This window comes from Nyctibius grandis, chromosome 13 (genome assembly GCF_013368605.1).
Source record: "Nyctibius grandis isolate bNycGra1 chromosome 13, bNycGra1.pri, whole genome shotgun sequence".
Taxonomy (NCBI): domain Eukaryota; kingdom Metazoa; phylum Chordata; class Aves; order Nyctibiiformes; family Nyctibiidae; genus Nyctibius; species Nyctibius grandis.
Window position 1 is genome coordinate 1 of NC_090670.1, and position 106,311 is coordinate 106,311.

Below are 106,311 nucleotides of genomic sequence, written 5' to 3' on the forward strand. Positions count from 1 at the left end.
TGCGCCGGGACCGGCGCCCCGCGCCGCCCCGGAGCCTCCGCTCCAGTAGCCGCCGCCCTGCCGGGAACCGCGCCGGACCCGCCCCGTCCCCGCCGCGCCGGGACCTGCGGAGAAAAAAAAAAAAAAAAACGGAGGGGGAAAAAAAAAAAAAAAAAAAAGTAAAAAAGCGGCGGCTGCAGTTCCGAAATTTGACCACAAGGGCGGCAGCAGAAGGCGCCGCCAGAGCGCCCCCTCCACTGCGCATGCGCGGCTCCCCAGGGGACCCCGTCCCTATCCTGCCCCTCAGGGCGGAGTCGCGCAGGAAACCACGCCCCGTTCCGCCCCCCAGGGCGGGGCTCCGTTGGAGGCTGCACCTCCCCCGTCCCGCCTGCTGGGGCGGGGTTTCGCATGGGACCACGCCCCCGTCCAGCCCCTCGGGGCGGGGCTCCGCAGCACACCCCGCCCCTGGCACGCCCCCACGGGGGACACGGCCCCGCCCATTGCCAGCACTGACTGAGCGGCCACAGCCGCCCACTGCGCATGCGCGATTGCCCAGGAGACGCCCCCCCCCCGCTCCTGTCCCGCCCGCGCCCCGTTTAAGCACCGCTCCCTCGGCAAAAACAGCGGCGGCGAACTAAAACGCAGCCGCCGAGAGACATTCTTAAAAACAACCGCGATAAGAAAAGGAGAAAATTAGAAAGTGGGCCCGAAAAGTAAAACGGGGATGGACAAATGTAAAAAGCGACGGCTGCGGCACCGAGCGCGGCCAGAGCCCCCCACCCGCAGTACCGCGCCCCGGACCCCAGGGCGCGCCATTCCCTCGCTTCTCCCACCAATTGTCGCTATTTTTACGCCGTGACGCCCTCTGCTTTGGGGACCCACCCGCCCCCCCAGACACACATGCCCCCCGCCCCACCTACCTGCTCCTCCACTGCATCCTTGCCCCCGCATCGGTGACATTCAGGTGCCCCGAATGACGTCAGCGCCACCCAGCCGTCTACCCGCTTTTTGTTCACCCCAAAAAAAGGGCACTAAATGAGGGAAACAGCCCTGACCCCCACCTCCTTACTTTAGCAAGGCCATTTACGTGTCTACACGCCCCCTCCCCAAAAAAAGGGGAAAAAGATGGCGTCCTAGCAACCGAGATGGCCGCCTAGCAACCCAGATGGCGTCCTAGCAACCAAATTGGCCGCCTAGCAACCAAGATGGCGTCCTAGCAACCAACATGGCGTCCCAGCAACCAAAATGGCCGCCTAGCAACCCAGATGGCGGCCTAGCAACCCAGATGGCGGCCTAGCAACCAAGATGGCCGCCTAGCAACCAAAATGGCCGCCTAGCAACCAAAATGGCCGCCTAGCAACCAAAATGGCCGCCTAGCAACCAAAATGGCGTCCTAGCAACCAAAATGGCGTCCTAGCAACCAAAATGGCCGCCTAGCAACCAAAATGGCCGCCTAGCAACCAAAATGGCGTCCTAGCAACCAAAACGGCGTCCTAGCAACCAAAATGGCCGCCTAGCAACAGAAACGGCGTCCTAGCAACCAAAATGGCGTCCTAGCAACCAAGATGGCCGCCTAGCAACCAAGATGGCCGCCTAGCAACCCAGATGGCGTCCCAGCAACCCAGATGGCGTCCCAGCAACCAAAATGGCCACCTAGCAACCAAAATGGCCACCTAGCAACCAAAATGCCCGCCTAGCAACCAAAATGGCGTCCTAACAACCAAAATGGCCGCCTAGCAACCGAAATGGCGTCCTAGCAACCGAAATGGCCACCTAGCAACCAAAATGCCCGCCTAGCAACCAAAATGGCGTCCTAACAACCAAGATGGCCGCCTAGCAACCAAAACGGCGTCCTAGCAACCAAAATGGCCGCCTAGCAACCAAAATGGCGTCCTAGCAACCAAAATGGCCGCCTAGCAACCAAAATGGCCGCCTAGCAACCAAAATGGCGTCCTAGCAAACAAAATGGCCGCCTAGCAATCAAAATGGCGTCCTAGCAACCAAAATGGCGTCCTAGCAACCAAAATGGCCGCCTAGCAACCAAGATGGCCGCCTAGCAACCAAGATGGCCGCCTAGCAACCAAAATGGCCGCCTAGCAACCAAAATGGCCGCCTAGCAACCAAAATGGCCGCCTAGCAACCAAGATGGCGTCCTAGCAACCAAGTGAAAAAATGCGGCGGCCGCAGTACCGAAATTTGACCACAGGGCGGCAGCACCTGGCGCCGCCAGCGCCTCCCCTACTGCGCATGCGCGGCCGCCCAGGGGGACCCCGCCATACCCCGCCCCCGGGGCGGGGTTCCACACCAGACCACGCCCCCGCCCCGCCCCTCGGGGCGCGGCTCCACGGGAAACCACGCCTCTGACACGCCCCCACCGGGACGCGGCCACGCCCACTCCCTGCGCTGACAGAGCCTGCCCCTGCGCATGCGCAGTTTCCCCGGCACCCCGCTCCCGCCGGCGCCCCGTTTAAGCGCCGCTCCCTCGTCAAAAAAAAAGGCGGCGAACTAAAACGCAGCCGCCGAGAGACATTGTTCAAAAAGCAACGGCACCGAGGAGAGGCAAGACGCGGTTAAAAAAAAAAATAAGGACAGGGAGCGGGAAAATAAGCGGGCAAGGAAAGAACATTTAAAAAGCGACGCCGCCGAGGAAAGACCAATTAGTAACACAAAAGACGGCGAAACAAAGGCAGCGAACGGGATAAAATAGACAGGAAAAAAACCGACCGTGATTAAGAAAAGAAGGAGAAAGTTTAAAATAAAGCTCCGGGAAAGTGAAACGGAGAAGGGCGAGGAAAGAAGTTGTTTTTAAAAAAAAAAAAAAAAAAAAAGGTAAAAAAGCGGCGGCTGCAGTACCGAAATTTGACCACAGGGTGGCAGCAGAAGGCGCCGCCAGCGCGCCCCTCCACCGCGCATGCGCGGCTCCCCGGAGGACCCCGCCCCTATCCTGCCCCTCAGGGCGGAGTCGCGCAGGAAACCACGCCCCGTCCCGCCCCCCCCAGGGCGGGGCTCCGCTGGAGGCCACGCCTCCCCCGTCCCGCCCCCTCGGGGCGGGGTTTTGCGGGAGACCACGCCCAGCCCCTCCCCTCGGGGCGGGGCTCCACTGGAGACCGCGCCTCTGCTCCGCCCCCGCAGGGGCACGGCCACGCCCACTCCCGGCAACGAGGGCGGCAAGGAGCCGCCCACTGCGCATGCGCGGTTGCCCAGGGGACACCGACCATGTTCCGCCCGCGCCCCGTTTGAGCACCGCTCCCTCGGCAAAAGCAGCGGCGGCGAGCTAAAACGCAGCCTCGGAGAGACTTTTTTAAAAGCGACCGTGATTAAGAAAAGGAGAAAATTAAAAAAATAGCTCCCCAGAACTAAAAGGGAGATCGAGGAAAAAACGTAAAAAGCGACCGCTGCTGCACCCAGCGCGGCCGGGGCACCCCTCCACTGCGCATGCGCGGCCCCCGAGCTGCACTACCGCCCTCCCGACGCGCGGGGGCGCCACCGCCTCGCCTCTCCCACCCATTGTCGCGCGGTTTTACGCTCTGACACCCCCTTCCTTGGGGGACCCCCCCGTGCCCCACTTACCTGCCGCTCCGCTGCGTCCTTGCCCCGCCTCGGTGACATTCGGGTGCTCCAAATGACGTCATCACCACCCAGACCCCTCCCCGCTTTTCATTCACCCCAAAAACACGCACTAAAGGAGGGAAACAGCCCTGACCGCCACCTCCTTACTTTAGCGACGCCATTTACGCGTGTACGCGCCCCCTCCCCAAAAAAGGGGAGCTCTGCTAGAAAAGTAAAGGGAGGGCACCCCTCCAAATGGCTGCCCCGTCACCAGCCCCGTCCCGCAGCCTGTCCCCCCGGCAGACGCCCCACGGCACAGGGACGCCGTGCCAGAGGACGGTGCCGCGCCTCTCCCTCCGCCTCTGCTCCGCCTCATTCCCGCGCCGGGACGGGCTCCCCAGGGCCACCGACGCCCCCGGGCCCTCTCTTGGCCCCCCACACCCAACACCCCTCGCTGCCCCCACAGCCAGGAGCCTCCGGACACTGCGCCGGTCCCTCACCCTCACAAACGCTTAACGACCTGCGGGCAAACCTGCGCTGGGGGTAGCCGCCGAGCCTCACGACACGCTTACGACAAGGCGGCTGAAAAACAGAACTCCCAAGTTAGACTCCGGCACAGGCAAAAAACAGCACAGAAGAAAGTAGAGGAACGCAGTCGGGATAAGAGCCAGGAGAGCAGTTGAGCTAAAGGAGGACTCTAGGTAAACAGGTCAGCTCGAAATACAACACATCCTTTAAAAGCCTGAGCGGTTTGAACACTTAACATCGGCATCAGGACTCACGGACACCATTTTCAACTCATTCCTAACATAAAAGCTGTTGTAGAAACTGTCACGTAAGTTGTCGTACAAGTTCTCACGAATTAAGCAGGTAAGAATCAGTAGAGGTGAAAAAGAATTAGGAGTAGAATAATAAATACAAGTCTAGCTGACAAACACGGGTGGGCTTTCACAACCCTTGAGTATTCTTCTCAAAGCTCCTTTGTATAATCCTTGTTAAAGAAAATCGGCAGAGTCCGGGTCTCCAGGTTTGCCGATCCTTCATTGAAGCAACTCGGAGTTGGACCGACACCGCACTGAACGGTACCTGACTCAAATTCACTATCGGTTTATATAGAAACTAAGAAGTAGTTAGATCACACACTTCTCACGAGCTTCTGTTAAAAATCCACTAACTATTTCCATTCCTCTTTCTTCCTTCGTCAAGCGTCCACGAAAGTCCACTGTCAGGAGTCCACGAAAGTCCCTTCTATTCCGTTGCTGAGCTGATCTTCATGCTCTGGTTCCGCTCCGGCTCCGGTCGACACCCCCCCCATCCTTAATGTTCTTCCTGTAATCGGCGTCCCGCCTCGATCCGGGTTGACCGGTCTCGTTTCCACTGCCAGCGTCTCCTAAGTATTAACCTAAAATAGCTAAAGTCTATTTAGAGCTTTATTTCTATTAATGCCTATTTCTAAGTATCCCATATTTCTGTTAAAGTAAAGAAAAGGTTAACCATACATCCCTTTTAGTAAAATCATCAGAAGGTAATACTTCTAGGCCTGCTCCTGCTTAGCTACTCATTAAGCTCTGATTGATGATTTGTTCCATCACAGGTCAGGATTACACAAGGAGCTCTGAGAACAATATTGACGGATTGTGAAAGCCCACCCGTGTTTATCAGATTGACTTATATTTATTATTCTATTCTTAATTCATGAGAACTTCTATAACAATTTATGTGAAAACTTCTACAACAATCCTGACCTGTGACTAAACCGATCGTCAGTCAAAGCTTAATGAGCAGCTACGCAGGACTAGGCCTACAAGTATTAATTTCTGACGATTCCAGTAAAAAGGATGTACGCTTAACCTTTTTTACCTTAAAAGAATATAGAGTACTTGTGGAAGACCATCAGCCCGCAAACAGCTGTGCTTTACTTGCAGAGCAGGGGATTCCCTTGGGGAGGTTGCACCGAGAATAGTTCTCGCTCCCTTTTAAGATAAAGGAGCCCTGAGCAGTTCACGGGGCCCTTTGAGGCGTGAAAGAAGTAAACGTGAGTGTTGAAGGGCAGTTCTGAAGACAGAACTGAAAACAAGGAACGGCTGTTGACGTTCCGAGCCCACAGCACCGTGGCTCTTCCCAGAAGGGGTGATGAGCGCTCAGCCTGTGAACGTTGACGGCGTCTCGAACCGCCCAGTCCGGCTCCTGCATTTCACTAGGGCAGTAGAACAGCAATAAAGGAGCCTGAGGCCTTTGGCTTTCAGCCCTTGCCTCCTCCCTCGCAGAGTCCCTGCCTTCTTTTCCGCTCGCCCCAAATACTTACAAGTAAGAAGCAGTAGAAATAAGGTTCTAAACAGACTTCAGGTATTTTAGGTTAATACTTAGGAGACGCCGGCAGTGCAAAGCAGACTCTGGTCAAGATGGGACGCTGGTCACGGCGAGAACATCGAGGATGGGGTGTTGAGCGGAGCCCAAGCGGAACCAGAAGATAAAGATCAGCTGACCGGCGGCGAAGAACGGACTTCTGTGGACTCTGGAGAAAGTGAACTTCAACGAAACAAGACAGTTTTTAGAGCTATAAGCATATGCACGGATTCCAGTAAAACTATTCTACAAAACTGAACAGTTGCAGGAAAGCGCATCAGATAATAATAATAATAATAACAATAATAATAATTTTAAAAAAATTAGCAGAAACCTGCAGCGAGCGTTTGCCACGGTTTTTATGAAGGAGTGCAAATTTTCCTTCCGCCCCCCCCCGTGTGAAAGATCACATCCAATCTACAGATCCACACAGCACCTTACTAAAAACATACTTAAGCCTGGTCTTTATGACCACTTTATGTTCTTTTCTACTGGAATCTGGTAAACCTAAAGCCGGTGCTTGCGTTAAGGCACTTTTCAGAGTTGTAAAAGCTTTTTCTCTCTCCGGACCTCATCTGATGGGTTCGATTTCCTCTCATTTCGTGTGGCAGCATGCAAGGGTTTTGCCAATTCACTGAAATTGGGTATCCAAGGGCGACAAAATCCTGCTTGTCCTACAAACCCCCGAATTTGTTTCTTTGGTACAGGCCTAGGTAATTCTTGCATTATCTTAATTCGCTCAGGATCTTTCTCGCTCGTACCTGGACTTAATATAAATCCAAGCTACTTCACTTTTTGTTGGTAGAACTGTCATTTTGATGGAGATGCTCGGTGACCTTTTGCAACCAACTTATTACACAGATATCGAGTGTCTGTAATACAATCCTCCCTTGAAGGACATACTAACAATAAATCATCTGCATATTGTATTAATTCAGACTTGCGTGGAAAAAACAAATCAGCCAAACCTCCTTTCAATATTTGGGAGAATATTGTTGGCGAGCTTGTAAATCCCTGGGGTAACCGAGTCCAGGTTAATTGCTTCCCTTGCCAAGTGAAGGCAAATCTGTGCTGGCTTTTCTCAGCCACAGCTATGCTAAAGAAAGCTCCCGTCAAATCCAATACAGTGTAAAATTTTCCCCAAATAGGTATTTGAGTCATAATCAAATTTGGATCAGGTACAACTGGATGGGCAACGATTGCAAATCCATTTACTGCTCTTAAATCTTGTAGAAATCTATATTCTGGATCCCCATCTTTTTATCAAATCGGTGTTTACTAACCGGGAGTATAGGTGTATTAAAAGAACTTTGACTTTTTTTTTAAAAAAATCCCTTTTTCCAAGAACGATTTTATTTGTTTTACAATACTTGGGATAGCTTCTGCCACAACTGGGTATTGCCTAATAGAAGGAGGAGTCCCTCCTTTTGTTTTAATCGCTACTGGTTCTGCAGATTTTAACAGTCCAATATCATCTCCGGAGAGACTCCCTAATTTTTTAGCTACATCGTTCAATTCTTTCGGGATTTTAAGCTCGCCTTCTCCAATTCCTACAGTTTGTATTCCCGTTACGATTAATCGAATTCCTTTGGGAGTTAAAGCTAGGCATGTTCCCAATTCGTGCAATAAATCTCTCCCAAACAGTGAAACAGGAGAAGCTGGCGAAATAACAAATCGACCCCATATCAAATGATCATCAAAAACAACAGGAAGAGGAAGGGAAGGTGGTAACTTATCTTCACCCAAAACCCCAGTAACCTTTACAAATTCATCAGATAGCTGTGACACATGAAAATGTAACAACGATAAAGTTGCACCCGTATCTATTAAGAACTTAATAGCAACGCCACTTACCTTAGCTGTGATAAATCCCTCATTCTTTACCTTAATCCCAGAGTCTCGATCCATAAACTTCACAGCAAGAACGTGGACGCTCCGGTCTTTCTGCTCCGTCTCTTCCACCGTTGTTAGAGGTTGGTCTCTACGGGACATCCTCTCTGCGGTCAGGATTACACAAGGAGCTCTGAGAACAATATTCATGGATTGTGAAAGCCCACCCGTGTTTATCAGATTGACTTGTATTTTTTATTCTATTCTTAATTCATGAGAACTTCTATAACAGTTTATGTGAAAACTTCTACAACAATCCTGACCTGTGACTAAACCGATCGTCAGCCAAAGCTTAATGAGCAGCTACGCAGGACTAGGCCGACAAGCATTAATTTCTGACGATTCCAGTAAAAAGGATGTACGCTTAACCTTTTTTACCTTAAAAGAATATAGAGTACTTGTGGAAGACCATCAGCCCGCAAACAGCTGTGCTTTACTTGCAGAGCAGGGGATTCCCTTGGGGAGGTTGCACCGAGAATAGTTCTCGCTCCCTTTTAAGATAAAGGAGCCCTGAGCAGTTCACGGGGCCCTCTGAGGCGTGAAAGAAGTAAACGTGAGTGTTGAAGGGCAGTTCTGAAGACAGAACTGAAAACAAGGAACGGCTGTTGACGTTCCGAGCCCACAGCACCGTGGCTCTTCCCAGAAGGGGTGATGAGCGCTCAGCCTGTGAACGTTGACGGCGTCTCGAACCGCCCAGTCCGGCTCCTGCATTTCACTAGGGCAGTAGAACAGCAATAAAGGAGCCTGAGGCCTTTGGCTTTCAGCCCTCGCCTCCTCCCTCGCAGAGTCCCTGCCTTCTTTTCCGCTCGCCCCAAATACTTACAAGTAAGAAGCAGTAGAAATAAGGTTCTAAACAGACTTCAGGTATTTTAGGTTAATACTTAGGAGACGCCGGCAGTGCAAAGCAGACTCTGGTCAAGACGGGACGCTGGTCACGGCGAGAACATCGAGGACGGGGTGTTGAGCGGAGCCCAAGCGGAACCAGAAGATAAAGATCAGCTGACCGGCGGCGAAGAACGGACTTCTGTGGACTCTGGAGGAAGTGAACTTCAACGAAACAAGACAGTTTTTAGAGCTATAAGCATATGCACGGATTCCAGTAAAACTATTCTACAAAACTGAACAGTTGCAGGAAAGCGCATCAGATAATAATAATTAAAAAAAAAAATTAGCAGAAACCTGCAGCGAGCATTTGCCACGGTTTTTATGAAGGAGTGCAAATTTTCCTTCCGCCCCCCCCGTGTGAAAGATCACATCCAATCTACAGATCCACACAGCACCTTACTAAAAACATACTTAAGCCTGGTCTTTATGACCACTTTATGTTCTTTTTTCCTTTATCAGAACAAAGTGATCTGATAGAAGATAACGCTTTCTAAAGCTTTTTCTGTGCTGTTACTCTCGAGGCAGGCTCTAAATATCAATTCCTGTTTTAAATGCTGTATCAAGGTAGCTGACATTTTGAGATATCATACGTTTGTGCACGTATACCTCTGCACTGCTAATTCTCAGCAGCCAGATGCCCTACTACTGCCTTTTAATTTCTTCTTTGCTCAATACCTGAGGCCCCCTGAAGAGTCTAGAGATCTCAAATAGAGATTTCCTGACTGGGGCTCCCTTTTGGGCCAACACAGAGAGATGAAAGAGCAACTGAAATAGTTAGCGGAATTTTAACAGAAGCTCCCCCGCACAAACGGCCCATCTGCCTTCTGCTTTTGGCCCCCGAACCAGCTCACGGAGCGCCCACGGCGGAGCCCAAAAACACAGCTGCCGAGCCTGCTCTCCAGTCCCAAAAACGCAGCGCTCCGCCTCTGCTGCCGACCCCAAAACCACACCAGCGAGTCCCCTCTGTCAGCTCCCGAAAAACGCACCGCTCACATCCGCTTCTGAGCCCCCCGAAGCGGCCGCGGGAGCCTGTTCTCGAGCCCCAGGAACACAACACCTGGCCTCCGTTATTGGGGCCCCAAAGCACCTCACCCCGCCTGCTTTCTGATCCCCCCTGCAGCCCCCACGTGCGACGCCGAGGGGTGGGGGGGCTGCAGCCACCCCGCAGCCCTGCGCCACCAGGGACCCACGGGCAGTTTTGGGGAGCGCTCGGGCCGCGCCGCGCCAAAAACCGCACCGGAAGTTGCGTCAGAAGGCGCGCCGGAAGCCGCCGCTTTGCCGGAAGCCGCGCCAGGACGCGCGCCCCCCCCCGCCGCGCCCCGCGCGGCGCCGCGACCCGCCCCCGCCGCGGGCCCCCCCCGCCGGGAGCCGCGCGGGAAACGCCGTCGCGCCAAGCCGGGACCTGCTGCCGGGACCGGCGCCGCGCCGCCCCGGGAGCCGCCCCCGCCGCTCCGGGAAGCTGCGCCGGGACTGGCGCCGCGCCGCCCCAGCAGCCGCAGCCGCGCCACGCCGGGACCTACCGCCGGGACCGGCGCCGCGCCGCACCAGGAGCTGCCGCCGCGCCGCGCTGGGACCTGCGCCTGGACCGGCGCCGCACCAGGACCTGCCGCCGGGACCGGGACCGGGACCGGCGCCACACCGCGAGTCGCGCCAAAAACCGCGCCGGAAGTTGCGTCAGAAGGCGCGCCGGAAGCCGCCGCTTTGCCGGAAGCCGCGCCAGGACGCGCCCCCCCCCGCCCCGCTCCGCGCGGCGCCGCGACCCGCCCCTGCTGCGGGCCCCCCCCGCCGGGAGCCGCGCGGGAACCGCCGCCGCGCCGAGCCGGGACCTGCCGCCGGGACCGGCACCGCGCCGCCCCGGGAGCCGCCCCCGCCGCTCCGGGAAGCTGCGCCGGGACCGGCGCCGCGCCGCCCCGGGAGCCTCCGCTCCAGTAGCCGCCGCCCTGCCGGGAACCGCGCCGGGACCCGCCCCGTCCCCGCCGCGCCGGGACCTGCGGAGAAAAAAAAAAAAAAAAAACGGAGGGGGAAAAAAAAAAAAAAAAAAAAGTAAAAAAGCGGCGGCTGCAGTTCCGAAATTTGACCACAGGGCGGCAGCAGAAGGCGCCGCCAGAGCGCCCCTCCACTGCGCATGCGCGGCTCCCCAGGGGACCCCGTCCCTATCCTGCCCCTCAGGGCGGAGTCGCGCAGGAAACCACGCCCCGTTCCGCCCCCCAGGGCGGGGCTCCGTTGGAGGCTGCGCCTCCCCCGTCCCGCCTGCTGGGGCGGGGTTTCGCATGGGACCACGCCCCCGTCCAGCCCCTCGGGGCGGGGCTCCGCAGCACACCCCGCCCCTGGCACGCCCCCACGGGGGACACGGCCCCGCCCATTGCCAGCACTGACTGAGCGGCCACAGCCGCCCACTGCGCATGCGCGATTGCCCAGGAGACGCCCCCCCCGCTCCTGTCCCGCCCGCGCCCCGTTTAAGCACCGCTCCCTCGGCAAAAACAGCGGCGGCGAACTAAAACGCAGCCGCCGAGAGACATTCTTAAAAACAACCGCGATTAAGAAAAGGAGAAAATTAGAAAGTGGGCCCCGAAAAGTAAAACGGGGATGGACAAATGTAAAAAGCGACGGCTGCGGCACCGAGCGCGGCCAGAGCCCCCCACCCGCAGTACCGCGCCCCGGACCCCAGGGCGCGCCATTCCCTCGCTTCTCCCACCAATTGTCGCTATTTTTACGCCGTGACGCCCTCTGCTTTGGGGGACCCACCCGCCCCCCCAGACACACATGCCCCCCGCCCCACCTACCTGCTCCTCCACTGCATCCTTGCCCCCGCATCGGTGACATTCAGGTGCCCCGAATGACGTCAGCGCCACCCAGCCGTCTACCCGCTTTTTGTTCACCCCAAAAAAAGGGCACTAAATGAGGGAAACAGCCCTGACCCCCACCTCCTTACTTTAGCAAGGCCATTTACGTGTCTACACGCCCCCTCCCCAAAAAAAGGGGAAAAAGATGGCGTCCTAGCAACCGAGATGGCCGCCTAGCAACCCAGATGGCGTCCTAGCAACCAAATTGGCCGCCTAGCAACCAAGATGGCGTCCTAGCAACCAACATGGCGTCCCAGCAACCAAAATGGCCGCCTAGCAACCCAGATGGCGGCCTAGCAACCCAGATGGCCGCCTAGCAACCAAGATGGCCGCCTAGCAACCAAAATGGCCGCCTAGCAACCAAAATGGCCGCCTAGCAACCAAAATGGCCGCCTAGCAACCAAAATGGCCGCCTAGCAACCAAGATGGCCGCCTAGCAACCAAAATGGCCGCCTAGCAACCAAAATGGCCGCCTAGCAACCAAAATGGCGTCCTAACAACCAAAACGGCGTCCTAGCAACCAAAATGGCCGCCTAGCAACCAAAACGGCGTCCTAGCAACCAAAACGGCGTCCTAGCAACCAAAATGGCGTCCTAGCAACCAAAATGGCCGCCTAGCAACCAAAATGGCCGCCTAGCAACCCAGATGGCGTCCCAGCAACCCAGATGGCCACCTAGCAACCAAGATGGCCACCTAGCAACCAAAATGCCCGCCTAGCAACCAAAATGGCGTCCTAACAACCAAAATGGCCGCCTAGCAACCGAAATGGCGTCCTAGCAACCGAAATGGCCACCTAGCAACCAAAATGGCCGCCTAGCAACCAAAATGGCGTCCCAACAACTAAGATGGCCGCCTAGCAACCAAAACGGCGTCCTAGCAACCAAAATGGCCGCCTAGCAACCAAAATGGCCGCCTAGCAACCAAACTGGCGTCCTAGCAACCAAAATGGCCGCCTAGCAACCAAAATGGCGTCCTAGCAACCAAAATGGCCGCCTAGCAACCAAAATGGCCGCCTAGCAACCAAAATGGCCGCCTAGCAACCAAAATGGCCACCTAGCAACCAAGATGGCCGCCTAGCAACCAAAATGGCCGCCTAGCAACCAAAATGGCGTCCTAGCAACCAAGATGGCGTCCTAGCAACCAAGATGGCGTCCTAGCAACCAAGATGGCGTCCTAGCAACCAAGTGAAAAAATGCGGCGGCCGCAGTACCGAAATTTGACCACAGGGCGGCAGCACCTGGCGCCGCCAGCGCCTCCCCTACTGCGCATGCGCGGCCGCCCAGGGGGGACCCCGCCATACCCCGCCCCCGGGGCGGGGTTCCACACCAGACCACGCCCCCGCCCCGCCCCTCGGGGCGCGGCTCCACGGGAAACCACGCCTCTGACACGCCCCCACCGGGACGCGGCCACGCCCACTCCCTGCGCTGACAGAACCGGCCCCTGCGCATGCGCAGTTTCCCCGGCACCCCGCTCCCGCCCGCGCCCCGTTTAAGCGCCGCTCCCTCGTCAAAAAAAAAGGCGGCGAACTAAAACGCAGCCGCCGAGAGACATTGTTTAAAAAGCAACGGCACCGAGGAGAGGAAAGACGCGGTTAAAAAAAAAAAATAAGGACAGGGAGCGGGAAAATAAGCGGGCAAGGAAAGAACATTTAAAAAGCGACGCCGCCGAGGAAAGACCAATTAGTAACACAAAAGACGGCGAAACAAAGGCAGCGAACGGGATAAAATAGACAGGAAAAAACCGACCGTGATTAAGAAAAGAAGGAGAAAGTTTAAAATAAAGCTCCGGGAAAGTGAAACGGAGAAGGGCGAGGAAAGAAGTTGTTTTAAAAAAAAAAAAAAAAAAAAAAAAAAAGGTAAAAAAGCGGCGGCTGCAGTACCGAAATTTGACCACAGGGTGGCAGCAGAAGGCGCCGCCAGCGCGCCCCTCCACCGCGCATGCGCGGTTTCCCAGAGGACCCCGCCCCTATCCTGCCCCTCAGGGCGGAGTCGCGCAGGAAACCACGCCCCGTCCCGCCCCCCCCAGGGCGGGGCTCCGCTGGAGGCCACGCCTCCCCCGTCCCGCCCCCTCGGGGCGGGGTTTTGCGGGAGACCACGCCCAGCCCCTCCCCTCGGGGCGGGGCTCCACTGGAGACCGCGCCTCTGCTCCGCCCCCGCAGGGGCACGGCCACGCCCACTCCCGGCAACGAGGGCGGCAAGGAGCCGCCCACTGCGCATGCGCGGTTGCCCAGGGGACACCGACCATGTTCCGCCCGCGCCCCGTTTGAGCACCGCTCCCTCGGCAAAAGCAGCGGCGGCGAGCTAAAACGCAGCCTCGGAGAGACTTTTTTAAAAGCGACCGTGATTAAGAAAAGGAGAAAATTAAAAAAATAGCTCCCCAGAACTAAAAGGGAGATCGAGGAAAAAACGTAAAAAGCGACCGCTGCTGCACCCAGCGCGGCCGGGGCGCCCCTCCACTGCGCATGCGCGGCCCCCGAGCTGCACTACCGCCCTCCCGACGCGCGGGGGCGCCACCGCCTCGCCTCTCCCACCCATTGTCGCGCGGTTTTACGCTCTGACACCCCCTTCCTTGGGGGACCCCCCCGTGCCCCACTTACCTGCCGCTCCGCTGCGTCCTTGCCCCGCCTCGGTGACATTCGGGTGCTCCAAATGACGTCATCACCACCCAGACCCCCTCCCCGCTTTTCATTCACCCCAAAAACACGCACTAAAGGAGGGAAACAGCCCTGACCGCCACCTCCTTACTTTAGCGACGCCATTTACGCGTGTACGCGCCCCCTCCCCAAAAAAGGGGAGCTCTGCTAGAAAAGTAAAGGGAGGGCACCCCTCCAAATGGCTGCCCCGTCACCAGCCCCGTCCCGCAGCCTGTCCCCCCGGCAGACGCCCCACGGCACAGGGACGCCGTGCCAGAGGACGGTGCCGCGCCTCTCCCTCCGCCTCTGCTCCGCCTCGTTCCCGCGCCGGGACGGGCTCCCCAGGGCCACCGACGCCCCGGGCCTCTCTTGGCCCCCCACACCCGACACCCCTCGCTGCCCCCACAGCTGGGAGCCTCCGCACACCGCGCCGGTCCCTCACCCTCACAAACGCTTAACGACCTGCGGGCAAACCTGCGCTGGGGGTAGCCGCCGAGCCTCACGACACGCTTACGACAAGGCGGCTGAAAAACAGAACTCCCAAGTTAGACTCCGGCACGGGCAAAAAACAGCACAGAAGAAAGTAGAGGAACGCAGTCGGGATAAGAGCCAGGAGAGCAGTTGAGCTAAAGGAGGACTCTAGGTAAACAGGTCAGCTCGAAATACAACACATCCTTTAAAAGCCTGAGCGGTTTGAACACTTAACATCGGCATCAGGACTCACGGACACCATTTTCAACTCATTCCTAACATAAAAGCTGTTGTAGAAACTGTCACGTAAGTTGTCGTACAAGTTCTCACGAATTAAGCAGGTAAGAATCAGTAGAGGTGAAAAAGAATTAGGAGTAGAATAATAAATACAAGTCTAGCTGACAAACACGGGTGGGCTTTCACAACCCTTGAGTATTCTTCTCAAAGCTCCTTTGTATAATCCTTGTTAAAGAAAATCGGCAGAGTCCGGGTCTCCAGGTTTGCCGATCCTTCATTGAAGCAACTCGGAGTTGGACCGACACCGCACTGAACGGTACCTGACTCAAATTCACTATCGGTTTATATAGAAACTAAGAAGTAGTTAGATCACACACTTCTCACGAGCTTCTGTTAAAAATCCACTAACTATTTCCATTCCTCTTTCTTCCTTCGTCAAGCGTCCACGAAAGTCCACTGTCAGGAGTCCACGAAAGTCCCTTCTATTCCGTTGCTGAGCTGATCTTTATGCTCTGGTTCCGCTCCGGCTCCGGTCGACACCCCCCCCATCCTTAATGTTCTTCCTGTAATCGGCGTCCCGCCTCGATCCGGGTTGACCGGTCTCGTTTCCACTGCCAGCGTCTCCTAAGTATTAACCTAAAATAGCTAAAGTCTATTTAGAGCTTTATTTCTATTAATGCCTATTTCTAAGTATCCCATATTTCTGTTAAAGTAAAGAAAAGGTTAACCATACATCCCTTTTAGTAAAATCATCAGAAGGTAATACTTCTAGGCCTGCTCCTGCTTAGCTACTCATTAAGCTCTGATTGATGATTTGTTCCATCACAGGTCAGGATTACACAAGGAGCTCTGAGAACAATATTGACGGATTGTGAAAGCCCACCTGTGTTTGTCAGATTGACTTATATTTATTATTCTATTCTTAATTCATGAGAACTTCTATAACAATTTATGTGAAAACTTCTACAACAATTCCCTCCTTTTGTTTTCATTGCATCCCTGCAATCGTTTGTATCTCCACGATGACTTTATTCTTGAAGCAACAGAAGAAAAATATCTTATACAGCATTGTCCTAACACTAGTATACTCACAAGGATAATAATTATAAACAAGACAATTATAATCAGCTGCTTTATCTGTAAAGCTAAGTCTGGGAACCAAGATGTGAGCCAAGAGAGGGTTTCAGTTGATCTTCACGAGGTCTCGTCCTTTTCTACCTTTTGCATCACAAAACCCACTTCCCAAATTTTGTACACATCTGTGAGCAGCTCTCCGCATCGGTCTGTGTACATACAGCAACTGATACTTAAAACTGTACACACTCCTCCTTGTGAGGTTAATATCACATCTAGAGTCATTCTGTTTTGAATTGTAATTTTAGAGAGTTTTGTCATTTCTTTTTGCCCTGTCAGAAATCCACGCATTGAGGCATTGGCTAATTTTTCTATCTTCTCCCCAGATATATTTATTAGCGTTTTTTCCATATTGACAAATAATTCCTCTGGGCTCAATCTTTGGATAGCTACATGTAAAAATGAGTTCCCCAGTCTTTGTCTCAATTGCTGCAAAGCAGCCTGCAGATCGCCAAGAACAATTATTATGAAGCACACGAGAGGCATTGGTATTGGAATCTTGGTAACGAATAGCAACTTTTACACACGGGGAAACAGCAGCGTTTACAGGTGGAAGAAAAAGGAACAAACTACAATATTTCATTCTTCCTCAGGTTCTTTGCGGACATGAGAATGATGGATAAAGGTTTCTTTCCCTGCAACTTTGACAGCATAAAAAGAAGTTAAAAGCGTAACACAGGGTCCTTCCCATTTTGGCTCAAATCTATTTTTCCTTTCCAAGGTTTTCACCAATACTTTGTCTCCTGGATGAATACTATGTACTCGTATCTCAGGAGATCCACCTCGATACCAACAGGCATGCTTTCGCATTTCAAAGAACAAATTCTGCAAATGCAGTATATATTGTGTCACTCGTTCATCTCCATCCAATTAACTTGGTTTTGCTGGCAAATAAGTGCCTGGAACAGCCAAAACTCGCCCAAACAATATTTCTGCTGGCGATAACCCAACAGGTTGTGCGGGTGTGTTCCGAATGTCCCACAGAACCAAATTCAAAGCCTCTGGCCATTTCAATCCAGTTGTTTTACACACTCGAACAATCTTTTCCTTTATGGTCCCATTCATTCTCTCTACCTGTCCAGAGGAGTCGGGGTGATAGGGTGTATGTAAGTTCCCTGTGACTCCCAAGGCATTGTACACTTATGACAGAATCGCCGCCGAAAAATGAGCTCCTCTATCTGAGTCAATTACTTCAGGAACTCCGTATCGGGGTGTTGATTCTTTTAGCAAAGCTTTCACTACAGTTTTTGAATCGTTCCTTCTGTCTGGGAAGGCTTCTACCCATCCTGATGATTGATCTACAATCACTAACAAGTATGAACACCCCATTGCTTTCAGCATTTCAGCATAATCAACTTGCAGTCTTTGAAAAGGAAACACCGCAGGTGGTCTTTTACCTTGAGGTGGCCGAATCTTAGTTGTGGCACGTTGTCGGCAAAGTTTACAGCTTTCAGTAATCCTTTTCACCGCGGAGGAGGTTCCAGGTGCAGCCCACAGCTGCTGAATTCTCGGTGCAAGTCCTTCAGGTCCTCCATGGCATTTTTCATGGAACCACCGAACAAGAGGTAGGAAATACCTTTTTGGGAGTAGGGGCTTGTTGTCCAAGGTCCGTCGCCCACCTCGTCGTTCCGCTCCAAGTCGTCTCCAAAATTCCATTTCTTCCTCTGAAAGAGACTCATACATCTCTTCTGCCTGTAAAGAACAAGAAGAAAACTTCTTCTGTCAAATTTCTCTGCTATACGCAAAGCTGCCGTAATAAGGTGAATTTGTTTGGCTGCAGCTTCCGCACCTTGATCAGCCGAGCGATTTCCTCGCGACAGTGCACCTCGGCGGTTCGTGTGAGCTTTTGTATGAATTACTGCTATTTGGGCAGGTAAGCTTCCTCTGGAGGAAGTGAACTTAAACTAAACAAGACAGTTCTTAGAGCTATAAGCATACGCGTGGATTCCAGTAAAAATATTCTACAAAACTGAACAGTTGCAAGAAAGCGCATCAGATAACAATAATAATAAAAAAATTAGCAAACACCTGCAGCGAGCGTTTGCCACGGTTCTTATGAAGGAGTGCAAATTTTCCTTCCACCCCCTGTGTGAAAGATCACATCCAATCTACAGATCCACACAGCACCTTACTAAAAACATACTTAAGCCTGGTCTTTATGACCACTTTATGTTCTTTTTTACTTTACGAGAACAAAGTGATCTGACAGAAGATAACGCTTTCTAAAGCTTTTTCTGTGCTGTTACTCTAGACGCAGGCTCTAAATATCAATTCCTGCATCGAGGTAGCTGACATTTTGAGATATCATACATTTGTGCACATATACCTCTGCATTGCTAATTCTCAGCAGCCAGATGCCCTACTACTGCCTTTTAATTTCTTCTTTGCTCAACACCTGAGGCCCCCTGAAGAGTCTAGAGATCTCAAATAGAGATTTCCTGACTGGGGCTCCCTTTTGGGCCAACAGAGAGAGATGAAAGAGCAACTGAAATAGTTAGCGGAATTTTAACAGAAGCTCGTGAGAAGTTTGTGATGTAATTACTTATTAGTTTCTATCTAAACTGATAGTGAATTTGAGTCAGGTACCATTCACTCACTGCGGTGGTGGTCCAGCTCCGAGCTGCTTCAATGAAGAATCAGCAAACTTGGAGACCCGGGGACCCTGCCAATTTTCTTTAACGGAATTTGGCACCCCAGATGGGACTCTAGGACACCGCTCCTCACCCCGTACGTCCCGAGGCGAATGTTTTCCTTACGGCGCAGCTACCCGTCTGTCCTTGGAAACCGCTTCTGTGCAAAAAAAAAAAAACAGGAATAAAACAACAAAAACGGAATAAAAATCAAGTTGAAACACCAGTTTCCACCATGTTTTATTCATTACGTTTCTACTGGCATCTAGGTGCTCAGCAGTTAACTCTACTGACCCCACAGGTAACTCAAAATCTAGTCGTGCGTATAAAAGGCTCTTGCCAACTCGCCCATAAAATCAGCAGGAGCAAACAGAAGACAAACGCTTGACCCTAAAGAACGTAGCAGGCAGCCCTTCATTTATCCGGGGTGAAACTTCCTTCTTGGAGCGGAAAGGAAAACGTTCGTGACCACCGAGGCACCGCTTCAGGAATGAGGCGTGCTCTGTTAACCGCAGCTTTTCACCAGCTTTTCTGCGCTGGCGGCGAGTTTGCCTTTTCTCTGGCTTTGACGTGGAGTACCTGGAGGGTCCTTGACCTCGCTAACGTCTCTCCCCGCTCCCCCGGCCCCGTACGTGCCATTACCCGAGCAGCGAGCGGAACCGACCGCGCAGGATTTTCTTCACATGACGCAGAAGGCGACCCTGGGGAAAAAAAAAAAGAGGCAGAAAATGAACCTGTTTGTCGCACCCAGCCGACGGCGAAGCAACGGGGGAGGATTCTGCCAGAGGGGCTGTGTGGGGCCAGGCTGCACGCCCCGGGAGCTCCCACCGCGCAGGTTCTCTCCCCTTTGCCAGGTACCGGGGAGCCGCCGCCACCCCGTGCTGCCACCTCACCCGCGCCCCCTCGCAGCGGGGCTGCCCCGGCACAGCCGGGGGACCCCCGCCTCGTTTCTGCCCTTGGGAAGGGGACCGTGAGAGACCCACCGCGCAGACGGAGGCACGTGGTGCAGATTCGGTCCCCGAGGGAATAGGCCGGGCTCCCCACCGGCAGAAGGGAGACTCACCTCCTCGCTGCTCGCAGCTCCTCGCTGGGGACAGCCCTGCCCATGCCCGGCCGTTCTTCAGCCGTGCCGGGAGCACGGTTTGGCCGACGGACGCTCCTGCTCGTTGCAGCTGCGGTTCACTTGGCCTCTGGCTAACGCACGCTCCGGACGGCGGGCGCCCCGTCTCGTTCAGGCTCCCGCTCGCTCCAGTTACAACTAATTGAAGCTCCAGCTCCGCACCGAAGCTCCGGTTCCTCTCGGCTTCTTCTCCTTCACGAGCTCCAGCTACGTGCGACAGCCCGGGCTTCGGCAAGGTCCGAAATCAATCGCTGTCACATCAGCAGTTTTCCTGTAAAACCTCACAGCTGTATGTCCTATAAATACGGACTAGTTTGTATTCTGGTTTAGTTAATAACTAAGCAAAGAAGAGCGAGACTCAAAGAGAGTGTACAGAGTCTGAAAACCTACCTGGCCCCCGGAGACCACCTCGGACGTTGAGCTCGGCCTGCTGCGTGCCGGCCTCCCGAACTTCGGGCTCCGACGTGACTGGACCCCCACCTGCGGGCAATGCCCACGCACCCTGCCCACCCGCCGCTTTCCCACGCGGCCCCCGACGCCCTCCCACTCCCACGCACAAACGGCCCATCTGCCTTCTGCTTTTGGCCCCCGAACCAGCTCACGGAGCGCCCGCTGCGGAGCCCAAAAACACAGCTGCCAAGCCTGTTCTCGAATCCCAAAAACGCAGCGCTCCGCCTCTGCTGCCGACCCCAAAACCACACCAGCGAGTCCCCTCTGTCAGCTCCCGAAAAACGCACCGCTCACATCCGCTTCTGAGCCCCCCGAAGCGGCCGCGGGAGCCTGTTCTCGAGCCCCAGGAACACAACACCTGGCCTCCGTTATTGGGGCCCCAAAGCACCTCACCCCGCCTGCTTTCTGACCCCCCCTGCAGCCCCCACGTGCGACGCCGAGGGGTGGGGGGGCTGCAGCCACCCCGCAGCCCTGCGCCACCAGGGACCCACGGGCAGTTTTGGGGAGCGCTCGGGAACCGCGCAGGGCCCGGCCCCGCGCCCCTGCGGGGCGGCACCACCGCAGCCCGGCCGGCGCTTTATTAGCGCTCTCGCAGGCTTTACTGCTCCGCCATCTCCTGCACCGCCGCGCCCGCCCCCCGAACCCCCCCGAGGCCCAAAAATCCCCCGCGGGGAGCCGGGCCCAGCCGCCCCGGGAGCGCAGACCCGCCCGGCCCGCTCCAGGGACACCCCCGGCGGCAGCAGCCGCGGCCCTTTCCCCCCCACCACCCCGTGCGGGCACCGGGACCTGCCCGGCGCCCTCCCGTGCTGCCGCTGCCCGACCCGCGCCGGCAGCGGCAGAGCCTGCCCGGCCCCAACACCGGGCAGCTGAGAGCCGGACGGGGCTGCCCCTGCTCCCCCCGCCCGGACACGGGCTCGGCCCCAAAACCCCCCCGGCGAGCCCGGGGCAGCGTTCGGCCCGGGGCCGCTTCCGCGCCCCCCCCCAGCCCCAGGAGCGCAGAGCTCGGACCCGCCCGCGAGAGCCCCGACCGGGGGATCGCCCCTCCAAGACCCGCCGTGCCTACGGCCCCTCACCTCACCCGGCGCCATCGCCCACGCGGCGGTGACCGGAAGGAACCTCACGGCCGCCCGCCCCGCTCGCCGCCGCTCTTGTGCGCCCGCCCCTGCGCCGCGCAGGGACCCGCCCCGCCCGCTCCAGGCCCCGCCCATGCTTCATCTTAGCACCTCTCCCTCAGGGACCCGGCCCCACTCCGCCCCCTCAGGGCACAGCCCCGCCCACACCCGGCCCAACTCCGCCCCCTGAGGGATCCGGGCACGCCCCCTCAGGGGAACCTTCCCGCTCGCCACCCCCGGCGCGCCCAGCGGGCAGGAGACACCCCTGCACCCGCCGAAGGGGCTCGCTCGCCTCACGGGTGTTCCTGGCCCTCACCCGCCGCCGGGAATTTCCCCCCGCACCCCGCCGTGCTGCGGCAGAAGCAGCGCTGCTGCGCACCCGTGCGGTGCCGGCGCTGCAGTACCGCGCTTCGGCCACGAGGCGGCAGCACCAACGAGCGGGCAGCGGACGGCGCTCGCCCAGGGCGGCACCGGCGCTGCAGTCCCGGCGCTTTGTACGCCGAGCGCTGCCGGTACCGCACGTGGGGCATCAGCGTCATTTCCTTACCGGGAGGCAGCAACGAGCGTGGCGGCTTGAGTCATTACTGGACCAGCATTCATCAATGCAGTTGCCAAGAGTCACCTCGTTACTGCTCTTGATCTGGCAAATCACTGAGGAGCCATCCACGTACTCCAAGCTTTCTCCTTCAAAGACAGGATTCAGGTCTGGTGTTTGAGAGAAAAGCCCCTTATTTGATCTATATGTGCTTCTGCCCTACCCCTAAGCAAGAGCCCTGCAAGAAACTTTCACAGCTCTCGCCTCCCTGCCACCTCATCTGTCTGTCTCACTGTACTGTGCCTGTACCGTATCAATCCTAGACCTCAGATCAGAGCACAGAACTGAACACGGAGCACAGGGGAAGATAACTGTAGTGATCCTAACCAGAAGACTGTTGTACATCAAGGAGTTGGTGATGCACATGACAGTTAACCCGAGAAGGTGCAGGCCTGTGCTGTGCTGCAAGTACAGGTTGGCTTTCAAGTCTGTGTTGTGCTGAGCATAGTCCTTGCTCATAGGATAAATTTAGCCAGCTAATGGTAACAAAGGAGCGTGTAGGCAGCTCCCACTTCGTGTTGGCAAGTACACCACCTGCACGTCCTTGTCTTTTGTCTCAAAGCGAAGTAGCAGTTTGTCATTTGAACATTCTTCTGTTTGATAGTAGAAGTAATGAATGGAATTATTTTCTTCTAAGAGAATCCCGTAAGAGCTCTAAAGACAAAGATGTCTGCAGAACCTCCCCCATAGACGGGATCTGTACCATATGCCATGCCCTGACTGGAGGTCCCTCTGATTCTGCACTTCAGTGAACTCCAGTTGACAAACACTGAGCCCTACAAAATAAAGTAATAAAGCTCAACTCTCGAGTGAGAAACCATGCAAAACAAACTTTAAACAACAAACCTTCAGTGAAAAACTCTGAACTCTCAGTTTTAAGGGACAAATCCCAAAGCACTTATGACCAGGAAGACAGTAACAAGAAGCAGAGTAACTTTAGCCCAGTTTTAAAAGTTTCCCTTTTATTTGTCAGAGCATCAGAACATGAACACACTAAGAACACTTTACAGTCACTGTTCATAGGCTTGGTTTCAGCCACCATTCATATGTGACCATATGCATGAATCAATCCATACGGTTGCACTAAGCTGCACTTCCACAGAACCTACCTGCAACACCGAGAGCACTAATTCATCTCCATTGCAGACAAATTAATAGTTGTGGTCCTCTCAGCTCAATGGGCAAACATCCATAGCCAGTGGGGCTACATCTGGCTGGTGACCAGTCACCAGCGGTGTTTCTCAGGGCTCAATTCTAGGGCCAGTTCTATTCAATATATTCATCAATGATCTGAATGCAGGAGTTCAATGCACCATTAGCGAGTTTGCTGATGATACCAAACTGGGATATGCCGTTGGTTCTCTCAAGGGCCAAGAGGCCTTGCCAGGGGTCTAGATAGACTGGAGCACTGGGCAATCATCAACAGCATGAAATTTAACAAGAACAAATGCTGGATTCTGCACCTGGGATGGAGTAACACCAAGCACAAGTCTAAATTGGGAGAGGAGTGGCTGGAGAGCAGCCCTGCAGAAAGGGGTCTGGAGGAGCTCGTCAGCAGCAGGCTCAAGAGGAGCCAGCAGTGTGCCCTGGCAGCCCAGAGGGCAAACCGCAATCCTGGGGGGCATCAAACACAGCACGACCAGCCGGTCAAGAGAGGGGATTGTCCTGCTGCATTTAGCGTTGTTGTGGCCTCATCTGGATTACTGTGTGCAGTGCTGGGCCCCACCATTTAAGGATCTGAAGGTGCTTGAACACATCCAGAGGAGGGCTGCTAAGCTGGTGAAGGGCTGGAAGGCATGTCCTCTGAGGAGCGGCTGGGCACTCTGGGTTCATCTAGCTTGGAGGCTGAGGGGCGACCTCATGGCTCCGCAGCTTCCTGAGGAGGGGACATGGAGAGGGAGGTGCTGAGCTGTTCTCCCCAGGATCCAGTGATACGATGTCTGGGAAGGGCTCAAAGCTGCGTTAAGGGAGGATCAGACTGGACATTAGGAAGCATTTCCTTAGAGAGAGGGTGGTCAAACGCTGGGACAGGCTTCCCGGGGAGGTGGTCGATGCCCCGTGGCTGTCTGTTTAAGAGGCATTGGGACAATACCCTTAACAACAGGCTTTAGCTTTTGGTCAGCTCTGAGTGGTCAGGCAGCTGGACTAAATGATCGTTGCAGGTCCCTTCCAATTGAAATACTCTATTCTACTCTACGACATGTATAACCACCAACCGGCATCTCCCTTAAGCACACAGTGGTTTGTGTTCCAGAAATGTGAGTGAGAAGGTTGGCGAGGTTAAAACCTGTCTTGTTATCTCCTTTTCCTTTCTATTTTCTAAAGCTCATTAGAACAGCTATTCCCCCATATTTATCTCTATAAAGTTTCTATAAAGGTACACCAGAATTGTGGCTAATTGCATCCTGTAAAATTAGAAAGTGGGGTTTTACCTTTTGAGGTATTGCTGCTTCTCAGTAGCATAAGCAAATAACAGATGTGAAAATACTCTGCAGGAAGAAAGCATGACATGAAACACGCATTTATTAAAAAAAGACTATACAGACAAATTAAACAGGTAGCGCACTGTTACTCCTACTGGGCACAGGAGTAAAATATTTAAAACACGGAAGCCAGTGAAAACACCAGATATTGCTAAAATACCTAAACGCTAGAATGAAAACCTATGTTGGAGGAATTAGAAAACTGTAAAATAAAGGAAAGCACTTTTATTTATTTACAGTGCTAGTAAAATCTTGATTTCTTGAAGTCTTCTACTTAGAGTAACACATCAATGGCTATTCTTTCAAAATTAGATTCTGTAACTTGAAGCCATTGGCAGGTTCAGCCAGTGAATGTCCTGTTTAGAAAGCTGAAGTTAAATTCAGGATGTGCAAGTATTAAAATTTGCCTTACATTTTCTCTATAGCTAATGGGGTCCTTGGCACTAAAGTTTGAACAACTGATCTGTCCCAGCTTGGGTATGAAAATTTCTATAGCAAAGCCTTTAGACACAGTAGAGTGTTCACATCCTTTTAGCATGAGCTTAAGGTGGGGGGGCAAGGGGAGAGGCTTGTGATTTTTTTTGCTGTTTGGTTGCAGAACAACAGGACTACCCTTTGAGGCAAGTGAGGAACCAGGAAAAGACCCTGGAAACCATCTACAACAAAAGAATCCAGTGATTTTGTCATCGCTTGAATAGCTATTGAAAAGGGAATGACAAAGTCAGGGTTAAACCAGACTTTAGTAACATAAAAGTCTTGTAAGCTTTGAGAAGGGTCTCTTTGTGGCTACTAAGAGAATTTAACTCAAGTAAGAATGAATTTAAGCCAAGTGAAGAAGTATCCTCAAAGAGCCTTAGGTACAAAGGAAGAGGCCATTGTTGCTCCACAGAGCAAAAATGCCTTAGACTTGTGCTAAGAACTGTACTTCAGCCAGCTTCCTCCTCTGACTGAAAAACAAGGAGTCAATATTTAATGGTGGACTTGGCAATGCTAGGTTAACAGTTGGGCTTGATGATCTTAAAGGTCCTTTCCAGCCAAAATGATTCTATGATTCTATGATTTCATAACTATCCCTCTAGTCTCTTGAGAAAGATGCCTGGGAGAAAAGGGCCTGGGGCTGTCACGAGAAGAGCTCATCAGTCAAAATTCCTTAATTAATTTGTGAGAGAAAAGGAGAATACTGGTTCCCTATGAAAGATACCACTTCCCTCCCTCCCCCCACCCCCAGGATCCCTTAATACATAATACAGGTTTTGTCTCCTTGAAATAGTTAGAATCATGGAATATCTTGAACAGGGAGGGACCCATAAGGATCACCGAGTCCAACTCCCTGCTCCTCGCAGGACTACCTAACACTAAACCATATGACTAAGAGCATCATCCAGATGCTCCTGGAGCTCTGACAGGCTTGGTGCTGTGACCGCTTCCCTGGGGAGCCTGTCCAGGTGACCGACCACCCTCTCAGTGAAGAACCTTTTCCTAACATCCAATCTGAACTCCCCCTGACGCAGCCTCATCCCATTTCCTCGTGTCCTATCGCTCGTCATCAGAGAAAGAAGATCAGCACTGCCCCCCCCTGCTGCTCCCCCTTGGGCAGGTGTAGACGCTGATGAGGTCCCCCTTAGCCTTCTCTTCTCCAAGGTTGCCCTCGAGACCTTTCACTGTCTTGGTCACCCTCCTCTGGACACACTTTAATAGTCTGATGTCCTTGTACTGAGGCGTCCAAAACTGCACACAGTACTTGAGGCCACACCAGTTGCAGTGTAGTGAGACAATCACCCTCCTCGACCGGCTCACTATGCTGTGCTTGATGCACCCCAGGACACCCCAGGTTGGCCCTTTTGGCTGCCAGGACACACTGCTGACTCATATTCAGTTAGACTCATTCTCAGCAACGCACACTATTCACATGGCAGAACTTCGTAAAGGATGTGAACACAGATTTGTAAAAGCTAGTACATGATTGATAGAAACACAGTATGTCATATTCACATTTTTTTCTTTTTTTAAAAAAAACGAACCTTGTTAAACACGAGGGCACAATAGACTAGTTTAAATAAGTAAAAATACAAAACTGCCATACTGAATTGGTAAACGGTGCATCCTTAAGCATACTTCAGTTTAGAGCTCGAGATCTCCCAAGAAAGAAAGAACCTGGCAAAGTAACAGTGAAGTGAGAGCAGCGATTACTAACCCTGTCTATTTGAGAACTGTAAGTCAAAGTTTCTATAAATCTATCCTTCTATTCACACTACTTCATTGCAGACCAGTTGCCCATTCTCCATTGTCACTACTTCTGAAACTTATGTACAACCGTCATCAAAGCATGCTGCTCTCACGCATGCACTCTGGGGGAGTCCATACACTGTCCCTTAGCTCTGCGTGCATTTTCCCTTAAACTCAATAGGAATTGCTCTGAACAGGGCACACAGCACGTGGCCGCTCTGACATTTAAAATTAGAATCCAGTATTTGTGTTAGGAAACATGCACAACGATAGAGTTAGAGCACTACTGCCGCTTGGAGCATGGGGCCAGACCCTCCTCCATTATTGCTCTCTGAGAGAGACTGAATCTCAGTAAGGCAGCCAGCAGAATCTGCTCTTCATGTATTTTCAGGGGCACGTGGTCCACATTCTGTCTTTGCTGTTGACACGTTTATTTGGCTATGAAACATTAAAATGGGACAATACCAACTGAACTTGCCATGTACTTTATGGCAGAGTTGGGAAATTATGGCAACATACGTGATTTCGCCAACAAAACTGTTTTATGTGGATTTGTACGGGCCCCAGCATTTGGCAAAGCTCTAACCAGAGACCTGAGGCTTCCCTATTCTCCCCGTTTAACAAGCAAAGTTCTGACCAGAGATTCCCTGTTCTTCCTACTTAACAAGCCAAGTTCTCAACAGAACCACTCTAGGATAACAGTAGTGGAAAACCTGGGCTAAAGAGAGAAGAATGTAAACAGGCAGTCCCTGCCTCCTGAAGTTAGTGAAAAGAATATTTAATACTTGAGATCAATTTAGACAACAAAGGCAGTGACAAAACTGGGATTAGAAATGAGTTAAGTTTTAAGCCCTGGTTCTGTAGTTGGGTCACTGCCACCCTCCCCATTGCAGGAACTGTTGTTACATGAGGTGAAACAAAGGGAAGACACCGATAAAAGGAGTGGTCTAAAGGATCCTTTAGTCAGGGTTCTTCTGGCACGCATACAGAGCAAGAAAAAAACCTGGGCTGAAATAAAGCTTACTTGAAAATGACCTATTAAAAGATACAGAATTAGGAAGTTTTGGTTGAGGGAGGACGATGACACCAAAGCCAGGCAGTTCTGGTGGAATACATCATTTTTAGCTGACGGTGTTCCTGGTTCGTGTTACGGAACTTCCCTGTGCTCCGGTGGAGGATATGTCTGCCAAGGGAGATTCTGGCTATAGAAGCCAGGAATAGAAGACATGCAGAATGGCTGATGTTGCAGTCTGTGCACACAGAGATGTGGGATATTTCATGCATGTTTCCTAGAGAACCACAGTGAGCTGGTTGGCCACAGAGCCTAGGAGGACCACTAATACAGTTCATTTGAGCCTTCTACTTAAGTCAATCAGTCTTCTGACTACTGAAAATAATACCACATTAAGATGTTAAAGCATCACAAATTACATCATTTTTAGAAATTCATACACAGTCAGCAACTTGATCCCCCTTCCAGATTTAAAGCCAAGTTTGAGGGAATGGTACAACCAAACTCCAGTAAATCAAAACTCACGTGTGTCCTTAATGCACCGATTTCCTGTATAACCTATTTCTTTTTTTCCCTGAACATTTCCTGTATAAAAAGAGCTCTACTGGATACCTAAACCTATGCAGTCTTACTAGCCTGGAAAACAAAACTGTTCTTTAGCGAAACAAATGGACAGTCTGCTATCCCAGCACTTCAAATAGTCTCCTGTTATCAGGAGAAAACAGAATAGTCTTTTAGTAACATCTGTTTTTAAAAATAGAACATAAAAGCATTTGTGGCAACCACATCTGGCCAATAGGAACAGCCTGGCATTTAGGATACCTGCATAAAAATCCTACCTTGTTTAGGAGTCCGAAAGATGGAATGATTGAAATGTTAAACTGTAGCACCAGTAACACTTACTTCCCTAAAACCAAGTCCTAAGGACTGGAAGGGAATTAAGACAGAACAGGAACATTGTGCTTACGTTGCATTAAATAAGAAGCAATGGGTCAGTCATACTTGAGTCTGCGCTTCAGTGACATCTGGCCACGTCTGCGGTTCTACTGGAAGAGCGCTGGAACAGGTCAGTGTTTGCTTGTCAGTCTTCTGGCTCTCATTCGTCCTGTTTCCTCTTGGGCTTTTTGGGATTCCGAGACCGGCTCTTTGCTTTGCAGAGTGGACATATGGGCGCATTCCGATGGATTTGTTGGTGACACGACAAACACGCCTGAAATGTGACATTGCAGCCTCTTGTGACAAACATTTAAGTGGCGTTGTCACACAGGTTACTGAGTATCGTATTCTAAATCACAGTACAGAAAAAAATAACCAGGGCCTCCTGCCTTCAAAGGCAAACCAATGCTACATCCTACACCATCCAGATCTCTGGATTGCACGGTAACTCCAGGCCAGCTGAAAAACTAGAGTATCTCACTGAACTGAAACTACAGCTCAGCAGACACACGGTTCAGGCACGTACCCGTAACTTGAACATTAAATTCTATTTTGTGTTAAACGTTCCACATGTTTTAAGGATGTTTACATGCGTAACAGCTCACCGAGCCAGAAAAGTTACGGTGAAGGCCAACTGTTATGACACAGAGTTCAAGATAATTAGATGAACTCCACATCTTTAACACAAGATACAGAACTTTGCTCTTTTCTTCCATACTAAGCCCTTTAACTTCCATTTGACTGAAGCATATTACTTTCAGACAGGCTTTTTAATGGCCTAACTCTGGACAGTAAGTACATAACTACGGAGTGTACCTATGTCAGTTTGCCTCTTAGTCAGTGATTCTGTGGAACTTGGGTGGGATGAATACCCCTATGGAATTAGTCTAGCTCTTGTTACTGACTATAGAAGGAGATGAGTGAAACTGTCACTTAAGTGCCTGTGGTTTGGTTAAATTAATCCATATGTTAGTCTTGACTTGAAGATCCCAAGAAGTGCAGAAACAATCACCTTTCCTGGTAATTTGTACCATCAGTAATTACTCTCCCTTATAAAATATGTGCGCTGCTGCTAATGTGAATCCATTTGGGATTAACTCCCAGCTATTAGTCTTTCTTTTGCTCAGCATGTTTTTTCTTACATGCCTTTCTCCCACATGAAACACAAGAGGAGTGGGAATTGCCTTCACCCCTGCTGATGGAGACTCAAGTCATAAAGGAGTCAAATAATAGAGAGCCTTGTCCTTAACCCTTGATGACCGGTGCTACTACTTTAAGCCTACTGGGGTTGCTCTTGATTTGAACCACTGCAGGAAAAATCAGAATCAGGACACATCATTTTTCCTGTCGTAAATATTGATCAACTTTATAAACGTAAAACATTCCAATGACAAAAGAGAAAACCCAGGACATTCCATCTCCTGACCTTCATTGGAGGTGGCTGTTGTCTGAAAGTTGCTGTCTGTCTTGTGTCTTGTTTCCTAGCCACTTGCAGCTGCTGGGCAGCTGCTGCAGCTGCAGCCAGAGACTCTGGGATGGGAGGCTCCTGTGGCTCTGTCTGCCATTCCGCTTTCTGCTTTTCAAAGTAGCTAGACAAAAGAAAAACAAATAAAAAATAAAACCACCTTCTGGTGTACTCCATTAGTTTGTAAAGGATATTTTGTGTTAAAATATAATGTATCACATTTCCCTATCATATTCCTCCACTAGAGTCGAACTGTCTACACTTGGACACCACTTGGACTAGTTCATAAATAGAACTGGTGGTATTTTCCTCTGCATTTGTGCACTTCAGCCAGATTCCAGGTTGCTGGCTTCTAAGGTATCTTGGTATACAACTGGATACAAATCTAATAGTATGGGAAATAGACAACATATATATTTAATCTTTAACAGCTTCAGATGCACCTCTGTCAAACTTAGTTTTTATATTTTATTCTGTTAAAATAAATAACTTTTGTATGCAGTAGATTAATACATTCTTTGTAGTGTCAAGATGCTTGGAATGGAAAACAGCATTTCTGAAGAAATGCAAACGAAACCTTGAAAACTGTCTCTGTGAAAATTATGCCAGAAGTGCTGGGCGTTAAGAGAAACGCAAGTTTCTTAAAATATCACTTGCATTCAAAACTGATCTGTTAAACAAAGGACACCGTTCTTTGAATAGTGGCTAATTCTGTCACCCTCCCCCACCTAGGTTGTACCTAAAAGTGAAACTGTAATTTATTATCCAAATCTATTCCATATCTAGGGTAAACTTACTTGTTGACAGTCATAGGTATATGGCTAAATGCCACTGCCATGTGCACGCAGCAAAAAGTAAAATTCTGACTAGCAGTAGCACAAACCAACTTGTTTTGTATTCCTTTCATGTATTGCCTCCTACCTCTGCTTGCTGAACAAGCGAAAAAAAATTATTTTCAGGAAAAAAAACCAGTCTTGCTAGAAAATGCAGCATATGGTATAAAAATCTAGAGAACCAACCACTCCTGATTTTTTGCACGTCTTACGTAGAGTTTGCAGCTTGGAATAATCTGAACTTAACTTCCAACAAATTCAGACTGAATGTTATCAAATACATGCGCTTCCCCATCCCTTTTGTGTTAACTTTTGTTTTTCACGCTTACCTTTTAAGTTCTTTTTTCCACCTACCAACAAAAGTAAAATGACAAAATAACCAGCAGGCTCGAGAGAAGGTATAAAGCCAGATAAAGTTTCCTTTGGAGACTTACTCAAGGGACAGTTTCTCTTCCTCCTCACATAGATCTGGCAGTCTCTGCAATCCCAGAGTCATCCGCAAAGCATCGACATGCTCCTTCAGGGGTTTGTACTCCTCGTGCAGGCGACGAGTAGATTCCAAGAGCTTGTTGAGATCATTCTCAGACTGCTTGATAGTATTCTCCATCTGAAACAGGAGGATGGGCATGCTTTTACAGAACTGTTACTTTAATAGCTCTCTGAGCAAGAGAATGTATCAGAAAGAAGAGATTTTTCTCACTCAAGTTGGAAGAGATTGGAGACAATGCAATAGTAAAACAAAGAGTTACGATACTGGGAGGATGAAAACTGGGCAAGGAAGAAGCAACTGGAAGTGACCTACAAGATGCATTTTCATTTAAAAAAGGTGCACTCAACCTGTATGACCTTCTGAACAGCAGAAAAAGCAGGCAGACAGGCTACAGATAAGTCAGCAAGTGAGGAGCTATGGAAAACTCTCAAGAGATGTTAAAAAATAAATTAATGTAGAATAAACTAATTTTCTGTGTTTCTAAGATACCTGAACACCGATGGTTAGAAGTTAACAAACAAGCTAAGGAAAGGATCCTGCTTCTTTTACTGCAGTAAATGGGAAAAACAGCAGAGAAAAAGACAATCTGACAGGAAAAAGAGGGGAGGATGAAAGAGAGACTGACGTTATGCAGCTGGGCAGGGAAATAGACATTTCAAGTGATAAATAAATGCAGTCTGCACATCCAGTACGTAGCTTGCAATGTGGGAGCTTTTTTTCTTCTGTTGCAAAGCACAGATACCTTCAGAGCTAGAAACCACTGTATAGCCATGTAAGTGCCCTAACATGATATAAAAACTGCAGGTTTAAAAATATATTCCCCATTTAGCCCCTCTAATTGGCTATTCTTCCTTGTTTATAAACTCTTTTTCTCTTATTTGTATTAATTCCCTTCAGGCTGGTGTTTCTTAATGTTTGGGGGTTCCACTCAGTGATGATGGTCAGCTCTTAGTGAGAACTTAACAAATATCATATCTTTTTCCAAGATATCTTTTCTTCCAAAAACCTCCAATCAAAAGTCCCACCTAGCTGCCAAAGCTTCTCTGTTTCCAGGTGCTAAGTAAGAAAAGACTAACAGGAAGAACAGTTTTCCATGGGACTGCCACAGTGTTGTTACTGTGGCTACTGGTAGAGTTGTAGCCACAATGGACTTGGTTATCTATCCTCTTGGTGCAAATGCTTACTATGCCAACATTACAAAATATCCTGCCCAACATGGACAGCAAAAAACAATTATCCTGAGGCAAATTTACTTTGCAGTCTTTGTAGGATCCTAGGATGGTGTTGTAAAGTCCAGATTATTGAACCAGTGATAGTTCACCGATGTGCACAATTCCACAACCTGTGAAATGACTCATATACAACTGTCTTAGTCAGGATGTCCGCAGCTGGATTGTTGCATACCACGTTAATGTCAGCATGGATCAGTCGCAGCTCCTCCACATGGGCCATCTTCTCTTGCAGCAGCAGGTCCATTTCCTGCTTGTATTCTTTCAGGTGCCTCTCCTCAGACTCCAGCGCTTCAAATTCTGCTTTCAGTCGTGCCTTTATTTTTTCCATCTGCAAAGTCTTATTCCTGAACCCCAGTGATAATTAAAAATATAGAGAGACAACAGTAAGTCACTGCAACATATTTTTGCGAGGTGTCACTTTATATGTGAATAGAGGGAGGAGGGTAACAGCAGTAATAGACAAGGGTGAGACTAAACGTGTCTGAGAAAGGATGAGGTGCAATGAGAGAACTGAATTCTAATCCCAGCTCTTTTGCTGAGCTTTTCAGTGCTATGATAATTCTTATACTGAATTATGAAATGAACAGAACATTGTCAGACTTTAACAGTTACTGTAGATTCAGAAAATTTGTACCAATAGAGTCCTACTGCATCAGTTAACTCAGATTAAACCCTACTTCCAAAATAGAGAAATCCAGAAAATCTGGGAGGTTTGCACAGGATTCTCAGAAATGTAAAATGAATTGGAAGTGATTATAGTGTCATATACACTGACTAAAACTATGTGGACAGTAATTTGAACTGCTAAGATACTAACTTCAACTTGAGGTTAAAGAAAATTCCAGAGCAGTGATGTATCAGAATAGTAAAAACTCAAATGACACTGGCCATTAGCATCCCATTTGCGAGTAACTCTGCATTCTCTTGGTTCTTTGGTAACATCTAGTACCTGTCACATATCTGTAAATGTTTCTGCCCACATACTGCATTCTGATTTTTTTTTCCATTCGTGCCAATCCATAATTCTATAGCAAAAAATGCTTAGATGCTCAGTCCTTATCTCTCTCTGCAATGCTAATAATCAGAGAGTGTGAGTTTCAGCCATCAGACACTTCTAAGCAGCAGAACAGCTCACTGCTGTTGTGATTCAACACTTGTCCGAGCTGCTGAACAGAACAAACTGTTCTTGTTCCCACGATACAGTTAACGAAGAGGCCTTAGTTATTTTTCCTATACTGGAGTTAGGATATGACACTGGGTAACCAAACTGTCAACAACACTTAAATGTTTCTAACACAAAGCTGCGATGTCACATTTCAGGCGTGTAAGCACGAGTCCCAGGACTCCCTGCTTTACCTTGTGTGGAACAAACAAGAATGCAGCATTCCTTTTTGGTCACCTAACGCCTAGTACAAACAGATCCATACTGGTTTCCACGTGCACGACTGAATGACACAGGAGACTTCCTACAAACGTGATATAAGAGGGGGCTGGGGAAGAACCGGTTTGCATTCATATTTAAATATCCTATGCCTGTCCCAAAGCAAAGTGGGTAAGTTTGATTCAAATTCACCATAAGCAGCAAACCTGACGATAGAATGCAGTCTGTGGATTATAGGATGCTGCCTATGCGATTAGCAATGAAATCCTGGAACAGGGATTTCACCCTGATCCCAGAACAGGGTGTGCGACTTCCCTTCCCACTAGGCCCAGACTTGCCCCCATTGAAGCAAGCAACACAGGTCTGACATTTTTAATGGAAGCAGAAGGCACTGAGCGCCCTGGAGGGAGCTGGTCTATCACTGATTTCTAGGAAAGGGGATTCCGAAACCTCTGTGGGGCATTTCTTCCCTTTACAAACTGTTTCCACACCCAGTCCCCAAGGGCTCTTTCTGAAACTGCTCCCACAGCACTGAGGAATGGATGGTTTATCTCAGCATTATTCTGTATCATACTTGTAAGAACAGGAGAATACACATATCCTGGGCTTTAACAGAGTTACTGTTTTCTCTCACTCCAATCAAAATTCCCAAAGAAATTTTAAAGCTAGCCTGACAACTCTTCTTTAAAGTATATGGCAGGTGTCGGTACGGATTTTATTCTTGCTTTCATGACCAAAGCTCACCCTCTGCCACCATCCCCCTTGGGGAGGCTCTGATGTTGTGCCTGCGAATCTTCCTCTCAGTCCCCTCTTTCCTATTTCCAAATTGGTCTTTGTGGGTTCAGTGTCTGCTTATGCACCTAGTTTTGGTAACCTTTTCCTGGGTGCGTGAGACATCACTGGCACCATGGGCTTCCACTGTGTGCTGAAGAGCGCGGCAGAAAGCAGAGTCAGTCCCTGGGGCAACAAATTAAGGCTATCTATTCCAAGTATTAGAGCCAGTAATGTGACCAGGGTTCCTCCCTCTCTCACTTAAGGAGTTCATAAAGCTGCAAGAGATAAAGACGGTATAATAAATAACTTCTCCAATATGTATTCAGAAACGGGCTGCCTGGTAGGGATAATATGAATGAAGGAGATTTAAAAAGGAATGATTAAAAAAATTGAGTTAGAGGGACTGCTGCTTGTTTCCTTAGAACAAAATAAGACAAAATTCTGCCTTGCATTGGTACTTCAGAAATAATCTGAACAGTAAAGTTCTTTCCTCTATATAAATAAGTTGCAGGAGATATGGATTACTCTTCCCAGTGATGCCAACCCATGACTGTTAAGAATACAAATATCAGACCAAAGATAGATACAGAAAAAGCCAATGACAAATAAGGTCACGTCAGAGGTCACTCAGAGACATTTACAGATATTGTGGAAGACATATTTAAAACCAAATTTGATAAAATTCACTTGGTAAGTATGATTATTATGTCTGTACTGTAGCTCACCACAGAGTTCACCTTGTTTCATACAGTATGCTTATTATAGAAAATACAAATTGTATACCTGTGAGCATACATGTCTTTTAAAAGGTACGCAGTCATTCCAGTTCTGGAAAGTCCGGATCTCACCATTAGAGTAAAAAATAGCTGATGGAATAAGAAGTCAACTGCTAACAGTTTTACAAACAAAGTGCAGAAGCAGCCTGGATGTAGACAGAATTCAAGTATGTAGCTACAACATTGTGATCTCTAATGTCATTGGAGGTGTTCCATCATTTACTACACAACAGCATACACTAGTCTGAATGTAAATGTTGGACTTAAACCAGTGAAAGAGATCCTCTCTGCCTTCCATTTTAAATGTGGCAATATCCCACTAAAAGTACCATCCAACCATCTACCTCTCTTTTCATCAAGTCTCATTGTTCCCATTTATTTAAAACATTTAGTAATGGCAGCTTTGATTACTGAAACTGGGAGTATTTGTCCCCAATTTCCTCCCTGTTTCCTCCCCTGTATTTATAGCATGTGTTCACCTAAGACAATGGAAAGAGATCAGCTTCCTCACTGTTACTAGTCCCTGCCTGCCATGCTCTGCCAAATTGCTACAACAAATGAGTTGCAGGGGATTGTTTCGGTCCAAATTATTAGCTTTTGATAGTAGGAAAGAAAAAGTGCACACAAAGTAGAACTCTTCCTGTTAGCACCAGGCAACGTACAGTAATGTTTTAAAACAGAAACCATAAGTGTGATTTCTAGACTGCCTAATGAATTCTGCCCTTATATTATTTTCCCTTCTATTTAAGTTCTTACACTGCATTGATGACAGTAGTCACTAAGTGCATCCCAACAGGGCACTAAGCAGTAAAACTAGCCATCTGTCATCAGTAAGTTCACTCCCATTCTCTTTTATCCCCTCCCTGTCAAAACACATAGGTCCAGTCTTTAGGTATTTGCTTAATTTTATGACTGGGGTTATTTCTGTGGAACTACTTAATGCATCTAAATAAGCATGTGCAGATATGTTTGGATTGTGGGCATATACATACATTTACTGACAGCAGTATTCCATTGACTACAAATTATATCCATGTATCTATAGATATAGATATGGATATAGATACAGGTCTTCAAAATCAGATTCCAGAATCCCTTCAAAAACCCAGCTGAGCTGCCATTAATAAGTGATAGAGATCACCTACAGGAACGGGCAATTTTTTTGGTTTTGATTGTGAGGGCTTTTTTCCTCTCCGCCTGTCAAATACATGGAATGCAGATTAAAATAAAGCTTGCCAAATCTATCAAAGGCGTGTCTGTAAACATAAGAAGTTCTCATGTTTATTTTGAAGGAAATTCTTCATAGAATGCAAGATCCTTTTAAAAGACTTGGGGATGAAAAAATAGGTTTAGTTGATTGGATTTTGTTAAAGGCGACTCAAAATGACATCAATGTTGCAGGTAGGATTGGCTGACTTTTTTTTTAATTTAAAATATATTCAAGCAACTTCCTTGATACTTCATTGTACACTAAAGCTAGTAACGTCACCTTTACAGTGCCTTATGCCACAAATAAATAGCAAAAAGTCTTAATTACAGTTTATATATCACCTTTGAATATATTATCAGAAAACTGAATGCACCATAAATTTCCAAATACAGGATACCACTCTCCCTGAAAAGAGAATTTAATATTCAAATCAAGTGTTATAATAATTGGACCACATACTGTAGTAGGCTGTATTTAGATCTGTATTTTAAAACACAGCCTGCCTAACAGTTGAGTAGAAAAGCATTGTTCTTACTCTGCCAAGTATGTGTTGGCCCATCTCTTTCTACAAATAGTTTTGGGATGCTGGACACACAAATATTTTTGCCTGATCTTGGTTCACCTTTGTGGTATTGTGTGAAGAAGGCCGAGGCCCACACACTGCTGCCCAATTCACCTCTTCCATGGGTAAAAGGTCCTTCTTAGAGATGCCGCCACCAGCCAGAAGTCTCTGTGACGACCTGCACGGGCTCGCTGTGCCGGGCCTCGTCGATGAGCCCCCTCTGCCAACAACCCCCGCGATTCGCCGTACCGAGGACGCGATGTGCAGACCCCTGGTCGCACCAACAGCCGAGCCAGCGGCAGGTCCCGGAGGGGACGGCGGAAAAAGCCTCGCGCCGCTGTGTCCCCCCCGTCCCTGGCGCCCGTGACGCCCTGCCAGCCCGGCGCTCTGCCCGCCGCTTCGGGCAGTGGTCACGAACAGCGGGCAGGAAACCCGCCGGGTGTCCTCGCCCGCCCTGGCCGCCCCTGCGTCGTGGGGCCAGCGGCAGGGCAGGGCAGGGCAGAGAGGGGCCAGCGCAGCGCCGGCGGCTGCTCCGGCCCCTCTGCTCCCCGCCCGCAACGCGCACATCCCGCGCTCCCCCGCAGGCCGCAGCCCCCGCGCAGGGCCGAGCCTGGGCCCCCCCCCGCAGCCGGGACTGGACCCCCCCCCCCCCCCCCCGCACCCGCGCCTGGGCGCCCCCCCGCAGCCGGGACTGGACCCCCCCCCCCCCCCCGCAGCCGAGCCTGGGCGCCCCCCCGCAGCCGGGCCTGGACCCCCCCGCAGCCGAGCCTGGGACCCCCCGCAGCCGAGCCCGCCGCCCGGCCCGGCCGCGCTCGGAGCTCCATGCCCGGCTCGGCCGCCCCTCCGTGCCGCTCTCGGGGGCACGTCCCTCCTCGGTGTCACTGCGCTTCCCGTGCCACCCCCTCCCTTCCCCAGCCCGTCAAGGCTCCTGCCGAGCAGTGAGTGGGGCAAAATAACAGACTTACGACAGAGAGCCTCAGGAATCAGAAATAATACTTCAAAGGGCTTAAAAAAGCCCACCCGCAGCCCGACACCACTCCCGCGGCTGCGCAGGGCTGCCGCGTCCTCCCCCCGCGCACTCCCCCTTCCCGCGTCACCCCTCGGGGCTCGCTCCCCGGCCACGCACGGCCACCGCCGCCCCGCACTGCGCATTCCAGCGGCGATTCCCAGCGGCAGACGATCCTTCCCTACTCACAGAAATGCCTCTTCAGCTCTCATCCAGCTGGTTTCCTTTCCCTCAGTAGCACAATAGCTACTTTCAGACCGATGCAGCTCCTCCGCTCCCCCGAGGAAAAAGCTGCTCGATGTAACTGACGCGGCACAAAGCAAACGTACCTGATCTCCTTGATGCTCTCGAGTTTGCACATGATTTCTTGCTCATCTGCCATGCTGTTCACTCCCGATTTAAACCTTCCGTGAAACGCACAAACTGCCAGGAGAAAAGAAGAAAAAACATACAATAGACCCAACGTAGCCACCCCCTCCTGGCAGACGGCCTCTGAGCCTGTGCGGTGGGCACCAGTGGGAGCTCTGGGACCTGGAGTCCAGCTCCCCATGGCTGCCTGGGCAGACAGCAGCAGAAAAACTACAATACCCACAAGGCAGAGCACAGCTTTCCTGCCCCTCTTCCTGCAACTAGGTTTGAAATCAATTTGTCACACCTCATTATGTCCAAGGTTGTTAGGAGTGCAAAAAGGAGGCGGGTTCCTCCTGAGACCCGTGCGATGTTTAGCATTTCGTTAAAATTACCAAATACGCACTAAGAGAATGTTGAACGAGTTCACGACTTGGATTAGAAAGTTTTTTTGACATGAAGGCATACTGTAGCCATTATTACTACCGTGCTGTTTTCTGTTAGATGCTCTGAGTGATGTAACTGTGTCTGGAGTTCAGAAAAGATGTATTTTGTTCTTTAGGTTTTTCTTTTTTTATTTCTGCTACTATACATAGCACTTGTAACTACGGAAGAGAAAAACAGAATGCAAATAAAACTGTTGGATTGAGGGAAGTGACCATTTGTCTTTCTATAGATACTCTAGCCAAGAATATCAGAGCACTTTAGAGATTGACAAATAGACTCTCAGTCTTTGCTCAGCCAGGTAATTATTTTCCTTCGGCTTCTGTAACATACTAAGCACCGTGTTTTAAGTTAGGAAGAGAACAGTTACATGTCAACACTTTGGAAGGTCTCTTCCAGGATCTGTCCTAAGGGATCCACAGCGTAAACTCATGATCCTTCAGCTGTATGCCCCAGCATTTACCCTGGCGTTTACCAGCTCTGACGGTCATGCTGGGCTGAAGGGTCAGCACATTGGAACGAACGTTAAGCTCAAGGTCTAGACAGTCAGTAGGGAAACTGGATTCTGCAAACATACACTTCTGTGTGTTACCGATGCACAAGCAGCAGTACCATAGTCTTAGTGACTACAGCGGGCCACTCATCAGTCAGTAGTGTGAGGCTGATGAGAACGGGGCAATTATTGTGGAATATATTACCAAAGTGTTACACGGAAGGCACTGGAAGTACTTAACTTCTACTCAGCACTGATCAGCTTGCTGGTGCCTGGTCTGGGGCTCTAAAAAGGAGCTGAAAAATAAAAATGGACAGAATGCAGAGGAGAGCAATGAAAATGGTAAGAGTTTTGGGGAACACGAAAGACGGCTGAATACAAGACACTGTGGCCGTATTTACATGGCATGTGGTAGATCTGCTTGAGCTAGGGCTTACGGTCACAGAACCGAATGTCTTGAGCCAGTTGCATCTACAGTTGCAGACTAAAGGGCAAGTGGTCCTGCTCATGTATAAGTATCTGTGTCTGGAAGGCTAGCAACTAGAGTATGAGGTAACAAGCAGACAGTGTGAGCCATGGGGGTGTTGTGCTCTGGCTCCAGCGCTGAGGAAATAAAATGGTATAGTTGTAGCTCGTATTAATAATAGTCTTTCAGTGTCAAAAAAGGTATTAGAAGAGCCATCATAACAAACAAACCACTAAGTCAGCTGAAAGAGAAGTCTAAAAAGTAATCTATTTAATGAGCAATACAGAAAGTTTAGGACAGATTTCAGTAAAATGTCCCGACTACAGAATGCTTCACTAGGAAAGGCCATCTGGGAGGTGGAGGAGTTCCCATAATGCTCTTAAGAACTACTTAGATAAAGGTGTCTCCATACTAATCCAAGTGCTGCAGATCCTTGCTTTGAGGTAGGGGTTTTGACCTGGTCAGGGTTGAGTTACCCTTACAAACGTGGCATATAGCCTGCCACTACAGTGACCTGCTACTGCTTCTCCAGTGACATCTCAACACGGACAGGGACCTGGAGACTGGATTAGCTGTCACACATGAGCACAGATTTAAGTGTCTGCATTAGGTTCTCAAGTCAGAGAGTGCACTCTTGAGAGGGCTGAAAAATGAAAGAATGTGTCCTGGCAGAGGAAGACGTCTCACCAGGAGTCACTGAGAATGAAAAAGGGTAGGCAGCCAGACAGGTTTGTCTGGAGAGGGGATGGGGCCTGAGACTGGAGTGGCAGCTGGGATGAGGGCATGCAAACAGATCTGAAAATAAAGCTAATTTGGCATTTTTGTCTATCCAAGGCTTCAAAGGAGTAACTCCTACTTACCTGTAAGTATTTCTACTCCTGCTTAGTTATTTGAAAGAAAGTGAAGTGTGTTCTCATTCAGTTGCTGATGCATTTGTATCAAACATTGTCGTGATGAGGAATCACAGTGTCTTGTGCACTCAGTTGAGCTAAAATTAAAACTACAATAAAAATATCACTTGCTACCTTTGGAAATTACATGCATAGTCTGAAACAAATACAGAAGACCTATTGAGAAACCAGGCACAAAAATGAAAGCAAAAAGGAAAACCACATGTTCTGTGTAACAAGAGATTTAGGCCTGTAGAAGGGAATGTGACAGGCTAACATTCCCTCTACCTTCTCTTGAGTTCTTGTCAAGAAGGAAGAAAAGGCTTAAATTCCTAAATTCTGATACCAGGCCAGTCTCCAAAGAACTTTTGCCTTCTCTGAGTATATACCTTCTCTGCCCTGACCTGCTTCCCTAATGATGATGTTTAAGCAAACCTTTTGTAACTGAGGCAGCAAATGTTCATCAGTGGGCTTTTCTTTTTCCTACACAAATTACACTGAGTGGTCAATGTAATGTAATGCAGATCAGACCCTGTCCCAGGCAGCGTGAGAAGCTGAAAATCCCCAGAGATGCTGTTTGGCCCTTTTTTTTTTTAACTTTCACTGCTCAGTGGAAACGAATGATCCAGGAAATCAGGTCAGTCACAAAAACTCTTCAGCACTCAAGGATGACATCAGAACCAGGGCACTGCAGCTTTCTCCTCATTTTTCCCTGATAATAACAGCTTTAGTCATATTTTTAAATGCTTTTAATTCCTAATGAAGTAAATGGGAATTTGGAATGAATGCAGACTTCAGTATCAGACCCCCATTTATTTTAAAAATTGGATGTTTTAATAGCAAAAATGATTAGTTTTCATTACGCACAGAAAAGCGGGGTTCTTTTTTCCCCCTTTGGTTTACCTGTGTTCTCCAACCCGCTCTTTACTATTCTCTTGTTCTCTGTAGCAGTCGCTTTTCTCTAAGTGCTTCTACTGCTGCTTCTATTTACCACTGTTGTCCCTTGTGCTGCTTTGGAGCAGGGACTCCATTTTTGTATACACCTGTAAAGTAATATAAATTTGCATGAAGTTATGAAGCCAACATAAATCTCAGAAACTAATGCCATGTATTACTGCAATACTTGGTAACTGAACTCACATAGTCTAGGTAAAATAGCTGGTTCCCAGCTAAAAATTGATCTTGGAAACTCTCCACATGCCATAGTCCCCAGCATTTCACATGGAAGATTTGTGCAGTATAATGGACTTGAGGTGTTGGTAATCACCCTTACCAACTTAAAAGCATTCTAAAGAAATGAAGGCTTGAGGCAAACTGTATTTGATATCAGTAGGTAATTCCCATTGCTTTCAGCAGGTTTTAAATCACTCTAGATAAGTAGCAGTCTTCTGGAGAGTGCAATTAGCATGAGCTCGGCATCCATAGGAAATCAGTGCCTGCTGTGCTTCTCTCAGTCGTGGAATCAGCATGTCTGTTTTCTAGTGCTCTCTTCCCTATGCTGCCTTTGAAGTACTGTGAATCTTCTTTGCTGTTTGTATCCTCTCAACTCTCCCTGGTTTTGGTAATGTGGCATTTTCTTTCTCCCCACCATTGAAGACTACAGTCCTTTATATGCTGCTTCTGCTATTGCTGCCAAATTTCTGAATATTTTTTCAGTGTAACTTTCAGCAGACAAAGTGATAGAGGAAGAAGAGGGAAGTATGTACTTTCACCACTGCTATCAGCCGAGGTAACAAAGCGAGGGAAAGGCACGGCGTACCCTGGAGAGATGCGTCAGTATTCTGATAGATGGACACTCTGAGATCCCTAGAGTTTCTAGAGATAAAAATCCTCTTCCAGATTGCAAAGTCAATAATTAGTACATCATGAGGCATATTGCTTTGAGCACAGAGCAGAAGGCCAGGGGTCTTGACACCAGGATTGCTCGTTCTGCTCTGATCCTAATACATACAGTTCAAGCACATTCAAATTGGTAGCATTTGGCTTTTGCTTCATGACTTTGGTCAAGTGTCTTAATGTGTCTGTGTTTCACTTTTCTTTGGACACAAAATGTGTGTGACAGTTCTTTGTATGATCTGAAATCACTGCACTGACGTGTAATGTCAGTTCTGCTATTTATAAACTTTGATATGTGGGATCAAAATAACGATCAGTTTTTCACAGCATTCAGGTCACATTTTTCAAAGAGAGCTAAGGGACTTACGCACAAAACTGCCATTGAAAAAACTTTTTCAGCTGACCCTGAAAAGTTCAACCTTGTTTCTATTTGATCCTTTCTAAACCAAAACCTAATAGGCAGATACATTTCAAAACAAGTTGCAGTATTATGCAGAATGAAATCAATGCTAAAATGACGTCTGAAGGCACTAAAACCGATAGAAGGCAACTACATGCTAGCCCTGAGATCGTAAGAGCATCTAGTCTTTAAATGTCAAATTTATGCAAAGCCTAAATTTGATAATTTTTTTGTTAATCCTTCAATATATAGTGAGTGAAAGAGCACCCATTAGCATCCTAGCGAGCTAAAGGTTTACGTACCTGTGTATGTTAATCTCGGCCCATCCCAAAGGCGGCCCTAAATACAGCTGAATGTAGTCTGTCCTTTATTTCACCCTCCATTCCCGTAATCTGCAGAAATGAAAAACCACGGAATTTTCAGCAATGCTGCCTGCCCCCCACCTGCCCTCCAGCACCCTCCCCACCCTGCTCCAGCACGGGGCTCAGATGTCCATAGGGGACAAGGCAGAGGGAAGCCCTCTCCCTTTTCCCGCTCTTTTCTGGAGCCTGAGCACACGAGTCCCCTCAGGACCCACTCCCACGGAGCGGCCCCGCACAGCACCCCAACACCGGCCCCGCCCGCAGCACGGCCCCGCACAGCACCCTAACACCGGCCCCGCCCGCAGCACGGCCCCGCACAGCACCCCAACACCGGCCCCGCCCGCAGCACGGCCCCGCACAGCACCCCAACACCGCACCCCAACACCGGCCCCGCCCGCAGCGCGGCCCCGCACTGCACGCGCAGGCGCCCCCCGCCCTCCCCGCCGCGTCAACCCCGCTCGCGCTGCCGCCCCGTGCACGCGCACAGCGCCAGGCGGGAGGCAGGCGTGCGCCGCCTCCGGGAGCGCGCGGGGCGCCGCGAGGAGCCGGGCGCCTGCAGCAGCGGGGGCTGGGCGCGGTTGCTAGGCGACGGCGCCCGGGCAGCGGCGCTGGGCCGGCGGAGGCGCAGGCAGCGATGAGGCGGCGGCAGCGGCCCCCGGGCTCCCGCCGGCGCTGAGCCCCACTCCCACACCTTCCCCTTACCGCCCCAGCCCGTCCCGCCCTGGCTTTGCTCCACCACCCCCCCCCGTCCTCCTCTCCCCTCGCCCCGGCCTGCCCTTCCCCCTCCATGCGGCGGGAGCGGCCGGCGTGGGGCCCGTGCCGCGGCCGCGCCGAGCCCCGCCGTCCCTCGCCCCTCCGCCGCCAGACCCCGCCGGGAGCCGCGGGCGGCGTCTGCAGCGACAACAGCGGGTGAGGCCCCGGTTGGGGGAAGGGCGGCGGTGAGGGAGGGCGAGGGGCGGCCCGGGGTGGGCGCAGCGCCTCGGCGGTGGCGGGGCCTGAGCCCCCCCTCCCCGGCAGCCCGCGGCCCGGCGGAGGGGCTCTGCGTGCGGGGAGAGGCCGCTGGGGCGCCCCCTGCCGCCCCGCCGGGGGTCTCCAGGCCTGGCAGCAGTCGAGGCGCGGCCTTGTGCCGCTGCCCGGCCAGGCCCCGCGGTGAGGAGCCGCCGCCGCCTGTCCCTGCTCCGCGGGCTGCCCCGGGGGTGCCGCCGCCGCCGCCCTGCACGCGGAGGGAGGGGCGGCTTCTCGGTCCGACGGCTCCCCCCGGCGTGGCCACTGCTCTCGGCGTGTTGCGGCCCGCCCCGCACCGGGTGCTGCCGGGGCAGGGCCTGCTCGGTGACCCGGCGGTGGTGGCCCCGCGTGCCGTGGGTGCGGGAGGCCGCTGGGGCGGGGCGGTTGAAATGGCCCAGACAGCTGGGGACGGATTCGGGAGATTCGCCTGGTTTCATTTAGTAAGTGCCAAGGAGGGGTCGCGAAGGCTGCGTTAGCGTGCTGTGCAAGGAGGTGTTCAGTGCCTGAACATAACAAGGGTAGCAAGAAACTTGCATTAGCAAAAGCAAGGTGGTGAGGTAAAGACGTTACTTTTGTAGAGGGTACCTGATGATCGCTACTCGCATCCTTCCATTTTGCGTCATAGTGCAAATGTGAACAAGGAACTGGTCAGTTACTGCAGTGTACGTGAGGTTTGAGATAACATTTTTAAACTAACCGATTTAAAAAAAAAGTATTTTTCACAGCTGTCTGCTTTTCTAATTGTCATTTAAGCCTTTGGAGATTATATTTCAGAAGAGCTATTTCCTTTGCAAGTTAGCAAACAGTAAAATTGAATCAAAAGCTATAGTGGCGGCTTAAGTTGATAGATATGGATCTAAATTAATTCAAGTTTATTGAGATACATGTGATACTTTTAAAATTTTTTTTTAAATCTTGCAATGTATTTCAGTGATTAGCATGTATTGTCATAATGGGAAGTAGGAATAAAAAGAAAATTAAAATACTGGACATTTATGGACTTCCATTATGCATATCTGTAGTTCTGAGTGCCTGGGAGTGTGCAGCATTCCAGATCCACGGGATTTCTTACACTTGGTATGTTTATTGAAATAGATGTGTCTGTCAAGTAGTCATTTTTGACAGAAGGGATCCTTTATTGATGAGATACATCTTTTGCTTGCCAGATGTTATAAATGGACTAGGGTATGTAGAACTGAAAGGTGTATTTCACAAGTGTAGCTAATGTCACTTACAAAATTATCTTTGCTTTTTGCTGGAAAAATGGGTTAGTGGGAATGTCAAGGTCATCCTCAAATTTAGAACGATTTAACTGCTGTTGGAGTATGTCTTGTCTTCTTCACTGTCATATGTTTTCCATAGATTGATGCTATGGCTGTTGACATTTTCTGGACCTGTGAGCTGTTTGTCTTCTAAAATGATCTAATGCTTAGTGAGTTTTAATAGAAGCAATCTGTAAAGCTTCCTAAGTCAATTTAATTCAAATTACCTCTTTAAGATATATTAAAAAAAAAAAAATCTAGTGGCTTCCAAACTCACTGTTCAGAGAGAATGAAAACAAAAGGTGTTAAGAGGGTGAGTGGATACCAATGACACTTTATATGCAGATGAACTAGTAAGAAAGTAAATTCTTACTGCTGTGAATGAGGTAAGTTCTGGCTTTCTGTTCTTTGATCTTTCTGGATGCTTTTTCCAATGCAAATTATTCCATTGTAGACATCCACAGGTTTTGACTTTCCTAGCCACTTTACAGTTAGCAACCAAAATGTCATTTTGTAAACACTTACAATTCTACTATAGATCTGTGAATAACAGAAATAAAACAAATTGCTTCCGTCACTTGTACTCTCTTACTGTTTACAGAAGCATTGGAGCTTCTGGGAATAAGAAAGGCAGCAGGTAAGTTCGGTTATGGAAGCAGGGCTTGGAAAGGTGGAGAAATGTGATTTATTAACTCAGAAGTAGTTTCCAGGTGTTGACACATTGTAAATTAGTTTGGTATATTGATTTGCCCATCTCATAACGTTAAAAAAAAAATGGCTGTAATGCTACCTCGATCTCACACACATCCCTGAGAACGCTATCCTCTTTTGATCATGGAATCTGCTAGACATAAAGGGCTTTGAAGAGCCACGCATACATGGCTGGACAAATATATATTTTTTTATATATATATAAACTTATATTTTGTTAAGTTTATTGTAAAAGACTATTTTTTGTAGGCATTATAAATGAAGAGCATGTTTGAGTAATGATACTGGTATTTTAAAAATTCTTTACATCTGTTAATTTTTTAATTTCCTGTGAATTGCTCCTTTTTGTTGATAAGCTATATTTGATACAATATATTCATAGTTACACAGATAATTGATCTGGAAGTAAGAACACCATAACCACCTTTAGAGATCTAGGCTTTCTGATGCCATATGTAGTATTGCGTTTGATGTATTTCAGATTTAGGAAACGTATTTGGAACTGCAAAGCTAAGCAGCATAGCATCTCCTAAGATGTAGCTTTATTGTTCTGAGGTGAACAATTTATTCATGAGATTGGCCATAATAAGAAAAACTCTTAATTAGCTGGCAGTTTTGATTCAAATATATACATTCTTTCTATATTTATACAGGTCCTTCAGCTAGGTGTCTTTGCGTTTTAAGGGTAGCTATTGTATTTAATTTTCTTACTTATTTTTGACATTGCTTGCTAGCAAAGCAGGTTGAATCACCATGTCAAAATAAAACCTAGGCTTTACATGGTTTGTTGTGGGCCTCTTCTAGAATTCCATTAGGATGTCATGGTACAGTATAACTAAAGCCTTTTACAAATCCTAGCGTAGGCTAAGGTGCTTGTTGGTTACATTCCTGAAATAATAAGAGCTCCTTTTCCACATTCAGTCCATCTGGGGAGCGTCCCCTCATCAAGATTAATATCTGTTCTGATTATCTGAGTCAGCTTCTATTTCAGTTGTCTGGAGAGGAATGCTATAACAGGGGGGCAGAGTATCAACCTTAGGCTAAAGACAAAAGTTTAGGCTCTAATTTTTAGTAAGGACATCCACAAGAAATTTAACATACATGCTCCTTTAATGAGCCCCCAGACACTTCAGCCAAATCACATAAAGTCAAAACTAAGTCTGAGAATTTTAAACTAAAAACTACATGCGATTGCCCCTTCTGACCCCGCTTTTTTGTTTGTTTGTTTGTTTTTTAAGATGAAGCACTAATTTCAGACTCTTTGACAAGTCTTTCCCTTTTCTGATTTCTAGGTTGCCTGATTTAAAAAACGAACAAAACCCCACCCCCTAAAACAAAATAACCCACCACACCAAAAAAGCTTCCTCTCTCAGGCCTAGTCCATATATAGATCTCCCTTTAGAAAGGGAGAGATGAAGTTGCTGGAGCATAGGGGTTTGCTGTTTTCATTTTCGAAAGCAAAGCAGTAGGCTTTTTCTTGTCTTCTTGTAGGTTACTTTCCAGCTTCTTCACCTTGGAAATGAGCAGAGTTGTCATGATAAGAATCAAGGAATCTTAGAATAAAAGAATAGTTTGGATTGGACTTCAGGAGATCATCTAGTCCAGCACCTTGCTCAAAGCAGACCTAATTAGCAACAAACTGACTTTGGTTTTGCAAAAGCAAGGTCACAGGTGTGAAAATCTAAGGTCACAGACCCCTTTAGGCTCCTTTTGCTGCTTTCCATAAAGGTCCTGTTTGATGTTTACTGAGTGAGGTGTCCATCTCTGCTTCTGGCATTTTTTTAGTAACTCCTGAAGTGGTTGTTTCAGTTTATCAGAAAGCATACGTCCTAACAGCTGAGTACATCCTGCCTCTTGTTGGACAGCGTAGCATGTGAGGGTCCACCCAGTATATTGAGACCTTTAGAAAGGGAATACCCTTTGTTCTTCAGGTTTCTCAAAGATTGCTTCTGGATGAGATTTCTGGTTAAAGAAATTTTTGGTTTAGTCTGTCAAAGCGGTGTTCTAAATATTCAATGACAAAATGAGAATTAGTGTAAGTTAAGATGCATCACATCCTTCATGTGTCTTTGACTTAGCTGCAATCACAACTTTTTTTTTTTCCTTCCCAGAGCATTAATGAGTCATTTAGATCTGCAGAGTAGGTAGTACCAAATGGCCTCCTATCAGAGCATCATTGGTTTTAGATCTGAGTACATGATCTCAGTTTATAAGGAACTGCTAACAAGGAATCTTTTAGGGGGTTACGCTCCTGCCCCTATTTCATGTAATGTTGTCAGCTGAAGTGTAAATGTTTCCTTAGTAGGGACAACAGACTTTTTGAGTAGCAATAATGCTAGTTGTAACTGACTAAGATTATTAGAAAGAAGATTGATGGAAAGAGGTACTATATTATTGCTACAACATCTGTTTTTGAATGTGAGTTTACTGTCTACTTTTTTTTCTCTGTCTTAGGAAGTATCGTTGAATACCTAGTGCAATAGAAATATTTCATTTCCTTCCCTTCCAAAGTCTGGCCTTCACTTTATACTTGTCTTGTGCTCAGCACTACCTGTTCTTTCTGGGTCAAGAGATCGGTTAACTCTATATGCAAATCATATATCTTAAGAAACAGCTAAAATGCCACTTCCTCTATTTATAATTCCAACTATGTCCATGCTGCCCCTTTGAATTCGTACTTACAAGTGTGACAAAACGAAGCTTGAGGTAAGATGCTTAAATTCTATACTACCTTTGCGTTTCTCTTCAGTTCACACTTGATTTGACTCCTTTACAAGCAATTTCAAGTCCTCTATGTGACATGCTAGACACAGCTTGCTTTTATGTATAGTCTAATACCGATATTAGTGATCATTTGAAGTATTTACTGAAATAAGTCTAAATTGGTCTGTGAAATGTATCAAGTGATATACTGACAGATTCAGAACTTATATGAATATATATGGGCATATCTGTCTGTCTATGTGTGTGTGTATATGGTGGCTTTTTTTCCATCACTGTTCTGAGTAGACAGGACACGTAGTCACAAAAAGATATAGAAGATCAGAAAGGTAAAGCTTAGTGGTATTTCTAAAGTCATTGCTAGTTCTATGTATTCCGGTGTGTGGATTCCTCAGATTCAGTCTTCTCTGCACAGCTGAACCTCTTCTAGCATTACAAGTGATCCCTCAGCATTTGTTAAGAAAGAATATCCCCTCCAAGGCTGGGTGATGATGATTACTTTCATCTTAACTGGTGAGTCAACACTGAAAATCTTCCTTTGCTCTTTGCCTCTGAACAGAAGCGTGCTAAGTCACATTCCTTATTGTTCTACTCCAAAGGTGGTTAAGGGAGGGAGACAGATGCAGAAACAGAAATAGCAAATTTGCTTTTCTTTTAAAATCCTACATCTGAATTAACTCAAAGAAGGAAGCTTCTAAATAAAAATTATTACTAACCCTAGCCAGCAGGCTATTTTTCAGTTGTGGTTTCAATATTAATTTTAAGGACAAGGTGTTCACTACTGGCATTACCTGCTAGTACCTTACTTTAGACTTAATGCATATCAGTGTTTTACTTCAGAGAAGTCATAATGAGTAGAAAAAGTAAAATATTTTTCTTGATATTGTTCTGAGTTTGGCTTAATAAAAGACTATACAATATTAGGCCTTTGATTTGTGTAAATTTAAGGTTTCTCTGTTCATCAAAATGACAGTGTTGAAACTTCCCATTAACATGTTGAGACTGACATTGCATAGTAAGGTAAGAAAAAAATCCATTAAACTGAATCAAAATGCTGTCATTTATATGGCTCTAATTATCAAGGGACTAAAAAATCTGATCTGCCATTTTAACGCTTCTGTTAAGAATGCTATTTGAGGTAGCGCATACTCTGGGAATGCTGATTATACACGTCTCTAAATGTATAAATGAGCTGCAGATCTGTGCTCAGGTCTTTGGTTTAGACCATCTCTTCTAGAACAGAGAAATGAGTTGGTTTAATTTATTAGCTTAAAAAGTACAAAAAGTATTTGAACCTGTGTTCGTTTTAAGTATCTTAAAAAGAGTGTTCCTTTTAAATAAGGAAGATTCCTCGCTCCTCATCGAGCAAATTACTATAAGTGATGTTAATACCAGATATTTGCATCAAAAGGCAGCTGCTTTTATCTTGGTTAAAGCCTGATATACTTGTTTTCCTTCACTGAGGGACTCGTATGTATTTTGGACTTTTTATAGAAGCTATATCAGAATATACGTGCTATACATCTGTCAATGATTTGACACTTATATGAGTGTTGTTTGCTAAGTACAAAAGCTCTTAGGACAGTCTTAATAAAACTATGTAAAATACAGTTTTAAAAGGAATAAAAGGGCAGCATTCTTCATTCCGGGTCCTGCTAGATAAATTCTGAGTGCTTGGTCCTATGATCTTGTTGACATTACTGAGAGGTGCACTTGAAACTGCGTCTACAAATCATGAATATATTTATTTTTGCAAAAGCATCACATTTTGGAGTCACTGTCATTTCAAAATGGCCAACTTAAATAGGAAAATTTTCTACAAAGCCTATTTTATCCCATTTTCCTACAGTCTTGCAACACTTGACACAGTAAATGAAAATTAAATACGCTAAGCAACCACATCTGTTATATGCTGAAAATAATTCATTCTAAGGTTCAAAAAAATAAATTGGTGAAAGTGATTAATTCCTGTTCAATTACAATGTATGTATTATTATGATATACATGTGTAAACTGTAATGTATTCCTGTTAGCTCTGTTTAAAATAATGTTAAATATGGAAATCTAGTGGTTCAAGGTGTATAAACACACAGGCAAAATGCTACAAATCACCAGACCTTTTTAAGGACAAGAGAGAATTGCATATAATGTCACACAGAACAACTCGTCCAATTTTTTTAAGCCATGCCAAAATACCCAAATGTTAATTTCAGAATATTTTCTGATTTTCTTCAGTTGTGAATCTGTCCCAGCAGATGTGTACCACGTAAGTGTGTAATGAGAATGAGAAAAAGCTACCATTTTTATTTGTGACTCATATGCTTTGTCAGCTTTAACCGCTGCTTTCTCAGTAGATAAAAGAGCTCACTACCTCAGAAAACATTCAGAGCAGCAAGCAGTAATGTGTAATATCTGTGCTGCTTCTGAAATAAGAATACAACCAGAAGGTTGTGTCTTCAATGCCATGAAAACACTAGTTGTGTCACTTTTTTCATGAGCACTGTAGAAATGCGGTTTTCAAAATTAAGGACTAATCCAAGGTCCAGCGCCATCTGTGCATCTTGAGCTGCTCTTTGTCTGTGTCCTCTGACAATAACTGCTGCCTAATCAATACTGTTTTGTCACATTCCTGAAGACTTGTGCAGCGCATTTAGTCTTTTTTTTTTGTGTGTGTTGCAGGCCTAAGTTGCAATGTCTTTAAAATGGCCATTAGCATGCTCCTCTGCATAGGTTCTTCCCTGTGAGACAGGCATACAGGAAGAGGCATCTTTCCGGAAGAAGGCTGTTCTAAACAATAGCCAAGTCTTTGATTACTGCGGCTATTTCTACCTCATCAGAAGCTGACTGAAGTACAAAAAGACATATATCCAAACTAATTTCCATGTAGCTAGCTCAGGCACTAAAAGCAACCAAACCATAACAACATGGACTTCAACATGAACTGCATAAACCTAGCGTGATTCCAGGTTACTTGTTCTACAGTGCATGAATCAATGAAACCCACTCTATCATCTTTACAACTAAACAACAGGTAGGGCTGGTATGCTACATATCTACTGCAACTACGCCTCGTGATTACAGTGTGGACAGTGTATAAGCCTCCTAACACAAAAGCTGACAACTTCCTGGTTACACATATTAAGAGTCTTAAACCATGAAAACAATATGAGTAGAGACAAAGAGAAAGAGAAGTCTTTCAAAATGATTCAGTGTTCAGAGACACAACATCCCATAGGATCTTCAACACAGCAGTGTGCTACAGCACAGACTAGTGGTTACTCCAAAGACACGTTCTCAGCATATTTTTTTGTCATCTAAAAACTTCCCCAACACATGACTAATTGGCTGTCTTGTTAGACTCATGCAGCTAGACCGCTTCTGAGATTTCTCAGTATTATGGCCAGGGAGATGGCTGAGATCAAGTCTTCCGTTTCTGTTAACCCACCAAAACATTTATCCAGGCTCTCACTTCATATTGAGATCTTGTCCTAAGCTGCTTATTTTGATGTGTATGTTTGCACTTGTGCATATTAAACGCATAATTTCTTTCCACTTACCCTTTTAAAACCTCCCCATAAACTCCCTTAGCGTGCCCACAAAGTACTGCCTTCTAAAGGCGTCTGGACAAACAGTGAACTGAAACAGTACCAAAATGTTTCATGTACTCTGATATTCCAGTTAACACTTGTTTAATTCATCCATAGCCTGTCATCATAATTCTACATTGTATTTTCTCTTGGGCAGGGACTATATAGTTAGAATAGGAACTGGGTCCCTAGGTACTGCTGTACTACCACTCCTGCATAATGTAAATCAGAAAGAAAAGAAATTCTTCATTATTGTCAGAACTCTGCAAGATGACGTGTTTGAATTTCTGAGAAGGGCAGTGTGGAAAAACAAACAAACTATACTATTGCAGCTTTGAGGTTTTTTAGTCTAAATGCCAGTAAGTTAATTGCATACATATGTTGCTGCTGACTGGAAGTTCTCCCAGAGATGTGGCACTGCTTGTGGTCATTTTTACATGTATCAAAAAAATTATGAACTTTGTCACTTAAAGTGGGAAGCACAAGGAATATTAATAGCCAGGAGTTGTTTTCATACGGATGTGGAAAATGTGAACTACCAAATGAGCTTCTATTTAAAAAAAAATTTCTATTTTTCCACATACTTTCTTTTAGACTATATGTATACAAATTATGCATATTACATACAGGCTATCATATGAGCCAGCAGTGTGCCCAGGCGGCCAAGAAGGCCAACGGCATCCTGGCTTGTATCAGAAATAGTGTGGCCAGCAGGACGACGGAAGTGATTGTTCCCCTGTACTAAGCACTGGTGAGGCTGCACCTCAAATACTGTGTTCAGTTCTGGGCCCTGTACTACAAGAAGGACATTGAGCTGCTGGAGCGTGTCCAAAGAAGGGCAACAAAGCTGGTGAAGGGTCTGGAACACAAGTCTTATGAGGAGCGGCTGAGGGAACTGGGGTTGTTTAGTTTGCAGAAGAGGAGGCTGAAGGGAGACCTTATCGCCCTCTACAACTACCTGAAAAGAGGTTGTGGTAAGGTGGGGGTCGGTCTCTTCTCCTGGGTAACCCGCGAAAGGATGAGAAGAAATGGCCTCAAGTTACACCAGAGGAGGAGGTTCAGATTCAAAAAATTAACCATATGGGACCTGATGCCATTGTTAGAAAGAAGTTGAGTATATACAGCTTTAGCCGTTTCCTTTACAAAACATGGAAGTTCGAAGGTCTAAGTGCCCTGCATAAGACGTATGCTTTGTACCATTACTAGTAACAAAGAGGCTTGTAACTCAGTAACAAAGGTTCATTAATTCAGATGTTAAGTTCTTTGCATTGTATTTTTGCATTTTGTACTTTCTTAAATCCTTTTTTAAAAGGGGGCAGCTCCTGGTCTCTTCTCACAGAAGCAACCTTGCTCATGGCTGGAACTGGGGGTATGCAGCTGCTCAGGGTTTCCGGAACAGAAACCATAGTTATTTGGTACGGTATATGGCATGTGTTTGACAAGTGATACTTAATCTATAAGCAGCATGGGAAGCAGGAAACAATGCTAGCAACTATAAATGTGTTTTAAAGTTCCGTATTAGGTTAGGCTTCAATGGCAACAGATACAAACAGTGAAGCAAGGACCGCATTTTAGTTGAAGAGGTAATGAGGGGAAGGCAAGACAAGCTACTTAAGAAAAGCTTAATACAAAAATCCAAAACTTGCTCAAAAATGTATTAGAAATTGTAAGAGCAGTAAAAAACGGAGGGCTTGGAATTGACTTAATGTCAAGATAAAATGTTAATCTTGTATCTGCTTAACACTATTTCACCTTTCCTGTGAGAAAGCGTAAAGAGCAGGGGCCACAACTCTTCCCTGGGCCCTGCTTGTATTTGACATAGCAAGATAGAATCTGGTCAGTATCTCATTTGTGCTGTATTTCTTGGCATCATCAAGCTTCTTTTAAAGGAACTTCGCAAGTTCCTACTTACAGTTTTTAATCAGCAATTTCTTTAGTTTGACTGTTGCAAAGGAAACAGTTGTACTGTTGAGATAGGTGGTGAATTCAAGTCACTGAGCTTATATGCTTTGAACATACAGAAAACTCATTTCCCTGATAGCCTACATAATAGATGACTCCTTTATTTGAAGGAGAACCACATGGTCCAGTAAGAAGGGACAATATACTGAATGCTTGCCACACTGTAGGTGGAGAGGTAATCATAGCAAGTAGAGGTACTTAACTAGAAGTCAGAAATAAACTGAAACCAAATATGGTTTCAGACATAGAGTGGTACAGAGCAGAGACCTCAAGCTTTCCAAGAATAGGGCATCTGAGCCTTTTCGGAGTGGTGGTACTGATTACATCTGGATTGCCAGCATTGACAAAGGCAGTGGCTGACAGGCTTGTTAGATCAAAATACTAACATACTATCTGTACTGTAGTGATTCTGGGATCCAGAATAGGATTGCAGGTTTATTTAAAAAAAAAAACACACAACCCATGACTGCAATTTGAGGACAAGTAATAATCAGTTTCTGTACCTCACTGTTGAGAGCTGCTCAGTGACAAGGGTCTGGATCACAGTCTGTTAACACACATAGTAAATCTATAGCGATAACTGTGGGGCTATAGGTAGTTCCAGGGATTGCAGTAGCATATAGATTGGACTGTTTAGGGCTGTGAAGAAGTGAGGGAGAGACCATAGTGCTGGTTTTGGAGCTGAATGATGGTATTACCAGTCTCATTTCTGATCTGGAGGGTGTGAAGAAGGGTGCTGTGTTAGTGGTAGTTGCTGCTGCTTTCTCTTGTTCAGTTCTTCATTCCACTATATTTGCTGGCTTAGGAGCTACACAACACTTCTTCCTTCCTAGGTGCTCTCTCTCAATGGTCAGTGGGAAAACTTGGTCCTGTGCTGTAATATTTTTGTTGTGGGGTTTTGGTTTTTTTTTTTGATTTTTTTGTTTGTTTTGGTGCTCCTGAGCCAACAATGAGATGACCCTCATTGTCTGAGAATCTTAATCTTATGCATTTGGGAACAAATCCTACAATGTCCCAAGTCTGTGGATGCAGAGGAAGAGTTAAATTGCACAGATGGAGTGACTGGCTAAGGGTGGAGAGGCTTCGGTGCAAGCTGACTTGTTTCCTGGGAGCTCTTTGTACAAAAGTGTATGGGGTTGTAGGGATGGGCTCTGGACACTACCTGCCTCATTTCGTGTTAACGTGGCAGTTGATGCTAAAACAGGTTATCTAAACTATTTGACAGGAGTTGCCTCTTCAGAAATCGTTTTTGTGTGCTGGGTGTTTAAAGAAAAAGGGGAAAATTCCTTACTTTTCCAGAAGTTACAATGTCTACATATGGTATTTTTTTTGTGGAAGATCTGTGATATATCACAGTAGAAATGACTGCAGTTGGTTCAGACAGGACCTTTTGACTTTTAGTGCTTCACTCACAAGATCCTATATGGATACAAAGAAGAGATTTTTATAAAACACTGATTTAGTTTTTTAAATCTCTCGTTATCGTCAAACTATTTATTTCTTTTTCAGTGGATTTTTAATTCCCATCTCAAATACTTGAAAGAGAATGGTGATCATTATGTCACAGACCAAATATTTTCCACTGCTATGCAAGAGAGGGATGAGACAGCTAAAATTTCCCTAGTTAGTGGCTTTCAACCAAAGGCTGACATGAATGAAAAAAAAGGCAAGAAACTCCAAGATGAGTCACAGAAGTGGGCGTTTCCATAGAGTGAGCTTTCACAACAGATCCACCAATCTTATCAGTAGCGACCAAAGAATAGTAAACCCCAGCACTGGCAGAGAGCAGCCCCAGGTACACAGCACTGCTTCCCAACGCGGAGCGCATCTGAGCCGCTTTCTTCGTATGCTTGAGTGAGTATGCCAGCAGCAGTGACAAAAATTGTTCTTAGAACTAAATTTCTTTGTTTATATATTAAATAATTTTTGAATTCGGGATTATTTAGATCTGACTATGATCAAACTACCTTCTTGTTAAAGTAAGATCTTACTTTCAGGGAAGAACAAATGAAATTTATGATAGATTGCTTATATTCTGTTAAATAACAGAAAACTAGAGATATGTATGTGGAATTGGGACAATGCAACAAAATGGTGAAATCAGTTTTTGTATACAGATAGGGTATATTATTTTCCATCTAAGAAAGGGGGAAAAAAATGAAGAGCAAAACTTGTATAGTTGTAATTGTAAAAAAGTTGAAAAATTTAAATGTGGAACTAACAGTGATAGTGTTACCCAGACTATTTTATTACTACTAAAAAAAAAATCATAGTCTCTTTGAGGGAGTCCAGTTGATTTACTTTCCAGTTGGGAAGGAACATATTTTACTTGTAGTTTAATATTTAAGCATTTATAAGAGAATGTAAATTTAGTCCTCTAAAAATCTGTTTAAAAGGATTACTTCTGGAAAATCATTTGTTGAAATAAAACCAATGGATAAGTTAACAGTAATTTTGAAAACCTAAACAACCTCCTTTCTCTTCATCATATTTTCGAGGCTATTTCCTGTCTTAAAAACCTTTGGCTGATCATTCTTATGAGATTTCCACTGGCAAAGGGGTTAGGATTATTTACTAGAGGTGGAAAAACAGGCATGATAAGCTTAACAAAAGCCAAAAGGATTCCTGTGACATTACGCTTAAAGAAGTTATGACAACTTGGGAAAAAGAATGGAGATCTTTAAACTTGGACCAACAAAGCAGCACAGTCATAAATTTTGGAGGGGAAAAAAAAAAAAAAAAAAAGTCTTGCTGCAGGTATTGTAAAGTGTTCCTTAGTTGCAATATTTTGTAAGCTGAGGGTGCGGTGTGTTGATAACCTGTTTTTTTAATCTTCTTTTATAAGAATTTTTTGTATCCTTTGGTTTAGTTTTGGCAAGGTACATAAAGGACTTCAAATATGGTTCTTCTTTATTAAAAATAGTGTTGGTTGACTCAAAACTTGGCCTTTTAAGTTTTTTTTAGATATGAGTGAACAGAATTTTCTTTAATTAGCTTGATTTCCTAAGGAAACTAGATTTTTGAGCAGCCCTCTTCACATGCGTGTGTGTTTGTATGTATGTGCATCACAAAAAGAGCATGAACAAGTGAGAGTCATTACATTTGGCACCGTTTGGAGTAATTTTGAGACCATTAATGGTTATTGGCCAAGCTAGCCACCTTTGCTATGGACTTTTCCTGCTTGCCTAAGAACCACCCAGCTGTAGCTAAAAATCTTGCTGTTCATATTCATCAAAAGAAATTTTCACTTAGACTGTGCTTCATATGATATGAGAACTAGGACTGTATTTTAGAATATTCTGGGTTTTTTTCTCCTAAACCTTTTTTTTTCACTATACAGTAATGATGGGAGTAATTCCCTCTCAGCCACTGTTAAGAGGTTACAAGTACATTGAACACAATATGAAAGATCTTTATCCCCAAAGCAAACAAAGCACACAAATAAATAAAATTTCCATCTAAGATGTTTACCTAAAATTGCTCATTTGTAAACATACATATTCTTAAAATACGTGCCTTTTGTAGGCAGGTACTTTCCAGTGTCACTGGAAACATGGGTTGAAGTTCATTGTATTCTGGATATCTATCTACCATCTCCACCAGTATGTAAGCTTACCACAGCCAAGTGAGATGTATAACTAAAGAGCATAACTTAGAGTGCAATCCTGTAGAAGGTTACTGTTTGGCCTCTTCAAGGTAATTATATATTACTGTGTAAATGTTTCACAGGCTAATAATTTTTGTTTCACTTTGAGACAATTTTAGGTTTTGTTGTTGTTCGGCCAATAGGGACCTGTCTTAGAAATCCTTTGACATTTTTATGGTTTTGATTATCAAATTTTATCCCTCTTCTAGACCTGTTGTTCTCTGAAATACTCCCACGGGCAACAGGAAACCACCATTTAATGTAGGAAAACAGGGAAGAAAGCTTTCTGCGATGAGTGGTTGTCTACCTTTAGCCCGCACCCAGGGCTAAACAGTAACCAGTTGTTCTATTACCCAAGACCCCTCCCCAGCTGAGAAAGGGAATTGGGAAAAGGAGGGAGAATTGTGGGTTGAAATTTAAACAGATTCAATAAAATAAGAGAACCAATATCAATACTAATACAAAAGACACAAAATTATACTTAGCTCATAGAGTGGTGGCAAGTCCTTCCAGAGACAGCAACTGTTGAGAATAAAGGAGAGCAGAGCAAAGAGCCCCCCTCCCCAGCAGCTTTCCCATTTATAGTGACCCTGAGGTTAACGTTACAGAACACACCTGGGGACAGCCTGGGGCAGCTGCCCTGGGTTTAACTGCTGATGGCCTCGATCACCAGCCCACAGCTGGCCACACACTGAAACAACATGGAACAGAAAAGGGATTCTGTAAATGTTATCCCTGCAAAACCAGGACAGTGGTATATCAGAGGCTGTGACTTTCAGCATCTTATTACCTAAAAAAGAAAGGATATGAAAACTCAAAATTAATAAGCTTTGACTTATGTACACACTGGTGGGCTTATGCTTCGTAAAATGTCTGTATATTTTATAGAAAAAAAAGAGCATCAGTTTTTCATTTTAAAGATACATTTAGTGCGTAAGATTTTGGTTTTATGTTTGTTATATTTGTTTTACATCATTAAATTAATATATTCATGCATGTTAGCATTTCCGTTTTTCTCTTGACTTCAGTATCTACTGAACTTCATTCTGTGGAAAAATTTAAAGTTCTGTTTTTAGGAAGGAAATAAAATAAATAATAAAATGAACAGTGTCAGAGATGCTCCTCTTCTAGCTACACTAGACCCAACAGAATCACAGAATCAATGAGGTTGTAAGAGACCTCTGGGATCATCGAGTCCAACCATTGCCCTGACACCACCATGTCAACTAGACCATGGCACTAAGTGCCATGTCCAGTCTTTTCTTAAACACCTCCAGAGATGGTGACTCCACCACCTCCCTGGGCAGCCCCTTCCAATGGCTAATGACCCTTGCTGAGAAGAAATGCTTCCTAATGTCCAACCTGAACCTCCCCTGGCGAAGCTTGAGGCTGTGTCCTCTTGTCCTATCGCTGGTTGCCTGGGAGAAGAGGCCGACTCCCACCCCGCTACAACCTCCCTTCAGGTAGTTGTAGACTGCACTAAGGTCACCTCTGAGGCTCCTCTTCTCCAGGCTAAACACCCCCAGCTCCCTCAGCCGTTCCTCGTAGGTCAGACCCTCCAGGCCCTTCCCCACCTTGGTCTCCCTCCGCTGGGCTCACTCCCAACACCTCAACATCTTTCTTGAAGTGTGGGGCCCAGAACTGGACACAGGATTCAAGGTGCGGCCTCACCAGTGCCGAGTACAGAAGGACGATCACTTTCCCCCCAAGAAAGATTCCAATAATTATTTTTAGTCCTTAGATTTGGCATTACTGTACATCAAGGGAGTTACACTGCTGTACATTAAGGGAGTATTTCTCCTATTATTTGCTGTTTTGGTAGACCACAGTAATTAAATAAGAGCCACTGTGGTCTCTTGGGGAGATAGGAACCAGACTTTTAAAAGCTTTTGAATACAAGTGTATTTGATAATGTTCTGTATATCAATAATTCATATACTTGGTTGAATGCTTATGCTCTTTTGAGGAAAATTCTGTCTTCTTTTAATGCGTGCTCGTAGCCTGAAGGAGTGAGAGAGACATGAGAGAGATGAAAAAGGTGCATGAAAGAGATAAAATTATTCTTAGTTATACTAGTGACCAACAATCCCCCAAAAAAACATGAGTTATACTTTTGATTTTTTTTTTTCTTTCTACTTTTTGGGTGCATGAGGAGCTCATTAGGAAAGGAAGTCTCTGACCAGTCTCTGTTCCAGTGCAAAAGTCCTGCCTATTTTGTGTCACAAAAATTCTAATAGGAATCCTGGGAGAGAGCTTTTCATGCGTCCACAGCTTGTATCTACAGCACTCGTCAGAACACAAAGGTAACTGGCCATACTGTTAAAAGCAAAGGTAATTGGAAAACCGGTGTCAGTACTAGGTCTTTGTTCTGTGATTGCTGTTTAAATCCAGGATCATGCTTCTCATGCCTCTTCGGACTACATCTTTGCTGACAGAAGTCTCTGCAGTAGATGTAGTGTTATAACTGTGCTCTTTCAGAAGTTTGGTACCTTTTATTTTTTCTGTCTTTCAGTCTGTCTTCTCTTTGTCTGTAGTTATATCTAAAAGAGGTGACTTTAACAAAAGCAAGATTTATCAAAATTAGAAAGTGTATTTAAAATGAATGGTTTCTTCAAGACTATTACATCATTATTTTTTGTTACTCACACTGGATCCTGCATTCTCAAGCCTGCTGTTTTACAGAGAAGAGGAAAGTGGGACTTGCAGCTTTCTGGAACTAGGCCTCTAGCTAATTACTTTGGTAATCAATTTTCTCCAGTTACCTGCATTTATATCTAGGTCTTAGTTTACCATTTTATCTACAATATGCAGTGTTGTAGGTGCAATTCCTTTTAAAAACTATTTTTCAAAGCCCCCATGACATCAGTTCAGCCTTTCACAGGTCACTTGAATCTTCTAGTTTGTCAGACCTCTCACTAGAGTTCCTTGAACAATTTTCTTCTGGTATAAGACAAGAATTACGAGTGTCTGTCCTGACTTTCTGACAAAATGCAGTAATATCCATCCTTGATTTTGGAATTTTCAGTGCAGTAGGTACACTAAACAGAGCACAAGGTGATTGTCGTGTAGAACCTTTGTGCATCTTGTTATTGACCTTTATGTGTCTAGCAGCCAGCTTGCAGTAAACTTAACTTGTCCGTTCTGATAGTAAACCCTTACTGAAAGAGGCTGAAATGGTTTCGGTTGAATTTTATGCATACTGGAACTCCACACAGTTGTCCCTGATGTAGACAGGATGTTCCTGCAGTAGCAGGCTGTAAAGACAGGTTTCTAGTGAAAGTGGTGGGTCACTCTTTTCTGGTTTATTATCATTAAATATTACCGAGATAGATACTCCATTAATTCCAGCTGTAAGTTTATTGTGTGGGAAGTGTAATTCTTTTGGTACATAGAGTAACTGGGGGAGGGAAAGAGAGTTTAGTTTGTGATTAAAGAGACAACATAATTATATGCTTTATTATGATCAATTTCTACGCAGAAATGTGAATGACTAGGGACCTGTACTGACTTGTAAACAAAATCATTGTAGTTGAGTATTTTGCAGAATTTGTGAAAAGCTAATTTTTTTTTTTTTTTTTAAGGAACTTCATGTTGGTGTTGCTTATGCCAGAACATAGTAAGCAAGGCAAATTAACCTCAGCCTCGTGTAAACTTTTAATTGGTCAACACGATGCAATTGAGCATGAATTCCAGGTGGCTTTGGAAATGAAAGGGAACTGAGCTCTCTGGCTGGAAGCTGAACGTGATGACGGCCTGGTCTATGGTAGGGAAGCTGAAAATGGAGAAGAGGCACGCCAGAGAAGACAGAAATGTGGAACAAGATGCTGGCGAATGCAGTGCTGAATCTGAGGAATGGACGAGCTCAGAAAGTGAACCTGAGCAACCATACTTCAGAAGAAGCTGCAGCAACACTCAGTGGAGAGAAAAGGAGGTTTCCACTAAACCACATCGGCCACTCTGTCGGTCCCCTTGCCTGGATCGCCCAAGTTTTTCACAGAGCAGTATCACACAAGACTTGAAGCTAGACGAATGCAAAACAAATTTGGACAAGGAATACCAAGCTAAAATGGATTTTGCTTTAAAGCTTGGGTATGCAGGAGATCAGATCCAGGCTGTACTGAATAAATTGGGAGCAGATGCGCTCATCAATGATGTTCTGGCAGAGCTAGTGAGACTTGGTAACAAAAGCGAATCAGAGGGACAAAGCAGTGCCAGCAGTACCGCTAGTACCCTGGTGCCGAGAGGGCCCTGCCCGAAGGAAACAGCAAGCCCTGAATTGTCGCTTGAAGATGAAGTTGTGGATAACAGTGATAACTTGAGGCCAATTGTCATTGATGGAAGCAACGTGGCTATGAGGTGGGTCTCCCTGTCACAACATTTGAAAAGAATAAATCACTAAAATGTTTATGAGAAAAATCAATATTGATAGCAAAGTCATTTTAAGTAACGTAGGATATTTACACTGAGAATATATATAATATGGACTCTTTAGTCCAGGCTTTTAATTGTGCTGTTACTCCTATATGTAATCTGTATTCCAATTCCCCTCCCTGCCTTTTCAAACCAAGTTCTCCCCTCAAATCTTTTGTTGTAGCAGTCTAGCAGTAGTGTGCTTTTGTGTGGAGGGGTTTAATTTTTTGAAGTCCTTGAACAATGTTGAAAATTATTTTTCTTTAATGTCCAGAGGCAACCGAATAGGGGAGGAAAACTTGGTTCTTTCTAAAATGACATGCACTGTATGCTGATGATAGCAGTGGACTTCAGGGTGTTTGAGGTCCTGCTGATCAAACCTGCTCAGAATTCAAAGCAATTTAGCTGTGCCAGTACAGGGACATGCATGAGCTAAACGTGCTGACTCACACAGCTGTGGTGCTTGTAATTTCAGACATGCATGTACACACGTGCACTTGTCTGCTTGGCTCAGCACTAACTGAGGCATCTGTCCCATGCCCCTTCTGAGCATGTCTGTGGAGTACACGGTTCAGCTAGCCAACGGCTTGTTGATCATTGAGAAAGAACGATTTTCTACGAGGGAGTTCTTTGAACAGTCTGTTTAGTGACCAGTGATACCAAGATTTCTTCAGGTAGTGTTTGCACAATAGATTTCCTTTAGTATCAGCTTTCTGCTCTAAAAGAATGTGTGATCTGAATTTTTTTTTAATGTATTAAGAAAATTCAGATTTTTATGGGTGTATTGAGTACTCTGAGTTCTGAAATACATAAACCCCCCAATCCTATAAGAATATTTTATACACAGTATTTTCCAGTGCCAAGTTGCGGTTACATCAATCCAAAAGATTTTTCTGTAAAGCAACATCACTAATATTGGATTTAACTGTTTTCTTTCCTTTTTTTTTCTGTGCCTGTTGAATTTGCAGTCTGTGTACTGCTTGAGTTACTCCTGAGCGTAATGTGGCAGCAACTGGAGAAAAGTGTGTGTGCACTCTTATTGTTGCATAGCTTAGAACTGATGCTCTGTTTATAGAATCATGGAATCGTAGAACATCGCAAGTTGGAAGGGACCCATAGGGATCATCGAGTCTAACTCGTAACAAAATGGAGATGCATCTGAAAATTTAAAAGGATATTAAATTCTATAAAATCTGAAGTGTACAAAAATCTAAAGAAAAATGCTTTAGCAACATTGCGGCTTCTGCATTCATTATTTAAGTTGCAATGATTTGGACTACACTGGTGAGCCACAGGCCTTAGTTACACAGATGGTATCAGATTTGTCTGCCTTTGGTCTGTTCTAGTGTTACTTTATTTTGAGCCCAGGAAGAGCATGCATCTTGCTATGGTCCATTTCTAGACTTCTAAGTAGCAGTGTTGCTGTAATCTGATGGCCGAATAGCTCTGGACAATTGTCTTTTTCCAATTATGTAAGCTGGTCTAATAAAAAGATTTACCTATCTTTACAGACTTTGTTTCCCTTATATCCTTAGACCATGGCAGCTTTAGAAGGGAAAAAAAAAACAACAAAAAACAAAACCACCACAAAGAAACAAAACCAAAACCAAATGTAACTTTTGTCCTTGCTGTTTCTAAAACTTTTGCATGTTCTTCAGCCATGGGAATAAAGAGGGATTTTCCTGTCGGGGAATTCAGCTAGCTGTTGATTGGTTTCTGGAAAAAGGACATAAAGATATCACTGTGTTTGTCCCTGCATGGAGAAAAGAACAGTCTCGACCTGATGCACCGATTACAGGTAACGGATCAAGATTTTCTTTGACCCCATGGTTAAAAAGAAAAAAAAGTATCGCATTGAGACACAACCATGTCATCTTTCTGACGGGTACTACGTACTGGGCTGTGGCTGTGATGTTGCACGATGATGTTGCACTCAACTGTTCGTTTGAAAACACAGTTTCACTGGTGAGGAAACAAACATTTAAGTATCTGCACCTGTAAACAACGCTGGGTTTTTGTAACATTACTGGATCATTTCAACACTTTTGAGAAGCAGTAGTCGTCATTCTCCTATTAGCAAACATTGTTAAGCATAGAGGAACTGATTCTTAGTTGCTGGGTGAGTATAAAATAAGTAGTATCAGGCCAGGGACTCATTTAGTAGGATTATGTTGAACACTGAAGAGGCAGCGTGTGTTCTGACCCATAGAAAGTACTTGTGTTTTACTCTAGGCTAAAAAGGCGGCTATTGTAATACATAACAACTGAGTTCTTTACGTGTTCAGGAAGATTGAGTAAAGGTACATGGTTGTTTACAGAGGAGTAGAGTGGTTATGAAGCTTAAATATTGAATATTTACCCAGTGTTCTGAAACCTCAGAAATAAAATGGCACTCTGCATCTAGATATTTTTTAATGATAAGGGGGACTGTATATGAACATAATTACAAAATACTTTGTCAGAAAAGAGGGCAAGAAGTTTCATATTTCAAAGGCTGCATTTCTTTCTTTAAAAACTTTTTTAAAAGCTGCTCAACTGAAATTATTTTACAGATCAAGAAATCTTGCGTAAACTGGAGAAAGAAAAAATTCTTGTTTTCACCCCATCTCGAAGAGTTCAGGGAAGAAGAGTAGTTTGCTATGACGATCGATTCATAGTAAAACTTGCTTTTGACTCAGATGGCATCATTGTATCAAATGACAACTATCGGGATCTTCAAAATGAAAAACCAGAATGGAAGAAGTTCATAGAAGAGCGGCTGCTAATGTATTCTTTTGTGAATGACAAGTATGTTTTTTTCCTTCAAAAGTAAGGGAATTTGCTAATTCAGAATCCTCAATAAAAACAAAAATTCACATTTCATTTATTTCCCCTTAGATTTATGCCTCCTGATGATCCTCTAGGACGCCATGGTCCAAGCCTTGAAAACTTCTTAAGGAAAAGGCCAGTTATTCCTGAACATAAGAAACAACCGTGTCCTTATGGTAAGTGCCTAAGCCAGATTGATTTGTTGTATTCAAAGGTAGGTGAAGCAAGCAATGAACATCTTGTGGTTACTGGGGAAAAAAAAGAAAAAGCCATTTTTCATGTTGCTATCCAAGCACTATATCCATTTTTATACCCTTCATACACATATTAATAAAAACAATGTATCAGAAAATTAAGGATTACCAGATATGCCTTGTGGATAACACAGCTCTCTGCTGTTTTCTTCTGGTTTGTACTCAAGGAAGGAGATTCATAACTATACAAACTATGTTAGAGCCGATTTGTTTTATGTAGCATTGAGTGTGTTGTCAGTATTGAAATCATGAGCCAGTAGGAAGAAAAGTTATGTGTCTTGCCCTTGATGGAGTGATATACGAGGATACAACTAGCAGAGTCTGTGACTGCCTGTGTAAACCATATATATAATTATTCCTTAGGGGGTTAATATAGAAATATTACTATTGAGAAGTGGTGAAAGATACAAAGAAAAAAGATAGCAACTGGTGGTATGGATTAGTTTTTGGTTTATTTAACCTGAAAACACTTTTCTTCCAGGTAAAAAGTGCACCTATGGGCACAAATGTAAATATTACCACCCAGAACGGGCAAACCAGCCTCAAAGGTCAGTAGCGGATGAGCTTCGAATAAGTGCCAAATTGTCTGCTGTGAAAACTATGAGTGAGGGAGCCTTGGCCAAATGTGGCACAGGGCCATCCAGCTCCAAAGGAGAAATCAGTTCTGAAGTGAAACGCATTGCCCCAAAACGTCAGTCAGATCCGAGCATTAGATCAGTAGCTGTGGAGCCTGAGGAAAAGTTATCAGTAGCCCGCAAGTCCGAGGCCAGCTCTGTCCCGTCTCTGGTTTCTGCATTAAGTGTTCCAACGCTCCCTCCACCAAAAAGCCATGCAGCTGGTGCATTAAATACTCGTTCTGCAAGCAGTCCGGTGCCAGGTTCCTCACAGTTCATGCATCAGAAATCCTCACTGGAACATATGTCCAGTGTGCAATATCCTCCTATACTAGTCACCAATAGCCACGGCACCTCAGTTAGCTATACGGACCAGTATCCCAAATACGAATCATTGGGGGACCATGGCTATTACTCCTTACTCAGTGATTTCTCCAACTTGAGCATAAGTAGCATCCGTAACACAGATTATTACGGGGCTGATATGGACCAGGGGATGTATTCTAGAAACCCAAGCCCCTGTCCTGACAATTGCTTAAGCCATACAAGTAATGATTCTTATTCCTCTTACAATGACTTGTATCTGGGTGTAGCAGATGCCAGTCCAGAAGACAATGTGAAGATCCACAGACTGCCATCGCAAAATCGTCTTCAGCCTTTTTCCCATGGTTACCATGAAGCCTTAAATAGAGTTCAGAGTTACAGAACTGAAGAGCCTAAGCAATCCCTTCGCAAACAGTCAGTTTCCCACTTAGGCCTACATGCCCAGCACCCAGTTGTTGGAGCGCGGTCCAGTTGTCCAGGAGAGTACCCTGTGCCTCAAAATGTTCATCCATCGACTGCACAACCAAGCCGTGCCTTGGTCATGACAAGAATGGACAGCATTTCTGACTCACGGCTTTACGAAAGTAACCCTACAAGGCAGAGAAGACCACCTCTCTGTCGGGAGCAGCATGCTAGTTGGGACCCATTACCATGTGCATCAGACTCGTACACTTACCACTCGTATCCACTGAGTAACAACCTCATGCAGCCGTGTTACGAACCTGTCATGGTAAGAAGCATGCCTGAGAAGATGGAGCAGCTCTGGAGGAATCCCTGGATTGGGATATGTGGCGAGCCACGGGAACCACATATCATCCCAGAACATCAGTATCAAACGTACAAGAACCTCTGCAATATTTTCCCTCCAAGCATTGTCCTTTCTGTGATGGAAAAGAATCCCCACATGACAGATGCACAACAGCTGGCAGCTATGATTGTTGCCAAGTTACGAACAGGGCGTTAAAGCTTACAGCCTCTTTTGGATGAACGAAACCAGGACAAGCACATAGGACCCAGAGGAAAACTTAGATGAAGAAGGAAGGGGCCAATCTATTGTAAATATTTTCTACTAAGACAGTAAAAAATTGTGTACACAGCAGCAATCATATACATGCTGAGGCACTATGTAAGAGTTGACTGTATTGTAAATTTTAAGATTTTAAATATAGGGATTTTTAATAGTATTTTATAGGAAATGCATACCTTGCTGCATGGATAGCTCATTAAGAACTACACTGTCACGTTCAGTGTCTCAAAGCTGTTACTAAAAAATTATTGTTAGCAATTATATTGCATGTATTAGTGTACACTTTCAATTTGCTTATAAATACCTAATCAGCCTTTAAAAGTATGCTCTATACACAGATGACTTTTAGGGTTTCAGCTTTGTCATTTGACACTGCCTACTGGCATATGAAATATTGAAGAAAAAGTAAACGTGACAGAAATTAAAATACTCAGTTTATAAGAGGAAAAACTGATTTCAGCTTTTGAATGTCAGTATTGTTGTTGGTCCTTAAATTTCAAAACTGTTCCCCAAGAGTTTGACTCTTACATTGTCCAATACACTGGCTCAATCCAACAGAAGCCAAATACTTTATTAAATTAGGACCAAAACATTAAGGAGTGTGAAGGTGTGAGCACCATTCAATAAACTAAAAGAGGTTTAACTGTAGCTTCTCTCCTCAGAATCACCTCTCAGCTGTGCAGTAAGCAGCTGCTGGCCCAGATGACCAGACAAGCTGAAAGTAAACTGTCAGTTTTACGTAAATTGCAGTGCTGGACCTGAGGAAGCGGAAACTGGATGTTAACATGGAAGTTCATCAGTAACTGCAGCCCTTCCTCCGTGGCGAGGACGGTGCCTGAGTGAGCCTGAGACACTCAAGGGAGCTGCACAAGATCGACCTGACATGGGGGTGGAGGGGGAAGGCTGCTTCTTGAAAAGAGGGGCTACAGTTTGGGTTTTGGCAAAGCTGGCCTGGTTTTCGCTCCTCAGATCCACGCAAAGGTGTGCATTTGCCTCGTGAAGGCTTTCAGAGTTCCTGTTTCAACAGGCGAGATAATTTTGTGTGGCATTGTTTGCGCAACTGGTACCTTGCTCAGGGTGGGAACCTTTGTAGCTAAATGTCTCCAAAAGAGGCGTTTATTGTTTTTTAAGCTGCACTGACTGGACGCCCTTTTTTGAATCCATTGTATATTTCAACATTTCGAACCATTACTAACTCGACACGTCTCGAGCTAGGACTTGTTGACTTCTACTGTAGTTTTTTCATGAAAGTTGAGAAGGCCTGGTTTACGGCCTTTTGTCTCTTCATGAGAAGGTGTGACACTGCCTAAATGTTTCTTACTGTGAAACACACGGAACGTGAGGCTGCAGTCAGGGTTGTTTCTGGTGTTTTGATAACGGCTTGCATGCTGCTTTCTAGTTACCTGTTTGTCTGAGGAACAAAGTTACATCATTTCCTCCACTTGTGTTACTGTAATGGCTGGTTTGATTCAAAAGATCTTGTGGGCTCTTTATCACGTGCAAAATAATGTTACTGTCGTACTAAAAAAAAACCACCAAAACACCAAACCAAAAGAAAAAAAAAACCAAAACCAAAAACCAATCCACAATTACAGGTGCAACTACAGTAAGTTACTGATACTTGACAACTGTATCATTTCACACAAGGTAAATATTCTTGTGTTGGTACAGGTAACATATATAACAACCATGCCATTATGTATTTAAAATGAGTTAGCTTGAAAGTGATTCTGTATTTACATTTGGCTTTTAAAAATAACTTAACTTTTAATTAGTTGGTTATCATCTCTGTTAATGGGAAAAAAATAAATCTTCAGACATTTATAGTAGTTGGGGAGAACAGACTTAACCCTTGACCAGTTTTCAAAAACATTTATTACTAACCAGCATTTTATATTTTTAATTTGCAATTAATTCTTATTCTCTTCTCTTGCATGGTGTAAGCAGCTGAGAGCAATGCCTCAAATAACCAGAAATGACCTTTTGTTTGTTGATACAAATTGTATCTCTTTTTCTTGATTGTATAAAAACTGTGTATAAAGAAAAAAAAATCTCTAGATTAACTTCAGTATTACATTTTCACCACAATGTTTGTGACACCATGTGTCACAGGGAAGTAGCCCATGAGTAATTAAGGATCTTTTTTATTTAAAATGGGCACTTGTAGTTTATAGACAAACAAGGACAACTTTTCAGCAGCAGTTTATTATGTGCACAGATACTGTGTGTACACCTCTAAGCATTACATAGTTATCTTTAGTCTATTTATTAAGCAGATACATTCTTGCACTAAACTTTGTGTAAAAACGTTGCTGTTAACTCATCTGCATGTGTTTATAATGTAACAATATAATTGCTATAGACCCGGCTTTATTCTTAACAGATTAATTTATAAATTATTTAGGTATAAAATGAAGTTTATTGTGCACTCATGTTTTCCATCTTGCATGGAATTAAATATTTGTATGTAGAAAAATGTTTGTTCCCCTTTTCTCCAGTTATAAAGATAAGCTATTTTAAGAGAGGTTTAGTAGGTGTTTTTGATGTTTTCTGATGTGGAAAACTGAGCAGAAATTTCCGTATGCACTGTTGGGTGGTTTGTGGAGATACTCATTTTTGTAGGATTCGTCTAGTCATTTTAATTTTCACTAACTTTTGTCTTACTGATGGAATAATTCCTCCTCAAACAGCGGGAGTGCTATGCCGATGCGAACGCAGCACACTATTTCCCTAAGGCACTTTGAAGGCAAATTGTCTTTTTCTAAGCAGCTCTTAGCATCTACTGTGCGCAGAGTTACAGGACGGGCAGTGTAGCCTTGTGGAAATAATTTGCAAATTTTGTGCTTGTTTAGTCCTCCTTAGAGGTAACGAAGCTTTTCTATGTGATGTAGTCTCGCCTAATCAACTACTTCAAGCGATATTTCAGTCATCCACATCTGTTTTCAGGTATGTTTACAAGCCAATGCAAAACACTGACACATTCATTGATCTTCAGCGCATAAGCTTAGATTTCTTCTTACATGGAAGAGTTGATCTTATTAACGCCTGATCATAACTGTCTATATTGTAAATATAAGACTTTGTATAAATGCTCTTTTTGAGAGCATGGTATTTAAATGTTTTTAAAACTGTACGAGAACAGTTCTAGAAACTATATTTTAATAAAATCCATGAAATTACAATTGTAGATGAGGAAAAAAAAAAAGTGGGAAGGTAAAATCCTGGCCTACTGCAATCAGCAGGAGTTAAGCAGTAGAATTCAGTGCTTTACTGGGGCCGGAGCGTTCTCTGGGAATTCCGATTTACTGATTTTCGTCTTTAGCTATATTACTTTCACATAATTTGTCACTTACAAGTGTATAACTTTAAATTCATGAATCAAAAATCAAATGCTTTATGGGATGTCAGTCTAAGTTATTTAATGTTTTTTGTAAGAATTACACGTCAGTAATATATTAAATTGTACATACAGACGATTTCACTACTGTTAGTCCTGTTGTTGTTGTGTTGAGCTGCAGTAGTTGGCTTTATTCATTTGTAGAATTAAACATTACTGTTTAATTGTTGTAAAATTTTATAAATCTCTTTGGGTTTTTTTGGTTGACCCAAATATAATGTAAGTCTTAATGACAAAATGAGTGAAAATGGATGTTAAACCAGTATGTGGTAGTCATAAATCTCTAGTGATAAGCGTGCGCTGCTCTAGTTGCTGCTGCATGTTAACTCGTTCACTAGGATGAGTCTGCTCAGCTTTTGTAAAAAATGCTTTAACTGTAAACTTAAAAATAGAAGGGGTAGGGTTGCTTAGATCAAGCAGAAGGATCCTCATTAAAAAAAAACCCAAACAAAACCAAAACATCTATCTAGGCAAGTTCCCCCCTACACACTTTTAATGCCAGTTTGCCTCAAATCGTGAATTTTGGTATTTGAAATTCTTAATGATAAAGTCAGAACATGCAAAGAATCTGTCCAAATAATTCAGTTCAAAAACACCTGGTGACCTGTGTACCTGTGATGTACACCAAACCACAAACAGGAACAGTTCAAGGGACATATTTTAACTATTGTAATTTTAAAAACTCCATGCTAAAGAGAAGGAACATGCATCATTTCTGCAAGACTTTGCTCCACAGAGTTGAATGTTACTTTATCTTGACTTGCCAAAAGTTTACCTGAAGCATTAGTACTACAGGACTCAGAGTAGTCAGATCATCAGATCTGTCACTATTATTTCTATGGTGAGCGTTCAGCTTTAATACTCCTCTTATGTACCCAGAGCTTATCTCTGTGACAGAGCCCTTATTAACTGTATTTCTTGCAATATTTCAACTGGAAAAATACAAGTGCACCGTCACTTAAATTACTCTCATGCCAGTGTTTGGTGAGCCTTTGAAGAGCCATTATACAGTATCTATGATTTTGGTCTGTTTATTTAAAGTTTGTAAATGTATTAAAAGAATTGAGAGAAGAATCTAAAAGAAATACAGGCTATTACCTGTTCCCCCCCCTGCTCTGTGTAAAAGGTTTGCACAACTATTTAATAATATGAAACATGTTATACTTTATATAAAAAAAATGCTTATTTAATAAAACTGAGAGCCATTGGATTATTTGTTTCTAGCTTTTTATTTTGTAACCCTCTTTAGGCGAGAGCCCCAAAAAGCTGGTTTGTCCAAAACAACTGTTGTTGTCTGTCCAAATTATTTCTCAATATTTTTAGCTGATTTACTGAAAAATACCCAGATTCTGAAATCATACATAAAGCTCAGATTTTCCATCTGTGCTTACACCTGTGGAGGAACAGGACAAGAGTTTTACTTTTCTTTAAAAAGCAGAGGAAGAAGTACTACTTCAGTCCCGCTGTCTTGTCAGAATAACATCCTTTGTCGATCTCTGTATTACACAAGTTTTCTTTTGCTACTTAAACACTTAATTATTCCCCTTACTATGGGGGAGGTCGTACAACGTCATTTATTACCATTGCTTTTACTCAAACTGCTTTAACTTGTTGGCAGGGAGGGGGAGTAAAGCTAACGAAAAGAAAACAATCGCGATCATCTCTGTCTGGATTTGCCTGAACCCCTCACCATTACCGTGTCTGCTCTCACATGGGCCAGGAACCAGGTGATGCCGAAGACAGCACAAAAATCAATCAAAACCAATAAAATACCTGTATTACAAAGTTGCTTTTTCCTAACCCCAGGCCCCTTGTGCTTAATTTACATCCTCAATTATACCACTCCTGAAAACAAGTACCCATCAGATTCCACAGCATATTCTTACTGTTCCAGTGTTCCCCCCAAAACTGCCCCAGGGCAGAGCTGAAGTCCTTGTCAGAGTAGCTGCCTTTGGGAATGAGAAAACAGAACATTAAAGACTTGAATAGCCAGGAACAAATTATCCTAATAAGGTTCCACTACTCTGTCCAATTACTTACACTGAAAAGAAACTCAGAAAGTGGAAAAAGCCAAACGAGGTCACCAGCCACAAAAGCAGGGGACCCAGGCCTCAACCTCCTCAGCAATTCCTATTTGCGTGATTTATTCCATATAGTCCCAGCTTCCACCTCCAATCCTTTCTATAGCTTCCCTTTGGAGATGGTTTTTCAGACAGTAAAAATCCGTCTGGAGAGATTAATTTACAGGGAGAAAGCAGTCTCAGGAAGTCCTGCCCAATGCAAAGGAAAAACTGAGTAATTCAGGAATAAATCAGCATTGCCTTTCCTATCCCCACTCAGAATATGCTTCTAGCAAAGAAAGTAATTAGCATGTTGAAAACAGATTTAACCAAGTAAACTTTTACCAAAGGAAAAAAGAATTATATGTAGCAGAGTATTTTGCCAGCATCACCCTTTCGTTTTTGACCTGTTATGTTTGCATTGACAGACCTCAGAAGTACCAAATACAGTAATTTAAGTAATTTCATACTCTAGCAAATACAGTAAAAAAAGAACAAGTTCTCTTCACTCAAAATTTCCTAAATGAGCTTGAGGAACTGCTAGGTGAAAGGCAAAATTTCTAAAAATACTAGAAAGGGGAAGGGCTTAGGTAAAAATCCCTCCTAACAGAAAGAGAAGTTTGTTTTCTTTCACATTAGCACTGCTTGTTTTCAGAGAAGGGAATGTACAAGGTATCTTCCATTTTAAACAACTTTTGGCTGTCTGGTAAAGAGTAACTGCCGTAGAACAGGATGACAAAAATTAGAACAAAGAAATAATACTTACATTACGGACATTGAGCTAAGCCTTTACTTGAGAGCCAGCCCACAGCATCCATCAAGCTGCTGTTCTAAACTTGCAATTCAGTCCTATCCAACGTACTGCTAAAGTTGTACGTCCCTTTTGTATCTCTTTCTACAGAACGTTAGCACATAATGTCAGCAGTAGCTCTAAAGAACTAAAAAGATTCCACTTCACTGTGCTGCACTGACATGTTCCTGGTTCTGTTCAGTTTGTAAGTGACACAATCAGCCTGACTCAGAGAAAGGCCCTGTCCTACCCTCCAGCAGGTACACGCCAACAAATTCTGACTCAGGAGTCCTGCAATAAATACATGCTTAAACTCCTGGTTTTTTTGACAGGTAATTGCAGAAGCCTCCAAGTTCCAAGAACCTTTAATAGAGATAAAGAAAACTGAATTTAGGAAAAACTATAGCTGCAAGTCCTTTTTCTCAACGACTTTCCAACAAGGTACTCGAGTCCATTTCTGCAGTAATCACACTCGCTCTCAGCAAAGACTACAGCATTAGTTATCAACCTCAGCAAAATCATGAACAGAAATAACATCAAGCAGAAAACTTTAATTAAAAAGAGACAGTAGTGGCCTCAAGACTATCATTTGAAGAAAAGGGTGAGAAAAAAATATTCAAAAACATTTATGCACTACAGTGCATTCAGCCGTGCTGTAACTAGGCTTGATCCCTGAGGCTTCATGTGAAATCCCAGCTGGATTAAAACTGTAGCACAATCTTATCCTGGCAAAATCATGCACACTCATACAGGACAGTATTAGCGCCACTGAAATAGGAAGGGCTCAGCAGTCTGGCTAATGAGGACCAGAGGACACTGTCCAGAATACCCGAGTGAAAAAGGAAAAACAGGATCCAGAAAGAAGGTTTGCCTTCCGTCAGCTGTATTTATTAACCGTGAAAAAAATTAAGGGATTCCGAAGTACTCTAACGGTATTTGGCAAACATCAACTACAGCTAAAAGTTCATGACAGTGCTTGAACAGACAATAGTTACTACATATGGAACTTAAAACACACCACCTTTATAGAACATTGATTTCACATGGTAAAAATCAGTAAATCTTCACAAGAAAAAAAAAATATCCTGGAGTGGCTATTTCCCCATCACTAGTTCTTCCATGCCACTTATCTTGTGCACTACTGAAAGCCGCAGAGCACTCTGCTGTCTTAGAAAAGCTGAAGGCCACTTTTTATTTTATGGAAGTCATTCTGGGTCCATAACAATCCTCCTGTCACAGGAATATTCAATTCTGCAGAGCTGTGAGAGGAAGAGAAATAAAGCACGTAAGCACGGAGCTGATTTAGAAGCTCACATCACCAAAGCAAATTTGATAGCACTTTAAGCTTGTTAACAAGTTTTATTTCCAAAACAAAATGTCATTTCTCATTTTTAGCTCTGAACATTTAGCTGCTGGAATGTCCTTAGTTTTCAATCAGTTCGTTCAAGAGAGGCAACAGTCCTGAGGTGCCAAAGGTATCGAAGCACAAACCAAAGGAGAGGTCACCGGCTACTAACAATTGTGAGGGAGGCATGACTTCAGAAATAACCACACAACAGTTTTCTTCTGTCCTTTGCAGCCAGGAATAGAGGCTGGTCAGGTGAAAGGCTAACACAGCAAGCAGTCGACAGGGAACGGTCTGTCACAGCGACAAACATTACAACGGCGGTAAATTCCGCACGTGCAAACGAGCCATTCCCACGGCTTTACAAAGAAGTCACAAACTAGTGCATTTAGAGAGACTTTAAAGGAAGCTGCTGTTTGGTGACACCCGCAGCGTGCGAAGTAATTTCTAATTTTAGAAGGTGGCTCACGCAAACAGGCATAAAATCCCTTTTCACTGCAGAAGGTACCCGGTTAGGGCCGAGTCCCAGGAGATCCCCCAAACGACGACCCATTTACATGGCTCGCTAACACGGCAAAGCAACAAGACTATTTATACAGCGTTCCCAGACATAAGGAACTGTCAAGCACAAGGCTCAAAGAACAGTTGGAAAACATGTAAACCTTTCCCTACCCAAAGCTTTACCACGTGAAGGAACTTAAATCGCTACCATGTTGTTCCGTAGGTCAGGTGTTTTATCATTTTTATTCATTTTATGACAATGGTGAAGGTGAAAGCTAAATGTTATCAATGAAACAAATCTTCAAAGGACCACTTGAAACATGGTGTCTGACATTGCGAAGGAGAAAAAGAGAAAATCTGGTTGTCTTGTGCTTGTTTTTCACTTTCTCTATTCCTTGTGCCCAAGGAGAGCTCAGGCACTCCAAGCTACAACCTAGCATCCTCCAGGATAAGAATATATTCCCTGCTTACTCCCCGTCTTTACCCTTCAGCACACATTAACCATCCCTCTCACCTACCTGCTTATGCATCTCATCCTTAGGACAACAAAATCCAGTCATTATCCGTGACCATGAAATGACGAATCCCATTTTTGAAATGTCAGCGCAACTGCTCGATGCAATCCCTACAGCAATTGCACGTCAGCACCTCCACCCTCAGAAAACTCTCCAAGTGGTCATTACTTGCCAAATTTGCCCCTGCTGTCAGGTAAAACTGACGCTGGGAGTACACCAAAAGCACATATGCTTATCACAAAAACTGAAACGTCTGCCTGAGGATGAGAGCAGCTATTCAAAGCATCAGAGGTTGCCACAGCAACACTAAACACAAACTTTGACAACACACACACACAGCATACACCAGAAAACCCACCAAAGAACACAGTCTTTTGGGAGCAGGGAGGAAGCTTTTCCAAAGTATCCAAGCATCACAGGAACTTATGTCTCACGTTAAAACAAAACCAAAAGCCTCTGAAGACAGAAAATAATTTCTGCAAACAAGACTGAGAGGTCTGGAAAGTTTTATTTAAACAGGAACTTCAAGCTATACACCGAAGAAACTCAATGTGTTTTCCAGATGTTCAGTACTGGAACAACTGGCTATACAGCAGAGGCTGCTGCTCAGAGCCAGGTAATTTCTCCTTTAAGGTCAAAACACTCTTAGACACTCCCTGTTCAGATGAAACACTGCCAGGGGCCTCACGGACAAAGCCAACACCCAAACATCACAGCTATCACACCCAGTGTCATGACCCCCCAGTCTTCCTCTGGCTGTTGGAAACTACCCTGAATTCAGCCTGCTGATGGGATAATTTCTCCTCCCTTGTGACCTGTACTCCTCATCGTTCACGCCTTCGCAGACCTGCTGTCATTCCCAGGACAGGGAGGACTCAGGGGACAGACGCTGGCGTCATTCTCTGCCTTAACTGTACTGTGTGAAGGATGCCAAGAGCCGGCTCATCACAGCCGATGAACCGCTCTTCAGGAGGGATGAAACGAGTATCACCACGCACAGTAACAGCACTTCATTACTCGGGATTCAAGGGAGAAAGCGCCTTTTCCATCATCAGTGATACTTTGTCCTCCAGTCACTTGCTTGCTACTAGTTTCAAAGACAGCTAAATACGTGACAAGGGAGCACAGCCTCAAAATTCTCTGGTTGTGGCTGGATTCAGCTCTTTTTGGACTATTTTGCTTCTCTGAGATTCAGGCGATTCTATTTCCGAAACAGCACGCTTGTCTTTGGGAAGATCTGACGGCCTAGCAGAGAAACTGCGTGTAAAGGGTTCCACAAGAGGCCAAACTGCGCGGTAAGCGGCAGGCAGAAAAACAGGAGCAGGGGAAGAACAAAATACGACTTATGCAGCAACCTCGTGGGGGAAACTTTGTTGACAGCTAGGCTGTTGCCTTCAGCGTAGGGAAGGCTCATTCTCCAACCTTCTGAACCTCCACAAACAACAACAAAAGCAGAAAAAGCAGTGAAACACAGGAACTGAGGTGGGCTCTTGATTGTCTCTCAAGATTGAGTTCATCTTTAAAAGGGAAGGGAGGTTGTCAGCTGAAACCTATTTTTCCTGGTATGTAATCAAGTTTTGCTGCAGATTCATAGGAACTATGTAGTAGGAAACACAGACCTCAAACAAGGCAGACAGAATTCAGGCAGATGATGAAGAGCATAGATTAAATGCATCATAAGACCACCGAGTGCTCCATTCCCATCTGTGGACCTGGTGAACTAGGGCTGCAGCAAGAGGTTCTGCTTCTGTTACGTGATGTGTCCAAAGCCCTTTTTCCAAATTAATGTCAAACCCCATGCTCCAGGAAACCCCTTCTGCAGTTCATTACTTTCATTTGCTTTAAGTCTGTGGAGCCAGAAAGACAAAGACGGCCACAGCTTTCAGGAAGGGTGTGTCCCATTGCCGATGGGGCAGGTGCTTTTTCCAAGCATCTTACGGATATTTTCAAAGTCAAGCGTCGAATTTCCCCACTCTCTCATACCACACTGCGGTGCTCCTGCAGTGAGCCTGGCAGATCAGCTCTCTGCAGATAGAGAAGTTGGAGGGCAGTATCAAAGAAGAAGTAAATAGTGAACACCCCTTCTGGAATAGCCCATACAAACCCCTTTTGAAGGGGAAGCGGAAAACCCACGTAGCTGCAGGACAGAGCGGACAGTCTCTACATAGAAGAATACATGAGAAGTAGCCAAGAAGATCTGCTCCACTCTGCCTCTGGGCAAGTCAGACAACCTTTCCGATGCCATGTGGCCGTTGGCAAAGGGAGAAGCTGCCATGCAAGGGAAATAAGAAGAATGAACAAGTTGCTGTTGCAACACTCCTGATGAGACCTGGATTGTTTCCAGGCGCAGCTACGGGAATAAATCAGGTTCTCCTCCTTTTTACTTCTGGTAACAACAGGTTTTCCTCCTGCTTCTCTCTGAGCTTTTTTTTCTTGGCCTCCCGCCAGGCTGCGATCTGAGTGGCAGAAACTGTCTGCCCCTTTCACCCACACCGAGAGATGCAGAAACACGTGTTACTTTTGGCCTGGCGTGTGCTTTTTCATTTCCTACATGGGTATTTTCTAGCAGTACGAGCTGCATGACACATTACACTGTTCAAAAACCAGCCAAACAGAGGCAGCACATGAGGAGACAAAGAAAACCACCTCCCTGGTTGAACACAGATGAAGCTCTTGCAATCGCTTCTCTCTGAATCTCAGGCCACAAGGAAAGCAGTTACTGGGGGCAGAGGGGAAAGCAACACCTGCTGGCTTTTTACAAAGCACTGAAATCTGTGTGTCTGGCTTGCAACTTTTAGTCTGCAATCAACATACAATCAGTCCTCACCTTGACTACATCATATTTCAAAATGCTGTCCAGGCATCTTCCTCCAAAGGAACCTAGTGCTACTGATAAGGGAAGGAAACATTAACTGGTCAATTAGTCTTGATCTAGACCGTTGCAGAATTTGATCTGCCAACTCAAGAGACAGACTTTTCTTCTGACAGATTATTTGCTGCTGGTGACCTGCTTGCTGAAATGGTTTACTGGCAGGCCTAGAAAGAACTCTCAGTCACAGAGGTGAAAAGACTGCATAATACTTGCTAACCTATGAGAACTCCACCATTTAATGAAAATAAAAGATATTTAAAGACTTTTTTTCCCCCAGTCAATCACAGATCTTCAAATCTGAAGCCAGTAAAGAAATTATCATCCTTTCAAAAATGAGAAAAAAAAGACACATCTGTTTCTTTTGCAGGCTCTAAGATTCCAAATACTGTTATGTGAACAGAAGTCACACAATGAAACCAAATCCACAACCTAAACACTCCCATGTTTGCTCTCTGAGTAGCCAGAACTAGGGGTGTCAGAATACAGCACAAAACTAAACAGAAACAATAAAATATATGTATCACAAAGTTGCTTTTTCCTAAATCCCAGGCCCTTCCTGCTTAATTTCTACATCCGCAAATACACTACTCCTGAAAACAAGTCCTAACTAGATTCCACAGGACAGTCTGACTGTTCCTACAAACACCTCAAATTAGTTTTTGTTTTGGACAAAAGAGGTTACATGTGGATGCTTTTCAGTTAGTTTTTGGGTTATTACTAAAACTCGTTCAGCAGTTTATTGCTATTATCAGTTTTCATTGGGGAAGTAGGCAGATAAATGAGCAGACATGTTTTAATAGAATCACTGAGGTAGGAAGAAACCTCTTGCCTAGTCCAACCCCCCTCCTCGGGTCACCTGGAACAGGCTGCCCAGGCCCACGTCCAGCTGGGTTTTGAATGTCTCCAAGGATGGAGACTCCACAATCTCTCTGGGCAATTTATTCTATATTAACTACCTTCAAAATTCAGCAACCCAGCTCAAACAATTTGCTGGCAGCTATGCCTAGCATGCCCTTCTTCTTAAGGATAAGAAACGTCACCTTCGTGTGCTCGCTCCTGCTCTTCGAGGGCTCTTTCTGTGATTCAAATTTGTCCCAGGACTTTCTACTACTGCACTGAGACTGAAGTTCTAGAAAACAGCGTATGCTACACTGGGTCACTGCATGCTTCTGATATCATTATATTATTTTTACTGTTTTAAAAAAAATATCTTTAAATAAAGAAATTGAGGCGGTTCTTTTCTTCCACAGAAAGATTTCTGTGAAGTTGTCCTCAGTGACTACCATTAGTAGTGATCTGGAATAGTTCAAGCTAAGCGAGAGCCATTCCATGCCTATGAGTAGTTTAAACTGTGTCCAGTGCTGCACCACAGTGCATTTGTTCACACTGATTTGCAGCACTCAGTTTCCTGGTTTTAAGGGAAGGGGGCAGGGGGAAAACGACATGCAGCAACATTTAAGATACTGCTTCTAACTGAAGTGCATTAATTAGGCGTCTTCAGCTAAATGCCCTTTCTTCCATTTCAACAAAATAGCTCCCGATGGTACTGGGAAACGATAAGGCAAACAGTTTCAGGCAGCTGGATATCAGAAAGTATCTACCATAAGAAGCAAGCCAAGTACGTCACGCCACTGGAATGTGGGCAGATAACCAAATTCAACCGCAAACAGAGCCATAAAATACACCGGACTAGGGAAGAACAGATAAACTGGCCATCCTACTCCCCTGTGCAGCAGAGAAGCCGTTTCCAGACTTGGGAATCATATCTTCCACTTGACCTTGAAGCTGCCTCCACATTCCCTCTATGCCCTTGCCATCTTCTTGGATTCCAACTATCTCCTCCTGTCATTACCTAACAAATCCAGGAACCTCTCTCTCCCCTCAGGAAGGGGCAAGGTCTTCTCCAAAGAAAAAAAAAACCAAGCTTAACACTGCTTGCTTCCGTCCAAGGAAGGGCCCGACAGCTCAGCTTTTGCAGCACACCACAACTCTACTCGCTTGAAAAGACCGTATCAAATCTGTAACAGCGTAGGCAAAATACTGCTGGGGGCTCAAATGAATGGGGATGTTAGAGAATGTTTTGAGCCCCATCTCAAGTTTGTTTGCTGCTTTAGGGACAGACAAAACTTAACGTTGAAAACAAAACTTTCTCGCTCCATACAACACAACCCAGGGCAGACAGAGCTGAGGTAGGATACACACCAGCAGAAGCGATAAGGAGCAATGAACCTTTTTACTCACCAACTCAATCCTATTTTCTAGTACAAAAATCACCCAGACCGCCACCGTAATTCTTCACAGCATCAGTGAGACTCTGCTCTGGCAAAGGGCGCCTCTTCACTTCCAGCACTCAAAAGCAGGCTAGAGCCAGCTCCCTGCTCTGCTGGTGCAACCATGCTTTTCCTGAAATGAGCTCAGGTTCTAGGCCTTTCAGATTCTGTTGTAACTGCTCCAGCCCACTCTCCATCCCCACATCTCTGGCAATAAGGGAACAGATGTTTGTCATGAGAAATGCTTTGTCGTCTCTCCCTGCGCCTGTTCATGCCTAAATACAATATGAGGAAACACGCCTCCAGCCATCAAACCATGCTCCTCTCCCACAGGTTTGCTTTTTCCTCCAATATCAAAAGCAGTTAACAACAATAAATTAAAATTAATCCACCTTCTGGATTTGCTAGTGGGTTTTGACTCCTCTTTTTCCTGTCTTTTAGGCTAGAAAAACTCTTTGAACCGGTACTGTCTTGTACAGCTTTACAGTCAAGAGACCACTTCAGTACCTTTGTGCCACAAACACGTGCACCGTAGAAGCCAAGGAGGTACAAACAGGAACAATGGTATGATTTGAAGCAAAACCTCAGGTTCTCTTGAGGCACCTTCTGGACAACGAGGTCTTGTAACTCACACAAGAATCATGTAAGAGCAATTATAAATCTTGTCATTGACATTATGTAAAATGAGGTCTCTTCAAAGACGACAGCAGCAAATTCTGATTAAAGCAAGTTTCAAGACAACTTACAAATTCCTACAAGCAATTAGTTATATATCTCTATTGCAATTTCACCATTGAATATATGCTGAAATTGTTTCATATTAAAATATGAAGAAAAGGCACACAGCGATCTATGCAGAAGACTATTTTCAAGACAATATGAAAAAAACAGCCTACAGCGAGTAGGATCTGGTCAGTGTGACCTCTGCTATTTTAAGTTTCCAGGATGCCACTTTTCCAGCATACTTCTGCTACGCTTGTCTTAGCTGCTGCCACGTTCCACCCAGGAAGTGGCTGAACTTTTGATGATTCCTTATGCACCCGCTTTGTAAATTGCTCTGGTTTTCTCTGCAGTAAGAGTTCAAGAAGTACAAGTAATTCTATGCTACACAGAACAGGCAACACAGTCCGTGCAGGTCTGCAATGCAGCAGTTAGTGGGGACTCATTCTGCTTCGGTAACGTTAATCATGAGGCACTGCACTGCAGCAGAAATCAGCCCTTACGCAATTTCTTCCCCAAGTCAGCTACATCACGTATGTCACTTTCCCTCTTCTTTTACTTCCATGGCATATGAGGAGAACAGAATACTGTAGGCAAAAAGTCAATGACAGCCTCAGCCTTAACTGCAAGACAGTTACTGCTGGCTCAGGCTGCCCCTCCCCTTTTTAAAGCAACGTTTCCAAACCAGCTTGTGTAACTGGTTTCACCGATGGCGAGTTCCACGCACATCAGCACAAGCCTCCCTGCTAAGCGCCACCATAGAAATTCCGCCCTTGCCCCCAGGACAGGCACTGCAGGAAAGGTCTCATTCCCTCCAGGGCAATCTACTGCTTTGCACTATGAAATAAAACGGCAGCTTCCTCCTAACTATAAAACTACGAACAATCTACACCAACCACTCAGTCATGAATCCCTTAACATCACCACAGGTTTTTTTATATCCCCGCAAGCTCGAAATAACTAAGCATTACCTACAAAAAAAGCACCAAAGAAACTGGAAAAAACACGACCTTCCTGCTGCCCATTTGCAGATATCAAGGGGAGCGTTTAGGCACACGTGAGCAAGAATTTATAATGCAAAATTAGGTTTGTCTCTTCCAGGAACAGAGGAGCTGTGTGCCTTGTCAAACATTTCTGTTCTGGTTACTGGCAGCCTATTCTCCAAGTCAAGGCAGGGGCCACAGTCAAGAGCACAGACAAGTACCATGGCATGGAGCACTCTGCTTCCTGAAGATAACCCATGTTATTCCAAGGTTCTCGCCTTTGCTAAGTATCTTTAGCAAAATTTCCCACTGCAGTTACACAAGTACAGTACAAGGCAGAAATTCCTGGAAATTTATACACTTCAGCTAAGCCCAAGGACCTCTTGGAAATCTTCAACTGGCTGAAAAAACTATAGGATAGTTTTTTCTATCCTATAGCAACATATTTGCTGCTCTTCTGTGTACAGACCAGTTGACCTAGCATTTCCCCATAGCCATGTCTGTTCTGTATGACTTGCTGCTTCTTTTCACATACCCAGTAGCAAGGATCACTTATTTCTAATTTGTTGCAAGCAATGGAATCATAAACAAGTCCTAGAAAGTAAAACCTAGAGAACATTACCTAAAGTACAGATAAGTAACAGCTCACCTGGGGAAAACCACTGAACAGCGCATTCCAAAGAACAGCTTACAAATAAAGAAAATAGTTCACTTATAACTATGAAAATCCATTTCAGTACCTAATTAGCAGTATAAATATTTTTCTCATGTTGTTTTAAAACTAGAGCAACTCTACAGCTATGCATTTTTTTTAAACCTCCATGTTGCAGGTTGTTTATGACCAAGTGTCTCTGTTTAGCCCACACCCAGGGCTAAACAGTAACCAGTTGTTCTATCACCCAAGACCCCTCCCCAACCCAGTTGGGAAAGAAAGGGAACTGGGAAAAGGAGGGAGACTTGTGGGTTGAAATTTAAACAGATTCAATAAAATAAGAGAACCAATATCAATACTAATACAAAAGACACAAAATTATACTTAGCTCATAGAGTGGTGGCAAGCCCTTCCAGAGACAGGAACTGTTGAGAATAAAGGAGAGCAGAGCAAAGAGCCCCCCTCCCCAGCAGCTTTCCCATTTATAGTGACCCTGAGGGTAACGTTACAGAACACACCTGTGGGCCAGCCTGGGGCAGCTGCCCTGGGTTTAACTGCTGATGGCCTCGATCACCAGCCCACAGCTGGCCACACACTGAAACAACATGGAACAGAAAAGGGATTCTGTAAATTTTACCCCCACAAAACCAGGACACGAAGTGCAAATCTCACTGTCCAACGCTTTTTACAGCATGGAGGGGAGAAAAATACCCCTGACAAGTTTGTTATAAGAAAGAGGCCTTTTAAAAAAACACCATGCACATTTCCTAGACTATTAACATTCAGGGAGAAGGGAGGATGAATGCATCCTAGGAAATCCTCCAGAGAATGCATTATTGTCGGGGTCCAGATTTTGCTGCACATCAGTTCCAGTATGTGAAAGTGTTTGCACTAGCTGAGATCAAAGGTCTGAGTTGCCTGTCTCCAACTATGTTCAAAAGCAGGTGCATCAGTAAGCACACAGGCACAGAACAGATTGTGTTCCCCATTACCCTCCCACCTGCCAGCAGTTTGTGAATCAGAAACTCGCTGAGCCGAAGGTCAGCCTTGTGTTTAGATGCACCTGTTGACGTGTGGGTGTTTATTTTGTGCTGTGTTTTTTCTTAAGATCCTTTAAATTAAAAGGTCACTGGGCAATTCCGACACAGTGTGGCTGAGGGTCAGAGCCCCAGTTAACAGAAACTGAGTTTTCAAGCCTGCTGAGGCTGTGCTACTCACTTCCAAACTGCTAAACAGCAGTATCTCATAATCCTTGCAATGGTTTCTTTTAGAAAGAGCAGGTGGAGTGAAGATGGTAAGATTACAAGCCTGCTTCCTCAAAGGATACTATGGAAATCACATTTTTGATTGCCAATTATACCACTGCAAATAGGCATAAGGAGTATAAAAAGCAAAAGGCCCAAGGAGTGCAAAACAAAAGTACATTTCCCGAAGGGAATGAGAACAGCAGCAATTACAAATAGCAGCTCTCAGACTTGATGACAAGAAAAGATGGAGACAAATGCAGAGAGGTTAAGTGTCAAGTACATTCTTTCAGCTCCGAAGGATGACAGTTATGGCTTCATGAAGTAACTTCCTATGACACTGGTGAGTTGTCACAGCAATACAGGTAGCAGTAACTTCTGCCTGACCGTGTCCATCAACCACACAACCATACTGTCAGACTGATGCGGTACAAACACACAGGAAGAGTTTCCTGCTGTGGTGGGGGAGGGTGAGGAGAAGAGAGTTCGTCTCATGCTGTGTTAACCATCGGATGAGTAACTGGGACTGCAGTGACATAGACCTTACTCGGAAAGCATACTATAGTCTCCATTTCAAGCACACAGAAAAGCGACACGTTTGCATTCACTGATGAGAAACTCTCCGCACATTCACCACCCCAGTTATGTACAGCCAACTCCTTCCTCAGGTGTTACAAAGGTAGTCTGCAGTCAACCACTTCTGCGGATGGCTACCTTCTCTCCTCATCTTCAGGCTTTCCCACTAATGCACCTCAATGTGCTTCAGCAAACCACTGTGCATTTTCGAATGACTCCTCCTTCCTATACAAGATTAGCTATTCTGGGAAAACCAACACTGGGGGAGGTTAAATGATTTCCAAGGCTTCTAGTCCCGAACGCTTTAATCGCAAGGCCACAGTCCTTCCCATTAAAGTTCTTCATCCCAGTGTATCACCAGGCAGATTCTGCACCAGCTCTCAGTAGCTTGTTTTAAAAATTCTTCACTTCCAGATGAGTAACTCTAAGGGATCAGCAGACTGTGTCTTACTACCAGCATCAGACAACACTGAAAGTTGTCAGCACAATCTGAAGAGCAGACTGTTATGCTACTACACCAGCACTGCAAAGGTCCTTCCGAACACACACATTACTGGAAAAATCCAGTAGAAGAGCAGTTAGTAGATATTAGAGATAGTAGTAGATATTTGGGTCAAACTATTTAGTCAAACAAGTAAAAAGGAAATCTCATCCTTAATTTTTCACATCATATAGTATAAGGCACAGAGAGATAAATGTATTTCATGGTTCAGGGGCAAAGTCCTGCCCACACCATTACTCACTTTGTATTGGGAGACTTCCACTCATCTCTCACTGGCTGATCAAGCAGGGACATCATGGAATAATTATCCAACATGAGACCATCAGGGTCATCTGTCTGACCTGGGAGTTTCCCAAGAGGAAAGTCTTTCCATCGTACTTCATCTGGGTAAAAACAGTACATAAACAAGACGTCTGAGCTCCCCAGAGACACATTCAAAAAATAAGATCCCCCCAAGTCCACAGATACTGCCTCACGCAACTCAGCGTAAATGAACAATCTTGGGTACTCAGCAAAAATAAGTCTGAACTATAGTTTTAACTAATTTTATTTCTAACCTTACTATCTCTTCCAAAGAAAGTCACTGTAGTATGTGAGACAACAGGGACACATCTGCAGTCATGTAACATCGTGCAGTCTACACAGTGCAGCTTGTCCAAACCACTGTGAGACAATGTCCGTTAAAAGAAACCCCACAGTATTCTAGATCAACCCTTCATATCTACCTTCCTCTTTTAAGCATACTTTTGTTTGAAACATACACATGGATTTACATAGGTTAATTTTTAAAAATTACCCTGCATACTTCAGTAGAGAGCCATTTGTACACATTTGTACAAAACCCAGCACCTTTGCATCCAGTAGCTCGTTCCTCCAGTGACACGAAGTATCAGCTTCTCAACAGCTTGCTGAGATTAGCAGCTGCACAGCAACAGTGACTACAGAAGAACTGAAGCCACTAAAGTAGAAGAGTACAAGGCTGGTGAAGCCTAATTAACTGATAAAGCAACTCTGGACAGACAGGTGGGCTGGGAAGAGATGGCAAAGAAAAAGCACATGACAATGTCTAGTAAATTCTGCTGTTTGTTTTTATGAGCACCTATTGCTGCTTCCTCTCCATGACTTCCCTTTTGTTAAATTTAGCTTCCAGTGGGGACCAGAAACTGCACAATGGGAAACCATCCATCACGACTGATAACATCAGTGAGTCCATTCCTTTATATCGTGGTGCCCAAAAGCTCAAAGGCAGTTCCCAATAGGGAAGTCCCTCTTTCAATCTCATTCTTATTTCACATCTAACTAAATGAAATATACAAATTATTATGTGTCATTGTTTTGACCATATGATTTCTTAAACCTACGTGCTTTCTTGATACAAAAACACTTATTTCTGGAATGCTTACTAGCAGCTCAGCGAAGACCACCAGACAGAAGCCTTCAGAAGATAAGACACTCCACTCCAGAGAGCCAGCAATAATTACAGACTATTTGAGACCCCTGCTAATCACGTACAACTTCACCATTTCCTTCTCTTTGCCTGAAACTGATTTGTTTTGTGTACCTGAGATCTGCTCAAAAACTTAAGCACTGCCCTAAAGAAACAGCAGATCTGTTTTTCCTTTCATACCATTCTTGGGTGTTTAACAGAACAAAAAATCTTGACATAGGATAGTGCTTTCTAAGTGTTACAATTTTGCAACTAAAAAAGGGGCAGAAATAGCATTTGGTAACATCCAGTGTAGCTGTAAGGCAAATTACCATTATATATATTTAACAGGCTAAGCCCTCTCTTTGGGGAACAACCTAGTAAATGTTGTCATGGTTTGTACATACCTGCTGGGTATAGTTTCAAATTGTTTAAGGATGGTAACTACACAGACGTTATTCAAACAGAAATTAAGTTTACCCACAAACAACTACATAAACAGAATCTTCACAAAAATCAGCTGGTTCAGGACACAATGCGTGTTCCTTCAGTGAAAGCTTTGCTTGATCTGAACCAAAGTCACTGAAGCCGATGACAATTTTTCTTCTGTTCTCAAAACATCCAGCTCTAAAAAGCTGTTCACATCAGCATAACTAAGCCAAGCTGCTTAGAGATACTTCTTTTTTTTTTTTTTGACTTGGGAAAATTTCCCTGTGAATGGGGTACAAGAGTTCATTTCTTCTAACGGCTGCTTTCCTCCTTCTTCCTTTAAGTATCACTTTGCCTCCAACTTCTCTCCATCAACCCCCTCCTGTCTTCAAGTCCCTCCATAAATCATCCAAAAATCTTCTTAGCTACAGAACCCTCCACCCCAAGGAGAAAGAACAGCTACCGTAACAAAGCTAACAAAGCACTGGATATGCTGTTTATTCCCTCTAAAACCCTGCGTTGCTCCTTTCTTTTGCTTGCCACCATGTCACAACAGCAATTTCCCTGGAGCATGGACCTTATGAGCGAATGACTGGTGCTCTCCAGCACAGCCAAACTGTGCTTTCAAATACCCCCAAGTCTGACACACAGAACTCCAAAACATCTTTTCTGTGCCATTCACAGCTGGCATATATGCTGCCCCATCAATTGTATACACTGAAATTTTAAACAGTTTGGAAAAGCCTGATAAAAAAATTGATGAGGCAGTAGCACCATGCTCCTGGAAAAAGCACTCTCAGTATTTTAAGAGTTTAAGAGAGATGACTCCTGCACATAAACAGAAGACTGGAAAAAAACCCAGTTTTCAGTGATTTGGCATTTAGGTGATTTTGAAGGACACTTCCAACTCTGGCCAGGCCCAGAGGGCTGAGATGCCATTGCATTTCAATTAACATTTGCCAGTGACAAAGAAAGTCGTTTTTTACCTGCAGTGATCTGCCAGGCGGACCCTTGCAGTGCTGCCCTTTTCTCAGCAATAGCCACCATGTCACCAGAATGAGCAAGTCCTTCCAAAGGATTTGTTTCAGTTACCATCTCTTCTTCCTCCTCCTCCACCTCCTCTACACCATCATCTCTCTCCAGCACATCTTCTTGTTTCTCTACAGTCTGCCCTTGATTTTTAACCTGATTTTCTTGCCTGGCCCTCCACTGTAAGCTCTCTATAGTGTAAATTGGCTGTTCACTGAAGTCTGAAGAGAGGCCTGGACTGGACAAAGGGCCACCTCCTTCCGTGTAAACAGAAGCGAGATAGAGAAGGTTCTTCCGTGAAGAACGTGGCAAGCGAGGTCTCATGATTGTGAGGATCCTAGAAAACAAAAGGGCAACATAAAAGTCTTAAAAGCAAAAAAGATTCCAGATGACGGTTTACCAAGCTGAGCAGCCTTTTAAGTGTGAGTTTCCTCCAGGACAGCTCGCTCATGTGTCTCCTCTAACAGGTAAATCGGATTATTCCCTGGTGGGTGGATGCTGGAATACTCCCTCTTTGTGATTAAAATTAAGGACCTGGGATACTTCTAACTGAATTCCTGATTTGCTGTTTTAATGTGAAAAAGTTACCACTAGTGCTAAATTCATATCACCTGTATAAGCAGTCACATCTCTGCTACCAAGTCACTTTTCTTCTGACCAGGTTGCTTCTTTAATACCTCCCCAGATAATCTCTGCTTTCATTTTGAAGGTGCAATCTTTTTAAGTTCTCCATCTTCTTCTTCTCTTTGTAGAATCAATGAGGAGGTGAGCAGCAACAAACAGGGCTTTATATGCACCTGCCACAATTTCTACTAGGTGCAAAGGAAAGGAAGGGAACACAGCTATAACTCAGTGTATCCCAAGGGAGCTGGCCAAAGCTGTTACAGAGCACTGTTTGCTGGCCGTTTTCTAGGTCACAGGATCAAACTTACAGCTGAAGAAGGTGTGGGGTTGCCCAGCAGGGAGCTTCCAAGCAATTGTCAGTCAGTCTTATCCACTGCAAAGGAACTTTATGGAGGAACAGCTCCTTCACGGACACCTGTTTGTTACAGTGCTGTCTTTTCTTCCCTTCAAAGAAGATAATGAAAACAACAAGGTGCTCAAAACTCATTAAAAATACGCCCTTCGTGCATTTGCATTTTTACTGGAACACTCATCCTCAAATAAGCTGGCATTCCAATCCAAGTGCAGGACCAGAGGTACTGACCAAGTACATCAAGGTTGTTACAAGGGACTTGTCAGTGCACTGACAGCTAGGTTAGCTCCACAAGACGTGAGCACAGTGAGGTGCAGACGATCCCAAGCTGGTTCAGTGCACGCCATCCCAGACAGGAAAGCCACAAGATGTGTTTGTACAGTATTGTCCCAAATAAATGCAGCATACTGCTTCTGGGACCCCAGATCATTCCAGGGAGACCTGCAATGACTTAACAGCTGGGAACTATTACCACTCGTGTATCTTGGTACAAAATAGATATGCTCAGCGCTGACTGAAAGCATCAGACATGAACCCGTGACTGCCATGGATACTGGCAAAATTTTGATGCAGACTGAGCCAGATCGAGTGAGGACAGAGGAGGTGGCAAAATTAACCAGCTGGAAACCTCCTCAGGTATACGCTATATCACTGTATAAAAGTCCTGTTAACAGAGTTCTTGTGACATGCTTCGAACAATTAAAGCACTTCTGTGCCCCTGTCTCTGGGGTGAAACACACAGTTTGCCAATTTAAACAGTTCTAAGGAGTTAGGAACAGAAAACAAAATATTACTTCTTACTTTTGTGTAAGTTTAGAAGGCATGAAAATCCTGTGACAGGATTAAAAAAGGACTGCAAGACTATGCAAGTGCCATGTAAAGGCAGGCTTCTCTTAAGTGGGGAAAGAACTGGGAACAGGGAACTCATAACAGGTTGCATGCAACACCTTTATTTGTTATTTGCTACTGTTATTTCCTACAAGTACTAATATCTGGAAAAATAGCACTTAAGGGCCTGATCTTTCATGGGAGAGATTGGCTTTTCCTATCCTGAGGAGGCTGCAGCAAAGCTGCCAATAACAATTTCAATTTTTTGCTAAGAAATGCATGACATACCTAAGCTGCAGGTTGAAAAGTGTAAGAAATGCAACAATAAAAGCTCTACGTTCACATGACAAAATGTAATAATTAAGTTATTGCACTTTCCACCTAAAGGTCACACCACTCTCCCAGTTTTCGCAATAGTACAGAAGAGGCTCTTACACTTTCTACAGACAGAAATCCCAGACGTACTCACCAGCGTTTACTTTGGCAATGCCAGTCAGCATCTCAGAAATCCAGTTAATTAAGAACTGAGGCCGGAGTTCTGAAGAGTCAGAACATTCCTTCAGCTCCATAAACATCTTCTCTATGAGGATCTGTGTAAAACTTCGGGAAAGGAGGCCTGTCAGCAAAGGCTGCCAAAAGCAGTAAAACGTCTGAGGAATTTTGAACTGCCATACCTCTTTATTTGCTGCAATAAGAAGGAAAAAAAGAAGATAGAAGCCAAAAATCACTGGTTTGTAATTTTTTGTGAACTATGGGTGTGACACTTGTTCCAAACTAAAGTAGTTTTTCAGCTTATTTCACACATAACGAAGAGCTATTCTACCTAAAAATACACTGCAAAGAGAAGGCACATTGAGGAAAGCAACACAGAATCAAAAAGCTCCTGAATTTTTACTACTGTAATATAGTCACAGAAATTTGAGGATCTTTCTTGGAAAGTTCTTTGGCTGGTGTTACCAAGAGGTCCCAGGGAAACAGACAAATTATTAATTTTCATTGCCTCTAGGTATCTAATTCTCTTGCAGAAAATCCATGCAACTCCACACGTATGGGCTGCAGCACAGAACTAAGATGCAACTGGTGAATGAGACTCAAAAAAACCCATTTAGATTTGCTTCAGATCTTCAATGCAGAAAGACACTAGTGGGAGTTCATGAAATCAATAGCCTTCCATGCTTAAGAGATCTATGCAAACACAATAGCTGAGCATGGCCATAAAGCGGTCTGGAGAACAGGTCAAAAGATGTTTAAGGACCCAGATATATGAATTACAGATTTCAATATAATGAGGAAAAAAGAACAGACTTGCACGTAACACTTCTCACTTATGTGGTGCCCAAAGCACTAACCTTCATACTTGATATTTAGCATCTTCAGACAATCCATCTTTGGGATGAGAAAGCCATCAGTGAGAAGAGCTTCAGCCACTGCCTCCCTAGAGCAACCAGAGAGTCTTATTAATGCCACTTACTCCTTTACATATCAAAACACCACTTGCAGCAGTTCTGAAACAAGTTTGAGAGCCAAATGCCTGCAGCTATGAGGAGGTGACGTAGCTTGTTCTCAGGCACTAAAATCGTATATGCCATTTTTGGGCTGGATATATCCCACTAGACTTGGAGGGGATGTGCAGTTGTGCAAACTGGAATAGAAGCAGAACCTTGAAGGAAACATTTCTGCTCGAGTTGCAGAGGCAAATATCTTGGTATTTCAAAAGCACAGGAACACTTATCATACTAAAATACCTATGGTTTGCAGTACGATCCAAGTCTTCTGCCAGCAGGCCGGCCAAGATTTGAGGACCCCTGACCCACAGAGCTAGGTTAAATTTCATGGGAAAACCCAATCCCGTTGACTTGCTGGCAAGGCACACCTGAAGGTGCAGTTCACAGCTGTTCAGCAGGTAAGTTGCAGCAGTCACAACTGCTCTTCCCTACAGCACCCACAGCAATTTGTGGGATGTCTCCTGCCCTTACAGCTATCCTGTGAACTTCAGTTAGTCTGACAGCACTGAATGGTCCAGCTCAAGGACCACTTCATCTCCTATTAGGCTGGCTTAATGCAAGTGGAAGACTGAGGGGACCTCCATAGGTAGGCTGAACTGACACTTGAAAGTAAAACACAGCAAAAGGGATAGAAGTAAAATCCCAAAACTACCCCAATATCCAGCCACGAGATTCTCTTGAGTTCTTCTGCTCACACTTCTATCCATGAGCTTCTCTATCCATGCAAAGATACAGCACTAAAACAAACACTTCTCAGAATAAAAATCAAGGTGGCCATTTTCAAACACTGAATAAATTCCACAAAAACAACTGCTTTTGCTTGGAACGGTAGTACCTATGTCAAACACTGCATAATTTGGTGTAGAATGGATGAGAAAATTTGTCTTCTCCAATAGGGGTGACTTCCAAATCTAAACATCCAGGTATGACTTAGATCCAATACAGGATTTTTATAAATACAAACAGCAGCTGAAGATCTCAAGAGTGCAGAAACAGCACACACAAACACTAGACCACTTCGTCCTACGTAGATGATGATGATTTGCAACTGCAAAATCTCTCTGCAAGTAGCGTCACTACTGAAGGGTTTGGCTCTTTGGCAGTTTTGCAAGCTGTGAGTTGTGAAACAGCCCCCCATCCCCGGCTGCTGTAAGTGGGGGATTTCCCCGCACATCAGAGCAGCTATTTTAATGAAGTTGCCTGATCATTAGGAGTCACTCAGGAAACCATGAAACAGCAAACAGAAACAAAACCCGCATGACAGAAAAAAATACATTTTTACAGTCATAGAAATCAGCTTCCTCCTCTCTCTTTTCTTTGTCCTATTTGAAGCCCGTGCTCAAGGGAACCATCAAAAAAGCCTTATTCAATGTAGCACAATGCAGCGACGACAAAGTTCTTATGAAAGCGTTACTGCCAGATTGGATTACTTAAGAAATTACAGATGCCCTAGAGAACCTATACCATCAGACTTTTTTGCTGGAACAAAGGATCTGGTGATGCTGTTTTTCAGAGATTCTTGCCCCATCTTCAAAGTTTCTTTAGGCTGCACCTAGCATCTGCATTTCATACTCTCACCTAAGTTACCGGGCTGGAATTCCAAACAAATCTCTCAGAAAACTGACAGTGAAAGCTGGAAATTAACCAGGCTCCTGAGATGTGCCACCTAGTTCTAGGACTTCCCCACACAGATGACAAACTTTAAACTGCTTGAGTTTTGGAAACAGCATCTCCTAAGCACACGAATTCACTGCTATCACATACACCTGAAGAAGGAAGGATGTAAAAACAATTCTATCCATACTATCTATATACTGCCACTTTACCTTCTAAACAAATGATGTCAAAGCAGTGAAATGCCCAACACATTGCGCAGGAATTAAATGTTTCATTTATAATCTACAGCTATCCTAAAACACTTCCACAAGGAGGTCTTTTTGAAAGACAGGAAAAGTCTAACCCTTCCATTTGACTTACCAACATATAAGGACACAAGTCTATACCTTGCAGTAATAACACTGAAGCATCTTAACTACTCATCCACAACAACAGCTTTTCAGAAGAAAAGATTCACAGACAGGCACTTTTGGACTAACAGAAGCTGTTTAACAGAACATGACACCTGCACAGATTCCTTACAAGCTAGAGGTGGTGCCGGGGTGGGATGGTTACTTTTCAACTCTTCTCTACACCTGCCAGACCAGAGTTTCCTGTAGAAACACTAATGCAGAAAAGGCGGCCACATGCGTACAGAACAGCATTCCACCGAACCAGATTCAAGCAGCTTAAAGCCACACTTGAATTCAAGTCTGTTAAACTGTTCCAGAGGTGCCAGGCTGATCACAGGAAAGCATTAAGCATTGCTTTCATGCCCACTGGCCAGACACACCACAAGCCTATGCACGTGCTGTGCTGCTCTCAGCATGTGCTATTTGCTCAGGAGCACCCTCCAGAAGCCACCGAGAGAACGTAACCAAGCCTAGCAGCAGAAAAGCTCGTTATGACACGCTGTGATAACTGTTGATGCTGTACACAAGCACCACTTCGAGTCAGACCACTACCAGTATCCTGAGGCTGGGAAGTGCTCTGGAGACATTCAGTCCTCTGCAAAGCAGAAAACTGGCTATTGACATTAGGGTGTTTGGGGGTTTTGTTTGTTTGTTTTAAAGTTACTACTTCCAAAGCGAGACTAGAGATTCCCCTTTTGACTGCACGCTCCTGGGTCAGCAGCAGCTCCATGTTAGGATCCTACGTTATAAAAATCATCATGTGCTGTAATGTTTTCACTGAACAGAAGTCCAAAGAGCCTTCCCTTCCCCACATACCTGCCCTCCAGCCAGTACACAGGCACAGTAGTGAAGGTTTAATGGACAGCCCTGCCTCAGAATCCCATCCCACTCGCTGTCCATTCTAACAGTTCAGGCACTGCTCAGATGCTGAATTCAGCCTAAAGATGTGCTTAAGATAGAAACTGAGATTATTTAAAGGGAAAAACGTTTGTATGGTTTGGTTGTGTAGCAAAGAACAAGCGTTGCAGAGCCCTGGGAACTGTCTGGGTATTCCAAGCGTTTGTATTCTCAAACATGCCATCAGTTCCAAGGGTTTCAGAAACTCCTCGCTAACTACAAGTGAGGAGCCGCAGCAGGGTCGCACCTCCAGGGAGCAGCAGACAGGACAGGTGATCCAAAACTGACCAACCAAGTATTCCATCCCATACATGTCATTCTCAGTTTAAAGCTGAGGATCACGATGGTCGCAAAATGGGCCAGAGGTGCCCGTGGGATCGAACCCCTCACAGGGCGAGGCACAACAGGCTTGTAGAACACCGAAGGAACTGCTGGGCTATAGCTGGCCCACCCCTGAACATCAGCCCAGCCGAGGCGGGCTCCTGCATCGTTCTTTGATGATGACAGAGAACTGCTAGGATGTGATTTAACACACTTTCACAGGATACCACAAGCTGTTTTTCAGAATCAGCGCACAGCAAGCGAATCAAAAGCACAATATTTTCCAAATTAAGTACTTCTTTTGATCATATACTTATAGGACAGTACTGTTACAAAAACTAAGCTTTGCACAGCCATAAATGAATAGGAGAGCATGCCAACAAGGCAGCATTAGAAAGACCCCAAATACATGATTATCTTAAGATCTTCACTACTTCAGTTTTCCTAAATGGAAAGGGACTTCCTACGATCTTCTACCTGTTACCAGTGCATTACAACTCTTGCCTGAATGTTTCCCATAAAACTCAGTTCACGTAAGATGAAGTCTCTTGTTCTCACTCAAACTTTTCAAAATCCTCGTTTTGTACTGTGGCAGCCTGTTTCCCCTCTACCACACAGCTGATGCCAGGTTCAAATACCTATTTATATACAAAAGCATTGGTCCATTCCTGTTCTGAAAGTGGCCAACAGAGGATGCTTAGGGAGAGAGTATGAGAATCACAGGCAGGCGCAACAGCTCGCTTCCACCAGGACCTTCCAACCATCTCGCAACAGACAGTTTAAGTGATACAGAAGTCCCATGTTTAGTAAGTTATGTTTCTCATTACAGAATCTTCATGCCTTCTTGCTCATTACTCCATGGTCAGCCACCGATGGGCAATGCCACTAAGGTGCAAGTCTCTTCCTCAGGGCACAACATCCTTCTTCTGGCACAACATCTGGTAACCTTTTAAACTAACCAGCAGCTAGTATGGCATATATACTTATATTCAAAACATCAGGAGTTATAGCTCATATCTGTAACGTGATAGTCTCACCCCTCTACAGAGTTACACTGATTACATTTCTCAGAGTGGGACAAGATCTTCATGCAAATTTATATAGTAACAATAAAGTCTCTACACACTGGGTGCTAGAGGCCCTGTAGTAATAGAAAGATAGAAAGTACAAGAGGCCAAGTATTGCCCTGCAATTTTGAAGAACTCTAAAGGTTACTGTGAACTCAAGAGTCTACACAAGGTTGTTGGGAGAGCTTTTGAAGACACTGAAAATGCTGACATGCCTTGGTGGCAGCACGGCTAAGTCATGGACAACACCATGGAGACCATCTGGCACAGATGCTTTCTCCATGATCAGCGGAACAGCACAGTGAGAAGGTAGTGCAACAGGTCTAGAGGCCCAGCTCTGCACTGTGTCTTTCACCTCAGCTCCTATCAGACACATACCTGTTCTCTTGCATCAGGTCTTTGATCTGAGCCAAAATCCAGTCCACTTCTGAAGAGCAACTGGACCACAGTTCTCGAGACTTCGAAACAGACTGCACAGTCTGCATAACCTGAGTGAAGGAAAAATTCAAGTGTTAACAGAAAATATGCTCCAATGGTGAACAGAAAGGCATTGCTATGAGGAGAAGATGCTCATGCCATATGTACGTCGTTAACAGCACTTCAAAAAACTCACAGAAGTTCCCCTTCCTAGCAGTATATTAAAACTTAATATAAACCATGTCATACTTGGAAAAGGCCTGAATTAAAAAGGCAGCAGCACCAAGCAGTCACAGTTTTGGCATCCTCATTCTGGTTCTAAACTTTGCTCTCCCTGACTTCAGCACAAACCAGGACAGACTAATTTTGAACAATTTACTCCACACATGGGGTGGGGATGAGGTTGCCTACTCAGGACAAGGTTTCACCAGTCATACTATGCATACAGTAGATCAAAATGTCAAATCAACACAGCCGCCTAGGCAACCTGTAACCAGCTGAGAGCATCCCATGAGTAGGAGCAATACACAAAACAGACTACCAGGTTGTACCAAGAACAGAAGGGAGAATATTGGAGGTTAGTACTCCTCTGAAAGTTAGTGATTCCTTGGTTTCATACATACCTTATCTGAGTCTGTCCAGCAAGGTATGACATGCCTTCTACTTATGCTCACAATCTACCCAAACGGCAACTCTACCATCATCACCTCCTATCAAATATTTACTTGTTGGTGATATATCATGCTTCAAGCATCTAGCAGATTCTTTTTGGAAGACAATAACTACTGAGACAAAAGAAGAAATTATTTTTCCTGCCAGGTAGGAATGTAATGTAAAGTGAGACTGGAAAACCAAGGTGTCATTTCCAGGACTGTGATTAGCTCTCTCTTAACCTATAGAATCATAGAATCTGCTTGGTTGGAAAAGACCTTCAAAATCACCGAGTCCAACTGTTAACCCAGCACTGCCAAGGCCACCACTAAACCACGTCCCTAAGCACCACATCTACACATCTTTCAAACAACCCCAGGGATGGTGACTGCACCTCTTCCCTGGGCAGCCTGTTCCAATGCTTGACAACCCTTTTGGTGAAGAAATTTTTTTCTAAGCCTCCCCTGGTGCAACTTGAGGCTGTTTCCTCTTGTTCTATCGCTTGTTACTTTGGAGAAGAGACCGACCCCCACCTCACTATAACCTCCTTTCAGGCAGTTGTAGAGAGTGATAAGGTCTCCCCGAGCCCCCTATATATGCAAAGCTACCACTGCATGCAAAAGATACTTTAGATGACAAACCAAGTATAAAGATATGACCTAAGGTGACTAAAGAACCTCTAGCCTACCCATACGAAGAGACAACGAAGTACACAGCCCCCATGACAGAGCTTAACTCAGCCTAGTTTACACCTTACAGATTTATATAAACTTTCAAATATAGCAGGTAGTCAACAAAATAGCCAGAGAAGTATCCGGATCAGAGACCGTACAGTTACGCTCTTATAAAGATGACTTAGGTGTAAATGATTCTCCTTCTTACACAAAAAGATTAGAGACAGACTATACATTTATGCAGGAAGACTCACAGCAGAGTCTCCCTGCAGGGAGACTAGCAATGATACTGAGCCACTCTTGCGATGCCAGCCCAGGGTAAGTGTTTAATATAAGCCTAAATAAGCTTCAGGTAGTATTTATTTGATATTTGGAACATTCAGTTGTTGTCATGGTTAAGAAATTATGTGGATGCACCAAACTAGCTGCCCTTAAAGGGCACAAGAACAAGCCCACGCCATTTTTTCAATCCATTTCTAAGTTTCAAAGACTTTATCAGCTACAATCAGTTTTAAATTACAGGTCTATTGTTGTACAGAACAGACTTTCAGAGGCCGACAAAGAGGTCGCCTCTTCAAATTACTGGCAATAGTCATTAATGCATAATAGCATTACAGTTTTTATCAAAGACAAACTTCAGTTAAGAACCTGCAGGTATCAGCCATAAGGAGTAAAACTCCTTGCTGCTGACAGATCTTGGCAAGCCCTTTGCCCACCCTTACTCAGTGTACCTCAGAGTGGCAAAAATGACACATTAACAGAAGCTACATCCACAGCACGTGTATCTACAGAGCATTCCTTTTGCACAGTTCAGCTGTATTTTGTCACAGCTGACAAACTTAGAAGTGCACCACTTGAAACCACTCAATGAGAAAGGCAGCCTTAAGGGTGAACAGGGACATTTCAAAAGCACAGTATGCAGCAATTAAATTGAGGCATAGAACATAAAGAGTTTGCTCTCACTATCTCATTTATAAACACGAACAAAGCGTTCGCATTAGAAACCACCACAGCTCAAACTGCTCGTTCTCTGCAGCGAAGCCTTCCTTTGGCAAGCCATGTATGACAACACCAGGGGAGAGATCTGGCCGAGGAACTAACCAAGCCTCCGTCCGCACGTGCAGCAGCCGCAGGTCACCGATGGGCTACGCATGAGACGGCAGCGCTGCTTCAGGCAAGAGTACACGACCTGGCAAGCGGTGGTAGCACCGTGGAGACGGCGTACTGCCGCCTCTGCAGCACTGGCACAGACACAACTCCTGTATCACTGATGCTTCTGGACAGACTCTAACTGTGGGAGGACGCTACAGGGAGAAAAAAGGGATCCCTGCAGTTATACGAAATAAACTCCTGGCACAGCAACTTGGTCGTGCTAGCACTCAGGTATTTCACGAGGCCTGGCCAGGAGCACCAGCTCTCAGTCTGGGCAAGAATGAAGAGAAGACTTATTGCCCCAAGCAGGAAATGAGAAGAATCAAACATGCTGATGATCAGACTGCACTTACCCTAAACTGCTCGTTCTTGTAGGATATCAGCACATCTCTGACTTTTTCTAGAAATAAACATAAATACATAGTTTAAACAGGGAATGGATCAACTATATAAGGGAATTTTGTATCTGGGCAAGCTGCTTAGTTCTGCTGAATACACACTCAAGGAAGACATCAGTCAAACAAAGTCATAAATTCTGACTGGGACAACACTCTGAAGACTCCTACAGCTCCCATACTTTTCCAGCAACATAAATTTTATCAAGTGTGGTTGAACCAGGAGTTCAGTACTTTATCACTAACAGTGGCCAAAGACAGGCAAGTTGGATAAATCCAGACAGCTCCAAAAAAACCCTAAATAAATCAGCTTAGGAAGAAATTGTTCCCATAGGCAGTTCATGTTCTGATGCATATTTGTACTCCTCACACTTGCATTTTAAATCTATTGCAACAGCACTGTGGCTATTCACATGCCAACCTATTAGACTTCATTAAACTTTAATTTACTATCCACATGAAATGTCCTTTCTCTATCTGTGGACCATTTTTACTGCACCTGAAATAGCATCATCTTTCACAACACTTCACTATTCAGGTGTCATCGTCACCTGCTAACAGGATGCCCACTACCCACTATCAGCTAGATAAAACTTCAGATGCATTTAACTGTAGGTCTGATATACCACTGCCATTCCATTACTCCGGACATAGAAATCACAAAATGTGCTGTATCATTCTGTGGTTCTCTCTTCTGGCAACTGGGACTGGGGTGGTTTTTTTTCAGGGTAGCCAGTGAGAAGAAGGAATAGCACATGCTTGGATCTCATCCAACATGAAGTCAGACAAAAGCCCAGACATAGTCTGACAAGAAAAGTGCTAAGTGCTGCTGTGTTCCAAAGTTTAGTACTGCCTCTGGTTTGGAATGTTCTAATAAATTCTGTATTAAACTCAAAGTGCGCAACAAATTAGCTAATATTTTCTGGATCACAGCTACTGTATCTATATATGAGTCTGTTACAAAGGAATCTAGAAAAGACGTGCAACAAATCCATAGATCCTAAAGCTAGAAAGATCATTATAGTCATTTAGTGTGACCTTCCACGGAGCAATAAGGGTCACTTCAGCATTTCTGCACACTCTCTGGACCTTGGATCGGGCTCCTGTAACCTGTTGGGTGAGTTACTCCCCATAAGCATGCCATGTTTTGTCAGAAAAAATTATGATTAATTGGTTTTACTGTTTGAAGTACCGTTTGATACCTCACATGCCTCAAACTCACAGACCAATCATCTAATCTGAACTCCCGCTTCCTCCAGTAAGTCATTTAAACTGGAAATCCACTTTGAGTGAAGCTCCTTATTTTGGGTCCAGAGACTTCTGGTGATGGAAAAGCAACCACTGGAACAGTTTACCAAAGTCTTCCCACTGTTTTGCACTTTGTATCTTAGATTATGTCCAGGTTGAGTTACCTGTGATTTTTTTTTTAATACTATTGGCAGCTAGTGATTTTTCTGTCCACATACGAAGCATTTTGAAACTGGCTGAACTGCCTTTATCCTGCTCTTGCTCAAGTTATAGCCCTCAAAACTGCAGATTCATAAAAGGACCATAGCCGCCTTCGTCAGTAGCAGCCTCAATACCAAAACTGTGGCTGTCAAGACTCTACAACTGATTTTTACAATGCCTGGTCCTGAACCATCCCAGTATAACTGCTGCTACTGATTAGGATACTGCATATTCAATAGAAGTAAAAGACGTTATTCTACAAATCCAGTGAGCTAATACTGAAAGTCAGTCACCCCAAGAATCCACCAAGGCCCAAAGAGGAACCCCAAAACCTGAGCTGAAGGTATATCTTTATGCATTGTCAGGGCTAGAAGATGACACTTTTAAACTGCTTTCTCTACCATGGGACATATCTAATACTTGTATCTGCCATTGTTCTAGGGACACCTACCATGGAATTCCTTGTGTTTCTCACAGGCCTCATCCTGTGGGGTTGGAATCTCCCACGCATCATTGTCCAACTCTGCATTTGCTTCCATTCCTTCCTGCTCCTCTTCCTCGTCCTCACTTTCTTCACACAAGTTATTGCCCAGCTGACGGCTCCAATATGTCTTTCGTAGCCAGTCCAGCACAACATCACAACCTAAGGCAGAACAGAAAACATTCTCTTCTCAGTGAGGTTTTCTTTGTTATTGAAAAAAAAAACAAACATACTTGGCACACTGCTAGCTTGCATTGTGAAAAGAAATGCTGTTAACAAGTTACAAACCCTGAAATCACATACAACTCCATTACTGAAAAGGTGAACAAGTTTTAAAACAAAAAAACAAACAACAAAACCCCCCCCCACAACCCAGTATTACAGGCCTGGTAACACCCACTCACTGTCTTTTTGGCAACAAAAAAGATTGGACACAGCTATAATGCTGCACCTCGCTCAAGCTAGGCCAAATTTAAGCAGAAATTAAGTCCCAGGAGCGACTTAATGATGAGAAAATGAGTCACTTCTTTAGTATCACCACGATCAACATAGTGTCTATAACAATAACATTTATTTTTTGTGCATTAGATAGAACAGAAAGAAAACCCCTTTTCTCCCATCACTATTTCACTACCCAACTCAATTTAAGGACCCTGCTGAAGGTTATTTAACTGGCTTCTCAGTGCTTAACCCAAAATTCACAGGAATCCCTTCAAATGCCATGAGCTGGACATTCATTCAGGCTTGCGGTACCTACTGTATTTCTCCCTAAATGGGATTTTTTAAGAGTCTCAGGTATCTCTAAACCCTCAGGAAAAGCAGTGACCTCTTCCCCGAGATAAACTTCCTGTGCTGTAAAGAAGCAAGAGGGCCCAACTATTGTTTTCAGTATTTTTTTCAGGTGGAGGAGAAAGCCCCTGAACAGCTGCCCTGTGATGCACCCCAGCCTGGAGCCACCGGACACAGTTCAGCTACCCCCACAAGGCAGGGGCAAACCCTCCCGGTGTCTCACACCACGACTCTCCCTCTCCCTGCCAGGACGAGCCCGCTGCCTGCCCTGCAGCGCCCCAAAACGCAGGGAGGGGTGCTCCCCTCGGGGCCTGCGGCACTGGCATTGCCGCCCCGAGCACGCCTCGGGCCAGGCCCTCCCAGCAGTGCCCGCCGGCAGCACTCACCCTTGCGGCACAGGGCCAGCCGCGGCAGCTTCCCGTGGGTCAGCTCGTGACGGAGATCCACGACCCAGATGGGGATATCCACCTGCAAGAACAGCCGCGGGCATTACCCCACAGTTCCCACTGCATCACGCCACAACTGTATGCAGCCCTGCAAGACTGCAGAGAACCTCCACCTGGGTGGGAACGGCCCCTCCCAGGCCACCCCTGCACCGCAGGCTCCCACCTGAGATCCCCTCCTCTCTGATCCCCCTCCTCCTGTGGCCTAGGACCCATACAAACTTGGGATTTTACAGTTTAAGTTCTCCAACATTACTTGCAACAACAGATGCCTTTTTAGACAGAGGTGCTATGTATAATTTAATGAGATACTGAGAAGCAGTTAAAATTATATTTAAACTGATGAAACATTCTGGATGAGTTTGTGTATCAAAGATACAAATCATATCGTATATAACACCCATATCATACACACTTTAAGTTGCACACAATTTTTTGCAGCTTTCCTAAGGACAACTAACTTTGTGAGACCTCTATTTTTAAGGTTGATTAGTTTTAAAAGGTGAGAAGCAGCACCTTTCTTAAAAACCGAGGAAAAAAAAAAAATCAATTCATCATTCTCACACAGGGGTCCCAGACAAGGCTGCACATACAGGAGAGTCTCAAATACTGTCTGTTCTTCACTTTCAGAACTTGCTGTTTAGACCCAGATATGATGCTCAGTGCAGCTGGCAGTAAAAGGACTCAAGCTGGTCCTGCTACAACAGTTACACCTCAGACCTTCCCTTCTCCGCACAGAAGCGGACAAGCTCACCTCAAGTGAGTGACACAAGATGAAAAAGCCTGCAAATGTGATTAAGTGCTTTTTATGTATAACCTTGCTTGTCAAAGACTAGAATTTATGAGCCATACATTTAGCTCCTTTCCCCTATCTCAGTAGCTAAGAAACAAAAACGTGTGGTTTATACATCAAGGGGGACTATTTACATGTAAATCAAGACTTTTGATCACACATGATTCAAAATGCTTTCATGATCATTAGCCTGTTACTCCTAATCTGACTTTAAAGAACAAAGTTTTAGATGTAGTTACATCCAGCCTCTTCAAAACTTTGCAGCTGGAAAGAACTGGCATCTGTATCCATTATTTTGGTTACAAAAGAACGATCCCCCACAACTCCCTCCACCCAGTGTTGTTAATAGACAATGCATATGCTCTCTGTATATGCAAAAGTTATCGAGTAACTCATTAAATATTTACCTCTCTGGCTAATTGTCTCAGAGGAATGCTGACCATTTTCTGTTTCCTTTCTGTGATCAAGTTGACAAACCTGCATGCAGGTTACAGAAAAGATAAATGACTATCAAGAGCTGCAGACAAACTTGGAACCCCAGAGACAAATCCCCCCCACACTGTACAACACCGTGGTCCCAGAGATGCAAAGTGAAATTCAGACAGCTGAATAACGCTCCCTGTCCAGGTCTCTCCCTCACAGCACACAGGCCGTCAGAGCCCTACCTTACAAGAGCCAGCCCGTAAGAGAGGATGAGCTCATGCGACTTCAATCTGCCAGATGAATCCAGGACCTTGCAACGGATCAGTTCAGCGGTGCAATCCACTGCAAGAGGCATTTTGGGACCATACCTAGAGATAAAGGAAAAATGGGTGAGCAGTCTCACAAGAATACACTCCCTCTGCAAAAAGCATAGCTTTCCAGCTACTTGTTGTGCTTTGTGGTTCACAACAGCCTGAGAAACAGTATGCAGAAAGACAATATCAAAGGCTTTCACGAAGGCTTTTATGTGGAACAGAGCGATGACACGGCTCCTCCCAAGCAGACGTTAAACCAGTACTTGCTGATTCGCTGAGCACATACACAAGATGCCGCACCTCGGCTGGTCTTGTGCACGGATGCAGCAGGGGCAACACAAACAGAATAAGGTGATTCGGGGCCCTGGACAGGCTCACTGCAGCGCTCTGCCTCGAGGAACCAGCCTGTGGGGCTGCGGGTGCGCAGGGCTCCTGCCTCCCCCGCAGCCCGCGGGGCCAGCCCGCTTCTGGCACAGCCACACGCCCGAAGCCCACGGCGCGAAGGCGCCCTGCAAGGCGGAGCGGCCTGCCCGGCAGCACCGGTGGTCTGCACGCACAGCCCCGGCCAGTGAGGCTGCGGCCGGGTCCCAGGCGCCCTACGGGCCCACGACGGAGAGCGTGGGGCGCAGCCGGGGGCGGAGGGCCGGCAGGGCCGCTCCAGGGCCGGGGTGGCAGCCCGAGGGCAGCGCCGGCCCCGCAGGCCGCAGCCGCTCCCCGCCCGCGCCGTGCGGCCCGTACCGGCTCTTCCAGGCCGAGACGCGGTCCAGCGCCTCCTGCTGCAGCCGGGGGTCGCCGCAATACAGCCCCACCATCACCTGGTCCCACTCCGCCCTGCCCCTCCAAGCCACCACCGTCCGCAGCGGCCTGAGCCGCTTGCGGGCCGGGGCCGGGGCCGGGCACCGCCGCCCGCGCCGCCACGCCAGCTCCCCGCCGTCCGCCATGCCGCCGCGCCTGCGCCCCACCGCGCCTGCGCAGAGCCCGCGCCGCGCCTGCGCCCCGCCGCGCCTGCGCAGAGCCCGCGCCGCGCCTGCGCCCCACCGCGCCTGCGCAGAGCCCGCGCCGCGCCTGCGCCCCGCCGCGCCTGCGCAGAGCCCCCGCTACCCCGCGGGGGGGGCCGCCTCCGGGGCGCGGTGAGCCGGCGGGGTTGCCCGAGGGCTGCAGGACTCGCCTCCCAAGCGTCGGAGGTCTCCTCCGGTGATGGGCGGCAGGGCCTGCGGCCCCCCAGAAGGGGCTGGGGTGCTCTGGGGCCGGTGCGGAGCAGAGGCGGTCTCCCCTCGGGTGGCGGAGGGGAGCCGAGGGACGGTGAGGGGTGTTCGGGGCCAGGGAGAGGAGAGGGGCGCGGGGAAGGGGGGCCGGAGGGCTCCGGGGCGGGGCGCGGAACACAGCCGCGAGCTCGGCGGGGAGCACCGGGGAACACCGCCCGGGGAGCTCGGCGGTGCTGGGCCGCCGGGCCGGAGGGGAGCGGCGCGGCCGCGCTGCTGAGTGCGGCAGCGCTGTCACCCAGGGGCGTTCGGCGACCCTGAGCTTCCAGCCCTGGCTGTGTGTGTCTGCACTGAATAAATGATCCAGGCTATAAATCACCTTGGT

General features: G+C 45.4%; 3 protein-coding genes across 27 annotated transcripts; 1 reads left to right on the top strand and 2 right to left on the bottom strand.

The window, feature by feature from the left end:
- Nucleotides 1-7,265: 7,265 nt before the first annotated feature.
- ZC4H2 (zinc finger C4H2-type containing) lies at nt 7,266-43,513 on the bottom strand. 23 transcript variants are annotated; one of them, XR_011049127.1, is made up of 12 exons: nt 43,439-43,513; nt 41,804-41,943; nt 40,871-41,010; nt 38,589-38,682; nt 32,723-32,894; nt 31,263-31,435; nt 29,957-30,119; nt 24,306-28,804; nt 21,826-21,983; nt 19,660-20,196; nt 18,553-19,297; nt 15,815-17,658 (listed from the first exon to the last, which is right to left on the bottom strand). XR_011049127.1 is itself a non-coding variant. In XM_068411733.1 (5 exons), exons 1-5 carry the CDS (start codon nt 38,639-38,641, stop codon nt 28,691-28,693), a joined length of 675 nt encoding a protein of 224 aa, XP_068267834.1. In that variant the 5' UTR covers nt 38,642-38,732; the 3' UTR covers nt 22,815-28,690. The 23 variants fall into 23 exon arrangements, 1 of the variants encoding a protein (XP_068267834.1); XR_011049141.1 differs by lacking the exons at nt 15,815-17,658; nt 40,871-41,010; nt 41,804-41,943; nt 43,439-43,513 and adding exons at nt 7,266-7,871; nt 8,646-8,811 and having other exon boundaries at nt 18,564-19,297; nt 38,589-38,732; XR_011049138.1 differs by lacking the exons at nt 15,815-17,658; nt 40,871-41,010; nt 41,804-41,943; nt 43,439-43,513 and adding exons at nt 7,266-7,871; nt 8,588-8,811 and having other exon boundaries at nt 18,564-19,297; nt 38,589-38,732.
- A 2,024-nt stretch (nt 43,514-45,537) lies between these two features.
- On the top strand, nt 45,538-72,425 carry ZC3H12B (zinc finger CCCH-type containing 12B). Its single transcript, XM_068411739.1, has 7 exons — nt 45,538-45,580; nt 60,556-60,695; nt 61,974-62,748; nt 64,461-64,600; nt 65,355-65,589; nt 65,680-65,786; nt 66,346-72,425. Exons 3-7 carry the CDS (start codon nt 62,138-62,140, stop codon nt 67,764-67,766), a joined length of 2,514 nt encoding a protein of 837 aa, XP_068267840.1. The 5' UTR covers nt 45,538-45,580; nt 60,556-60,695; nt 61,974-62,137; the 3' UTR covers nt 67,767-72,425.
- Nucleotides 72,426-74,425: 2,000 nt separating this feature from the next.
- On the bottom strand, nt 74,426-105,622 carry LAS1L (LAS1 like ribosome biogenesis factor). 3 transcript variants are annotated; one of them, XR_011049148.1, is made up of 14 exons: nt 105,463-105,622; nt 104,653-104,778; nt 104,395-104,464; nt 103,138-103,219; nt 101,933-102,124; nt 99,991-100,037; nt 97,122-97,231; nt 92,294-92,379; nt 91,414-91,629; nt 90,073-90,208; nt 89,098-89,477; nt 86,498-86,639; nt 84,453-84,529; nt 75,259-75,335 (listed from the first exon to the last, which is right to left on the bottom strand). XR_011049148.1 is itself a non-coding variant. In XM_068411740.1 (13 exons), the coding sequence occupies exons 1-13, from the start codon at nt 105,534-105,536 to the stop codon at nt 75,245-75,247; spliced, it is 1,752 nt and encodes a 583-aa protein (XP_068267841.1). In that variant the 5' UTR covers nt 105,537-105,622; the 3' UTR covers nt 74,426-75,244. The 3 variants fall into 3 exon arrangements, 2 of the variants coding, with proteins under 2 accessions (XP_068267841.1, XP_068267842.1); XM_068411740.1 differs by lacking the exon at nt 84,453-84,529 and having other exon boundaries at nt 74,426-75,335; XM_068411741.1 differs by lacking the exon at nt 84,453-84,529 and having other exon boundaries at nt 74,426-75,335; nt 105,540-105,572.
- Between the last annotated feature and the right edge of the window lie 689 nt (nt 105,623-106,311).

What these genes read in the sequence shown, in the direction of transcription:
- ZC4H2 (XM_068411733.1), bottom strand. Translation starts at nt 38,641, where the DNA reads ATGGCAGATGAGCAAGAAATCATGTGCAAACTCGAGAGCATCAAGGAG. An exon ending in GAGAGCATCAAGGAGATCAG is followed by an intron (nt 32,895 to 38,588) that starts GTACGTTTGCTT and finishes ACTGGGGTTCAG; the next exon opens with GAATAAGACTTTGCAGATGG. An exon ending in GAAGAGAAACTGTCCCTTGA is followed by an intron (nt 30,120 to 31,262) that starts GTAAGTCTCCAA and finishes TCTTTTGTCTAG; the next exon opens with CTACTTTGAAAAGCAGAAAG.
- ZC3H12B (XM_068411739.1), top strand. Translation starts at nt 62,138, where the DNA reads ATGACGGCCTGGTCTATGGTAGGGAAGCTGAAAATGGAGAAGAGGCAC. An exon ending in ACCTGATGCACCGATTACAG is followed by an intron (nt 64,601 to 65,354) that starts GTAACGGATCAA and finishes ATTATTTTACAG; the next exon opens with ATCAAGAAATCTTGCGTAAA. An exon ending in GAAACAACCGTGTCCTTATG is followed by an intron (nt 65,787 to 66,345) that starts GTAAGTGCCTAA and finishes CTTTTCTTCCAG; the next exon opens with GTAAAAAGTGCACCTATGGG.
- LAS1L (XM_068411740.1), bottom strand. Translation starts at nt 105,536, where the DNA reads ATGGTGGGGCTGTATTGCGGCGACCCCCGGCTGCAGCAGGAGGCGCTG. An exon ending in GAAACACAAGGAATTCCATG is followed by an intron (nt 100,038 to 101,932) that starts GTAGGTGTCCCT and finishes GTTTATTTCTAG; the next exon opens with AAAAAGTCAGAGATGTGCTG. An exon ending in GCTAAATATCAAGTATGAAG is followed by an intron (nt 91,630 to 92,293) that starts GTTAGTGCTTTG and finishes TTCTTATTGCAG; the next exon opens with CAAATAAAGAGGTATGGCAG.